Here is a 117,553-nt window from a genome sequence, read left to right on the forward strand (position 1 = left end):
AATAGATGTCCGCAAGATGGCTTTCCGGTCAACGGAACACCACACCAACGATGACGTCAGGGCACCTATCAAACGAAGTAGTGTCTGCCGTGGCCAGCCGGTGTGGCCGGGCGGTTCTAGGCGCTTCAGTCTGGAACCGCGCGACCGCTACGGTCGCAGGTTCGAATCCTGCCTCGGGCGTGAATGTGTGTGATGTCCTTAGGTTAGTTAGTTAGGTTTGCCGCCTGGAGTGGCCGAGCGGTTCTAGGCGCTACAGTCTGGCACCGCGCGGCCGCTACGGTCGCCGGTTCGAATCCTGCCTCGGGCATGGATGTGTGTGATATCCTTAGGTTAGTTAGGTTTAAGTAATTCTAACAAGGGAACCTCCTAATCGCACCCCCCTCAGATTTAGTTATAAGTTGGCACAGTGGATAGGCCTTGAAAAACTGAACGCAGATCAATTGAGAAAACAGGAAGAAGTTGTGTGGAACTGTGAAAAAATAAGCAAAATATACAAACTGAGTAGTTCATGGGAAGATAGGCAACATCAAGGACACTGGCAACGCAGGAGCGCCGTGATCTCGTGGTAACGTGAGCAGCTGCGGAACGAGAGGTCCTTGGTTCAAATCTTCCATCGAGTGAAAAGTTTAATTTTTTATTTTCAGTTTATGTGACAAACTCTTATGTTTTCATCACTTTTTTGGGAGTGATTATCACATTCACAAGAAAACCTAAATCGGGCAAGGTAGAAGAATCTTTTTACCCATTCACCAAGTGTACAAGTTAGGTGGGTCGACAACATATTCCTGTCATGTGACGCACATGCCGTCACCAGTGTCGTATAGAATATATCAGATGTGTTTTCCTGTGGAGGAATCGGTTGACCTATGACCTTGCGATCAAATGTTTTCGGTTGCCGTTGGAGAGGCACGTCCTTTCGTCTACTAATCGCACGGTTTTGCGATGCCGTCGCAAAACACAGACACTAAACTTATTACAGTGAACAGAGACGTCAATGAACGAACGGACAGATAATAACTATGCAAAAATAAAGAAAGTAAAATTTTCACTCAAGGGGAGACTTGAACCAAGGACCTCTCCTTCTGCAGCTGCTCACGCTACCACGGGACCACGGCGCTGCTGAGCTGACGGTCTCCATGATGTTGCCTATGTCGCCCATGGACTACTCAGTTTGTATATTTTGCTTATTTTTTCACAGTTCCAAACAACTTCTTCCTGTTTTCTGAATTGATCTGTGTTCAGTTTATCAAGGCCTATCCACTGTGCCAACTTATAACTAAATCCGAGGGGGGTGCGATGGGGAGGTTCCCTTGTAAGTTCTAGGGGACTGATGACCTCAGAAGTTAAGTCCCATAGTGCTCAGAGCCATTTTTTTTTTTAGTTATGTTTAAATAGTTCTAAGTTATAGGGGACTGATGACCTCAGATGTTAAGTCCCATAGTGCTCAGAGCCATTTGAAGCCATTTGTTTGCTGTGTAATCCCACATCCACGGTCGCTGTGTACACCGTCACAGATGGTGCAGTACGGTACAGAGAAGACGCCTACCAGGCTCTCTGCGATGGACTGCCATAAGAAGAATGGAAGCAGGACAGTCGCAAACTGATGTGGCCCCATAGCTTAAAGCGAATCGTTCTGTTGCTTCTCAGATATGGTGACAGGTTATAGAGACCGAAACTTCGTTCCGAAGACCAGGGCTGGGCCGACAACGTATGACAGAAGAAAGAGAGTACCGTTATTTGGCTATAAGGGTACGACGATACCGCCTTAGTACTGCACGGCAGCTGGCATCTGACCTTCCAGCATCCACTGGACGTGTTGTATCGAGGTCAACGGGGTACAGAAGACTTCAGCAGAATGGCCTTTATTGTCGGAGACGTACTGTATGTGTACCTCTGACACGTGTTCACAGAACGGAACGTCTAGAGTTGAGTCTTCACATGCTATCTGAACTGTGTAACAGTGGGCCAATGTTCTCTTTACAGATGAGTCCCGATTTGGTATGGAGAGTGATCCTCGATGGACTCGCATCTGTAGGGAACGTGGAACAAGATTTTGGGACCCAAACATTATGTAAAGAGACTGATATCGAGGAAGATCGCTAAGGTGTGAGCAGGGATTATGTTGACCACTCGAACATATCGTCATAAAATTGTACTGGCGAAGCGGCAAGGTTTAACAGCCGTCAGGAATCGTGACGAGATCTTGGGACCTCATGCGTGGTTACTGCGCAGTGCTGTGGGCCCAGACTTCGTATTAATGGAAGATAATGCTCTATCACACAGAGCACGGGTGGTTGGTGTTTTCTTGGAAACGAAAGATATTGTGCGCATGACGTGATCCACACGCTCTCTCAATTTGAATCCCATAGAGCACATCTGGGTTGCTCCACGTCACCATCTACAGCCACTCTCCAAGACTCACGAGAAGCTCTGCGGGAAGAATAAGCGTTATTGCCTCAACATGAGATTGATGACAACATTCACAGCATGCTTATGGTTGTCCGTCCTGTATTGCTACCAGAGGTGGTCAAACTCCACACTGAGTACATTAACCAGCTGTGTGCAAATCCGTTAGTTGGAAAAAAACTAAGAAAATTTTTGTCTTCCATTATGAATGTTGCAGTTGTTTATACTCTGTATTCTTTACATTGTTTTTGGTTTACTATCACCTGTTTGTACTGTTTTGTGCAAAAATAAACGCAACCTTGCAAAATTTTCGTTTCTTGCTTTAATTTTCAACATAAATGTATTTGTATAAGGTACTTGATGCTCTGTTGCTAACAATCGTCAAATGAGATTTAGTAGATGCGTGTTGTTTTACACCAGCAACGCGACCATAAGCGCACGAGAAATCTTTATTGGCTCTGAGCACTATGGGAATTAACATCTGAGGTCATCGGTCCCCTAGAACTTAGAACTACTTAAACCTAACTAACCTAAGGACATCACACAACACCCAGTCATCACGAGGCAGAGATATACTTAGTAGTATTTTGGCTTTCTTAGATGGTATTCCGCCAATCCTAGAGGAATTATGTGTGTCACTGACACTTAAATCACACAGTTTGTCTATAGCTTTAGAAAATGGTTCAAATGGCTCTGAGCACTATAGGACTTACCTTCCGAGGTCATCAGTCCCCTAGAACTTAGAACTACTTAAACCTAACTAACCTAAGGACATCACACAACACCCAGTCATCACGAGGCAGAGATATACTTAGTAGTATTTTGGCTTTCTTAGATGGTATTCCGCCACTCCTAGAGGAATTATGTGTGTCACTGTCACTTAAATCACACAGTTTGTCTATACCTTTAGGAAATGGTTCAAATGGCTCTGAGCACTATAGGACTTACCTTCCGAGGTCATCAGTCCCCTAGAACTTAGAACTACTTAAACCTAACTAACGTAAGGACATCACACAACACCCAGTCATCACGAGGCAGAGATATACTTAGTAGTATTTTGGCTTTCTTAGATGGTATTCCGCCACTCCTAGAGGAATTATGTGTGTCACTGTCACTTAAATCACACAGTTTGTCTATAGCTTTAGAAAATGGTTCAAATGGCTCTGAGCACTATAGGATTTACCTTCCGAGGTCATCAGTCCCCTAGAACTTAGAACTACTTAAACCTAACTAACCTAAGGACATCACACAACACCCAGTCATCACGAGGCAGAGATATACTTAGTAGTATTTTGGCTTTCTTAGATGGTATTCCGCCACTCCTAGAGGAATTATGTGTGTCACTGTCACTTAAATCACACAGTTTGTCTATAGCTTTAGAAAATGGTTCAAATGGCTCTGAGCACTATAGGACTTACCTTCCGAGGTCATCAGTCCCCTAGAACTTAGAACTACTTAAACCTAACTAACCTAAGGACATCACACAACACCCAGTCATCACGAGGCAGAGATATACTTAGTAGTATTTTGGCTTTCTTAGATGGTATTCCGCCACTCCTAGAGGAATTATGTGTGTCACTGTCACTTAAATCACACAGTTTGTCTATAGCTTTAGAAAATGGTTCAAATGGCTCTGAGCACTATAGGACTTACCTTCCGAGATCATCAGTCCCCTAGAACTTAGAACTACTTAAACCTAACTAACCTAAGGACATCACACAACACCCAGTCATCACGAGGCAGAGATATACTTAGTAGTATTTTGGCTTTCTTAGATGGTATTCCGCCACTCCTAGAGGAATTATGTGTGTCACTGTCACTTAAATCACACAGTTTGTCTATAGCTTTAGAAAATGGTTCAAATGGCTCTGAGCACTATAGGACTTACCTTCCGTGGTCATCAGTCCCCTAGAACTTAGAACTACTTAAACCTAACTTACCTAAGGACATCACGCAACACCCAGTCATCACAAGGCAGAGATATACTTAGTAGTATTTTGGCTTTCTTAGATGGTATTCCGCCACTCCTAGAGGAATTATGTGTGTCACTGTCACTTAAATCACACAGTTTGTCTATAGCTTTAGAAAATGGTTCAAATGGCTCTGAGCACTATAGGACTTACCTTCCGAGGTCATCAGTCCCCTAGAACTAAGAACTACTTAAACCTAACTAACCTAAGGACATCACACAACACCCAGTCATCACGAGGCAGAGATATACTTAGTAGTATTTTGGCTTTCTTAGACGGTATTCCGCCGCTCCTAGAGGAATTATGTGTGTCACTGTCACTTAAATCACACAGTTTGTCTATAGCTTTAGAAAATAGTTCAAATGGCTCTGAGTACTATAGGACTTACCTTCCGAGGTCATCAGTCCCCTAGAACTTAGAACTACTTAAACCTAACTAACCTAAGGACATCACACAACACCCAGTCATCACGAGGCAGAGATATACTTAGTAGTATTTTGGCTTTCTTAGATGGTATTACGCCACTCCTAGAGGAATTATGTGTGTCACTGTCACTTAAATCACACAGTTTGTCTATAGCTTTAGAAAATGGTTCAAATGGCTCTGAGCACTATAGGACTTACCTTCCGAGGTCATCAGTCCCCTAGAACTTAGAACTACTTAAACCTAACTAACCTAAGGACATCACACAACACCCAGTCATCACGAGGCAGAGATATACTTAGTAGTATTTTGGCTTTCTTAGATGGTATTCCGCCACTCCTAGAGGAATTATGTGTGTCACTGTCACTTAAATCACACAGTTTGTCTATAGCTTTAGAAAATGGTTCAAATGGCTCTGAGCACTATAGGACTTACCTTCCGAGATCATCAGTCCCCTAGAACTTAGAACTACTTAAACCTAACTAACCTAAGGACATCACACAACACCCAGTCATCACGAGGCAGAGATATACTTAGTAGTATTTTGGCTTTCTTAGATGGTATTCCGCCACTCCTAGAGGAATTATGTGTGTCACTGTCACTTAAATCACACAGTTTGTCTATAGCTTTAGAAAATGGTTCAAATGGCTCTGAGCACTATAGGACTTACCTTCCGAGGTCATCAGTCCCCTAGAACTTAGAACTACTTAAACCTAACTAACCTAAGGACATCACACAACACCCAGTCATCACGAGGCAGAGATATACTTAGTAGTATTTTGGCTTTCTTAGATGGTATTCCGCCACTCCTAGAGGAATTATGTGTGTCACTGTCACTTAAATCACACAGTTTGTCTATAGCTTTAGAAAATGGTTCAAATGGCTCTGAGCACTATAGGACTTACCTTCCGAGATCATCAGTCCCCTAGAACTTAGAACTACTTAAACCTAACTAACCTAAGGACATCACACAACACCCAGTCATCACGAGGCAGAGATATACTTAGTAGTATTTTGGCTTTCTTAGATGGTATTCCGCCACTCCTAGAGGAATTATGTGTGTCACTGTCACTTAAATCACACAGTTTGTCTATAGCTTTAGAAAATGGTTCAAATGGCTCTGAGCACTATAGGACTTACCTTCCGTGGTCATCAGTCCCCTAGAACTTAGAACTACTTAAACCTAACTTACCTAAGGACATCACGCAACACCCAGTCATCACAAGGCAGAGATATACTTAGTAGTATTTTGGCTTTCTTAGATGGTATTCCGCCACTCCTAGAGGAATTATGTGTGTCACTGTCACTTAAATCACACAGTTTGTCTATAGCTTTAGAAAATGGTTAAAATGGCTCTGAGCACTATAGGACTTACCTTCCGAGGTCATCAGTCCCCTAGAACTAAGAACTACTTAAACCTAACTAACCTAAGGACATCACACAACACCCAGTCATCACGAGGCAGAGATATACTTAGTAGTATTTTGGCTTTCTTAGACGGTATTCCGCCACTCCTAGAGGAATTATGTGTGTCACTGTCACTTAAATCACACAGTTTGTCTATAGCTTTAGAAAATAGTTCAAATGGCTCTGTGTACTATAGGACTTACCTTCCGAGGTCATCAGTCCCCTAGAACTTAGAACTACTTAAACCTAACTAACCTAAGGACATCACACAACACCCAGTCATCACGAGGCAGAGATATACTTAGTAGTATTTTGGCTTTCTTAGATGGTATTACGCCACTCCTAGAGGAATTATGTGTGTCACTGTCACTTAAATCACACAGTTTGTCTATAGCTTTAGAAAATGGTTCAAATGGCTCTGAGCACTATAGGACTTACCTTCTGAGGTCATCAGTCCCCTAGAACTTAGAACTACTTAAACCTAACTAACGTAAGGACATCACACAACACCCAGTCATCACGAGGCAGAGATATACTTAGTAGTATTTTGGCTTTCTTAGATGGTATTCCGCCACTCCTAGAGGAATTATGTGTGTCACTGTCACTTAAATCACACAGTTTGTCTATAGCTTTAGAAAATGGTTCAAATGGCTCTGAGCACTATAGGACTTACCTTCCGAGGTCATCAGTCCCCTAGAACTTAGAACTACTTAAACCTAACTAACCTAAGGACATCACACAACACCCAGTCATCACGAGGCAGAGATATACTTAGTAGTATTTTGGCTTTCTTAGATCGTATTCCGCCACTCCTAGAGGAATTATGTGTGTTACTGTCACTTAAATCACACAGTTTGTCTATAGCTTTAGAAAATGGTTCAAATGGATCTGAGCACTATAGGACTTACCTTCCGAGGTCATCAGTCCCCTAGAACTTAGAACTACTTAAACCTAACTATCCTAAGGACATCACGCACATCCATGCCCGAGGCAGGATTCGAACCTGCGACCGTAGCGGTCGTGAGGTTCCAGACTGTAGCGCCTAGAACCGCTCGGCTACTCCGGCCGGCTATAACTTTAGAAATAGTTTAGAAGCGTAACACGTTCAACACTCAGCTATTCTCGCAAAACAATGAACGAAGTTTTAAACTAGAATGACAACCAAGAATGGAATTAATAAACCCTTCCAGTAGTGTTACTACGAGTTGACACAGCGTTTAAACAAGTTAGAAAACGAACGAAAATGGTAAACACAAAACTGTAGATAGAAACTGAACAAACGGAAGTATTTAAAACAAACGGAGGGAAACAGAGACGCCCGGCTCCGCGCGAGAGGGTGAGAATTGGTGAATATCGGTTCCCCCCCCCCCCCCCCTACACCTCTCCCGATACTGTCATAGATTGATAGCCGAGCTAGTCGTATCTAAACGCGGTACGTGCTTAGATAACAGGTACTTGCCTGCTGTCGCGCGAAAGATTTTACAATAATAATCGAGCAAGGTTGAAATGCAGAACAGAACCTGTCCCGGTGGGACATTTAAAATGATTCCGGAAATGCGGGACGTCCCGGGAAATACGGAACGTCTGGCAGTAGTAGTGAGAATATTCGTGGCAGAAGGTAGCTAATTACTGTCAGAACCTTACAACTGTCACGAGGAGTGACAGTAAGGAGGAACAGAACAAGAAGCATAGAACATTCAAAAGCATGCGAAATTATCACACTAGAGAATAAAGATCACGTAGAAAAACCACAACAACGTATAAAAACACAGCGCCCCTGGCGACTGGCGCGGAAGCTGCTTGACAGGCGCGATTCATTTGTCTCCAAGCATACGCTACGCTGTATCACTGAATACAAATAAAGGCTCTGGTTGACACGAATCCTGACTGACGGCTGCGGCCAACGACACGAAACAGTGCTGTAACATGTAGTGACGCTGGCAAACATTACGTCGTTCAATACGGACTATATTCGTATTGCATCATCGACTACCAACGCTTCCACCAATGGGAAAATAACAGGTACGTTTTTCTGCCACTTCACATTAACGTTCTTTCTCAAGAGGAAAGCTGCAACGGCATTGTTTAGCGGGGATTATAATTACTGGCATACGAGTATTTTTGTGTGCCGCCAGCGTGAGTCAACTACTCGCAGTTTCTCACAGCTAAGTTTCTTTCTCCGATCTTTGTATTGGTTATGCAACCTTCCCCTTGCGATTATATAATTTTTTAAAAAAAATTATTAAATAAATCTTAATTCGCCTTGGTGAGTTCATATGTAGTTGTCTCATTGTTGTTATCCACCTCATGTAACAATGTGACAGATAAATTTAAATAATTCTTCCAGTAATTTCAAGTACTGAAGTAAAACTGAATATACTGTGTAATGCTTTTCACAGTAAGATGTTAATGCAAATGGTCCCTGCTACCTTTAAATTCTTTTAGCATTAGGAAGCATTACACATTCTTGATTTCATACACTGACAGGTTGTATACGACCCGGGACAACCGGGAAAAACCCGGGAGTTTTTTCATCCGGGAGAAAACCGGGAAAAACCCGGGAATTTTTCGGAATTCCGGGAATTTTTCATTGTTTTAGCTTTCAGTTAATTTTTTGTAATTATGACTGCACAATTGATTCTCTAGCAAAGAATGTTATTGTATCCTGCTACTGGAGAATGATATTGCAGCAATAAAATATAAACGAGAGGGAAAAAAATAAAACTTTAGTGGCAAAGGAAATGTGCAATTTACAACAACAAACAACCGTGCACGCACAAGCGTCTGCAAAGAGCAAAAATATGTCCAATGCTTTCTATGAGCATGACGTCACAACTGTTCACAATAGGTTCGTTTGACCAATTGCCAGCGGTCCGTTGCGCATGCGCATTTGACTCGCGTATAAGCATTACCTTCTCCCGCTACTTGAAGTTTGGCTGTTAGCTGTATCGGTAGTAGCAGCAAGCAGCCAGATGCAAACGAGAAAATTTTTCCTGCGCTCCCTAGCTGCCAGATTCACGTTGCACAGAGTTGTCTGAGTTGTAGTGGGGAGGGGGTTAACCTCCACATGACCCGTGCTTACGTAAAGTGAATTCGCTGTTTCTCTTTGTGTACTGCTCCCCCGTCAAATGAAAACAAAACGGATTTCTGTGGCTGGGAGCTATCAAGTGAATTAAAATACATTCACATAATTACGGAGGGCAAAAATATTTTATTAATTTCAGTTTTCTGATTTTACTTTATTTCCAAGTTAGTAGCAGTCAAGCATTAATCGCCTTGCAGAACAGTGAAGTTATTTTTGCAAGTTTGCTACTGAAATTTGGCTTTATTATTCTTTCCGCCGAGGCGATCATTTTACAGTATTGACTACTTCCAACTGTTCGCTGAATTTCAAGTGCAATTTTCAAGTGCACGTTATCATCTTCTGCCATATATGGCATTATGCCATAATAAAGTACCAAAAATGAGATCGTAGAGTACTGGTACTCCAAGAAAATTTACATCCCTAAAACCACACTGAAAAGCTTAATATCAGATGGGACCTACTTCATTGTGAATCTGGAAAAAGCCAATTTGGACATCAAACCGAATTATGCATTTTAGTATGGTTTACGAAATTCCGATGCTCTTGGAGTATCCTCTGATGCACTGTTTCTTTTATCGTACAATGTAAGCTCTCTTAGTGCTTTATACACACGAACATACGGGCTTCCTACACCACTGCAGTTGCACGCCGGCCCGAGTGGCCGAGCGGTTCTAGGCGCTAGTCTGGAACTGCGCGACCGCTACGGTCACAGGTTCGAATCCTGCCTCGGGCATGGATGTGTGTGATGTCCTTAGGTTAGTTAGGTTTAAGTAGTTCTAAGTTCTAGGGGACTGATGACCTCAGAAGTTAAGTCCCATAGTGCTCAGAGCCATTTGAACCATTTTTTGCAGTTGCACACGCACAATTATGCCCGTTTTCTGGTGCTCTCTGGCAACTGGTAAATCGAACCTATTTCTAACAGTCTCCGAATAGTATTGCGAACGGTGGTTAGAAAAGCGTTACTTTCAAAGTAAATTTCTTTTTACGCAAGATGAATTTTGTTACGTGTGAGAAAGTGGGATGGATATCTAAATCACAGAGCGTTCGAAACTGAACAGTTTGAGGACCAGCCACTTACAAGAATTTCGAGCCGATACATTTAAGTCATAATTTTAAATTTACTGGCACATTTGTGTGATGTGTCTTAAAGTATAACACACGCAAAAAAATATCATTACATGTGAAAGCTTAGCTTCTGTTGTAGCGTGTTAATCTTAGAGACTAACATTATATGTGAAAGCTTAGCTTTTCTAGTAGATATACGGTACGGCATACATTAATGTAAACCGTTAACTTTTCCTCTTGCGTGTTCGCGCTATGTGACCAGTGATCTTGCTGTTGGCTGACTATAACACGTGTCCTAAGCTCTGAATAGCCGCTGTCATCGGCTGACGAGATCTCGTGGCTTGAGATATGAATCGCTTACAAAAGGACATCGCAACATCGGTTTCAACGCTCCGGAAACTAACGCGCTGTGTTTGGTGCAATTCGAATTTATACTTTTGTAATACGAAAATATGCAGCGTATATGATGCTGCAAATCGAAGGTCTTTCCAAAATTTCTCTCCCTTTTTTTTTAATTAAAGGTCTCTCCAAAACCTTCTTTGCCCCGTCTTTTCTTTTTTTTCCGGGAAGTTCTATGCGATTGTATAAAACGTTAACCATTCAAAGGATTCATGTTTTACAGTTCCGAGGAAAAATCTACGGAAAACCTACTGTCACTTAGCACATAAAAAGTGTATTTTCGCCCGGGAAAAATCATATTTTTTAAACGGGGTATCCGGTAGAAATCCGGGAATAATCCGGGAATTTTTTTTTCCTTGTCCGCGTATACACCCTGACTGATAAGAAATATCCCACTTTATTTGTTTGTGTTTTGTGTTATTACTTGCAGATTGGCATAGCAGTATTGCTCCTTATTTTGTATGTATAGTGACACTTTTTCTTGGTTGATGCAATATGTTATTCGAAGTGCCACTGAAATATGTACGTCGTAAATTGGGCGCCATTAAGCCACACACCTTCGACCAATGACAGCAGAGTGGCTAGATATTCATAGTTAGAATGTTTAGACAGCGGGAAAGCTAAATAAAGCTTGTTTATGTATAAAATATTACCATAATACAGTATTCCAGAGTCACTGAGGGGAACGTGTCAGCTATGTTGATGAATATTAATCATTATTCTACTACAAGTGAGACCTCTATTTGATAAATCCTGGACACATTCAAATTTGGTGAATTTTTGTAGCTATTTTAGCATTACATCTGACGTTTTACTCGTTTCATTAGTAAGCAATAAGATTTCTTTTGAGTGCTTTAACATTATTCGTCAGATTCCAGTTTTCTTTAACAGACAAATTAAAATTTTGTTAGATTATCTGCGGAAGGACGGTTATTACCGATAGGAACATTAATTAAGCGGGAATCCTGTTTCTCTTTTGATTGTTATCTGTTCTACTATTGAACTGGTAACTGCAATACTGGATTCCCTATGACCTTCATCTCGACTCCCACTAATTTTCTATCACGTCATCAAACAGTTGCCCTCCCTCATAAAGGCCTTCAGTATGCTCGTTCGACCTATCCGCTTATTCCTCTGCGTTTAAGGGTGGAATTATTCTTGCACTCATAATGCTGACGTATCTAAAGTACCCCACCCCCACTCGCTTGGTAATGTTCGTTAAGTGGAAGGTGCCTTGGTCTTGGTAGGGGGAATGTCCACTTTTATCGTGGAATCCCTTGTTTCTTTCTATACTGTGTTTATTAATTTAACACTGTGAGAATGGATTATTTGCAACAAAAATGACAATTATTCAAAAAGCATTTATTTGCTTTTTTAAGTAACTTTTTTAAGTAACTTAATTTCAAAATAAAATAAACTACTTTTAAATATTTAGAGGTGACTGCTGATAGTTTTTATTTTCACATATAATATTAAGCTTAGTGAAAGAAAGTTTCGTGCTCATGACATGCTTGGCATCAAGTCTGCTGCGGTATTTGTTTTCTGTTGGGGAAAAAATAAACCAACATCAGAGCCGTGAAAGGGACAAATGAATAGTGATGTTGACGCTTTTAACAATAATCCTTAAAAACTACTTCAGCACTAAAAACTCAGTTACTTGTGTACTCTCAGTTAAGTAGCTACTTCTAAAAGTATATCGTATGTAACAACAATTTAGTTTACATTAGGTAAAAAAGGTAATGCAGCTATTATGAAAGTTATTGATAAGATACTAACGGCTTTGGAAAATATAACTTGGTTTCACTTTCATTATGGAATCATTGTTGTTTCCGTTTTATTTAATGATATAAGACAGTGCAACTACAATGTTTCATAGAAAATGAATGACTTAAAAATAAACTTACGAAAATAACGCAGTAGCTACAAAACAGTGAAGTAAGTTCATACCACTTGTTCATTTATACTTGAAGAGCAACGAAAATGATACTAAAATGTGGTAAGTTATAGCCATCTTCCCAAGCACACTAGCTACTTCTTCCTAAAACTTTGAGGAGTCGGTGAAAATAGAAACAAAAGTCAATGAGCCATGTCATACTTTCATTGTCATCACTCGAAAAAGAGGTCAGATTTTCATTCAATACGTGGTCTTCCATTTCATTAGGAACTGGGTACACCCTTCCACAATGTGGCACACCGATTTCGAAAGCCACGTGCATCGCAAATGTGTGTACCAGACGAGGAAGTTATGTATCAAAAGGGTAGTGTGCAACACAGAGGTGGGTTAACATGACTTCGCTCTGCTTAAGTGGCTGGAAGGAACCAAGTCGCGTCTGTGTAGTGGACTTCCGAGTGTAGCTTATGTCTACATTTACATCTATATACATACTCTACGAGCCACTGTGGGGTGCGTGGCGAACGGTACCTAGCCATTTCCTTTTCTGTTCCATTTGCAAATAGAGCGAGGGAGAAACGACTGTCCGCATGCTTCAGTATGAGCCCAAATTTTTCGTATCTGTCTTCATGGTCCTTTCTCGAAATATATGTTGGTGGCAATAGAATCGTTTGGCAGTCAGCATCAAATGCCGATTCTCTAAATTATCTCAACATTGTTCCTTGAAAAGCACGTCACCTTACCTTTAGGGATTCCCATTTGAGTTTCCGAAACATGAGTGTTGTTCTTACCTAACGGTAACAGGTTTAGCAGCCCGCTTCTGAACTGCTTCGATGTCTTCCTTTAATCCGATCTGGTGTGGATTCAAAACACTCGAGCAGTTCTAAAGAATAGATCGTAGTAGCTTCCTATATGCGGTCTCTTTTACACACCACACATTCCTAAAATTCATCCAATAAGCCGGCCGAAGTGGCCGTGCGGTTAAAGGCGCTGCAGTCTGGAACCGCAAGACCGCTACGGTCGCAGGTTCGAATCCTGCCTCGGGCATGGATGTTTGTGATGTCCTTAGGTTAGTTAGGTTTAACTAGTTCTAAGTTCTAGGGGACTAATAACCTCAGCAGTTGAGTCCCATAGTGCTCAGAGCCATTTTCATCCAATAAACCGAAGTCGACCATTGGTCTTCCCTACCAAAGTCCTCACATGGTGCAAGATCTGGACTTCCCAATCAGCACACTCACGTTTGTGCGGTCTTGGTCAAAATGTTGGCTCCATTTTGCTACCGGTGGACGCGACATTTCATTCCGTCCCTATAGTGCTAGATTTTCATAGTGAACCTGTGTGCAATGTAGACGTTTTGCCCACTAGAATCGTACTGCTTGCATAATTCAGCTTTGGAGTACGTTTCCAGCTGCCGCTCCATTACACTCCGACTCTGTGATGCGCCTGACCTCAGCAGAACTACGTCTGCAGGATAGCTGACTCTGTACCACTCTTGCTGGGTAATGGTTTCGGCGTGGGACGTCATGTGTAACATACTTTCTGAAGTCCCTACTTTGGTGAGCTGGCGTCTTTAATAGAAACGGCCAAATACACTATAGTGGTCAATATATGACTAGCACCACCGTGCAATACTAAAAGTGCAATACTGCATAACAGTAGATTTATTGTGCGACGTGTATGTGAAAACGTCAAAGGAATTATTTTCATTACGAGAAGAGAAGTGCCAGTCAAAACGGCATCCATGTTAAATTCTTCATTCTAGTATAAGTTCATCTATTAATTGTCAGTCCAATTCCACTGAGTATTTTTCTTTAACAATTTCAATAAATCAAGGTTGTTCATTACTTGCTTTGGTAAAAATCTTCTGAAGAATGAAGCGAGTCCAAGATAACCTTTAAGTTGTCGTTTTGAAGATGGAATAGGAAAATTTTTAATTGCACTTAGCTTAGCAGGATCAGGACGGATTCCGTCAGATGAAATGACGTGTCCTAAGAATTTGATTTCGGCTCGGCCAAAGTGTGACTTTTGCAAGTTCGCAGTGACTCCGTATTCCAGGAATCGCTGAAACACTTTCTGTATTAGTTCAACGTGGCCTTCCCAGGTGCCGGCCGCGGTGGTCTCGCGGTTCTAGGCGCGCAGTCCGGAACCGCGCGACTGCTACGGTCGCAGGTTCGAATCCTGCCTCGGGCATGGATGTGTGTGATGTCCTTAGGTTAGTTAGGTTTAACTAGTTCTAAGTTCTAGGGGACTGATGACCTAAGATGTTAAGTCCCATAGTGCTCAGAGCCATTTGAACCATTTTTGAACCTTCCCAGGTTTTAGTGGCAATTAAAATATCATCAACGTAGAGAGTGACTTCATCAATAAGATCTAGGGCAGAGGTAACATTATGTGATTGCCTTATCATTTTAAATCATTCACTAATCAAGCAGTCGCTCGGCAACAGCTACAGTTAGAAAATAATGTTACGAGAATGTAAAAGGTGAACGACCTGTGACGTAACTTGTTTATTGTCGAAGCGCCGTCAGAGATGCAGTGAGTTATTGACTTTGAAAACCGCGGCGCGAAAAACGGACAGAAGAAGAACACTTTTACACATTTTTTTTTTTTTTTAAATGTACGAGATATTCTCGACGAACAGTTGCTCATTCTTCTCTTGTCTCTTGTAACTTGTGTCGGACGCGCATGTCTTGCCATCGCATTATTATCGTTAAAAATAATATTATTTTAGTGTAAAGTAAAAGTGCAATACTAAAAGTGCAATACTGCATAGCAGTAAATTTATTGTGCGACTTGTATGTGTAAACGTCAAAGGAATTATTTTCATTACGAGAAGAGAAGTGCCAGTCAAAACGGCATCCATGTTAAATCCTTCATTGCAGAGTAAGTTCATCTATTAATTGCCATAAATTCAGAGTTAAATGGAACTGGTGTATGGACTATTTATTTAATATAGAATCTATGTCTCACTCCTTCATGAAGTTATTTAATTTTCTTTATGTTTCTGCCAAATAGAGAGTTCACAGTCACGAATTCTTTCGTCGAAATCGGACGGAAGTTGTATGCGGCGAAATATTTTCTCCGTGCCATATTCTACTGGTAAATGCATGATAAACTACGGTCCCTTAGGAAATTCGTGTTGAGCTATCCAAAAATTATTATATTTTGAATAGGCATTTACTCTCCTCTGCAATGCAACTTCCGACTGATCAGACGATCCAACAAGAAACGGTCGGCGTTCGCAAATATATTTCCATCGCTGATTATAGCTATATGTTACAGCAAAAAAGTAAACATATTGTTATAATTAGCGACTACGAACGGGGACATTTATAACTGTATGTTTATGTATACACATTACGTAAACATATCGTTATAATTGGCGCCCGAACAGGGACGCGAATTAAAAAAAAAAAACTCAAAGGAATAAAAATTTATATAAGATACGCATTGTGGGAATATTCATAAAGAATTGTAGCTAATCTTGTGCTTTTTATTTGTTACATGGCATCAAACACCATCCAATAAAATTTCCATTGAGCGAAAGAAACGAGATATTCAGAGTAAATTACGGAAGAGATATTTTTTTTTTTTTTTTTTTTTGGAGCCGAATTTGTGCGAAAATCTAGTTGCTACGCCCAAGGCAGTCATCAGCAACGTAAGTTAAAATTTCGTTAGCCATAGCCAAGCTTCCTTAATTTCAGCTGACATTAATCAATTTGTGACGATCTTTAGTAGTTGCTGTAAAAATTTGCTTTGAATTCAGTAGATTGCATTTAGTAGATTGGTAATTTCTTCAAGTATTGTTTAAATTCCATTGTTGTGTATTGCATATCATTTGTTTTTAAATGTTCGCTGCCTGTTCACGAAGCTGACCAGCCTTAGTTTTCATTTATTTTGACCAGTGTGCAGCCATACTTTCTTTACGGTCCAGAATAGTCTCTTGTTCTCGTGATGTGCATCTCCCGACATTCCGATCTTGGACGTAGCAGTGACAACCGACTCGCAACCGATAAATTACATCTCTGTCGACAGCTGACGGCCTTAGCTCAAACGAACTTCATTGACTTACTGTTTGTAAATAAGTGAGCTATGGCAGACGATAAAATGTCATCACTAGATTCAAATGAACAGAATGAAACGAGTGAAGTGTCCCGTCGCTTACGGTCTCGCACGACAATTAGTAGGACTGAGACACCAATCGAAACAATTGTAGAAAGTGAAGTGGGAAATCTTACGGAGTTTGGTGCCTCACACCATAATGTTACCGGTACTGAACTAGGCAATGCCAGCATAGTTTCTGCCACTAGTAGTCGTAGCCATACACCGGTTACAAGGGAGGCAGGTGAAAGCAATTCAGGGCTAGTGACAGACGATGTATTGAAACAGCTACTGAGTCAAATAAGTCAAATGATGCAGGACGGAAATCGCCAATTGAAAGAGGAAAATAGACAAATCTTAGCCTCGCTTGAAGATAAACTTTCTACAGTAATTGAAGATAAACTTTCTACAGTAAGCGAAGAAATAAAAACTGTTAGAGAAAACGTAGCCAAAGAAGTAACAAAGCAAGTTAAGGATGCTGTTTCTCAAATGCGAAGTGGAATAATTTTCGAACTGAATGACACTTTAGCTACCATGCAATGCGAGACAGCTGACATCCGAAACGCAACCAAGAATCTTGACTCCACCGTAACCACGGTTAATCACAGGTTAGACAGAGTAACTACTCAGGTAGAAAAACTAACCGAGGGAATGTCAAACTTGACTCTGGAAACTGAAACGAAAGTAAAGGAGAGACTGGATAGTCATGAGAAAGAATTTAGAGAAAAGTATGAGAACTGGATTGCTGGAAAGGACAAATTTGTAGAAGATAAAATTAACAAAGACCTGGTAGAGACTGTGAAAGCAACCACTCTTGGTATCTTGTCAGCTCCTGGAAGCTCCGGAGATACCGTAATGTCTGAACTCGGTAGCATTAGGCGTACCCTTCAGCAAGAATTACCAAATTGGAAGCAAGAGGTAACGGAACAACTAAATAACCTGAAGGCACAAGTGAGTAGTAGTTCCCGAATACAAAGACCGAATTATCCTAACTCTTTAGCGTCAGAGGAAGAAGATGAATTATTTCGGCAATTCCGAATACCTGTTGTATCTAATGAACACACTTCACCACCACATATTCCAGTTAGTCACCGAAACCAAGAATCTGACTCAGTAGTAAAAATGATGAAGGAAGAAAGCATGATAAAGCATCGAGTTTTTCAAACCTTTAACCCGGAAAAACGAAATATCCACCCAATTGTTTTTCTTCGTGGATTCTCTGGCATTTTTCCAAATTCGTGGACTGATAGCGTATCCAATTTGTTACCGGATATATAGGTGGCGAATCGGCAATATGGGGAACCGAAATGGTTGATAAGTGTCGAACGTATGAGGAGTCTGAGCACTTTCCTCAGCAAATTTTGGAGCGAAGGTGTTCAGAAGCGCCTTCGTAAAGAAGTCTATAATGCAGAACAATTTGACCCCAGGAATAGTAGCCTGAGAAAGTACCGGTCACCGGCAAGCTGGTCATACTTTCGCTGCACAAAGATTTTCAAATTAGCTAGAGACCCTACACAGACAAAGAAATGTTATTCGCTTCAGCCATGGACCAAATGACAAGCTAGATGTTCTGCGTTGGTGTCACTTGTCACATCGATACATTTTATAGCCGACAGCCCAATGTATTTCATGTTGTGACGCTACGTGCTAGTACATGGTACACGCATTCTGAACAAAAAAAAAAAACATGTTGGTCGCCAGAGGATTGGACACTCTGTCTGTGTGATGGCTCGCGAGCATTAGCACTGTTCGACTGCAACTTGGCGCCTGTATTTCCAAACGCTATCCTTCTGTTTATATTTTTCTCGGATACCACAACAAACACGCTACATAATAATTTATTGAGCAGAGCAAAATATTAAGGTTGAAGCTGTCTGCTTTGTGCAGTTGTATGCAGAATAGATCATACTTTCAGCAATCTTTTTGTCATGGTCTTTCTCTTCTGTGCATTAGAAGGTTATTGCGGTACAAGTGAGACAATTTGTGTGTGTTGGATAAACATTGAATACATCTAACCCATGGCCAAAGATTTCGCGGTTTCATTTCATTTCTTGGCACTATACTCATTACCATTAAATAACTTTATGAGCATGTTATGTTAAAACATTCCAGTAATCGCAACGACAATGTAATAATTCATTTGTTAACAGTGCAACGTGTATTAATAATTTATCATGCACGAAAATTTCTATTAGCGACTTACATTATCTAACCGAAAGCTAATTAATGTCTGTATAAGGAAAAGTATCCAGGTCCGATAATAACAGAAGATAACTGGACAACAGTGAAAATTCATGGAAGGATAGCAAGTACAACACGATTATATTATTCCTTGCATAGTATATTCAAGTCCAGAAATGTTAGTAGGAATACAAAAATCAAAACATATTTCATTATATTAAGATCTATAGGAATGTAAGGATCCGAAGGCTGGGTGATGACTACAAAGGAAGAACGATTGTTTGTAAGATTGGAAAATATGTTGAGAAAGTTATTTGGGGCGTTGAGAGAGGAAGAAGGGGGGAGAATAAGGACAAACGGAGATCTACAGACACTTTTCGCCACATGAGGACTGTAGTACAAATCAGGCAAGAAAAAATAATATGAGCTCGTCAATGTACAGAGTACGCCAGCAGCTCGAAGTATTAAGAAAGTGTTACAAGGAATACCGAGGGAAGAAGGAGAAGAGGAAGACACGGGAAAAGATCGCTAGAAGTTACGGAAGAGAACTTCAGGGAAATGGAAATCAGGAACTGGAGAAGGAAAACAATGGAGAGAAACCAACGGAATCTGGTTACAAAGGAGGCCAAGATTCTTCTAGGACTGTAGTGCGGACTAGCGAGTAAGCAAGTGTAAAGAAGAATAGAATTTACACGTCTTCATTGTTGAACATATGCTCTTAAAATATGGTACATAAATAACTGGCAGCAGTGTTTTATTTTATTCAGATTTTGTTATAATTACAAATAGTCGCTGCTCATATTGTCTGTTTGTTGCATTGTTGCAAAGCATAAGGCAGCTGAATTTCTACATAACTTAAATTATCAACAGAATACAAATTTCTGGTGCCGTACAGGCACATTAGTCTGCGAAAGCTATGGCAAGTGGGATCTGTCCATTGATTTATGTAACTTACGGAAGTTATTTCCAGCATTTGTTTGTTTTTAATACGATCAATGTAGAAAGAAGCATTGAACCAGATATATTGTCTTTATTACACAATGTACAATTATGATAATTTTTAAGTATTGTGTTTTCATAAAACATCCAATAATACGTAACAAGCACTACACTTTGTTTCTCTTCCTAAGCCTCAGCTGGATACCGCTTTTCGATTTGAGGATGCCTGATCTGGGTTCGAAGGACAAATGGCGAACGGTCTTCTCGCACGGTTCTACCTTGTAGTTTGATAGTATGTTTGTAAGGCCGACTTTGGTCTGTAGCAGTCCAAATCGCATACCTGAAACAATAAAAAAATATTAATGTAGAAGGAAGACTCCTGGGACTTTTTGAAAAGAGTCACAGATTTTTTCGAGAAATGGGTCGTCATACAACTTTCTTGCAGATCAAAGCTGTGTATCGGATCGGGACCTGAACCCAGTTCCTTGCCATTAACGGACAATGCTGTTACCCTCTGCACTATCCAGGAAGTAGGAGAATAGTGCTGGCAGAAGAGGAACTATGATGGACAGTCGAGAGTCGTACCTAGATTGCTCACTTAGTAAGAGCATTGCCTATAGATGGCAAGGTTCTGGGTTCAAGTCCCGATCCGACCCACGGCTTTAATCTGTCAGGAAGTTTCAAAACGGAGCACTTTTCGCTGCAGAGTGAAAGATTCATTCTGGAGCAATCATTGTCTGTGGAGGTTTAACTTCGACCTTCTGTCAAATGGTACCAGCGGAGAGTATCTTGAATTGTTGATGCCCAGCAAAATTCCGCAGGAGGACTGAAGGTCATAGTGCGACAGCCATGGTCAGTTTGATTTTAGATCCAACAACTTACAATGATTTAGCTGTACAACATATGGTCAATCGTTTATCTGACCGTGATGGTCAAATGCTAACAATAAAATATGCTGACCACTTAGCTACAGATCACAGGAGAAAAGTATTGTATTATATCGCACAACTACAAAAAGATTGGGAAAACTCTATAAAGCAGACCATGAATGTGAAAAATGTCGTTCTTTTTTAAACATATTCCTCCAAAATTTGGTTTCCCACCAAAAACAAACCAAGCTAAAATTGAACAGAAGTTAGGATAGTTGATGGATAGCTCATGGTTTTAAAGTATCTTGTGCTAGGAAGAGAGAGCTCTACTTAATTCAGAGAACAAGCTGCAGTCAAGACCTGAAACTCCATTGTATAAAATCTTCCACTCGGTTATGAAAACAAATGGAAACACGTGCGGCATTTACAAAAAATGAGACGCTACACGAATAGGTAAATAAAACTATTTGAAATAATACTGAGCAAGAAACAAACAAAAAGAAAGGCCTAAATGGAACTGTCACCCTAGAAAATAGCTCTGTCAGAAATAATTGCACTTTCAAGTAATTGGTCACCAAATTCAATGAATATTTCCTCACAGTGGGAGCAAACCTTGCACCCATTAGTAAATAATTAAATACAGGTACATTAAATTTACTTGTGCACACACTGCATGCACCAGCAACAAACATTAGTTTCAAAACCACAACTCCTAAGGAGATTACTAAATCCGTCTTGTAACTAAAATGTAATAGTACTTCTGGCTATGTTGATGGTTCTAGAAGAATATTAAAATCTTTTGTTGACTTGATAGGATTACTGCTAAGCTACGAGGTGTGGCTAGAAAAAAACCGGACTAGTACTGGTGAAACAATAAAACGAATGCAATAAGGCTGAAAGTCGCGTGGCCTGTCACGTGACTCTCGCTCCGCCTACTGCTCGAGTTTCATCTGCCTCCTGCACTCAGTCTGCCCGTGGCGTCTGTTTTAAGTAGTTGACGTTTGTCTGTGCGTCGGAAAATGTTGAGTGTACAGAAAGAACAGCGTGTTAACATCAAATTTTGTTTCAAACTAGGAAAATCTGCAAGTGAAACGTTTGTAATGTTACAACAAGTGTACGGCGATGATTGTTTATCGCGAACACAAGTGTTTGAGTGGTTTAAACGATTTAAAGATGGCCGCGAAGACACCAGTGATGACACTCGCACTGGCAGACCATTGTCAGCAAAAACTGACATCAAAGGGATTGTGCACATTGATTGGGTACCAGAGGGACAAACAGTGAATCAGCATTACTACATTAGCGTCCTGGCTACCCTACGTGAGCGAGTACGGAGAAAACGGAACGATTTGTGGAGAAAAAGTCATGGATCCTTCACCAAGACAATGCCCCAGCTCACAGTGCGTTGTCAGTGAAGACGTTTTTGGCAAAACACAACATTCCCATCTTAGATCATCCACCCTACTCACCTGATTTGGCCCCCTGTGACTTTTTTCTTTTCCCTAAAGTCAAGTCAGCTTTGAAAGGAACTAGATTTGAGACTGTTGAAGCAGTAAAAGAAAAAGCGACGGAAGTAATGTATGGACTTACCGAAAATGATCTGCAGCATTGCTGTGAACAGTGGAAAATTCGTATGGAGCGGTGTAGAGACCGAGGAGGAGAGTACATTGAAGGAGATAACATGAAATTGTAAATAATTGTAAATAAATGTTTTTTTCCAGCATCAGTCCGGTTTCTTTCTAGCCGCACCTCGTATCTTTGTAATCAATCAGTGACCTAGGACATATTTCCTAGTAGACTTATATGTCTTATACACTCCTGGAAATGGAAAAAAGAACACATTGACACCGGTGTGTCAGAACCACCGTACTTGCTCCGAACACTGCGAGAGGGCTGTACAAGCAATGATCACACGCACGGCACAGCGGACACACCAGGAACCGCGGTGTTGGCCGTCGAATGGCGCTAGCTGCGCAGCATTTGTGCACCGCCGCCGTCAGTGTCAGCCAGTTTGCCGTGGCATACGGAGCTCCATCGCAGTCTTTAACACTGGTAGCATGCCGCGACAGCGTGGACGTGAACCGTATGTGCAGTTGACGGACTTTGAGCGAGGGCGTATAGTGGGCATGCGGGAGGCCGGGTGGACGTACCGCCGAATTGCTCAACACGTGGGGCGTGAGGTCTCCACAGTACATCGATGTTGTCGCCAGTGGTTGGCGGAAGGTGCACGTGCCCGTCGACCTGGGACCGGGCCGCAGCGACGCACGGATGCACGCCAAGATCGTAGGATCCTACGCAGTGCCGTAGGGGACCGCACCGCCACTTCCCAGCAAATTAGGGACACTGTTGCTCCTGGGGTATCGGCGAGGACCATTCGCAACCGTCTCCATGAAGCTGGGCTACGGTCCCGCACACCGTTAGGCCGTCTTCCGCTCACGCCCCAACATCGTGCAGCCCGCCTCCAGTGGTGTCGCGACAGGCGTGAATGGAGGGACGAATGGAGACGTGTCGTCTTCAGCGATGAGAGTCGCTTCTGCCTTGGTGCCAATTATGGTCGTATGCGTGTTTGGCGCCGTGCAGGTGAGCGCCACAATCAGGACTGCATACGACCGAGGCACACAGGGCCAACACCCGGCATCATGGTGTGGGGAGCGATCTCCTACACTGGCCGTACACCACTGGTGATCGTCGAGGGGACACTGAATAGTGCACGGTACATCCAAACCGTCATCGAACCCATCGTTCTACCATTCCTAGACCGGCAAGGGAACTTGCTGTTCCAACAGGACAATGCACGTCCGCATGTATCCCGTGCCACCCAACGTGCTCTAGAAGGTGTAAGTCAACTACCCTGGCCAGCAAGATCTCCGGATCTGTCCCCCATTGAGCATGTTTGGGACTGGATGAAGCGTCGTCTCACGCGGTCTGCACGTCCAGCACGAACGCTGGTCCAACTGAGGCGCCAGGTGGAAATGGCATGGCAAGCCGTTCCACAGGACTACATCCAGCATCTCTACGATCGTCTCCATGGGAGAATAGCAGCCTGCATTGCTGCGAAAGGTGGATATACACTGTACTAGTGCCGACATTGTGCATGCTCTGTTGCCTGTGTCTATGTGCCTGTGGTTCTGTCAGTGTGATCATGTGATGTATCTGACCCCAGGAATGTGTCAATAAAGTTTCCCCTTCCTGGGACAATGAATTCACGGTGTTCTTATTTCAGTTTCCAGGAGTGTATAACAACCATCCATGAAACTGGAGATAATCAAACCATCTCCAATCACAGACCTATTTCACTCCTTCCAGTATTATCAAAAGTGTTTCAGGAAGTGATCTACAGTAGTATATCGATACACTTAGCTGAACAGAACTTGTTAAGGGCCTCTCAATTTGATTTTTGTAAAGAAAGAGAGAGGAATATAAGGCCTCAGAATGAAGGCCTGGAAGAACTAAACAAGAAAAGTTATCCTATTGCTGTATTTTGTAATTTGCCAAAGTCTTTGTGTCGACCACAAAATTGGACTTTACAAACTAAAGTGTCATGCCATTAATAGCATTCCTCTGGCATGGATAGGTTTACCTTCATAATAAAAAGCAGAGACTCATATTAACAGACTGCGTCATAGGCATGAAACGTCTCAGAACGTAACATCTAGGGTCTCACAAGGAGTACTCTACCCACTCTTCTGATACCACATAAATGGCTTTCCAATGACTTTAAATGTCTGTTGTAAACTATAAATTGGCACACGTATACTAGTCACCAGTCCAAACACAGCCTCACCAGACCCAGCTCAAATGATAGCTGAAAAGATCTACCGATGGTCGACAGATAACAGTGTAGGTTTTAACATCATAAAGACACATATTATTAGATGGCAAACAAGCAAAAATAACTTATTACCACCAGAAGTAGACATTAATGGTCCTGTCTAAATCGAACCGTCTGTGTAAAAGTCCAGTTGGCTGGTAAGTTAAAAGGAGTCAACAGATAAACTAACCAATAAGGTCAGCATGTTTTGACCATAGAAGCACCTCTCGTTGTACTGAACTACAAACAGGAGTGTTGGGTTGTCTTGCACAGTTTCACACCTTGTTTTCATGTGGAGTTATCTTCTGGGATAGTGAGTTTCAAATAACTGAAGTGTTTTCTTCAGTAGAAGCGAGTCAGTTTCAGCTGAACTGCGACCTACACAATGAGAATGCAAGACACAAAAATAATATTCATGTAGACTTTGTCCCCTCGTCTACAGTTCAGTGGAGTGATGTACTGTGTTGCAATGGTATTGGACAAGCTACCGTCTAACAGAAAGCAAGTTCAACCAGTCCAAAAGAACATTAGGAACATACCTCATGACTCAGTCTTTGTACGTATTACCTGGAGATCTAGATTCTGGGACTGAAAAGTTCTTTTAGCTCCATGACAAGTAGCAGTATTTATTGTGAAGTTTTGTGCCAAGTTGTAATGTACTGTTATAGGACTAAGTATTTAAAAATGTAGGCAATCTATCTTTTTCTAAATGTCGATGTAATCAGTAAATTATTAAGCTGTAAATAGGAGGTAAACAGTAGCTATTTAATGTAACTCAGGAGGTTGTAGCTGCTTGTAGAGACTTTCTTTTTAATTTGCTTAAATGAATTCAGCTGCCGTAAGCATTAAGCGGCGCTTGACTGTTTACTGTTATACAGTATACGGGTATACGGATTAAGCTTCTGTGAGTTTCGTGTCTCTTGCTGACATTGAATCGTTCAACATCCCTGAACACATGCCTGGATAGCCCTGCGGGCCAAACCGCCTTTTCTGGGATGTGGAGGTGCACCAGCCCTGTATCGAATCCGCCCGATGGATTAATGGCGAGGCTTGGTGTATCGGTAAGGCTGGATGTAGTCTTTAGGCGGTTTCTCACATCAGACTAGGTGAATACTGGGCCTAGATTATTCGCAAGTATTTTGATAACTTTCGCTCACTTTAACATGGATAACACTAAATGAAAAAGAACAGACTCTCTCATGTCTACTAAAACGGCTATCAAACATTTTATAATTTCTTTTTCGTTATACTTTGTAAGTGATTAAAACAGATGAAATACGCTGAGATGACAAAAATTATGGGATACCTCCTAACATCGTGTCGGACCTCCTTTTAGACAGTATAGTGAAGCATCTCGATGTGACATGGACTCAACAAGTCGTTGGTAGTCCCCACAGAAATAATGAGCCATGCTGCGTCTATTGCCGTCCATAGTTGCGAAAATGTTCCCCATGCAGGATTTTGTGCACGAACTGTTGATTGTGGCCCATAAATATTCAATGGGACTCATCCATTAAGTTTCGGGAATGCGGCCGCATGTATTCTGCTTCTTCTTCTAATATTTCGGCTGTATACCTTTCAGCCATCTTCAGAGAGAGCCGTACGACTGACGCTCCAGCGCTCGCTCCATCCTTTTAAACTCGCGGACCGCGCCACTGCGCATGCGGCCACAGATAAACAAGGCGCCAGTGATGTTGATTGGCGGCAAAGACGTACAATATGCATGAGTTACGTCTGTGACTGCGCATTCGATCCATGCTGGGAGGTCGATATATTACTGGGAGCTGAACTGTAGCGACGTCTTTGTAAGTTCAATATTGAAAGTGCCGGATTCCATGATTTATCTAATGTGAAACCGCTGTCTCTATTAATTAAATTCTTTGTCTTTACACGAAGGAAGCTGGATCTTGTTTCTCAAGAACTGTATCGTCTGCACCTGAAGATGTCTGTGGAGTTACCCAGCAACTCTTGGAACTGGATAGATGGTACAACATGGGCCAAATCAGACTGGGTTCGTGAGGTAGCGACATCAAGACAGACTGCAAAGTTCAGCCGACTTGAGCCATCTCCACAGCAAGAAAGTATCATTCGACGCTCCGTCATTAATATGACGGATAGAGATTTCGACGATGCTACGATGATGGTCTTAAGCAAAGGACTGAATTTTGCACCCACGCCAAAGGTTTTGCCTATACCTGCATTCATCAGTGCCGTTGAAGAAGCTGTTCGACCACTTTCTACGGATTCTGCAGATGAAATAAGACGCGAAACGTGTCGAGCTGTTATGAAGGCTCGCCCACAAAGAAGCAATATATCTGTGGCAGAGAGGACTGCACTACGTATGCTCCGCCAAGATACCGAAACGGTGGTTCTGCCTGCTGATAAAGGTAATGCCACTGTCTTAATGTCACGTGACGACTATCATGATAAGATATACAGCTTATTGAATGATAGTATGTACCGGAAGATCAGTAAGGACCCCACCAACAAGGTGGTAAGGAAGACGGCGTCGCTTTTGAATGCCTCCCCATTTCCACCGGAAGTCATACGAAGACTGAAACCAAGTGGTGCAGTGCCTCCAAGGCTTTATGGACTCCCAAAGATCCATAAGAAAGACGTTCCTCTACGTCCTATTGTGAGCAATATTGGTTCTCCCAACTATGATTGTGCCAAGCACCTGACGTCACTATTGAGGCCGCTTGTGGGAAAATGTGATCATCATATAAGGAACTCTGCAGATTTCATTGGCAAATTAAAATCTTTGAAACTGAACACCTCTGATCTATTAGTCAGCTTCGATGTAGTGTCGCTATTTACTAAGGTACCTCTTTCTGAATCTTTAGATCTCATTGGAAAAAGTTTTGATAAGGAGATTTTAGCTTTGTTTCACCATGTGATGACCTCCACATACTTTTTATTTAATAACGACTTTTTTGAACAGACTGACGGTGTTGCCATGGGTAGTCCTTTGTCACCCTTGGTGGCCAATTTATTTATGGAGGACTTCGAGGAGAAGGCCCTGGAGTCTGCTAGTTTGAAGCCTACAGTTTTTTGGAGGTACGTTGATGATACCTTTGTAGTGTGGCCCCATGGCGAGGACAAATTGCAGGACTTCTTAAACCATCTGAATTCTATCCATGGACAAATTCAGTTCACAATGGAAGTGGAAAAGGAGGGATGTCTTCCATTTTTGGATGTCTTGGTTCGGCGCAAAGAAGATGGCACTTTGGGTCATGCAGTATATCGGAAACCGACCCATACGGACTTATATTTACATGCAAATAGCTGTCACCATCCTTCGCAGACGAGTAGTGTTCTAAGAACTTTGGTACACCGAGCACACGTCATATCTGATGAAAGTAGTTTAAAAGACGAACTTTTACATCTGAAGAGAGTTTTTGAGGACAACGGGTATTCTCCACAACAGATACGTAAGGCACTACAAATAAAACCTAAGGTGTCCATAAGGAATGCAGAAGATGACGAGGAAACATTTAAATCCATGGCTTACCTGCCGTATGTGGGAAGCCTTTCATCCAAAATAGGACGGATCCTCACTAAACATAAAGTAAAAGTGATTTTTCTTCCACCGGCGAAGACGGCTTCACTCCTGGGTTCCGTTAAAGATGACTTACTACTCCGCAAGCCTGGAGTTTACAAGATACCATGTGAATGTGGCCTTTCATACATCGGACAAACGAATCGTACAGTCCAAGAGAGGTGTACGGAACATCGCAGGTACACTCGGCTCTTACAACCCAATAAATCGGCTGTGGCAGAGCATTGTATTGATTCTGGTCACTCTATGGTATATGAAAATGTCGAAATTCTGGCTTCTGTTTCATCTTTCTGGGACTCCGTAGTAAAAGAGGCCATTGAAATCCTCTTGACAAAGAATTTAATTAATAGAGACAGCGGTTTCACATTAGATAAATCATGGAATCCGGCACTTTCAATATTGAACTTACAAAGACGTCGCTACAGTTCAGCTCCCAGTAATATATCGACCTCCCAGCATGGATCGAATGCGCAGTCACAGACGTAACTCATGCATATTGTACGTCTTTGCCGCCAATCAACATCACTGGCGCCTTGTTTATCTGTGGCCGCATGCGCAGTGGCGCGGTCCGCGAGTTTAAAAGGATGGAGCGAGCGCTGGAGCGTCAGTCGTACGGCTCTCTCTGAAGATGGCTGAAAGGTATACAGCCGAAATATTAGAAGAAGAAGCAGAATACATGCGGCTGCATTCCCGAAACTTAATGGAGCAGTCATTGCGCCGCGAAAACCTGAAGACTCAATGGGACTCATGTCGGGCGATCTGGGTGGTCAAATCATTCGCTCGAACTGTCCAGAATGTTCTTCGAAACAGTCTCGAACATTGTCGCCCTGTGACATGTTCGGGAAAGTGAAGCCCATGAATGGTTGCAAATAGTCTCCAAGTAGCCGAACAGAACCATCTCCAGTCAATGATCGGTTCCGTTGGACCAGAGGATCACAGCTCACACAATTATAGAGCCACCACCAGTTTGGACACTGCCTTGGTCAGTACTTGGGTCCATGGCTTCATGGGACCTGTGTCATACTCGAACCTTACCATCAGCTCTTATCAACTGGAATCGGTACTCATACGGCCAGGACACGGTTTTCCATTTGGCAATGGTCCAACCAGTATGGTCTCGCCCAGAAGTGCTGCGGCCGATGTCGTGCTGTTTGCACACTCGCGTCGGTCCTCTGCTGCCATTACCCATTAACGCCAAATATCGCAGTGTTGTCCTGACGGATACGTTCGTCGTACGTACCACATTGATTTCTGCAATTACTTCACGCAATGTTGCTTGTCTGTTAGCACTGACTACGCAAACGCCGCTGGTGTCGGTAGTTAAGTGAAGGCCATCAGTCATCGCGTTGTCTGTAGTGAGAGATAATGCCTGAAATTAGGTGTTCTCCGCATACTCTTGACATTGTGGATCTCGGAATATTGAATTACATAACAATTTGTGAAATCGAATGTCCCATGCCTCTAGCTCCAACTATCATTCCGCGTTCAAAGATTGTTAACTCCCTCTGTGCGGCCATACTGACGTGGGACACCTTTTCACAAGAATCACCTGAGTGCAAATGACAGCTCCACTAATGCACTGCCCTTTTATACCTTGTGTACGCCATACTGCCGCCACCTGTATATAATGTGCCAATCGCTATCCCATGACTTTTGTTGCCTCAGTGCAGATTACTTTTCCTTTTATGAATAAAAGGAAAAAGAAATAAGGACTGGTACGAGCAAAATTTGGAAGAAATGGAACCAGTCACTGAGGCTAAACGGAAAGCCCTGCTTGCTTACAAAAGAAACCCAAATGAAAGAACTCGAGATGACCTACGAAAAGCAAAGAACAGGGCACAGCAAACATCCAGGAGATGAGCAAATAACTACTGGCTGAATTTATGTGCAGGTATACAGAAAGCGGCTGACTCTGGGAATGCTAAGGCAATGTACGATGGTATTAAGAAAGCGATTGGACCAACTGTCAGAAAAACAGCTCCTCTGAAGTCCAACACGGGTGAAGTCATTACTGATGAAGGCAAACAAATGGAACGCTGGGTTGAACACTGCCTCGAGTTGTATGCAGCCGAGAATGAAGTTAGCAAGGATGCATGTGACGCCATCAAACAAATGCCAGTTATGGAAGAACTAGATGCAATGCCTACTATGGAAGAACTTAGTAGAGAAATAGATTCTCTTGCTAACGGAAAGGCCCCAGGTGAAGATGGGATCCCTGCAGAGGTTATTAAGTATAACAAGTCTGTTCTTCTCAAACATTTATATTCACTTATTACAACCAGCTGGGAAGAAGGTTATGTCCCAATGAGTATGCAGAATTCGAGGATAGTTACTCTATATAAACAGAAAGGGAACAGAAGTGACTGTAACAATTACCGAGGCATTTCATTACTAAGTGTAGCCGAGAAAGCATATGCAAGAATCATCCTAATGTGATTACAGATCTTAGCTTCCAGAATCTACCCAGAATCTCAGTGTGGCTTCAGGCCCGGCCAATCAACTGTAGATATGATCTTCTCCTTAAGACAGCTGCAAGAGAAATGTCGTGAGCAGCAGAGACCACATTATATTGCTTTCATTGACCTTGTTAAAGCGTTTGATTTAGTGAGCAGAAAAGGGCTTTTCAAACTGTTGCAGAAGATTGGATGCCCACCTAAACTACTACAGATAATTGTCTCTTTCCATGAGAAAACACAAGCAACAATTTGCTTCAACGGTAAAACATCAGAAGCATTCCATGTTAATAGCGGTGTGAAACAGAGGTGTGTGTTAGCTCCTACGTTATTTGGGATTTTCTTTTCCCTTCTGCTCAGATTTGCCTTTGAAGACTGTGAGGAGGGAGTGTATCTACATACGAGGTCCGATGGAAATCTTTTCAACATTGCCCGCCTCAAGGCCAAGACCAAAGTTAATACAGTTGTTATCCGTGAGTTGTTATATGCGGACGATGCAGCTCTAGTAGCGAACACAGAAGATGAGCTGTAGTATATAACCAACAAATTATCAAATGCCTGTGAAAAGTTTGGTCTACTCATCAGCCTTCAAAAGACTAAGATCATGGCGCAGAGCACTACCAACCTTCCATCCATTAGCTTTGATGGCAATCCTCTCCAGATAGTTGATGACCTTACCTACTTGGGATCTACAATATGTAGCAACTTGTCCATGGACACTGAACTTACTAACAGAATCGCAAAGGCATCATCTGTCATGGCTAGATTGAAAAACAGAGTATGGAACAACGGACTGCTTACCACAAAAACTAAATTAAAAGTCTACAACGCTTGTGTTATAAGCACCCTTCTCTATAGCTGTGAGACATGGACAACTCTTTCTAGGCATGAATCTCGGCTCAACAGCTTCCATCTCCGCTGTCTCGGGAAGATCCTTCAGATCTCTTGGAGAGATAGAGTACCCAACACCGAAGTCTTTCATCGTGCAAGCACAACCAGCATCTTTGCACTCCTGAGTCATCGACGTCTAAGGTGGTTGGGACATGTCAGGCGCATGCATCCTGAACGGATACCGAAACAGCTGCTGTACGGCAAACTTCAGGAAGGTGTGAGGCCAGTGGGACGACCGCATCTTCGTTTCAGGGATGTCTGCAAGAGAGACCTGACCAAGACAAGAATCAATCCAAGTCGCTGGGAAAGCAGTGCAGATGACCGTGTCAAGTGGCGAGTAACTGTGCGCAACGGCGTCAAGCTCTCAGAGGATGAACGCACACAGGAAAAAATCAGGAAGAGGACAAAGCGAAGAGACAGAGCGGCTTCTGTTCGAAGTCCCTCAAATTTCACATGTCCAAACTGCAGTAGGGAATGCCACTATCGAGTGGGACTTTTTAGCCACAGCAGACGCTGCAGACTCTAAACCAAGCATGCTACACCATCATCCCTCAAGGATGGACGGATGCCATTATGTTATTATGCAGATTACTGAAACGGTATGAGATTCAATTTTCAGAGGAGATAGTGATAATTGCAGTCAGAGGTAACCCATTATAGAAATGCTGTATTCAGTTTTTAAAGATTCAAAACGGTTGTGAAGAAAGTTGGAGTGATTACGCAGAGCCTTGACAAGGCAATGGGAAGCACCATGTGGTTAATACGTCATCAGACCTGATATGGACAAATATAATGAATACGAGAAAGACAGTTGGTATAAATACGTACACTTTTATCTCTGTCCGTGACTGCGATGTCTTCATAAGTGACAGCAGCATGGTGAAGTGATGAAGAAAACGTGATAAAATTATGTCATAGAGAGAGACACAAAGGGTATGTACAGCAAAAACGGAATGGGGAGACTAGAATAACATTCAAGAAGAAAAAAGAAACACATTTGTGAATAAGAAGAGGAGATAATTTTACTGTAGAATGTAAATGGAAAGCCTATGATTTATTCGGACTTGTGGTGAAAGAAATCAGGCTTTGGAGGAAGTTATCGAATCAGCTCCCAAACTGTAAGCACCTGCAACTAATATCGTTGCTGTACTCTCTAGAAAAAAAAATGAAATAGAAAATTGGTTATGAATGTAAAAGCGTCTTGTGAACGCTTCGTCAGTACTCTAAACATAAATTACCGGTTACATAAAAGAGAAGATTAAGCACATCGTTGAGTGAAACAGTTCTCAAATTACTCATTGACTAAAAAATGAACCTGCATAAGAGGTGGTCGAGACTATCTCAGACAGACTATTCTGAGTCTGTAAAAGTAGCCATAGACCATCTTGACCTACTCGTAGATGGATCTGATATGCCAGTTCTGCAGCTACTGCGTAGAAAGCTATCAGCTGGTAGTAAACCGTTTTTACTTTGCACCTACATTCACTGAAACTCCTCTAATCAGCAAGAGGTGTTTGGCACTCTTGAACGCACTCCCGTCCACTGCTCCTTGGATATTTGCATTTCTACAGGTCAAGTGAACGCAAAAAGGGAACGAAAACGCCAAACGTTGGTCCCGTCGGTGCAAGACGCCATTCTCCCTCTCGCACATACTCCGACGCAAGCGACAAGCGAACCACTTGGGTGACGTGTATCTCAGGTTTGTGGGTGGTGTTAATGAGACGGGATTCAGCGCACTGTAGTCAGGTTACATATCGCATTCTGTTTCGGGACTGACCTATGCAGTTGCGTGGGCCCTCTCCGAACGGCAGGTAGACGTAGGGGTGCCTCTGGGCCTTCTGCTCCTCTGAGAACCTCTCGGGGTCGAAGCGCTCAGGGTCCGGGTAAAACTCTGGGTCGTGGTGCAATCCGTACACAGGTATCATAATAGAGGTTCCTTCGTCCAGGACTACGTCGCTGTCAGGAATCTTGTACTCAGCATTACACACTCTGTTCAGTATCGGGACTGGCGGATATTTCCTCAGGGTCTCTGAAACATAAACAACAGAGTAAATTAGCTTGCTGTTAATTATAAGCCATTGTTTTAAGTATTATTGACACGAAGAAACAAAGTTCTGCATCTTACATCCCTGGACTGCTGAGATAGGATACTGCTCATTGACTAAATTATCTAGGATCTGTCAACCATCCATTAACTACCGCTTATAATATAGTAACGATATTGTTATGACGCTAGAGGATTAGATTAGATTAGATTGTGCGGTTCTGGCGCTGCAGTCCGGAACCGCGGGACTGCTACGGTCGCAGGTTCGAATCCTGCCTCGGGCATGGGTGTGTGTGATGTCCTTAGGTTAGTTAGGTTTAAGTAGTTCTAAGTTCTAGGGGACTTATGACCTAAGATGTTGAGTCCCATAGTGCTCAGAGCCATTTGAACCATTAGATTAGATTAGTACTTGTTCCACAGATCATTAATACGACACTTCGTAAAGATGTGGAACGTGTCAGGTTAATAAAAGGTGTCTATACAAGATATTACATTACACAAGATATTACATGACACTTAATTTTTTTTCTTTTTTTTGTGGGGGTTGGGGACATTACCCACTTACTATATCCAAAAATTCATCTAATGAGTAGAAGGAGTTGTCATTAAGAAATTCTTTTAATTTCCTTTTAAATGCTATATGGCTACCTGTCACACTTTTGATGCTATTAGGTAAGTGACCAAAGACTTTTGTGGCAGCATAATTTACCCCCTTCTGAGCCAAAGTTAGATTTAACCTTGAGTAGTGAAGAACATCCTTGGTTCAAATGGTTCAAATGGCTCTGAGCACTATGGGACTCAACTGCTGTGGTCATCAGTCCCCTAGAACTTAGAACTACTTAAACCTAACTAACCTAAGGACATCACACACATCCATGCCCGAGGCAGGATTCGAACCTGCGACCGTAGCAGTCGCACGGTTCCTGACTGCGCGCCTAGAACCGCGAGACCACCGCGGCCGGCTGAAGAACATCCTTTCTCGTAGTGTTGTAGCCATGTACACTGCTATTAAGTTTGAATTCGTTCGAATTGTTAATAACAAATTTCATAAGTGAATATATAATTATATATATTGTGAGGCTACAATGAAGATCTCTAGCTCTTTAAATAAGTGTCTGCAGGATGATCTTCGATGAGCTCCAGCAATTATTCTGATTACACGCTTTTGTGCAATGAACACTCTTTTACTTAATGATGAGGTTCCCCAGAATATGATGCCATACGAAAGCAGAGAATGAAAATAGTCGTGGTAAGCTAATTTACTGAGATGTATATCCCCAAAATGACCCTAACAGCATAAGTAGCTGAACTGAAACGTTTCAGCAGATCCTCAGTGTGTTTTTTTCCAGTTCAACCCCTCATCAATGCATAAACCTGGAAATTTTGAATACTCTACCTTAGCTACCGATTTCTGATCGTAGTCTGTTTATTAATGGTGTCATCCCATTTACTGTGTGGAACTGTATGTACTGTGTTTTGTCAACGTTTAATGAGAGCCCATTTGCAGAGAACCACTTAATGCTTTTCTGAAAAACATCGTTTACAATTTCACTAGTTAATTCTTGTCTGTTGGGTGTGATAGCTATACTTGTATCATCGGCAGGTCTGAAAAGGTATTTCCAGCACTCTGTCATCATCGTATTATAGTTCCCGGGTCCTTCTAAGTGACAGAAGGACGGGTTCATGCAGATAAAGTCTCCGCTCAGTTATACGGGGTATTTCAGGAGGAATAGTTAATTTTTTAGGCGATGATAGCGCAGACTAATTCGAATAGACCGTTCCGTATAACATATGTTCAGTTTTTACTGATTACAGAGATAAATCAGTTAGAATTCAAATCAAACAAATACCTACAGAATATGTTAAGCAAAGGTAAATCATTAAGTTGGAAGTTGAATGGTTCAAATGGCTCTGAGCACTATGGGACTTAACATCTCAGGTCATCAGTCCCCTAGAACTTAGAACTACTTAAACCTAACTAACCTAAGGACATCACACACATCCATGCCCAAGGCAGGATTCGAACCTGCGACCGTAGCGGTCGCGCGGTTCCAGACAGTAGCGCCTAGAACCGCTTGGCCACCAGCGGCTAGCTTGGAAGTTGATTTTCGTAAATTCCACCACCATCTTTATTATACAGGGTGAGGCGCAATGAATATTAGGATATAAAAAGGACAGAACTTCGAAAAAATGTTAAGTTTATAGAAAAACAGATTGAAAACAAAGAAAAATAATTGGCATTAGATATCATACACAGTGTGAAGAAAAAATGCCGCACTTGGAGGTCGGCATGCGATTCCTCATCCAGTTTCAAGACAAAAATTTATCTAACAAAATCAGATTGGGTGCACATGTATGAAAGCCAGCAGCTGGCAATAGTGTAACACGGCGCAGCGCATCGGAACATACAGAGCAACGTGTAGCACCTCACACTGTCATACCAGCCGCCGCAGCTCACTGAGTAGACTGCTGGTACATCACACGCACATCCACATGGAATCCTCGTCTGGTTCCTTTTTTGGTTTTTAGATGTCCGTTCCCCAATTCTCGTCGTTTATAAGCAGGACATCATTTTGTCATATGACAATAGACTATCATATAACAGTGGGATCTATAAAACTGCACAAGTTTGTCTACTAACCAAGCAGTGCACGACTATAACTGGGCAAGTTCATGTAGGGTGGTAGGGTGGCTTCCCTGTGGAGCACACAAACAATGAATGCATGGTTTCGCGGCTCTATGAATTAATAATTTTTTTGTCTCGGGCTTCCAGCTGCCTCAGGTGGATAAAGTCCCACGAGCTTTCCACCGAGCTCTCCTCAGTCATTATCAAGTGGTAGGAATGACTTCTGTGTCGCCGTGGCCGCGTCGTTATATAGCCGCGCTGCTGGCTGTGACGTCACTAGTGCTCTCTTCCTCGCCATATATGGTACTGTTTCCATCCCGCGTCCGTCGCGCCCGTTTTAACCTCGCGATGACCGGGTCCCAGGCTGTGCTGAGCTGCAAACCGCCGTCCTTATTGATGGTGTTTTCAGATGTTTTTATTTCAATAGCTTCTCTTATGACGCTATCCCAAAATCCCTTCGTCCTCATAACGACAGATGTTTCGTCGAATAGAATTCAGAGTCCATTTTCTAAGGCGTGTTCTGCCACGGCTGATTTTTCTCGATAGCCTAGGCGTAAGCACCTCTCGTGTTCCGTCCGGCGTTGCTCCACAGTGCGTACTGCTTGGCCGACGTAGTTAACAACCACACTGACATCGTTCCATGTACACTCCAGGCGTTCTAAGCCCTAGATCGTCCTTCACAGGCCTCAGGAGCTGTCGAATTTTTTCTGGGGGCCTGCACACCGATGAAATGTTACATCTCTTCAGGAGCGGCTCGGTCGAAAACTCGTGGGACTTTAACCACCTGACGCGACTGGAAGCCCGAGAAAATTTTATTAATGAATACGTCGATATGCTTTTGGTGCAGGGTGCAGCCGAAAAACAAGTTACTGCTTTTGCTCGTGCGTATCCTGCAGGTACCTACAAAGAAATGCGATAAGAATGCTATTCGTCTCCTGTAGCATTGCCTTCTGGAAACTAGTAATCTGCGTCCACAAGTAATCGGCAGAGGTCGTCCAAGGGCAGAAACAGAGGACGCAATTTTTGAAACCGTTCACCAATCACTTCGGCGACGTATCCCTGGCATTGCAAGGCAGTTCCATATATCTCAAAGACTGGTTGTTGAAGTGTTGCACTATGAAAAACTGCAACCGTATCGTTATACGTCAACGCAACACCAGCGACCAGAACACCGCATTCGACGAGTACAGTTTTGTGAAATGCTTTTACATTAAGTGGAAGGTAACGAACATTTAATAAATATCGTGATATGGACTGACGAATCTAGCTTCACTCGTGAAGGTATTTTAAGCCTCCACAACAGCCACTATTTGTCGAACACAAGCCATGTGTCACCCATGAACGCGATTTTCAGGCATCTTTTAGCGTAAACCTGTGAGTTGGAAATCGTGGGAGGAGTGATTTTGGTTCAAAAATGGTTCAAATGGCTCTGAGCACTATGGGACTTAACTTCTGAGGTCATCAGTCCCCTAGAACTTAGAACTACGTAAACCTAACTAACCTAAGGACATCACAACATCCATGCCAGAGGCAGGATTCGAACCTAGGACCGTAGTGGTCGCGCGGTTCCAGATCGTAGTGCCTAGAACCGCTCGGCCACGCCGTCCGGCGTGTTTCTGGTCCCTTACCTATTATTAAACAAGCTGAATGCACCCCTTTATATTTCGTTTCTTTGCAATAATTTGCCTGACGCATTAGGAAACGTTCCACTTGGTGTTCGGCGACAGCTATGGTGTCAGCATGATGGTGCACCGCCACCCATTTGAATGAATGCGCGTAACTATTTAAATGAATTTGGGAATGGATTGGTCGGGAGGCCAAATGTTCTGGCGCCCACATTCCCCGGACCTTACACCACTAGATTTTTATTTGTGGAGACACTTAAAAGAACAAGTTTATAGCACTCCACTCATGGATATATACGACCTAATAGATAGCATGAATGCTGCTTCAGCAATGGTGGATAGAGGCGTGTTGCATAGGATCCACCAAAGTATGATCCAGCGAGTGGTGAAATGTTTGTAAATGCAACGTGGTCAGTCTGAACAACTTCTCTAAAGTGAACACTCCTTGTACGTGCTGTGGAGATAAGTCTGGAAGTCAAACGAACAGAATGGAATTATTGTGCGTAGAATAATGTGCAATCTAGTGTAGCTTAGCTACCGTATTTTTTGTACCTCATTGGTTACAGACGAAGCTACTGTATCCATTATTATTTTTTATTGGATTTATTTGTGTCATGGACGAAACAGAGTGGTCGTTCACGTCTGTACGAGATTCACGTTATGTCTTAATGTTTCAGTACAGGTAACAGTAACGGAAAGAAGTACACAAGATACGGTGTCGTGGAGGTGTACACTGCATACAGTTTTTTGCATTAACTGAAACAGTTTTGCGGGAACGCGACTCGAGCATCGGCGAGTCTGTGTGTCCATTGCCTCGTCTCACTGAGCTAATAGCACATCTCCGCCACAGTGCAGAGTTCATGTTCCTGTTCATGGTCAGGCTGCACGCAATTACAGCATTGCCAGGGCCTCGTTTTTTAAATCGTCTTTCAATTAAACCTTTTGGTGGGACGAGTTTTTGCTAGATACAGCTTTGTCTTGAACAAGGAAGATGTATCGCATGCCAACCGCCAAGTGCGGCATTGTTTCTTCACTTTGTATACCCTATACTTGGTTTTAAATATACCGCAATATAGATGGTGGCCATTCCATTCCGTGCATTCCTCGAGGCGGTGAACGAAAGTTTCCGTCACACAGTTCAGCATATTCGGTGGGATCTCCTCCACAGCTGTAAGTACACTATTCTTGAGTTCTGCCATAGTACGAGGAAGTGTAGCGTACACTTGACTCTTCAAGTATCCCCGTAAAAAGAAGTCAGGTGCAGTCAAATTGCGTCAGCTGCTGGCCAATGAATGTTTCAAAATGTCGACCAAGAAAATTACTCCACAAGATATTCATGGACTGGAGGGACGTATGAACTGTTGCCGCATCCTAATGAAACCATATGTCGTTGTCCAGTCTTGGACGGAGGAAGTCATTTAACATTTGGACAAAGCGATTGCTAGTAACCTTTACTGCATGTTCGCAGTGCACTGGTTTATCATGTAGCAGACGAGGATTAGCTTTGTTGTGTGGCGTCCACTAACTGTAATTCTGTTTGTTTACACCACCGTCTACATGAAAATGGCCTCATGGAATACCAGTACATTGTGTCGCATCTACGGGTCGACTGCTGAAAGTGCCAGGGAGCGCAAGGCGAACGTTCGTCGGACAACTTCGTATTGTTCGTTTAGTTTCTATATGAAATGCAATTTGTATGGGCGGAAGTGCAAGTTATCACGGATGATGAGTTCCTGGGAATAATGTGACATTATTAGCACCAAACCGTGTCTGGCAGCAGAATGGTGAGGATTTCGGATGAGTGCGTAAGGCGCTCCGTCCTCATGCACTGTGGTCCACTGTGTTCTTCATCGCCTTGGACTTCCCTTCTTTGCGCAGTATACAGTAGTCCTGAACAATTGCATTTCAACTCGAAATGGCGACGAAATAGTCACTGAACTGTAATGGGAGCCTCGTTATTTTCGAAATACGCCTTGGGCCAAGCGCTCAACACTCTGAACTTCAAAAGCCCATGTATACAGATGGCCGTCCTTCCTCCATGTAGCGCCTGCACACTTATTTCGTGCAAGCGGAACAGCGACCCCGTACTGCGTGACTCAGACCCTTCTATTCACTCTGCTGCACTCCGTACCTTCCAAGTCCCTTGACAACACCACGTGTACCTGAAGTCGTCTTAGGGCTGCTTTACACTGACATCACTGTTCAATATCTGAACGATCCATTAGCCTCTTATGGTAGCCGAAGAAAACATCAGAAGCCAAGTTCTCTAAAAAAGCATTTTTAAAATTTCTTGTGACCGGTTTCGACAAAGCTGTAGTGTTATCATCGGATCTGCAAGACGATGAACCACAGTTGATAGGAAAATATTTTACAAACATGATTTTATCACTTGATAAATTGGCGTGTTGCGTAGTCTGTGGAAATATAACATACATTATGCTTCTGAATTTTTACGTGTCCATCAGTGTTACAAGTTGCTTCACGTTGCGTATGTACACCCCACAAACATGAAGATCACTACAGATAGGCATGTCAAATGTAAAAGTATTACGTCGAAACATAGACATAACTACACAGCGTCGATTGGAAGTGGTCATGCTCACTTCGAGCTAGCAACTGACAGAAACGGTGTAAACACAACGACCTCCATGTGCATCCGCGAGGTGGCACTGTACCGCTTAAACATAAAACCGCTTAAGCATAAAACATAGATACATAATTCCATAAATTCGGTAATATATTATTAAGCCACCCCGGCCGAGCGGTTGAAAGCGCTACATCTGAAAGCGCGTGACCGCTACGGTCGCAGGTTCGAATCCTGCCTCGAGCATGGATGTGTGTGATGTCCATACGTTAGTTAGGTTTAAGTAGTTCTGAGTTCTAGGGGACTGATGACCTTAGAAGTGAAGTCCGATAGTGCTCAGAGCCATTTGAACCATATTACTAAGGACCATTTTATTTACATTATTACACGGTCCAAGTCAGAGAAATATAGGAATATTTACGTATAATTAATTTATGCACCTTTGATAATTTCGTAGGGTAAAGTATGTATGACATACGTTAGGGAACAAGAATTAGGCTCGTAATATGCTAAATGTAGATAAAAATTTCGAAAGAGACTCTGCAGACAGGATGTCCATTCTTGTGTACTCTTCGTGATGTTCTCCATAAATACGTTTCAAATTTTTCATCATAAGGGCTAGACATTACATTTTTTTATTTTATAAAAACAGCGCTATGCAGACTATATTATAAACAGATCACCGTTAAAAGTATAATGGCAACCTTACGTATTTTAACCTTGGAAATACAATGTTCATTTATGTCGCGTACGCCACCCTATCAACTGTTGTCCATCCTCTAGCTCTCTAGCAGATCCAATGGTGAAAGAATACCTCTGTGGAAACCGGTCATGAAATAAAATGCTTTTTTTAGCGATCTTGGCTTGTGTAGTTTTCTTCGGTTACCATCACTGGATATCGTCCTTAGACTGACCACGTCAGGAACCTTTTTTTTTTTTATTTATTTTTTGTCTGTAATCTTCGACTTTCTGCCATTTCCACATATAAAGATTTGAAAATCCCCTGGTGGCGCAGAAGCGTGATCGTTTAAGCCGATCCGTCTACCGTGCAGTGTTAGGTGTAGATTATGTGTCACCTGATTATTGGAACTGCAGAGGCCCCGTCATACTGGAAGAATACCCCGTTCCTTGTGGCCAAACGACCCTTTGTGGTGCCGCTGTGCTATCCTTAGCAATAAAACAGAACCTCTAATTACGTGCTGCAAGCGGTTCAAGATCTCAGCAGACAGAAGCGGGATAGTCTTGCAGAAGCTAAAATGGGCAAGGCTGAAGCTAGAATTCTGAGCTGACAAGAACACGGCTGGAAATTAAGAGGGTTCTGGAGGTTCTTCAAGCGAAGAACTAGGTTTGATATCACAAATTTTAATATACCAAACATTAATTAGAAAATTTACCAAGGAAAACAGCCGTATGTTTTGAGAAGTTATTTTATTTAGACAGCCAGTTGTGGAATCTCAATAATGGCATCTTCAGGCCCCTATGCAATTCATATATTGACAATCAGATATATCATTACTTTCATAGTGGAGCCCTCAGTATCTGGATCCTGTGAATCCATCTCTGGAGTCTTTCCTTCGAAGACTTGAGGACAATTCCAGGTGTGTGGACAGGATCATTTTTATGCAAGATTATGCTCCTCCGCACATTGCATGGTCAGTGAAGCGGCTGTTGAAGAGACATTTCGAAATTGCTAAAATTATCAGCTGCCATTTTCCTAGAGCCTGGCTGTCCACGTCACCTGATCTTAGTCTATGTGACTTCTGGCTGTGGGGTTATATGAAAGGTGTTGTGTACAGTACTCCAGTTACTAAGATAGCTGAAATGGGGGCACGCTTTGTGCAACGCATTCTGAACGTGACCCCAGAGACACACATCTGTTGTGGGACATGCTGTTTCTTGATTTCATAATGCAGAGAACGGTGGACAGCATACTGAACATATCTTGCACCAGTCTGACGACGGTTAGAAACCGTCGTCATTTTGTTTTTCATGTGCTTTTTGATCCCAGGACAATTAAAAACCGATGTCATTTTGCTTTTTATAAGAGTTCTTGCTTGAGGAGAATCAAAACCGATTTTCCCCATCCGGTGTGGTACGATCTTGCTGTGATGGACGGACTTACCTATCATACAGTGTCGCAACTGTTGACTGCCGAACTTGTGCAGTGATGTACACTGAACAGTGCGAATGCTGTAATGCGTAACTCAAACCGTGTCTGTCGTATTGCAATTAATCTGACATTTGTAGCCGACCCCATTTACGATAATACGCTTACAGCGCCATATGTTGGTAAAACTTCCATTAATTCGTTTTTCTCTATGACATTTCTCCTGTGTCACTAATATGCTCTTCAAATTTGAGATCATTCTGAGCAATGGTTCCCTTTCTGCAGCATTTTGAAACTAGAACTTTCCACCGTTTCAAAAGGAAAAGGCCGTTTACTTCTCCTGGGTAAGTGATACAGGAGTGCGCTGTTGTTCAGGTACTATTGCACCAGGAATCGTCGGTAATCCGAGTCAGTGTACTGTTCGGCAAGACTGCCCAAAGAGCCACTCCCACTTGATTCAGTTTGAACCAGCGGATGTTAAATTACACCCACTGGTGTTCTAGCTATCAAACAGGTGGCACTATTAATCAGCAAGACACATTAACTCTGCTTGCTTTGTACCGGGTGATCAAAAAGTCAATATAAATTTGGAAACTGAATAAATCACGGAATAATGTAGATAGAGAGGTACAAATTGACACACATGCTTGGAATGACATGGGTTTTTATTAGAACCAAAAAAATACAAACGTTCAAAAAATGTCCGACAGATGGCGCTTCATCTGATAAGAATAGCAATAATTAGCATAACAAAGTAAGACAAAGCAAAGATGATGTTCTTTACAGGAAATGCTCAATATGTCCACCATCATTCCTCAACAATAGCTTTAGTCTTAATTCTGTCAGAGACAGCAAAGGACTTGGAAGAGCAGTTGAACGGAATGGACAGTGTCTTGAAAGGAGGATATAAGATGAACATCAACAAAAGCAAAACGAGGATAATGGAATGTAGTCAAATTAAGTCGGGTGATGCTGAGGGAATTAGATTAGGAAATGAGACACTTAAAGTAGTAAAGGAGTTTTGCTATTTAGGGAGTAAAATAACCGATGATGGTCGAAGTAGAGAGGATATAAAATGTAGACTGGCAATGGCAAGGAAAGCGTTTCTCAAGAAGAGAAATTTGTTAACATCGAGTATAGATTTAGGTGTCAGGAAGTCGTTTCTGAAAGTATTTGTATGGAGTGTAGCCATGTATGGAAGTGAGACATGGACGATAACTAGTTTGGACAAGAAGAGAATAGAAGCTTTCGAAATGTGGTGCTACAGAAGAATGCTGAAGATAAGGTGGGTAGATCACGTAACTAATGAGGAGGTATTGAATAGGATTGGGGAGAAGAGAAGTTTGTGGCACAACTTGACTAGAAGAAGGGATCGGTTGGTAGGACATGTTTTGAGGCATCAAGGGATCACAAATTTAGCATTGGAGGGCAGCGTGGAGGGTAAAAATCGTAGAGGGAGACCAAGAGATCAATACACTAAGCAGATTCAGAAGGATGTAGGTTGCAGTAGGTACTGGGAGATGAAGAAGCTTGCACAGGATAGAGTAGCATGGAGAGCTGCATCAAACCAGTCTCAGGACTGAAGACCACAACAACAACAACAGCTTTAGTCGAGGAATAATGTTGTGAACAGCACTGTAAAGCATGTCCGGAGTGATGGTGAGGCATTGGTGTCGGATAGAGATGTCGGTCGATCACGATACACTTGCGACTTCAGGTAACCCCAAAGCCAATAATCGCACGGACTGAGGTCTGGGGACCTGGGAGGCCAAGCATGACGAAATTGGCGGCTGAGCACACGATCATCACCAAACGAAGCGCGCAAGAGATCTTTCACGCGTCTAGCAATATGGTTTTTTTTTTTTGTTCTAATGAAACCCCATGTCATTCCAAGCATGTGTGTCAATTTTTATCTCTCTATCTACATTATTCCGCGGTTTATTAAGTTTTCAAATTTATACTGACTTTTTGATCACCCGGTACATTGCTCATACTTAACTGATAACGTTCTTCTGTTTGGAACGAGAACAAAATTTAATTTTTCACTATGGTGAATAGTTTGAAGTTTCTTACAAATCGTTTTATTTGTTATGATAACGTGTAGCTGTCACTCAACGATATAGATAGTGTCACGTGACTGTTCACTGCCCGGTCTTCTTGTGACTGTACATGCTCGTGACCATCGCTGCCAGCTAACAAATACAGTTACTAGATTCTGCCAAGTCTTTCTGTAATACAGCATAAGGAAAATCCAGCTTCTCGTAGCCCTATTACACGACCTCGTTCGAGCTCAGTGACGTGTTTATAATGCCTTAACAGCTTTCTTGACTAAAATTAACTCACCACGTTCACTCTCAAAGATAACTAACGCGCCCGACCATTAGAGCATGTGTCTAAAACAAACGTGATTTGCATCCTAATAGCAGTGGTAATAGCGCCACTCTTACGCGACTGCTGCGAAATTTGAATAGAGATCATCTTTCAGATGTAGAAATTTATGTCGACCGATTTTTTTTTCCATGAGTGTACGTATACGGCAAAAACACTCAATAAAGTATGATTAATAAAATGTAAAATATAGATGCAACGTGTCACTTAGCCTACTGGATAAAATTTGTAATATAGTTCATTAGAGGGTAGACAGCGTGATCGCAGGAAAACGATTTTTATTTACTCATTTATGACATCAGTAGCCTCTAAAATAACAGTTATAGATGAGCCATATAATTACAGCTACCGTGAACGGAAACAACGAGAATGATCAGTGTTTCGTATTCTTTTATTTTTAATCAGCATAATAGATTCATATTCGTACTTGTTTACTTTCAATGAATTCTACTGTTTTGTTTCTTTTTAATAAAAAGAAATACAAAGCTTGTGCTTATTCAATCAGTTCCCTCCTGATGGAAGCATTTAGCTCATACATATCATCTTTCTCGTGTCCCTATTTCGACATTTGAGTACTTCGGCAATTTTCGATCAATCATAAGCGCTATGGATTTCTTGGATCCCCCAAGCATTTGTGATATCCATATTCTTCTATCACCAACATCACATTATATCTAGATCAATCCATCGCTCACACAACTCACTTTAAAAACAAAAGTAATTCACACGAGCTGCGCGTTGTAGCTGAGCGGTGTCAGGCGCCTTGTCACGGCTCGCGCGGCTGCCCCCGTCGGAGGTTTAAGTCCTCCCTCGGGCATGGGTGTGTGTGTTGTCCTTAGTGTAAATTAGTTTAAATTAGATTAAGTAGTGTGTAAGCTTAGGGACCGATGACCTCAGCAGTTTGGTCTTATAAGACCTTACCACAAATTTTCCAAATTCACGCGAAACAGTGGACGAATGCGTTTTAGCCAAAGGAAACCGTTTTACTGTGTTTTAATCCTCTTATTTTAACATTTTATTGGCAATAAATTAGATGTCTGTACTTTTTAACATGATTTGGCTAAAGAACAGAAACATGGCAGCTGACAGCCCCCGCTCCCTCTCCCTCCCCCCCTCCCCCCTCCCCGCTGCTCTTAAAGGTTGGGGCGTGAATGAAATTATCATTATTTACGACAGCAATATTTACGACAGGAAACACACGAAGTTTATCAGAAAACGCTGTGTTCTAATATTGTGGTAGGAAGCTACCGACATTCGACTGTTCTCGCGAAATTCTGCGGAACAAGCTAAAAAGTAATTAGCAATTAGAGCGTTGATTTCATAACTATTAGTTCACGATGATTGCGTCTGAAGGATCAAAATAATACATAATGATATTTTCCTTCTCGATAGAAAAAACAACGTTATTCGCAACTGTGCAGCTTATTTAACTTGTGACGAAGTTTTGAGAGAACATATTACACAGTCATACATACCTGCGACTACTTTGTCGAGATAGGGCATACTGCTTATAGAATCATATGTGACTTGTCCCTCGTGCTGCTTGAGGACTGAATCAATCTCGTCCTGCAGACGCGCTTGGATGTCTGGGTGGTGAGCCAGCTCGTGGAGGGCGAAGCTCATGGCGGTAGACGAGGTCTCGAAACCCGCGGCGAAAAACACAAACGCCTGGGCTGCGACTTCGTCGATCGATAACTCTGAAAGAGATCGGCAACTTTTACATTTATCTCCCTATTTATAAAGTTTGGAGAACCAAAGTATGAACGTACGAGGGTAATCCCAAAAGTAAGGTCTCCTATTTTTTATAAGTACATAGTCCTGTTTATTTCTACAATGGTTTACATCAGTTTACAGCATAAACACTTAGCTATTTTTCGACATAATCACCATTTCTATCGATGCATTTTTGTAGACGCTGTGGCAGTTTTTGTATTCCCGTGTCATACCAGCTCGCCGCCATGCTGTTCAGCAAACTATGAACTTCTTCTTTCACCTCGTTGTCGGAGCTGAATCGCTTTCCAGCCAAATGTTCTTTTAACTTAGGGAAGAGGTGATAATCACTGGGCGCCAAGTCAGGCCTATAGAGTGGGTGGGTGATTATGTTCCACTGAAACTGTTGCAGGAGAGCAACGGTTTGCCGAGCGATGTGTGGGCGAGCGTTGTCATGGAGAATGTATACGTTCTTGCTCAACATTCCTCTTCTCCGGTTCTGAATTGCCCGTTTGAGTTTTTTCAGAGTCTCACAGTACCTGTCAGCGTTAATTGTGGTCCCAGTGGGCATAAAGTCGACCAACAATACCCCTTTCCGATCCCAAAAAACGGCTGTCATGACTTTACCGGCAGACCGTGTTTGTTTGAATGTCCGCGGCTTTGGCGAAGAAGGATGTCGCCACTGGCGTGATTGTTGCTTGGTCTCAGGTGTAAAGTGGTATGCCCAGGTTTCGTCACCCGTGACAACTGAGTCCATAAAGTTGTCCTGTTCGGCTGCAAGGCGGTGAAGAAATGCGCGGGAAGCATCAGCTCGTTGCCGCATGTGGTCCTCAGTCAGCATGCGTGGCACCTATCTTGCGCACACCTCCGGTAGTTCAATGTTGTTTCCGTTACAATTCTGTGAGCAGTGCTTCGTGGAACCTCAGGAGCCAACGTGCAGAGATCATCCAGGGTGATCCGCCGATCTTCACGCATGCTTTGCTCAACCTTCAACACTGTCTCCCCAGAAATTGACGGTCTCCCGCTCCTTTGTTCGTCGTGAATTTCGGTCCGACCAACTGCAAACTCTCTACACCACTCACGAACATTTTTCACACCCATGCACGACTCATACACTTCTGTCAATTGGCGATGGATTTCAATCGGCGAAGTGACCTTTGCGTTCAAAAAACGAATAACTGAGCGCAATTCGCATTTGGCGGTAACATCCAACGGGAGCTGCGTTCTCAACGGCTGCCAAGCCAAGACTGAGCGCCTCAGCGCGCCGTACGCATGTTTACACACAGCGCGTGAAGCACTCTTCATAACAGTGTGACCAATTGCCACAAAAACAGAGTTCTGTACTTATAAAAAAATAGGAGACCTTACTTTGGGATTACCTTCGTAGTATCCTTGGTCTGTTAGTAGAAGCTGTTCAGGCCGGAAAGTAAATACTGTTTCTTACGTTTTATAGTTCCATGTCCAGTATATCTACGAGGGCTATTCCGAAAGTAAGGTCCGATCGGTCACGAAATGGAAACGACTATGAAAATCCGATAAAGCTTTGCACAGATGTGTTGGGTAGTGTCTCTAGTATAACCCCAGTTAGCATCACGTCGCTCTTCTCATTTCTGAGCTCGCAGTGAGTGCGTAAAGATGTCTAGAAAATAGTGTCTGCCGCCAAGTACGGGGGCCTGGTGAGAAATTTCCCCTGAAGCTATGCAGCTAACATTACATAACTGTCGTGCTGTTTCGTCTTCAAGACAATTCTCAGCCGCATTCTGCAGGGGCAATGAAGATGCTCCTGCATCGTTTTCAAATGGAAATGTGAGAGTACCCACAATACAGCCCGTAATTGTCTCCCTCTGAGTTTCAGCTCTGGTCACATGAACCGCTGGTTATGAAGACAACATTTCGGCACAAGACAACGAGCCGTAGGCCAGCGTAGAGAATTGGCGGAGAGCACTGGCGGCTGCCTTCTATAGCGAGGGTATGGGAAAGTTGGTACAACGCTACGATACACGTCTAAGTCGGGTCGGCGACTATGGAGATAAGTAGCTGCAAGGTGTATCTAACTGTTGCAAATAAAACATTTTTGATTTTTACCGTGGTTTCCATTTCGCGACCTATCGGACCTTACTTTCGGAATAGCCCTCGTACATTTAATGTTCTCCACTTTAATCGTAATCGAACTAGAATCCACAAGACTTGACGTTTGGGCACATAATCCAGGAATCTAAATCATCATACCTGTTGATGGTTGACTGAGCTACCTCATGTCCACATGGTTTACTTAACGGCTGTGCTATGCGTCGATTCCTTAATTATGTGCCTGAAGAAGAAACCTTGTGCCTTTGAAATTGACTGCAATTAAAGCGGAAAGTAACAGATGGAGTTGTCAGGACACAGAAATAAAAATGGGAATATGTACTATCTTTTCCCGCTGTGAAAAGAAGTGGAGTGCATTCTATCATAGAAGATCGACGAATGCAAGAATTGTTATCTAATAATGACTTATGCTTTTAAAAATTGTGCTAGATCGCTGTACAAGAATCACGACTTCAGGCTGTTGATTAATTTTCTTCTGTATTTGTTCCTTAGCTGTCAATGCTTTTTGCCTACTGGGTTTCGGATCAACTGCTGCCGCAGTTCGCTTCTACGACTCTGTAGAGGAATCCGTCATTGGCTGTTTGTCGTCACACGCGGTAAACTGTGACGTCAGAACTATGCAAACACTAGTCGTGTACTGTAATACATTTCTCAACAATTTCGGAACTTACAGAGGAAAGCTGTGAAAGCTATCTATTTGCTATAACAGTGAACACCGCTGTTACAAGTATTCGTGTTTTCTGGTGTTACTTTCTTTTCCGCGTAATATTTGAACACTTGAATGTTCACACACACACACACACACACACACACACACACACACACACACACACACACACACACACAAAAGATGATGTATCTCATATTCAGATATTATTGACCTCATAAAGTTGCAAGAAAGAAATAAGATAAGGGCCTGATACCTTGTCGACATATTCGTTACAGGCCGAACACAGCTAACCTGGACTCGGGTGGGGAAGGATATAAAAGTTAACAACAGTTGCCTCTACCATATTGGCTCTCAAAGACGTAACATATTTCTTTAACAATAAACTGAAAAATTTTTTATATTATTTCTCAAGGCAACATCGCTTCTTCTCAACACATGCCAATCGTACTGGGATGAGTGAGGCGTAGCTAGAACGTTTTTTTTTTACCGGCTTCTGACATTGCAAATCGATTTAGCGCTAAAACGTATTATTTGTGAAAAATTGTGTAATGGAAGAGATTTATAGCTATCATAGGCTTCATGCCTATATTTTACGAAGCTAACGTATTAATCACGAATAAGAGACTCCTTTTCTCATATTACCTTATGACAAATACCTTTTTATTTATTTTAAAGTACTTATTAATTGGATAATTTGTGTACAGCATTGTCATAGATAATAACCGTGACCACTGCGGTAGTCCATTATCTCTGCTCGTCGTATAAGTTATTCTAACCGAATATACTTTTCGAAACGACAAACACATTTAGTCATTGTCGCCTAGATTGTGATTTAGCTGTTGTTACTATGGCATGTTGTGCTTACAAAAAGTGCTAAGTGAAATTAAAATCTCAAAAACAGTTAGAGGTTATTGTGGCCTTGATAATATGCATGGTAAGGAGCGAACATCATACTCTAACTCATACATTTATTTACTTATTGTATTTTATGTTATTTCCCATTAAACTTCTTTTAAAGAACGAGTAAATGGTAAAGCTTACGGTCGATAGAAATTGTAAGAACTAATAACAGTCAAATACTTCCATGAGTAGTAAATTAAATTTCTTTGCTTCTTTTATTTTGTGTTTGTTTTTGCTCATGAATTATTAACTTTTCAACAACAGGGCTGTGTAAATATTACTGTCATTAACAATAAATGACAAGCTTACGATGCCAAGGAAAAGAACAGCAGAAGCTGTTAGAGGCGTCGCTTGAAAAGGGTGGGTGCAGCTCAAACACCTGCTCGGAGAGAAAGGCGGCATTCCTGCAACTACCCTTATCCCAACAAGTACACGTGTTCCAAATACTGTCCTTATTTAAAAGTGCGAAAATTTCGCACAGGTCGCTGGTTTACGATGGACACGCAGTTTGCACATTGACGATGTATGTCCCATGTACGATTGCGAGTTCTGTTTCATTTACAGTGAGGGATGTAACGTATCTCGGTGACATAATGCCAAGCTAAGTGTCACATTCCTATTTCCACAATTACCAAGTATGTTGTACACTAATCTCGTAATGTGGCAGGGAGCTCCTGGTAGCAAGATTTCATCTTGTTAGAGAAACACTCAGTGGCAGACTGGCTTAGCCACACGAAAAAGATTTGTTAATGCAACGTTCGTATTGCCTGTGTATCCGAAGTGTTAATACATCAAACAGACCTTTCTGACAGATATCATTTGTATGACTGGTCGCGCTGCCCGCTGATATGACTGTACTTGCGAGGAGTAATCATTAAGTTTTAATTATCACCTCGAAAACATAAAATTACATAATTACTTTTCTTTTTGTTTTCTTACAGCTAGATGTCTGCAGTCATGGGACACAATGAAATGTTCCGCCACGGCACCGAAGACTGCCGCTTGAGGAGCCGTAACAGATCGATGCGGCACATTGATGTAGTGAAATATCGTGCCGTAATGCGTTTTCTGCACTTAGATGGGAAGACCGCCGCAACAATCCATGCTAGTTCGTGGTAGTGTGCGGAAGCAACGGTTCGTCATATGACGCGGTGATTAGATGGCACAGTCGCTTCCACTGTGGTCAAACAAGTCTGAATGACGACGAACGAAACGGTTGATCGTCTCTCTACCAAGAACCGTGAAATGCGAGACAAATATAGGCTCCCGTGTTCGAAGGCCGGCGTACCACCGTAGTGTCGAGAGAGGTAACAGTGAAAATTAGTCCCGGTTCAGCTTTCATCTTCTTGTACGACATTTTGAACATGCAAAGATCGCTGTCGGTTCGGTTCCGTGACTGATCACAAATTAAAAAAAAATTACACTCAACCGAAGTAGCAGCAGAAATATAGCTTTGCAGACACGAACTATGTTTTGTCGGACAGTTTGCTGTTTGATCACAAAGTTTCATTGTGGATGCACAAACAATGTCCTAACTCCTACGGGAATCAGAAATCTGCGGGTAGGGAGTTAATGGACGGGGGTCGTTCCTGTGTGCCGAGTGGGAAACTGGGAATTTGGGTCTGACGGAAAGTGTGTCCGGATGGCCGAAGCAGTTACGGCAACCGTTGGAGAAAAGCAGAGCGTCCAGGTTCGAGCTCCAGTGCGGCAGTAATTTCCAAGTCTCGCCGCTCCATTTGGCCTGCCCAGTAGCAGATTAACAACCTTTACTGTTTGCTAAAGCTGGATCACTAAACATACAATACAAAAAAAATTTCAGTAGTCAATTATTGTATCACAGATGTTTGCATTCACATCAGAAACATTTGGATTAAGGTCATAGAGATTATTGGTGATACATTTCACTCCGAGAGTATTCGCCATGGGGAGGGGGGGGGGGGGGGTGTACAGCGAAGATTTTGTCAGACTAGCAAGTTAACAATCCATTTAAGAAGGTAACCTCTAATTCCCAATTGTAAGCTGAGCTTGAATGAAACAAATAATTAGATTCAAAGGAAAGATTTTCAAAATCGCAGAAAACAGACTTTACCAAATTGAATAAAATAAATTCCAGTAAAAACAGAAAAACTGTGGACTGACAGAGCCCTCGCCAGATGTAAAGGAGGCAGCGTTAATAGTGTGGAGACCCAGGGAACTGTGCTCTCTAAGTGTGCAGAATGCAAAGCTCGCCTATCTGTTTCTCACCACATTTCCTTTCTGTTCCTTCCACCCGATTTTTTCGCGTACGAAAATGTATCAGCTGTGTTAGGCCACCTAATCTGCATGGACGAGTGCTACGTGTATCGCTATAGCCTCGATACAAAATAGTAAAGCAAGCAGTGGAAACATGGGGATTTACCACAGCAGTAACTCACTAACCATCAGGCAATGTTGTGCTGACTGTGTTTTGCGATTCTCATGGTGTGCTGCTAACAGATTATGTTCAAAATAGGCAAACGGCCACAGGAGCAAAGTACCGAAATATCCTGACTAGAAAAGGGCACCCATACCCGGCGCCCCAACCCCGCCCTCTCCCTGTCTCTCGGGGAAACGTGTAGTCACCTGTTTTACTTTCACTAAAATGATTTAAAAGACGGTAGTAGGCAGGTTTTTAACAGGTTCGTAACCAGAACTGTTTTATGGCTAACTACAAGTCTTCACTCGTCTTCCAAAATATTAAAAATTTTTACAATTTGTACAGAAACCAGATGGCAGTTATAAGAGTCGAGGGACATGAGCGGGAAGCAGTGGTTGGGAAGGGATTGAGACAGGGTTGTAGCATCTCCCCGATGCTATTCAATCTGTATATTGAGCAAGCAGTAAAGGAAACAAAAGAAAAATTCGGAGTAGGTATTAAAATCCACGGAGAAGAAATTAAAACTTTGAGGTTCGCCGATGACATTGTAATTCTGTCAGAGACAGCAAAGGACTTGGAAGAGCAGCTGAACGGAATGGACAGTGTCTTGAAAGGAGGATATAAGATGAAAATCAACAAAAGCAAAACGAGGACAATGGAATGTAGTCGAATTAAGTCGGGTGATGCTGAGGAAATTAGGTTAGGAAATGAGACACTTATAGTAGTAAAGGAGTTTTGCTATTTGGGGAGCAAAATAACTGATCATGGTCGAAGCAGAGAGGATATAAAATGTAGACTGGCGATGCCAAGGAAAGCATTTCTGAAGAAGAGAAATTTGTTAAAATGAGTATAGATTTAAGTATAAGGAAGTCGTTTCTGAAAGTATTTGTATGGAGTGTAGCCATGTATGGGAGTGAAACATGGACGATAAGTAGTTTGGACAAGAAGAGAATAGAAGCTTTCGTAATGTGATGCTACAGAAGAATGCTGAAGATTAGATGGGTAGATCACATAACTAATGAGGAGGTATTGAATAGAATTGGGGAGAAGAGTAATTTGTGGCACAACTTGACTAGAAGAAGGGATCGGTTGGTAGGAAATGTTCTGAGGCATCAAGGGATCACCAATTTAGTATTGGAGGGCAGCGTGGAGCGTAAAAATCGTAGAGGGAGACCAAGAGATGAATACACTAAGCAGATTCAGAAGGATGTAGGTTGCAGTAAGTACTGGGAGATGAAGAAGCTTGCACAGGATAGAGTAGCATGGAGATTTGCATCAAACCAGTCTCAGGACTGAAGACCACAACAACAACAACAACCACCCTTAAGTCCAGCCTTCCTCCCCCCGCCCTACAAACCACCTCATGGGCATTCATGTGACCAGGTTATGGGAGGCTACGAAGACGGAGCATTGCGGAAAGTTATCCAAGGGGCTGTTTTTTTTGTAACGTCGCATCTTGTTCTGCATAGGAGACAGACACACATGATACCTTTTTGTGGTATGAAAATTTGCGTTTATATATCTCTTAAGCGAAAGGCCTTGCCGCAGTGGTAACACCGCTTCTCGTCAGATCACCGCAGTTAAGCTTTGTCTGGCTGTGTTTGCAGTTCATGTCTACCGAGCGTTGTTGGCAATCGGGGTGCAGTGAGCCCTTGTGAGGCAAATTGAGGAGTTGCTTGACTGAGAATTAGCGGCTCGCGTCACGAAAACTTACAATGACCAGGGGAACGGTGCGCAGACCACATGTCCCTTCATATCCGCATCCAATGACGCCTATCTCCTGAGGATGACACGGCGGTCGGTCGGTACGGATGGGCCTTTGGAGGCCTGTTCTGATATAGGATTTATGTCTTCTTTTCGCATGTGCTTTGCACTGAGTAGTTACGAAAGCAGAATCGAGAGACGCGCTGTATGCGAGTGAATGTAAACACTGGACGAATTTCGCAGGTGAATGTGAACGTAGAGCTCCTACGTCAATCAGATGCCCCTATTTTTGTTTACATTGTGGTACGTAAAGCAAAGAGGTGTTAAATAAATGAAGAACCTGAGGACGTTACTTACTCCAGGCGTCTGCCTCTGTCTCCTTGTGTTCTCCGCCCTTGCGGCTGTCGACGCTTCCCTCGTTCTTGAGCTGGATCATCAGCTGCATGAAGTCGTTCCTCGTTATGTTGTTCTCCTCCCTGTACTTCACTGTCTCCCTCACCATCCCGCGGAAGTACTCCGAGATGACTGAAATATTACTTTGTATCCTGCGAGAAAAGGAACAAATTGTAATTAATGATTTGCTCGTTGTATTAAACAACAACTATAATCTCCCTTGCTAACGTGTCCATGAGATCAGCACACATCAGCACCAATGATCTCACATTGGTATCACTTTTGAGATGTGTGTGTGTGTGTGTGTGTGTGTGTGTCACGCCAGAAGGCACCTCTAAGCGGGGAGAGATATCAAAAATGGTTCAAATGGCTCTAAGCACTATGTAACTTAACATCTGAGGTCATCAGTGCCCTAGATTTAGAAATACTCAAAATGTTCAAATGTGTGTGAAATCTTATGGGACTTAACTGCTAAAGTCATCAGTCCCTAAGCGCACACACTACTTAATCTAAGTTATCCTAAGGCAAACACATACACCCATGCCCGAGGGAGGACTCGAACGTCCGCCGGGACCAGCCGCACATTCCTTGACTGCAGCGCCTGCGACCGCTCGGCTAATCCCGCGCAGCTTAGAACTACTTATGCCTAATTAACCTAAGGACATTACACACATCCATACCCGAGGCAGGATTCGAACCTGCGACCGCAGCAGCAGCGCGATTCCGTATATAAGCGCCTAGAACCGCTCGGCCACAACGACCGGCTGGAGAGGGAGAGAGAGAGGGTGAGAGAGAGAGAGAGGGGGGGGGGGGGGGAAGCGGGCGACGAAAGGGTAACGTGGAGTTGATATTTGTTTCCGCGTGGCGGCAGAGAGTGGAGAAACGCCTTTCATGTTACGAAGCCTTAAAAACTATTGCTGCAGGCAGCAATGAGCAAAACTGCGTCGCCAGAGGGCAGTCACCTCGCTGTCTGAGGAGAGCAATTCCCGTCCACCACGAGAAAATGTCCCAAAAAATGCTACCTCTCATTGGTTGTAGGTGGTTAGTACAGTGGGAAGCGCAGGTTGGTTGAAATTAGGGCAGCCTTGCAACGTGAGGGACATTATAGTCGTATCACTTCACCCTTTTTGTTTTAGCAATGTAAACGATATGTACATACTACTCCAGAAATAATCTTCCATTTTCTTGCGAACCGCGCGCTTTTTCGAAACGTCTTCGCAGATTATAGCTGTGTGTCACACCAGGGCTCGAACCCAGAAGCTTGAATTTTGCAGATATTGCTCTTTCTGACTGAGCTATTCAGACACGACTCAGGCTTCATTTCCGGCAGTGCTCTCCTACTTTCGAAACTTGAAAGACTCTCTCCTGCGCAGCTTTCTGGAGCGGCACTCTTGGAGGTGACGTTCCAGGTTCGGGTACAACTCAAGCATCCAGATTCAATCTGCCAGGAAGTTGTGAAGTCATATTGTCCAGAAACTCCGAACAAACACCGAGAAAACCGGAGTGTGATGCTGGACGGCCGACGATTACAGGTGTTAGAAATACCCGAGCTATTCGCATACTAATACTTTTGGCAGGGTGAGATGTGACGTGACAAGTGCTTCCAAGTGGCGGACGGAGGAGGGAGACGGTGTGGTGGCTTTAATAGGCTTGTCGAGAGGCGCCATGCTCGACTGCCACAAAAAAAATGTTCAGATGTGCGTGAAATCTTATGGGACTTAACTGCTAAGGTTATCAGTCCCTAAGCTTACATACTACTCAACCTAAATTTTCCTAAGGACAAACACTCACACCCATGCCCGAGGGAGGACTCGAACCTCCGCCGGGACCAGCCGCACAGTCGACTGCACACTAAGAGGTGATTGCATGTTTCGCGCCGGCCGGAGTGGCCAAGCGGTTCTGGGTGCTACAATCTGGAACCGCGCGACCGCTGCGGTCGCAGGTTCGAATCCTGCTTCGGGCATGGATGTGTGTGCTGTCCTTAGGTTAGTTAGGTTTAAGCTGTTCTAAGTTCTAGGGGACTGATGACCAAAGAAGTTAAGTCCCATAGCGCTCAGAGCCATTTGCATGTTTCGCTGTGTTGGCCACGAGGACGAAACTTATAGAGGGACTTTCGGTATCACGATCTTGATTCGTTGCCAACGCACTTGAAATGGTGAAAGTGTATCGAGTCATCATCTCGTTTTCTTAGCGCGTGATTTAAAGTTTCCCACACTGTTTTTGTTTCGTGATAAACAGAACTGGTTTCATTGCATTGTGATGTGACTATGACTTCTTCTGTGTATCGTTTTGTAAATATGTTGCTAGTTTTCTGCTTGATTTGTGCTCGTGTCCATAGTACTGGGAGAAGTAAATGATTCCTCAGTTGTGTTTGTTTCATATAAAACAGAATCTTCTTTCGTCAGTTGGTGTTCTGTGGACTTATTTACAATACAGGAGTTCCTGTGTTGCTCAGAAGTACAATGCAATGTTTCTTCGGACATGCATGCATGTCAAAAGGAGGAGGCACTGCGGTGACTACCGCCATTATGAAATACATGGAATGTATTTGCAGTTGCGAACGTGGGTAACCGTCAGATGTACATATAATGGAATGACGACAGTAAAAATTTGTGCCGAACTGGGACTCGAACCCGGATTTCCCGCTTATATCGAAGGTGCGCCTTACCATTAGGCTATCCGAGCACGTTCCAAGTACAAACCCAAACTAATATATGTTATGAACCACGTGTCTACAACCTGCAGTCGTACATCCATTATGTATGTTCTCATACAGGCGAGACATTTTAATTGAAAGTCGCTTGCCTGGTGTCGGCAGATGAATACGACATTCCAGTGCCCGTGTTGTTCAGAACGGTGCAATGTTCCATCGCACATGCAAGCCGATTTTACTTTATTAGATAGTAATCATTAAAGTCATTATTTGGCATAACAGTACTGGGAGAAGCTTATGGGTCACTCCCACTGTAGGCAACCCCAGAATGAGTGACACGACGTTACAGCACAGTCAGCACTCACATGTCGTGCACATACGCTGATGAAATTGGAATATGTTACACCGTCAACATCTTGGTCGAATGCTGCCAAACTGAGACTCCAGTATTTCCATGCCTGCAGGATAAGTTGATTAAAATGTCATCCTTATGGGGTCATATTTCAGTACTTTCCGCACAGAAGAAAACAGTTCCTATGGATTAAGATTGGTGGAGTACATGATGGTCGTTAAGTGGGTCCAGTGTTGCTAGAACGTTACAGAGGGACATCGAAACATAGCATACCCACAAGACCAGCATGAAATGTAAGTGCCAATGTTGAGTAATATTAGAGGATATAATACACAATACTGATGGTGTTTACAATACAAATGGATGTTTCATATTCGTAATTTATTCTTAATCCCTATTTTGTCTTTTACTGTTACATTGGGTATCTTTCAATTTTGATTATTTCTCTGTAATTTTTCTTTCTATTGTACTCATGATTCAGTATATCGACAAATTAATAATACCAATCAATAATAAGCTCTTGTAAAGCAATATATTGTTAACATCACTTACTTTCCCTAAAAACAGATCTATCTGTAAAAGTCATGTTTACTAAAAGGCTTAACACACTAATTAATATTAAAATTCTTGTGCAAGCCCTTAGTAAGTAACAAAACTGTTAAATGGAGAGAAGCGAAAAGCAAGTGTATGAGGTTTTACAAGACTTCACTCGACTTGCAGGATGTTTTGAAAGGCGACAGGCGAATCTACGCTATCGCCCTCACAACAATCACTTTAACTAGTAAACCTTTTACCTGACTACCTGCCCCATGCGTCTTCTAAACTGATTTTGTCCTTTAACTTTGTAGGTTGTTCATAGCATGCATTAAAGGTTATCACAGTTATCAGAATCTAAATGAACTTGCATGCTGAAATAGTATTAATGAAATGGTGGCACTGTCAATATTTTTGTCAGCTGTTAATGGATGATTAATATATCAACACGGGATTGATCTTTTATAAAAGTTATAACACAAGTTTGAGTGACTGTTGGAAGATACGAGACGACTTAGACAAAATTTCCTGTTGGTGCGATGAATGGAAGCTAGCCCTGAATGAGGAAAAATGTAAGTTAATGTGAATGAGTGGGAAGAACAAACCTGTAATGTTCGGATACAGTACGTGCCGAAAATGTGGGTTACGGACGGAAAAGACCCACCGTGGTTTAGGAAATTGGAAAAAAAGCGCAGGCGACGCCTGTATATAAAAAGGGTAGAAGGACGGATCCTCAAAATTACAGTCCAATACCCTTAACATCGGTTTTTTGCAGGGGAAGACGAAAGTAGACTTCAGTTTATTGGGAGAATTTTAGGAAAGAGTGGTTCACGTGTAAAAGAGACCACATATAGGTTGCTGGTGCGACCTACTCTTCAGTACTGCTCTAGTGTTTGGGATCTGCACCACGTTGGTTTGAAGGAAGATATTGAAGCAATTCAGAGATGGGCTGCAAGAATTGTTACCAGTAGTTCGCACAAGATGTAACTGTTACGGAGGTGCTTTGGGAACTCAAATGGGAATCTCTGTAGGGAAGGCGACGTTCTTCTCAAGAAATACTATTGAGAAAATTTAGAGAACCGGTATTTGAAGCTGACTGCCGAACGATATCACTGCCGCCAGCATATATCGCGCATACTGACCACGAAAATGAGATACGAGAGTTTAGGATTCATACGGAGGCGTACAAGCAGACGTTTCTCCCTCGCTCTATTTGCGAGTGGAACTCTCCAACTCTTGCAATCGTGGTGAAGGGAGCTATTGCACGTGACAAGAGGGCTGGTTTCGTCATTGTGGCTTGGTAGATCCCCAGTATGTTGTAAGAATGGTAAACCCTTTTGTCATATCCTTCATAACCGGAGTGTTGTTCACATCGTTGATGGGCTGCTTGCTCATAATGCAAGCGTGAGAGTATATGGGAAAACACACTTCATATCACCCTCCCCTCAGCTAACTTCATGGTCTGGCACAGCACATTTTGTGTATCGCAGGGGACAACATTCAGAAAGTGTCTGCTACCCTATCACAACAAATACCACATTGTCCATCCCTGTGGCCACACCTCACACCAATGCTGATGGCGGACATCAGTTCGAGTTGAATAAAAATTTAATTATTTAATACTCGTTATGTGACGTACCTCTCCATACCGTTTGACAAATACCGGACTGATGTTTCGTGGTGTTACACTTCCCATTTACATCAGTGCATAACGACCGAAACTGGTACAGGATACGAAAAGTGGCAGTTTTGGAGCTTACCTTAGTAGCGTCAAAAGTTTGGGATTTATAGAGCTGATAAGTGTGTTCAGGGTGTTCAGCGGACCCTGCGAGAAGATGCGCCGCCCCCACTGGCGGAACTCGTTCTCCGGGTCCCGCTGGGAGTCGACCTGGATGCCGAAGGCGACGGACGCGACGACGTCCGTGGTGTAGCGGGCGCTCAGCTCCCGCATCTCGATCACCTCCCCCCGTGTCGCCGGCTCCTCCAGAGCCTTCACCATCTCGCGGCCGCAGTCTGCCATCGTCTACAAGGACACAGGAACGTTTCGTTACTGACAGCAAGTTTTGTGGCCGTAGCTTTCCGCAGATATTTCTCCCAAATTCAAAACTTACCATATCTCACATACGTGAATCCATCAGTTCGAAGACGTACTGTACCTCAAGAATTAAATTTACAAGATGTACATAAAACGTTCTTTATTCTTAACTACTGATGATTATCAGCTCAACATATTCTTGAAGGTAGATTACATTGTACTTGGATGGTAAGCATATTTCATTATGATCAATTTATTGGTGTTTTGACTGATGAAAGTGAAGTTTGAAATAATGGAATAGTTTGTTTTGTATTGGTGAAGGTTGATCAAAATAATTGTGGTAAAGCTTATGATGTTTTTGGCAGAATTAAATGGTGTATTATTCAAGGAAGATGAAGATTTAAGTAGTGAAATTAATCTTGGAGAGGTTTCATTGATGAGGTTGTTACTTGGGAGAAAGGAAAGAGTGTATTTGATATTGGAAACGATTGTAAAACTAGGGATTGTGATGAGGATTTAAATTCAGCAGATAATTTACAGATAAATCAGGAGAATTTAGAAATTGGTGATGAGGAGTAAAATGACTTAGAAGATAATTTTAACAAAGAATGGTACATCAAGGAAGAAAGTAAATATTGTATTAATGACTTGAGAGGGTACAGAAAAGTAGAGAAGACAGTGCCTCACTTGTGGGCTCCGGAAAAAGAGGTTTTGAAAGGAAAAAAGATGAGATGAAAGTGAACGAAAGGTTTAATGAATTTTTTAATTGAGATAATGAGATTGAGGGTTAGTCGAAAATTGCAACGTGTACCGCAAATTTGGAGGAGAAAGGAAGGGACATCGAAAATGATCTTTTAAGGGAGAAGTGTTTAAAGAGGAAAGAAATAATACATATTCACCCAAGAATAGATATCAATATGGGTAACGAAAAAATAAGTGTGATCCTCAATTCTGATAGTGATGTGTTGGCCATTTCGTAAAATTCTGTGAATGGAAATAAAAACAGGAAATTAGTAATTTTTCTGGTCACTACTGTTGAGAATAAAACTGTAACTGGTGGACTGAGTAAACCTATAAAAAATGAAATGCATTTAGATTTTACGTGTAGTGCATGTTGTTTTAGTATGAAGCTTTTTACAGTTAACAGGTTAGTTAAAGATGACGTACTGGGTACAATTTTTTGGTGCAAGCACAAAACTTTTCTGAATTGTGTACAGAAATATCTTGAATTTGAATTAAAAAGTAAAAGACAAAAAGTGGAATCTAAAAATTTTTTAACTGGAGACTAGCGAACTGAACATACAGGAATCAATGAAGATTGAGATAACTATTCTATGAATAATCAAATAAAATAAATAACTGGGTCGTTTCAAAATATTTCCAACTTGAAAAAAGACAAATTCTGTAATCTGTAGAGTTGGTATGATGACATTTTCTCAGACAAAAAAAAGTTCAAATGTGTGTGAAATCTTATGGGACTTAACTGCTAAGGTCATCAGTCCCTAAGATTACACACTACTTAACCTAAATTATCCTAAGGACAGACACACACACCCATGCCCGAGGGAGGACTCGAATCTCCGACGGGACCAGCAACACGGTCAGTGACTTTCTCAGGCAAGTCTGGTAAATTTTGAATATTTTATTACGATGAGATTACATAAGCCTATCACAGCAAAGCCGTATGTAATTGCTATTGTTGGTTGAGTTCCTGTGTGAACCAGATTAAAGCAAATGCTAGAATGGGATACTGTGGAACAATGTAGGAGTCGTTATTGTAAAACAGTTCCAATAGTTAAAAAGAAAGGTAATTCAGTTAGAATAGTATTAGACGCTTCCAAATGGGATGTCATTGTAAGAGAACTCCATCAGTCAGGTAACATGGAAGAACTCTTATAGAATTTTAGGAATGTAAAACCGATATCGAGTGTCGATTGGGTCTCTGACTTTTGGAAAATTATGTTGGCTGAAGAGAACAGTTGACTCAGAGATTTTTCATTTTAAGGGTGAATTTACCGTTTCAAAGTTGTGCCGTTCGGATTAACGGTATCAGCTGCGGTTTTTGTGAGAGTGCTAAGCCACATATTTCGAGTTCGACTGATAAGAAAACTTGGGGTCTATGTGGACGATATTTTAATAGCTACGGAATCTGGGTGTCAGCATTGTGAGTTTCTGGAAGAAGAGCTCTTAGTCTTAAACAGGGGAGGAATGACTTTAAAACTTGATAAATGTGAATTTGTTAGAGCATAAATTCAGTTTTTAGATCATAAGCAGTGAGAAAATTAAAGCAATTTCGGAGTGCAAGAGCCCAACTACCAAGACGCAATTAAAGTCATATCTAAAGTTGTGTAGTTTCTACTGAAAATTTCTGAGTGATGGGGGACTGAATAAACCTATGTAAACCTCATTCTGGAAACCTATGTAAACTTCTGAAAAAGAACTCGACATGGATATGAAGGATAAGTCTGACAGAGAATTCCTAGTCATGACAGACAGTCTAAGTTTAACTTGTACTACCCCAACATGTTGTCAGCTTTGAACAGTTCAGATTATGTCATCGGATGTGAGGTATTCCAGAAAAAGTAGATGGAAGAAAGATAGAACACAGAAGTGTGGCTTTCGCCAGCCGTATGTTAAATAAATCCCAGTGCGCTTCTAGTATCTCTAGCTTAATAAAGTTCTGGATGTTTTTAGAGGGTCGCAAGATGACTGTACTATTCGACCATAATACACTTGGTTTCCTGATGGATTGTAGGTTGATAAACGTACGTCTTGTGCGTTGGGCGATGTTTTTGGTGCAATTTAGTTATACCAGCCGGTCTGGAGGGTGAATATTAATAAACTGACAAACTGCAGAGACGGCTTTCTGACTGAAGTGGAGGAAAAAGGGTCCTATGATCATGTGTCCAGAAATGCGTCGCTGCCACAGTAGATGGCCCTGACGAATGACAGTTTCTTTGACCAGGCGCCATGTTTTACCCGTATGTTGGAGGTGTTACGGATAGTAGCGGCTGTTATGCTGGATACACATAATCGTACTTTGGCTTACACCATTTTGGCGGGCCACTGGCCTGAAACTTGTACTAAGTTTTGTCTGAATGTCCTGTAGAACCTGGTCCTCCAAATGTGATGTACGCGCAGTCTGCCGCCTCCGTATACGTTCGTCTGTCTGAAAGGACCCATGATCACACAAACGTCCAAAAAGGGCTTGAAACGTTGTGCATTGTCGTTGCTGTCTGTGAAGATACTTGCTTTGATATATACATGCTCCTCTCGACCGTTTCCATCTGCCTAGCCGTACACAAACACCATCTCGGCTAGTTCCCGATATGAATACCAGATGATATTGCTTGCAGTACGCTGCGTCTATCACACAGCCTGCAGTACACAAGGAACACACGTCACGTGGTCAGAGGAACTGTCACTCGTCAGCTCTATCTAACGTGACAACGATGCATTTCCGGACACATGTTCATAGGACCTTTTTTCCTCCATTTCCAATGAGGAACCCGTCCATGAAGTTCGTCGGTTTTATTAATGATCACTCTGTATAAAAGGCAATGAGAACAGCATCGCAGATGCACCGGCGTGTCCACAAGCTGGGGAAGATGTCGATGATGAGGAAGAAGCAAACGAAGAGTTTCAAGGAGTAGTTGGGGAAAGAGAGATTCGTGCAATGTGTAGCGAAATGCGATGAATACAAAATCATGACCCAGAACTGAAATCTATTAAAGCAAATTTTGGTATTAAGCGATGCGAAAAGATACCTCACTATTATAAAATTTGTAAGGGTGTCCTGTTTCGTAGGAAGGATGAGAAAAGGAATTGTGTAGATTACAGTTCCCAGAAAAGTGTGTTGAGCACCTAATAGATCATGTGTATTTAAGTTATGGGCATTACGGGGCATAAAAGTGTAGAGAGATAATAGGTGAGTATGTGCACATGAACATTTTAGCCAGACAGGTGTGCGCACAGTTGGCCGCTGGTGACTAATGCCAGTGGGCGAAACAGTGCCCTATCCTACACTAGAGAGAAATGCAAAGTATCATCCCTAGCAAAGTTGGGGACAATTCCGGGCTACTCCCAGCCGTCCAGCCGTTTGTGGTGGCGCGATAGTAGTGGGTATATTTTCTAAATTTATTAAATTATGTCTGATATTGGAAGCAAATATCAAAACTCTGATCACCAAACTCGAAAAGGATTTCTTTACTAAAGTAATAAAAACAGAGAGGTAGTTGTTTGGCAATTTATCGCAGTTTACTTCTAGTATGTGGAATGGTTTTTTGAACATTCTAGGCATCAGACACATTAAAATATCAGTATATCATCCACCTAGTAACACTTGTGAATGCTGTATGAGGGAAACTGGCCGCCTGTGTAAGATATATGCAAACGCGACACGTTCCAAATGGACGGTATGTATACACTAATTTAATAACGCAAATTAAATAACGCTAAAAGTAATGCAACAGAGAACTCTTTGTCTTTTGAAGTAGTGGCTGAAAGCAGACCAGCGTTCTTGTTTACGAACGTTTTGCAATTTCCACGACGCGGATCACTATCGGCAGCTGAGAGAGATAGGGGAGTAAAGGCTCGTGAGGAGAAGACGGCAGAAAAAAGCAGCATTATGGGCGATATAAGGGAATTAAATGCGAAATTGGGGAGTGTGTTTTGGTGAAGGCTAGGCAGCTGGCTCACCTGGAACATCATCTTCATCTTCCCAGATGTAAACGTGGGCGTCAGCTTCACGCGTAGCCTCCGCCACTTGTTCCCACGCAACGCTAAAAGATGTTGGGACAGAGGTTCTTTTCGGTTTATTGGTGCCGCTCTGTCCTGGAAAGTCCAAAAATCCTTGACGAGAAGGCTGCGGATCAAATCTGGGTCCACTACCACTAAGGTCGGTCGCTTGAAGAAGTATATTCCGCCGAAACGATTGCCTGAAAGAATATAGAATTTTTAAGTACCGGACACGAATATACTGTGTCTAAAATGAATATCCGTTCAATTTATTAACACAACCGTACTCTAAAAATCACGGTGAAGTTCATGGCAGGAAACTATTTACAAATACGCTACCACGAACAAAAAATTTAATAACTTTCACTGTGTATAATCCATTAGCCTCTGTGCCGTGGTTTGCAGCTATGGGAATGTTCACTGTTTTTCCTGTGGTCGTTTATGAACGACCATTTTTTCTGCCATGATGAAAGATACTGACTGCTAACTCAGTATAGGTAATTTAGAGGCACTTATGAAGACTTGCCATGTGTTTGTTTACCGAGCTTCATAAACTTCATTAAAATATGATTCATTTACTTATTTACTCGGTCTCATTTAGGGCCCCAGTCCTATCATTTAGTATACATGAGTGTAAATGTTACTTACCTGTTGCAAGGGCGGGGAATGGGGATGGGATGTTTTTCCAACAACAGTCACACGTCAAGGACAGGTCACGTTCCACATTTACCTCTTAAACAACACAAGACAACTGACAAACCTGCGCCAGTCAGAAAACAAAGAATAGGAGAAATACATCTTTTCGCACTTTATTGTAATATAACATACGTTTTTCTAGGTCATTAGTCTTTAGACTGGTCTGATGTTGTCTTTCGCCAACTTCTAGCTTCTGCTAATGTTTTGAGATCTACATAACTACCATATGCAACATTCTCTACAATCTGTTTTACATATTTAGCCTAATATCCCCCTCCCCCACTGCATCTTCCAGCATTAGGTGAACTACTCCTGGGTGACGTAGTAGATGTGGCTGTAATCTGTTCCTTCGTCTGGTAAGGTTTTTCATTCGTAACCTACTCTATATTTGGTCACATTCATCGACAGAACTAAATTTCAAATACTTCCAGTTTCTTCTTATCCAGTTGCCAAAGCCCCACACTTCACTTTCAAATAATACTGTACTCCAGAACTTTCAGGTCCTACCGGAAGTCCTATCTTTCTCCAACCACTAATCTGACTTCAGTTATAGGTTTAACATGTGATCCAAATCACGACACAACTCGGAATTTTAAAAACTAGCAAACAAGAAAGATGTGGTGATTGAGAAATAAATATCTTACCACTGATGGAGAGTAGAATCCTCACACATTTGGGCACATAGGCAAGCACTCACTGACTTAGCTGTTGAGCCACACAGCACTGAACGTCACATTACGCAGCAGTGTGGCAAGCTGTTACACATTGTATGTTACTCTGCGGGGGCATACTGAAGCTTTGAACGCTGTTAGGGAAGAACACATGTAGCATCCATTTAAATGTGCTTATTGAAATTATATTACGAAATTCTGATTCCGTAATTAACGCTGAGAGTTCTGATGACAAAGATATTACATAATTGGAGTCATTCCATGGCCCAGCACTTGTTTTAAATTCATCATTCTATAGAGGACCAGGGCAGTGGCCGCTCCAGTCGTCATAGTAGTGTGATGCGGAATGTGGTGGTGACGATCTGTTAGATGCCTGAATCTTGAATGAAACATTACTGCCAGTTTACACATTTATTAACACCAAGTGCAGAGTCGTCTTCCCCACATTGCTGGTAGCCAGGCGAGCTGACGAAGCACTTTTCAGTCCTGTATTTGCTGATGCAGGTGTGTTCTGCAGTATCGATATGGTGGTCGTGGCTCACATAGCAGCTGCTGCGTCACAAACGTTAGTCGATGCCTCAGTGCTGAAAATACAGTTAAGGCTGCCCAGTGGACTACAGCTCTGCTAACCGATTTCCAGGGCGTTCTGATAGACATCAGATGCAATATCTAGGAAAGCTGCCCACCAGCTCGGCATGAACTGGTCTGTCATGAAGCAGCAATTAATGCACTCCCCCAGAATAGCAGTGGTTGATCAGATCTCCAGGGGCCCCTCAGTGAGGCCTGCAGGGACCTAGTGTTGGAAGGCACCAAAGTCTTCCTATCAGAAAAGGTGAGGATGAGCCAGCAGCAGCTCTCAGCAGAAGAGTGCATCAGATCTAACTGGCGGTGGCAATGTAGATTGTAGTCGTCTTGATAGACTGTAGATGGAGTGTTACCGGTTCCACCTTAGAATTGGTTAGCTGCAGCACTAAGAATATAGCTGTACAAACCAGGGTATTTGTAATTGTTGGGCTATGCGAAAAGCAGCATCGTTCGGCAAGGCTAACTAAAAGTGCCCTAGTCGTCTAAGCTTCTTAGCACTCAATAACACACTGTGGTGTCACAACTCTTCCTTTTAGGCCTTCAGTCTACTTATCTCTGCAGCATCAATGTGCTGTAACAACGTTATTGCTTCTGACTTCAGCGTTGTTGATTCGTTGTGAATGGACATCAGGATGACGTTATGCCCTCTTCTGTGTGAGGTCATTCTGCTACACTGGCATCTTGGTCGTCCAGCTCAGATGGGATGGTAACTCATTCGGTGGTGTGCCCATACTACACGCAATATTGGCTGTTCTTGCAGGGTAACATTCTGATGTAGATATTGGGCACTCATCGGACTTATCCTCTGGATGTGCAGCCGTCGTGGGAAAACTTTAACAATTTTTTAATATCCACCTCGGAACTTAATCTGGGATGTAACAATTCAGTTATCAATCATCTGGGTGATCTAGAGAGAGTGGTATAAATTCTGGCTCCTATTCCAGAAACTGCTATTTTATTACATCGAAGAATTTTAGATATTGGATCACTGACTCAATAATTGAGCAACATCAAGTCACAATGATAAAACAAAGGTAAACAGACAAAATCATGGTTATTGAATATAAAAAGAACAAATACAAGCAATGGAAAAGAGTTGAAAATTCCATCTTACCTTTCAGTTGCCGGTATGCCTCAGCCATGTCCAGCGGCATCGACTGCTTGCCCACAAAACTCTTGTAGATATTGCCAAAAGGGAACTGCGGTTCCAAGTAAGGCGCCCTCTTCTTCTGCCAGTACTTGTACGAGTGGGAGAACCATATGTACAGTGCGACCACTACCAGTGACAGAGCTACCAATAGCTCAGTGAGCCAGGATTCTGCGTAGATAGCCATGTTGAAGACTCTGAAACAGAACCAGAAATGGGTAAATTGAGTCCCATGAAATGAGTTTGTTGTCTTCTTACTTCCTTCCACTCTCTTGTCCTTGTGTCTATACACACCATCCAGTCTTTTTCTGCAATGAAAAATAAATAACCCCTCTGCCCACCAGAAATCCAATATGTAGTTTCGTTATTATTATCCCATCTTGTGTACGATGTTCACAGCCTGAAGCACATGAAGTATGGCACAGCAGTAACACAGGCATAGTAGGTACGCAAGGGAACTGACTTTTTGTTCGTAGCCAATTAGGGTACCCTTGTTACGCGCAAAGGAAGTTTTTATCGTAGCTGAAAAAGACATATCATCGACATCTTTTATGAGGTCAAGAAGTACATGATTTTTTCGCTTGCACCTGAATCTGAATTACATAGCTGGACTCGCGGCAAAATAAGTTCACCGGAAAAAATCTATCGCCACCTTAAAAGAGCACTCTGGTTGCTTTGGACACCACGTGGTCATACACTGAGATGACAAAAGTAATTGAATACCTCCTTGTATCGTGTCGGACCTCATTTTGCCTGGCCTAGTGCAACAACTCGACGTGGCATGGACTCAACAAGTCGCTGGACGTCCCTGTAAAAATATTGAGCCACGCTGCCTTTATAGTCGCCCATCATTGCGGAAGTGTTGCCAGCACACGATTTTATGCACGAACTGACTTCTCGATTATGTCCCATGAGTGTTCGATGTTATTTATGTCGGGCAATCTGGGTGACCAAATCATTCGCTTGAACTATCTAGAATTTTCTTCAGATGAGTAATAAACAACTATCGTCCGCTGACATGTAGCATTGTTATGCATAAAAATTCCATCGTTGTTGTTCTTGAATAGCTGCAAATGGTCTTCAGGTAGACACACATGCCCATTTCCAATCAATGACCAGTTCAGTTGGACCAGAGGACCAAGTTCATTCCACGTAAACACAGTCCACATATTATGAAGCCACCACCAGCTTGCACAGTGACCTGTTGACAACTTGGGTCCATGGCTTCGTGGGGTTTGCACCACACTTGGTCCCTACCAGCGGCTCATCTAACCAGGCCATAGTTTTTTCGTCGTCTAGGGTCCACCCGATTTGGTCAAGAGCCCAGGAAAGTCGCTGCAGGCGATGTCGTGCTGTTAGTAAAGGCACTCGTGACAGTCATATGCTGCCATAGCCCATTATCGAGTACATTTCGCCTCACTGTCCCAACGGATACGTTCGCCATAGGTCCCAAGTTGATTTGTGCTGTTGTTCCACGCTGTGTTGCTGTGTTGTTTTTATGTTACCACTGAGAGCCCTATGCAAACACCGCTGCTCTCGCCTGTGAATTGAAGGTCGTCGAGCACACAGTTGTCCCCGGTGGGTGGTAATGCCTGAAATTTAGTATTCTCGGCACACTCTTGACGTTGTGGATCTCGGAATATTGAATTCCCTAACGATTTTCGAAATGTAATGTCCAACGAATCTAGCTCCAGCTGCCATTCGCGTTCAGAGTCTGTTAATTTTCCGTTGTGCGAACATAATCATGTCGCAAACATTTTCACATGAATCACCTGAGTACAAATAACAGCTCCGCCAATGCATAGTCCTTTTATACCTTCTTTACGATTGTTCATATCGCTATCTCAAGTCTTTTGTCATCTCAGTGTATGACCCTACACCGCTGACAAAAATCATGCTGGTGTACTGCAAGGAAATGTGTATCGCCCGCAACCATGAAACATGATATTAGTACAGTTTTCCTGAAAAGAGCCTAACCAACAAGGAACAGGGGCAAGTGCCACGCGTTGTAAATGACAATGGCTTCAAGTTACCGGGTGGTGGTATTCAAGCCCGACAGGAATTCCTGCTGTCGCTGAATGCAGCTGCATCACAATCGATTCCCGAGCGAACATTGCGAGAGGAACTGCCTGCAATTGACATTTGGAGCCGGGCATTTCACAAAAGGCTGCTACTTACAATGACGAAGCAACCACGACTTTACGGGCCGAACACCACAGAAATTGGACAACAGTTGACTGTAAACCAGCAGCGTGGTTCCACGAGTCGCGATTTTCTCTTTTGAACTGATGCAAGACGACGAGCGCCCCGAGAGCCCAAGAAGGCGTTTAACCCGTGCTACGTGGAAGGTTAACTCAGGACAGAGGTGGCTCTATGATGTTTTGGGATCGTGCTTCATTCCATGACTCAGGCCTACGCAGTTATAATTCCGTGAACATGAACCAGAATGTTTATTTCAACATTCTCTGTGACCAGGTGTTGTCCTTCTTCTACGTTTTCATGATGAGTTTGCCGTGCACACTGCCTCTGTCAAGATGACAACAACGATTTCAACAGAGCTGCACGCATACATTCCGGGTCAGACGAAATCACGTGCACCATATCGCACTTCTATTGGCGCGCTATTTAGCCGGCCACTGTGGCCGAGCGGTTCTAGGCGCTTCAGTCCGGAACCGCGCGACTGCTACGGTCGCAGGTTCGAATCCTGCCTCGGGCATGGATGTGTGTGATGTCCTTAGTTTAGTTAGGTTTAAGTAGTTCTAAGTTCTAGGGGATTGATGACCTCAGATGTTAAGTCCCATAGTGCTCAGAGTCATTTGAACCATATGGCCCGCTGTTTAACCATGTCCTAATCTCACAGAAAATATGTAGGACTGTTTGAAATAGTGGCTGAAACTCAGCAATTAACCATCCCTCAATTTGGTAGCTTTACGGGTTTTAACTTCAAATGGTTCAAATGGCTCTAAGCACTATGGGACTTCAGTCCCCTAGAACTTAGAACTACTTAAACCTAACTAACCTAAGGACATCACACACATCCATGCCCCAGGCAGGATTCGAACCTGCGGCCGTAGCAGCAGCGCGGTTCCGGACTGAAGCGCCTAGAACCGCTCGACTACAGCGGCCGGCGGGTATTAACTATGAATGCGTTTCTTTAGCTTAAGAAATGTGTGGCCTCTCCCGGGTGCTCACTTCAAAGGGTGTACGAATGGTTCCTGATGTCCAGTCGACACAATATTTCGGTAAACGGCCACGTTGGCATCATCTGGTGTGCTGAACAACTGAACGTCTTGGGACAGCTGTGCGGCATATATACTGCTGTCATGGGACAGCGATATGCACATATACAGATGGCATTAGTATCGCATACCCAAGATAAGAAAGGGCACTGGATTGGCGGAGCTGCGACCTTGTACTCAGGTGCTTCGAGTGAAAAGGTTTCTGACGTAGTTGTAGCCGCACGTGGGGAATTAACAGACTCTGAATCCGAAACAGCAGATGGAGCTAGAGGCACGGGACATTCCATCTCGGAAATAGTTAGTGAATTCAATGTTCCAAGGTTCACAGTGTCAAGAGTATGCCCAGAATACCAGATGTCAGGCATTACCTCTCACCACGTGTAACATCGCGAGTTACTCCGCAATAGTGTTTTAATGCAGTAGGGGCTCGTAGCTTTGGAGCCGGTGGCGGTGACAGCTGCTTGTATCTCGGCGTGATTCACTCACACCTGTCGCTAGCACGGCTGTGGGAAGTGCTTCTTGTGTCAGTTCCAGCGACAGAATATTCAAGCCCATAAGAATCTAAATAAACTATGCTAAATATTATTCAATTTTGATAAAACTTCATACGTAGCCTTTTGTTATTAAAAAGAAGCTGGATGCAAAATCTCAGCTTTCTGGCTGGGCTATTTTCAAAATTAGAGAAAATTACCTAAAATATCAAAAACCGACACTTAGGGAATCAAATTCAGTTAGGAACTATAACAGTTTATCTTTTGGTATTATTTGAAAACATAAACAGAACTACCAGTGTGCAGAATTAATTAATTGAGATTTTCACATTAAAACTTTAATTTTCGTAATATAAAATTCAGACAAAATTATTATTTGTGTCTTATATCGTTGTAGGAGTGAGAGTGTGTTGTGGGTCATACGTTAAATTTCAAGATTAATTTTATGTAATGCATTACGCAATCATAGCGTGGGAAAGATGTTTGTACCCACATTGCTGATGACGTATGTCGAAGCGTACTTGTTTTTGTAAGAAGGCAGCCAGAATAGTTATTTGTAGACTAATGTTTTCCTAAAATTATCTCAAGATTAATTTTCGTTTAGTTTCAATTAATAAACATTATAGTAGTAATTTTCTTGTCGAAGTGACGCCAATGAATCTGATGTAGTGATTGGCTCAGAACAGTTTAGGTGCGAATATGATCGTGAAATACTGATCTGATTAGCCGTTCATTTGATCAAGCAATAAGAGTGAAGTCTTTCCCGCCCTCTGTCAAGTAGTATATGCGCTGTGAGCAATGGCATTCAGAGAGTCGTGGACTAGCTTTGGAGACGCGAAGGTCATGTTAAATGTGTCCGTCCGTAAAATGTGTAAGATGAAGAAATGTTACGTCCTTCGCGTTCAGATGTATTTGTAATGGTAGCTTTTGTTGCTACGAACATTTTGTAAAAATTTGAGAGTCGTGGGGTGTTTTGTTCGGGAGATATATACGTGTGACTTGTTGGACTTAGAAAATTTCGCATGGCAATGTTCTGTGTTCTGCTACAGAATATATTTGGCGAGCAATCTTTGTGAAAGAAATCCACTGAATGACTTATGTAAAAAATCAATGTTACGTGTAGAAAGTGACTGTATATTCGCGTAATTATTCTCGGAATCGACTTAGGAGAATTCTGGCTGCTTTACGTGTGACGTAAACTGAGAACTTATAATAGCAGTTTTGCATACTAAATGTGGGCTGATGACACATGCTTAAGCAAAGAAAATAAAAGATACTTTTACCAGATTTCCGAACTTTCGATGGAGATCAGGACTTCGTTTTCCACCCAAAAATATATTATTAATATTTACAGGAACAATCATAACGAGATTTACGCGGCCTCAGCAATTGTAGATATTAGGTGCTGTTTTCATCAGCGCTGTTTTTTCATCACCTTGTAAGTATCTACGTTGCACGACAGCAGCGGCGTTTGCGTAGGGTTGTCAGTGCTAACATAAAAACAACACTGCGCGAAGCAACCACAGAAAACAATGTGGGACGTACGACGAATGTATCCGTTAGGACAATGTGGCGAAAATTGGCTTTAATGGGCTATGGCAGCAGACGCCTTAGCTCACGACATCACCTGCATCGCGTCTCCTCGGCTCGCGACCACACTGGATGGACGCCAGACCATTGGAAAACCGTGGGCTGGTCAGATGAGTCCCGATTTCAGTTGAAAAGAGCTGATAGTAGTGTTCGAGTGTGGCTCAGTAATAGCAGCACGGTGCTGTATTGCGTTCCAAAGGTGGACAGACGCGCTATTATGCACTTGGCCACAACTGGGACTCGTTGCTGGGTCCTTGGTTCACGCCCAGGAACGCACGCTGGAAACGTATTCGTTCGCTCTCCGCCTGTCCCCAAAATCAATTCGCTGTGGCTGCAAAGTGTCCTCTTCCGCTTCTTGATCAAACAAAGTGCGGTTTCTCTCACCTTATTAAGACTGTAAGAGCAGTCATTGAAGATGAGCTGTTGTATTAGCTGCATGTAAATGGGAGAAGCTGAAGACCTCAAACTAGCCTGGCGTCTACCACAATTCAGCGAAACGTATAGCGCATGGAGTTCCTAAGTAGCTGACGGTCTGTACATCGACCCCAATAGTGGGGAGTCGGTGGAAAATGCGAATTTGTTCAGTACTGTTTAGTTGCTAGCAGCTGCTGGTAATAATAATGATACGTTACATTTGTGAGAGAGTAGAAGAAAATGAACGATTCACCACAGAAGCGTGACAAAAAATTATCCCTTTCAAAACGCGTTAGTAATACATCTGGCACATTCCCCCACAAACAAAAGTCTGGTGGGTTTGGGTCCGGAGAGCTTGGATGCCAAGGAATTGGTCCACCTTTACCTATTCAGCCGTCACGGAATCTGTTCTTTAGAAGCATACTAACATTAACATTGAAATGAAGACGAGTTCTTTTGTGCATGAAGTTCATGTTTTGTTGCCGCACTCGTAAAGGCGCGTGTTCTAGCAGAAGTGATAGAATATTCTCTAAGAAACAGTGGTTGAGCCCGGGTGGAAGAACATGAGACCTTGACAGTCACCAAAAATGTCAACCCAAACGGTGACAGGAAATCTTTGTTGATGATGTGAGCCCGCATCTCGTGGTCGTGCGGTAGCGTTCTCGCTTCCCACGCCCGGGTTCCCGGGTTCGATTCCCGGCGGGGTCAGGGATTTTCTCTGCCTCGTGATGGCTGGGTGTTGTGTGATGTCCTTAGGTTAGTTAGGTTTAAGTAGTTCTAAGTTCTAGGGGACTGATGACCATAGATGTTAAGTCCCATAGTGCTCAGAGCCATTTGAACCATTTTTTGATGATGTGAGTGCACAATTTTGTGAGGTTTCTCGACTGTTCATACGTGCTAATTGTGACAACACACGGTCTGATCACGTTGAAACGAACACTAATCCGTGAACAGCACATTTCCACCAAAGTGAAGGTTGACACATTGTATGATGAACCATTCGCAAAAGTGTACTGTACGCACAAACGAAGCTAACACTCGGCGCGATGGCCAATGGGAGCGACTGTAAAGGCATTTCCAGTTTCGCGCAATGCTGGCACTTTCTATTCGTGTGTATTTCCCTTGATTATAAAGAGAAGAAGAAAACGAGCTCTAACATGGAAAAAAGCATTTCGGGGCCCATGTCTATATAGCACATTTTATTCCTCTACAGGCCTTTGTGGTGAATGTTTCTCTAAATTTTGGCCACTCTTTTCTGTTACACCCTGTACTGGAGGCAACGCTCGCCTTCGTTGTTTTAGTCAGGCGTGTCACTTATGTTCTTTGCATCTCTCCTAGACTGTTCAAATGGTTCAAATGGCTCTGAGCACTATGGGACATAACATCTGTGGTCATCAGTCCCCTAGAACTTGGGACTACTTAAACCTAACTAACCTACAGACATCACACACATCCAAGCCCGAGGCAGAATTCGAAACTGCGACCGTAGCGGTCACGCGGTTCCAGACTGAAGCGCCTAGAACCGTCATAGACTGTCCTAACAGTCTAATCACTTAAGACATGCCACATTTGCATTGAATGCGATAAACACCTGGCTTTCGGAGACCTAGATCGTGTTTAACATTGAAAAGAAGTCCTTTACCTTTGCACCACTGATTAATCACTCCGAGAAAACATGACAAATCAGTTCTCCCGGCGGTTCTAAATCCACCACTCTGTGCTCCTGTGGTCTTTTCCTGGCACTTGCTAACTCTGGGACGCGTACGTTTTGCCTTTTCGGTTGCAAATTCCGACTGTCTTTTGAGAATTGACACATCTGGATCACTATTTCTTTTAGTTAATATTGAAATATATTAATATTTTATAGTAATAATACAACAAGTTAAATATTTTAAATGTATGCTGTGACATCACATAAGAATGTAATAAAGCTACAGAGAAGACACTAGCAAAATTCTGAAATCTACATCAGTGAATAAATAGATGCTTGAGAAACAATACAAAGGAAGAGACACGTTTACATTTTTATAACAGCATGGCTGTTTCTGCGTTTTCGTATGGAAGTGAGTCGTGAGTAACAGACACTGACGGAAACAATAATAAGTGCAGAGTAATGAAATTTCGGGAACACCTTTATTTACGTAACATATTTAAGTGATTAAGATTGCAAGATCTCAGGTTAAAGCAAGAGCGAGATAAGCCATTGCAAATGTGAAATGCTGTTACATTAATAACCGGTGTAGCTGCCAGAATGTTGAATGTAAGCACGAAAACGTTCATGCATTCTGTTGCACAGGTGCTGGATGTCAGTTTGTGGGCTAGAGTTCCATGCCTGTGGCATCTGGTCGGTCAGCACAAGGACGGTTAATGCTGGTTGCAGATGACTCTGGAGTTGTCGTCCGATGATATCCCATATGCCCCCGATTGGAGACAGGCAATGGCAACATTTCGACACTCTATAAAGCAAGCTAGGTTACAACAGCGGTATGTGGTCGAGCGTTATCCTGTTGGAAAGCGCTTACTGAAATACTGTTCACGAATGGCAGCACGACAGGTCGAATTACCAGATTCACGTATAAATTTGCCCTCAGGATGCGTGAGATAACAATGTTGATGCTCCCGCTGTTGTACGAAATCGCACCGCAAACCATAATTCCACGCTAGACAAACTGGACCTCCGATGCATCTAGCACCCAGGCAGGTTTGTTGTAGGCTCTCGACTGTCTTCCTTCTGACCAGTATACGGCCATCACTGGCACCAAGGCAGAACCAGCTTTCATCATAAAACACATCAGACCTCCATTTTGCCCTCCAATGACCTCTCGCTTGACGCCAATGAAGTTGCAAATGGCGGTTGTTTGGAGTCAGTGGAAAGCACGTTGCAGGGATTCTGGCTCGGAGCTGTCCTTGAAGTAACAGTTCGTTGCGTCACTGTGATCGCAAGTGCTGCTCGAATTGCTCCTACAGATGCAGTACGATGCACCAGTGCCATTGGTCGAACATGATAGTCTTCGGTCTGTGGTGTCACATTGCAGGCTTTCATGAGTGAAAATGAAATGGTGATGGTGAGGTGGCCCTCAACTATGTATCCTCAGACTCAGAGTTGAAATATTAAAAGTTTTGGCTGGTTTCGTTGTCTAGGGACTGGAATTTGTAGTTGCCGCATTACAAGCCTGAGTCTACAGTATACAATATTAATATACACGTGGATCGAATGGTCAAATGTTCCTATCTCTCGGCAGTTGCGAATGTAACGTAGAAACTTATAGATGAAAGATTGCAATTAAATAAAATCTGCAGGTACTACCTGTACTACCTTAACGACTTTAAATGATGAGTACGCTAGTAGTAGTACTTTTGAGAATCTGGTATATTCCTGCAAAACACTTATTGGTGTCGATGGTCCAGCAATTAAATAAAATATAAGTTGAATGACAGGGAAACAATAGATTCCTACTGCACGTAATTAATTATGAACAACAACATAGCTCGTGAGACATTCACTTCTAAACGCGTCTCTCCCGCGACTCTGAGTCCGTGACCTTACTGCCCAGCATCTCCCGTGTCCGGTGCTGTAGTGTTCTCCCACTTCCATCCAGTCTCCCCATTCACGAGCGCTGTGATTGGCTAGAGCGCTTCCGCCATGTCTTCAAGCCAATGCACACTCACAAACATAAAACACTTTCGAAATACTCGAATTACATTTAAAGAACTTGAAATTAAATAAATATTCCTACGGCTGGGCCATAAAGACTCTCTAACACACATTATTAATACGTAAACAAATTAAATAAACACATATCAAAGGAATGACAAGCAAAAGTAGGCCAGTAGCCTAATGTCTCTGTGCTTTCTAAAAGACAGTAAATATTTGACCAACTTCTTCATGAATAGTATATATCGGATATAAACAAAGACATAGACGGATAAATATATTTATAAGCATCCTGCTACCCTTTTTTCGTGTACCTGTGGAGTACTTATGGCCTTACGCGATCGATAGTAAACGACCACTTTGACCTCCAATAACTCATGTACTATTCAAGTTAAATGCCTGTAATTTATACCAATTTAGGTTTACAATAATAGTTTTCTAAAGACACATCGATCGACAAAATCGGATGAAGCGTTTAGAGTTTGGAAATTTGTTGTTGGGTGTTACTTGTATAATTTACAGTCAGATATTAAACTTTAAACTAATAAAGATATTGAAAATCTGATTACACCATCAGAATCATCGTGCAAATAATGGTGATGTACATGTTTCTTTTTGAGGTATCATGATTCATCTGGCTACTATTAATTTCTACATGAACTGTGAAATGTCTGCTATTATGGTTTCACAAAGTCCGACATCTTTGTCACTCCCAGCATAGACATCTCCTTCATCGAAACAAAGCATCGTCCTCGTCACAGTGTCAACATGGAATTCCCAGTCACGCGATCGGGCTGGACCCCTCTTGCTTTGGCCAACGTGGTCGGCCTGCCGAGCGGCCCGCGACCGCCGAGCGGCCCCTGCACAGACGCCAACTCCGAACTTAGAATATTTTCAGGGCGCCACAAACTCTCCCGTTACCTCACAACACGGCCGCCTGGAGCCCAGTCCTCTTACGTCCTTACATCCTCGTGACCACCTCTGCCAGCAATCGTGTATGGTGACTACATTCCTGCCAAGCCTTTGTGCGATATCGCAGAAGAAATATCCAGCTTCTCGTAGCCCTGTTACACGACCACGTCCAAACTCAAGATAGCGTCCTTGTCGCCTTAAAGGCGTTCTTGACTAACATCAACTCACGACGTCCAATGTCACAGGTCACTAACGCTTACGAGTGTTACATCGTGTATTTAAAGCAAACCTGATTTGCATCCTCATAGACTTATGCGACTGGCTAGAAATTTGAATAGACATCATCTGTCAGATGTAGAAACACGCCTATCAACTTTCGTTTATGTCGCACAACTCCTTCTTGGTGTTTTGATATTTTCCCATCTGTGTATAAAAAGAAGTGAGTAGAATTCAGAAAGCTGGAATGAGACTTCTCAGAGCAGTAAAAGGGTGCAGAAGCTTAGAATTAAGAATGACATCATTAGGAATGAATTGAACATTCATAAATTAGGATATAAAATAAAAAAACAGAGCAAAATAGAACTGATACATTTACAGTATGAGTTTCCAAGGAGTACCTCTCAAAGTCATAAGATACAATGAAAGAGAGAAGCCAAAGAAGTCAACAAATGGCTCTGATCACTATGGGACTTAACATCTGGGGTCATCAGTTCCCTAGAACTTAGAACTACTTAAAACTAACTAACCTAAAGACATCACACACGTCCATGCCCGAGGCAGGATTCGAACCTGCGACCGTAGCAGTCGCGCGGTTCCAGACTGAAGCGCCTAGAACCGCTCGGCCACACCCGCCGGCCCAAAGAAGTCAGAGGAAAAGATGTGTATAGCAAGAGGCAAACGTGTAATGCTTTAAGTGTGGAAGAAAAAGATTCCTCTTGCTTGCGTGTGAAGCACATGGACCAGCCATGACTGTGCATTACGTCAGAAGTGAATTGCAAACGTTAAGAATGCAGCATGACCCTCACAGAACGAAGAGGTGAACGCATCTCCGGCTTATTACGACACACCACACCGTGTGCCACCTTCAGCAATGCTCCGAGCTCAAATTCGCATTCGCCTGTCAGGAAACTGAGCGCCGTCGCTCCAGAATACGAGTTCTGAAGTATGCGTCTGGACGTGTGACGTGACTGACGTTATTTTAAAAAGTTGAATTCTGGGACATAACACAATGAAGAGAGTGAAATATGGAAAACTCTGAATTGGCAGAACACATAAGTGGTCGCAGTAATAATGTCACCCATTTAATTAACGTGTAAGTTCTGATTACATTTAGCAAATGACAGTCGTATATTTGTAGAGGCTATTAAAATTCACAAAGTCGGCAACAAGTTTGAAACAGTTATTAAAAGCATAAAAGAGATGCCGCAGTTCTGTAAGGAACCAAGAGAGATTTAAACATGACAAGGGCTAACAATACAGTTAGTTTCGTGTGCGAAAGTATAGAGAGGCAGAGAGGCATATGATCTTCGCTACTTTCTAGTGAATATGTGACAGGGAGAGGAGTGACATACACATATATGAAATCTAACCATCCAAATAACATGTCTGAGCAACCGCAGCATAACTTGAATTACACAGTAATGTTGTTCCCCTTACATTGACAAAGGGTTGTGAATAACAATATCCAGCAACCATAAACAAGTGGAAAGTCATCCTTGTAGGCAGATAAATACAGGCTGAGTCTGAAGGAAAGGTACATGCTTTCGGGGGTGAGAGTATTTGTAATACTGAACAAAACAAGTAGTACTAACATATGTCCTATTCTTAACAGTTTCCGAGGAAATTAATGGAAACAGTAGGGAATGGGACAATTGCAGGAGATGGTAAATTAAGTGTTGTGATCTAACGTTTTCGTTAGTTGTGACCGAGCGACCTGACGCAATGGTTAGCACACTGGTCTCGCATTTGGGAGGACGACGGTTCAAACCCGCGTCCGGCCACACTGATTTAGATTTTTCGTGACTTCCCTAAATCTCTTCAGGCAAATGTCGGGGTGGTTCCTTTGAAAGGGCACGGCCGACTTCCCTCCCCATCCTTCCCTAATCCGATGGGACTGATGACCTCTGTGATTGGTGCCCTCCCCCTAATCCACCAACCAACAGCCGTTAATTGTGTATATTTTCTCACAAAAGATGCTCAATGAGACCACCGTCAACTGCAATGCGTTTTGCAGCTCTTGTAGACTGCTGCTGTGTTGCTGATCTGAGCTCATTCGTACGGTCCTTTACGCTTAGTTTAGCATACTTATGTAAATTACGAGCGAGAAGTTCCTTTGTGTCCACCCTGCGCGCTTCTAGACTTGGCTCTCAAGCTAATCCCACAAACAGTATTCTAATGGGGTAAAATTGGCAGACGTCGGTGGCCAAGAAAATACTCCACGGCGACCGATACAAAGCCCAGGATACGTTTTAGTGACTTACTGTCACTGGCCGTTCGAACAAGTCAATACCGACAACAGTATCACTTTGATTGTATTCGCATGTGAGTGCTGGTGAAGAAGGGCATGCGAGTGATGCCTGTGATTTTCAAACAGATGTATATCAGATACAGTTAAGAAAAGGGCATATCTTCATTTGAAGTTTTTTGTTCGGGATCACCAATACTGTCGCACCTTCAAGCATGTATCTTCCCTCCTGTCTTACCCTGTATAGTTTTACAGAACACTATGTAACGTTTCTACAGTCAACAAATATCACATCGTTTTGAGTACAAAAATGAAACAACAAAATGTCTCAAGCGAACACAATAAGTCTGTGGCAGTAATATCAGGTAGCTAACCGCTACTACAGCACTTCATACCTTGGTAGTACTGGTCACAGACGCCAGCGAGGCATTAGTCAGTCGAAAATACTTAGATCGCAATGAAAATCTGTGGAATTAACACAACGATTACGATTTATTTGTCAAAAGTCTCCCCACGAAAGTTTTAACGCACACTTCTCACAGGAGACTGCTTTTGAAAATCCGTTCTTCTCTTTTATGCATGTCACGCACGCCCACTATTGACAAACAGAACTGTACTGTAATCAAAACAGATAAACAATTGAGACAGTACCAACAGTGCATGCGCACTGAAGATCAAGGTCAACCGTTGGCAAATCGGTCTCAGGCTGTATGAATTTCTTAGATGGACGCTAACTCTGTCAATATTTACTACTGACATGGAGAAGCTGATAAGTGTGAATGGGGGAGCGCACGAGGCGAGAACAAGTGGGAGAGTGAGGGGGGGAGGGAGGGAGGGAGAGAGAGAGAGAGAGAGACAGACGAAGCGACAGCGTTGCTTCACTCACCCGCTCTTTCCTCAGCTGCAACTGATTGCGTCTCGCCTCGACATCTGTATATAAGCGGCCGTCTGCTAATCAGCGGAGTAAATTATCTGTGGTGGATAATAGCTGAGTCATCTGAAGTCAGCAGGGAAAGCACGTCAGTCCGAGAGAAAGATACACTGTCACAATGACAGAGGCAAAATCGAAGCTGCTACGCATTTATACGGAAAAAGAGTCAGTGCACCTGACGATAAGAACTACAGCGTGAATTTAGATATATCTTACGCATCACTGAGTCGGGAGATGTGTAAATAATTTCGGTGACATCATTCTCCTTATTGTAGGTGGCTAAGTAGTTTCATGTCCCATGGACCTTTCGTGCAATTAATTGTAATGATATAGAACTAGTCATTTTATGTTCATTTGGATGCAGACCTTGAAAGAGACGTAGAGAGCAGATAGTAACTAACTATAGACAGTGAACAACAGGACGTAGCCGGCAAGCCCTTACCATTTTAAGTAAGAACAAGAGAAAGGGATTTATGTGCAAATTTACGTGCTGACCATTTTTTTCAGATGTAAACTAGTAATAGCTACGTCTCATATTTTACATATTACACATATAAAATTTCTTCTACGGAACAGAAGGAGTTGTCAAGGACAAAGTTTTTTCAGATAGTTTTCAAATTTAAATTTTGCTGTCTGTCAGACATTTTATATCACTGGGTAAGTGATGAAAAATATTTCAGTCACTATTCTGCTCCCCCCCCCTTTTTTTTAAGTAAAGCCTAACTCAACATGGAATAATGAATGTAATTTTTTCTTCTGGGGTTGTAATTATGTCATAACCGTTTCTTTTTAGCTGTAATGTATTATTTACAACAGACTTCATGAATACTTACTGAATAAAAATAGGCGAAATACGATCACTTATTTATGCCTCCCCAAGGTTTACTATGATTCGAAATGCAAATGTGGCTGGACTAAGTTGTATTGGGATTTAAAGAACGTTTTCTTTCAGTTTTGACGATTTAATCCTAGTACTTTTTTGCTCCCCGTGTGTTACGTCTGTCCGTGGTGTCCTATCTTTAGATGTGCAGAACTGAATATGTTGCGTCTCTTTTAAATCGGAAGAGAGACTGTGGTGTCACCGCCAGACACCACACTTTTCTTTTTTTTTTTCTTTATTGATTTTCAATTCCCCCCGAAGGGGGCGGGCTGGCAGCAGCTTACTACGCTGCTCTACAGCCTACAGACTTTTTTTAAATAAAGGAAGAAGAAAGAAACAAGGTAAAACAGGCGATAAAACGGTGATTTAAAGTGTAAAATGGCGCAAAAATGCGGAAAGTTAAAACAGAAAGCAAAAGGGGTTGGCAATGTAGATAAAATACACAGGAATCAGACAAGTAACATAGTAGACACACAATTAAAAAACACGGCGACAGTCTGGTTTCTGTTCGCAAGAGATAAAAGGCACACCCAGCGACAGTATGATGGCCGTTCGCAACAAGTCCCAAAAAACACAACACGGAGCACTCACTGTAAAACACGCACTGTAGAACACTCACCGGAGAACACTGCACGTAAGTGGCAGCTCAAAGATGACACTCCCGAGCCAAAGGCAGATGGGGGAGGGGGGGGGGGACCTGCAGGAGGGGGAAAAAGGAGGAGGGAGGAGAGGAAAAAAAACGAAAAGGGGGGCAACCAAGGAGGGAGAGGACTAATAAAGGGGGAGAAGGGCAGACGCGAGAGGGAATGAGAGGAGGGAAATGTAAAAGGACGTGGGGGAGAGAAGGGGGCAAAGAGAGGGGAGGTGGGGAAGAAAGAGGATGGAAGGGGGGAGAGGGAGACCGGGAAAAGGACAGAGGAAAGGAGGGGGAGTGAGGATCAGAGTTGATAGGAGGGATAAATGGAGGGAGAGAGGGCATCATCCGGGAGGGGGAGTTGATGGAAGCCACCTTGGGAAAGGAGATGTAGGGTGTAGAGATGGAGGGTAGGGGGGACACAACGGTGAAGACGTGGCAGGGGCCACCACACTTGCTAGGTGGTAGCCCTTAAATCGGCCGCGGTCAGTTAGTATACGTCGGACCCGCGTGTCGCCACTATCAGTGGTGATGGTGGTGGTTAGTGTTTAACGTCCCGTCGACAACGAGGTCATTAGAGACGGAGCGCAAGCTCGGGTTAGGGAAGGATTGGGAAGGAAATCGGCCGTGCCCTTTCAAAGGAACCATCCCGGCATTTGCCTGAAACGATTTAGGGAAATCACGGAAAACCTAAATCAGGATGGCCGGAGACGGGATTGAACCGTCGTCCTCCCGAATGCGAGTCCAGTGCGCCACTATCAGTGATTGCAGACCGAGCGCCACCACACGGCAGGTCTAATCTAGAGAGACTCCCTAGCACTCGCCCCAGTTGTACTGACGACTTTGCTAGCGATGGTTCACTGACTACATACGCTCTCATTTGCAGAGACGACAGTTTAGCATAGCCTTCAGCTACGTCATTCACTACGACCTAGCACGGCGCCATATTCCATTACTGCGAATGTATTCTGAACAGATAATATTGTGGATCATGTACCGTCAAGAGCGACGTTCATCATTAATGGATTAAAGTTAAGTATCAAACTAATTACGTCCGCTTTCTGGATTCTAATTCCTTGTCATGTTCCAGACCTCACGTCAGTATTGTTGTTCCCTCCTCACGCCAGCCTGCGTGAGCTAAAACGTGTGCATTTCGGCCTCCAGTTGTAACACGGTGTTGGCTCTTCTGCCAATACAACAGAGACCATTTCCAGAAAACCGTTCAGTAATACTTTTAAGAAAATTTTTACCATTTCTTCTGTTGCTGTATGTGTTGATAATATACTAGTGCCCTCTGCAAAAAAGGCTAATTCCGCTTTTTCAATCATACACTGCGTGTTGAATAAAGAGCAACTTTTGAACATTTCGATATATCAACTATTATCAATAATTATCAACCATTTATTATTGACATCGTTTATTCTTTCGACAACATTGAGCTTTGCTGTACAGTGATGCAGAAATGTTGGCGTTAAACACTATGAAATAATAGTGAGATTAATAATGACGAATGGCAGTAGGACCAATTTCCGCAGGGTTCGCCACGAGATGTGACGAAAACACGAGGGGCTGTGCCAATGCACGTGCTCCACTGTCCTGTATTAATTTCTAACGCCGGTCTGTTCCACTGCGCTATTTCAGTCCAATGTTTTTTGCATGCGTTTGGTGACAATTTTTGTGTATATCTCGCAGAATACAGGGGGAGACACTGATAGACTTGTTATTTGTTTCGTTATGTCTGCCTCCTTTCTGACGAAGTAGATGGATTGCAGAAATTTTTTAGTTTTGGTGTATTGTTTTCGGACTTCCTTTTCTATTACTTCGCCCCTCCCCTGACCGTCATATGCTGACGCTTTCTTCTCATCTTGGATAGCTCTATATACACCTCACCTGGCATTGCTTTGCAACATCACGATTTTCGTTAAGAACGGTCTGTGTTTTCGATTCACATCTGTATGAACCCATAACAAGTGAAAAAGCAGTCCCCATGTGATTCTGTATGATTTTGCTGAAATTATGTGTGCAGGTTTGCTAAACTATTAAAGGAAGGTACACAAATTGTGGGCCATAGCCTTTAAAACTTTGTGAGTATGAATCTGTTAAGTGAAGGATGACAAAATATCAAGGCAACATTTCAAAATTTGTTTCATATGATGTATTTCATTCTAAGTTATTTGAAAATTTTATTTACCTACCTTCTTTCTATTTCTTATCGATTTATTTACCTTATTAATCATCTTACTTCCACTGGTTTCGATGTAGTGAAAAAGAAATTTGAAAAAAATTGTAGCCTGCATGTAGGAATCGAACACACATCCTCCGCTCTCCAGCCAGTTCCATTGGTCGCTCGATCAGCTCTGTTTTCATTGAAGGGCGTTAAAGCCCCTCCCGCCGGAGGTTAGTCCTACCTCGGCCATGTGTGTGTGTGTGTGTGTGTGTGTGTGTGTGTGTTCTTAGCATAAATTAGTTTACGTAGTAAGTCTAGGGATCGATGACCTAAGCAGTTTGGTCCCTTAGGAATTCACACACTTTTGAACATTTCGAAGGGCGTTAACCATAAGAGCACATAGTCGCCAGTCTCAAAAGTTTCTTCTCCTGATTTCTCGGAAAATAACCGTTTGTAGCCCCCACATATGATCAAGAAAAATCCTCAATTTTCAATTATCTACCTATCCCATAAATTACGAATAAATTTCACGTTATGAACTTTAGAGGTGGTTTCTCAAAAACGGTAGGGGCGGGGGAGAGGAGGGGTGGCTGGAGTAGTGGGCTAAAATATCTTCATTTTAGGAGGTACACAAGTCGGCCGTGTGTGAGGCCTTCTCCTCCTTGTTAGTAATTAAAAGTCTGCTCTGTAGACTACCATCGCAGAACTGACTGTGGCGGGAGGGGACGGGCGGGGGGGGGGGCGGGCGGGGGCAGTAGACGGGTCAGGATAGGAGGGGCGCTTCATAATATAGGAGAAAGTTACGCGGGGTTTTGTCCGTAGAAATTCTACATTTCTCAAAACCTGTTGCATTAGGATAGCGACAGTGACGAGTATATTAGTTTACTTGATATGGAGAACATTAGAATGGGCTGCCTAGCTCGCAGGCTAAGATCTGGTCGAATTTCACCCAAAAATATATTATCTCTAATAACAGTGAAGAATAGCTCTAAGGATCCGGTCTTTTCTTACATTGCTTTTTTGTTACCGCTTCTTAACATGTTGTGCAAAATTTCTTTCTTCTCTCCAGGGTTAAAAACTTCGAAAAAATTCCAGATTTTCACTCCGTTTAATACTCGAAGGCGTGTTGTGTCAGCGACGCCATATGGTTTGATAATGAGTTTTATGAGCACTTGCCTGCAACCCAGTTTTCCCTGATTTAATGCAAGCGGTTTTACATTTATACACTCCTGAAATTGAAATAAGAACACCGTGAATTCATTGTCCCAGGAAGGGGAAACTTTATTGACACATTCCTGGGGTCAGATACATCACATGATCACACTGACAGAACCACAGGCACATAGACACAGGCAACAGAGCATGCACAATGTCGGCACTAGTACAGTGTATATCCACCTTTCGCAGCAATGCAGGCTGCTATTCTCCCATGGAGACGATCGTAGAGATGCTGGATGTAGTCCTGTGGAACGGCGTGCCATGCCATTTCCACCTGTCGCCTCAGTTGGACCAGCGTTCGTGCTGGACGTGCAGACCGCGTGAGACGACGCTTCATCCAGTCCCAAACATGCTCAATGGGGGACAGATCCGGAGATCTTGCTGGCCAGGGTAGTTGACTTACACCTTCTAGAGCACGTTGGGTGGCACGGGATACATGCGGACGTGCATTGTCCTGTTGGAACAGCAAGTTCCCTTGCCGGTCTAGGAATGGTAGAACGATGGGTTCGATGACGGTTTGGATGTACCGTGCACTATTCAGTGTCCCCTCGACGATCACCAGTGGTGTACGGCCAGTGTAGGAGATCGCTCCCCACACCATGATGCCGGGTGTTGGCCCTGTGTGCCTCGGTCGTATGCAGTCCTGATTGTGGCGCTCACCTGCACGGCGCCAAACACGCATACGACCATCATTGGCACCAAGGCAGAAGCGACTCTCATCGCTGAAGACGACACGTCTCCATTCGTCCCTCCATTCACGCCTGTCGCGACACCACTGGAGGCGGGCTGCACTATGTTGGGGCGTGAGCGGAAGACGGCGTAACGGTGTGCGGGACCGTAGCCCAGCTTCATGGAGACGGTTGCGAATGGTCCTCGCCGATACCCCAGGAGCAACAGTGTCCCTAATTTGCTGGGAAGTGGCGGTGCGGTCCCCTACGGCACTGCGTAAGATCCTACGGTCTTGGCGTGCATCCGTGCGTCGCTGCGGTCCGGTCCCAGGTCGACGGGCACGTGCACCTTCCGCCGACCACTGGCGACAACATCGATGTACTGTGGAGACCTCACGCCCCACGTGTTAAGCAATTCGGCGGTACGTCCACCCGGCCTCCCGCATGCCCACTATACGCCCTCGCTCAAAGTCCGTCAACTGCACATACGGTTCACGTCCACGCTGTCGCGGCATGCTACCAGTGTTAAAGACTGCGATGGAGCTCCGTATGCCACGGCAAACTGGCTGACACTGACGGCGGCGGTGCACAAATGCTGCGCAGCTAGCGCCATTCGACGGCCAACACCGCGGGTCCTGGTGTGTCCGCTGTGCCGTGCGTGTGATCATTGCTTGTACAGCCCTCTCGCAGGGTCCGGAGCAAGTATGGTGGGTCTGACACACCGGTGTCAATGTGTTCTTTTTTCCATTTCCAGGAGTGTAGTTCAATAACATATTTCAGGTACTTTCTAAAAGGTAAGCAGCTTCAGGCATGCCTTTAGACACTATACAGTAAGTATGTTTCCCTATTTGTTGTCACAACGATCTGCTTACTCCGTGTTAGCACAGAATAACGAAACATTTGTATTCTCCGCACAAATTATGCTTTTTATAAATTCTTACGCAGATCTACTCGTTCTCGTAACGCCTATCAAGCAGTTACACAAACTTAATGATAGAAAGTACAACTAAATAATGGTAGCTCAGCCTCGCAACGTATCCAGTCTCTTTGGTTATTAATGTTGATATGAAATGGAAGGAAACGAGAAGGTAAACTCAACACCAGCATGAAGCCCACTCTTGTCACACCAAGCTAAACGCCTCTTAGATATCAGTTTCTCCATGTGACCTCTATATCTTACAAAACGCGAAGACGTTTGAATTTTACCTACACGGTAGTGCACATTCCAGTAATTAGAAAATGGAGGCGACCCCTACTTCTTCCTCTGTAAGCAAAATGCAGGAAATGTTAATTTTTCCCGCCACTAGCATGTAAATGAGTTATGTCAGTGGGGAATGCTACTGCTCCTGCGTGTATTAGTATCATTACATGCTCCTTAGAGCGCACAACGAAGCGGGTGCTAAAGCAAATGGCAAGTCAGTGTGGTTAGACGCGCAACACAGCGCACAGAGTTGGCTCTGAGCACTATGGGACTCAACTGCTGAGGTCATAAGTCCCCAAGAACCTAGAACTACTTAAACCTAACTAACCTAAGGACAACACACACATCCATGCCCGAGGCAGGATTCGAACCTGCGACCGTAGCGGTCGCGCGGTTCCAGACTGTAGCGCCAGAACCGCTCGGCCACCAGCGGCCGGCACAGCGCACAGAGAGAAACTACATTGAGTTGACAAAAGCCGTGGGATGCATCCTAATATCGTGTCGGACCTTCTTTTTCCTGAACCAGTGTAGCAACTCGACGTGGCATGGACCCAACAAGTCATTGGAAGACCCTGCAGAAATAGTCTTGCCCCTATAGCCGTCTACAGTTGCGAAAGAGTTGCTGGTGCAGCATTTTGTGCAAGAACTGACCTCTGTTATTTCGAATAAGTGTTCTATGCGATTCATTTTGGACGATCTGGATGGTCAAATCATTCACCTGAATTGTCCAGAATGTTCTCCAAATCAATCACGGTAACTGTTTCCCAGTGACATGGGGTATTGTCGTGCATAAAAATCCCATCTTTTGGTTCATGAATAACCATTTCCAGTCAGTGTTCCATGTAAACACAGCCCACACCATTATGGAGCCACCATCAGCTTGTGCAGTGCCTTGTTGAAAACTTGGATTCATAGCTCCGTGGGGTCTGCGCCACACACGAATCCTACCATCAGCTCTTACCAACTGAAACCGGAATTCATCTGACCATGCCACCCTACAGTTTTCCAGTCTAGGGTCCAATCGATATGGTCACGTGCACAGGAGAGGCACTGCATGCGATTTTGTGCAGTTACCAGAGGTCCTCGTGTCCGTCTTCTGCTGCCGTAGCCCATTTACGCCAAATTTCGCCGCGCTGTCCTAACGGAAACGTTCGTCATACGTACCACATTGATTTTTGCGGTTATTTCTCGCAGTTTTGCTTGTTTGTTAGCACTCACAATTCTACCTAAGCAAGTCTTTCAAGTTATTCGAGCTTCTTTAGTAATTTTTAATCGAAGCCGTAAGTCCTGCCAGCATTTTTGTGAAGCGCAAAATACTTAAAGCTGGAAAAAAACCTCGGTAACGCCCGAGAGTGGTAATTAGTGGACCGCTTGTTCGATTCTCGTTTCAGTCATTACTGAACGATATTCGTTTTTTTACCATTCAGCGTGAATACCTACATCATTATATATAAAGTTCATCAAATATACGCTATCTGACACATATAAATTGCAATTTTTATGAGAAATGCATGTCCTCTTATTACTAATTCCATATTGCACACAAAAATTCAGGTTTCATTGCAAATATAAATTCTTAATTACCGATATTTTATAAAAGATTGTTTATAAAGAGTTTAAGTTAAGAATATACACTGAAAATTAAATTTTTCTTCTTTATGGGGTTTACGCTTAGTGGAAATGCTCATAGAACATTAACCTTCGTTTAAGAATTTGCATAATCTGGGAATCGACGTCAGGCCTCCAACGCGGCCCCGAGGCACTCTAGCACAGCGCCACGCTGCATGCCGAAAAATTGACCTTACTTTAGTGTATTAAAGGTGCTCGAAAATCTTCAGAGTCGATTTCCTCGAGAATTTTTGGGAGTTGCATACAAATGCTTTGTGGACTGATATTTAAGTTCTGAGCTTCACGTTCCATAAATATAAAAAATTACAAAAATCCAATTGCCATGTGGTGTCCTCGAGAATGATAAGTATCTGCATGTTATTGAGATTAAGGAGTTTCGATAGCGTGTTAATGGTGTTATCATTCCGTTTGTTTACTGATAGTTCTCGTCACTGGGTTTCCCTAATCCTCACGACTGAGATGGTAGCTCACAGACTCGAAATAGATAAGCATTTTTTACTACATCACGAAATTTAAGGTAGAAACTTTCTCCAAAACATTTCGATACAGATGGCATTTGCTCGGATCATTAGCAATTAGCAGTAAGATCATTCAAATTCAAAATGGTTCAAATGGCTCTGAGCACTATGGGACTCAACATCTTAGGTCATAAGTCCCCTAGAACTTAGAACTACTTAAACCTAACTAACCTAAGGACATCACACACACCCATGCCCGAGGCAGGATTCGAACCTGCGACCGTAGCAGTAAGATCATTCCATGAGGTAACACCAGCAGGGGCCGCGCAGCGAAGAAGACGCTGGAGTCCTATGCAGGACGATGGCGGTTCAGATCCCCTTCTAGTAATCAAGACTTAGGTTTTCCGTGATTTTCCCAAGTCATTTAAGGAAAAGTCTCTTGGATGCTTCCTTTGAAAAGGACACTGGCAATTCCCTGCACCCATCCGAACTTGTGCTCCATCCATAACGATCAATTGGTGTGGTTTCAATGCCGTATTGCTACAAAAGGCAGCCACAAAAAAAAATGGAAACACTGTCTTCGGGCAGAGACGTTTCCATATAAAATTTCTGGGGCGCTGTTATGCATATCGATGTTGTAAGACAAGGGCACCATTGCACTCACATTGCAGTCACAATATTCGCTGCTAATGGCAACAGAAGGCGGACTGGAAGTATCCAATGCTACGGAGCGTAGTTGAACTGGATAGTGCATGAGCTACTGCCAACACTGCTACAGTGCTAGTGGTGCTGATACAAAGCAGAGTAGTGGCAACAATAAACAAAGCAAACACGCTGTTGAATCTACAACAGTTGCCGAAGTTGACATTTCATCATAAAATAACCCAAGGAACTTCGCCGAGTGAGGAGGAAGTGGCAGATTAAATATTAGCAAGATGAGTCAGTGGAATGTGTGGTGTCGCATACGCTCGATTGTGCTCACAGTGTACAAGAAGAGTAAAATGACGATACGAGCTTAACAAGTGAAAGTGATATTGAAACAGGTGTCGAGCCATCTAGTTCATCATCCTTGTCGGGCAGGTAGCCATAGGTCCTGGTTTCAGTGAAACTTAGTAAAGAACAATCCTTGAACAAGGAGTTGGCACTAAACATAATTGCGTACAATGAAGATCATCCGCAACATAGTAGAAAAATAGTTATGAACAGATTTCTAATGAGTTCCGCAGCAATATCACCGTGTACTGCATAAGAAAAACTACGGATATTAAGGGGAGGACAAGGCGCACTTATTACAAAAACTGGTGTCTGCACGTGTCAAGGATGCTCAATACAATTTACAGGATGTGTGTGATAGTGAGCTACTGCGTTATGCACATCAAACTGCGCGTGCCAGAGATTACAATGATTTCATGAGAAGCAGTGGATGGCTGCATAATTTCAAACAGTGCTACGGAATCGGAAGACGTAAGATAACAAAATTTCGAACAAGGCGCCAACTTGACGATACACGGCAAACTTCAGAATCGACCCGAAAATTTGTAGATGAAATAAATTAACTTATCCACGCGTTCAGTAAGGAATTTGTTTTCAACTCTGACCAATCAAGATTTCAAGAGAAAATGTATATGAAAGGAACCCTCGAAATTAGAGGTACCAATAGAGTTGTATCAAGATCAACTGACATCAATACCTTAACGCATTAGTATACAATTATGTAGACTGTTAATCTGCATGGTAAATTGACTGGAAAGTTCTTTATTGTGTTGCGAGAAATTGGAGGTGCTCTGCTCTCTACTGTTCTCTGTCGTGTGCGTGATCTTGCAAGGTCAGGAGCGAATATTTACGTCACAGCAAGCAACAGTGGAAAAATGAGCGTAAGAGAACTACAAGTATGGTATGAGCACTTCTTTCGACTGGTCAAGGTAACTTACTTTTACTTGATTACAGCTCTGCGTATAAAAATCATACACCTTAAGAGCAAACTACCCCCTCCTCAAAAGTGTGTGATATTGCAGTTCATACAACCCAGAGCCCCTAGACAAATTCAGCCTCTGGATGTCTGTTTTTTTTTCGTACCTAGAAAACATATTATCCACTGTCTGCAACTACTCCATGAAAGGTAACCAGTACAGGATAAGCTCTATGACAGACTGTTTCGCATTCTGTTGCATGCGATCACATTCCACCTGTTCCCATCACACCATTACGCCAATATGAATCTGTATGCATTCTTTAACAGTAGATTCCTACCTGTACGTCCTGCACAGATTGTAACTCACAGAGAGTTCACTTCGATCTCGATAGTGCGAATCTTTGTGATCACTGTGGCGCGCCATTTTTCATTCGATGCTCATGGTGTAAGTTAATTGTTTGTTTTGAACATTTCTTGAATGTCGACGATGCCCATTTTGTGAAGTTTAATAGTTACATTCCATAGAAGGTTGATAACTGCACCTCTCGGACACTCGTCTTCTGTCGCCCTCCTGAAGCACATAGTTAGTCATTAGCTCCTAACATTTTTCGTGTCATAATTATTAACACAAAGATTTGAAATGAGCCTTACTAAAGGCTGAAATTGCGACATCGCACTCAGGAAGTTCTTTGTGAGTTCAACCATCGCGGACGTCGGCTTGTGCTTCCTGGCGAATTCTGTCGAGTGTCCAGTCATTAGCCGTCTGCGCCAGCTGCATGCTGAGTTTTTCCCGTGCACGTCTCTATGTGGTTTCGGACTCTCTGCATCCCGTAGGTAGACTGGCATGGCGACTTTGTTTCCTCCTACAGGGTTCAATTCCCTAATTATTATCGAGCCACCGTCGGTTCGTGATGTATCCGCATTGGCAGTGTAGTGTGGCGGCGTCGTCACGCTTGTGCAGATACTAAAGTGGCGTAGAAGACCCTACTTTCTGTTTCCTTTTACCTAGCATTAATTTTGGACCACCACAGGTCCAACATTTCTACAGTACTGGCAGGAACAGTTGCACCTACAGGAGGAGGACCAGCAGCAGCAGGAGCAGATACAAGCACTGCTGAACCAGAATGCTGATTTGCTTCGCGCTCTTGCCCCATCGGCGGTAGGCAGGCGCCCGTTGTGCATGAGTTTACGGAAATGTTGGAGAATTACCTGCGTCGTTTCTTGCTGCTATGTCAGATAAGGCGTATTGTCGATCCTGCTGGCAAGGCTGCCTTATTCTTATACAGCATCACCCTGCACTGAGTCTGAAAAACTCCCCTTAGACGAGATATTTTGGTTGCTGACGTAGTATTTGTGGCACCAAATCAAATCGCGCGGAGTGGCCGCGCGGTCTGGGACACCTTGTCAAGGATTGCGAGGCGCCTCCCGCCGGAGGTTAGAGTCCTCCCACAGGGATGGGTGTGTGTGTTGTTCTTAGTATAAGTTGGTTTAGGTAGTGTGACTGTCTAGGAACCGATAACGTCAGCAGTTTGGTCCCTTAGGAATTCAGACATCTCAACACCGAATCAATGTGGTGGCGGCACGGCTGCAGTTTAACAAACACCACAAGCGTACTGGGCAGTTGGAAGTAGCCTTAATCGCCGATTTTCAGGACCTCTTGAGCAAGATTCTTTTGAGTGTTCCAGATGTGCTACCCCTTATTAATATTCGCCAATTCGGGACGTGATTGTCCCGTATTGTCAGGCCCTGGTCCCTAGTTTAGACTCAAGCGTTGTCTTCTTGCGACCCTACCTTAGCCGACGTTGTCCAGATTGCGGAATCGTATGGGCTGACGGCGATGGCGAGGGACGTTCTCTCTGATAATTGACAGGTGGCTCAATTAGGTATGCGCTGTACACAGCCCACGGTGCCCCGCGGGGTACCTCAATTGGCGTCGGCTCCCGCCGAGTTGCCGTGTGTTGACGCCGTTGAGGATCCCCATGCAGTGGCGTCGCGGCATTACCAGTCTTTGCCCTCAACGAGCCCGGCAGGTTTGCGTCGGTCGCAGTGTCGTAATTACCGACAGCGGCGTTTTTCGGTCCGCGGCGTCGTTCCCCTTCCGCTCGTTGGCCGAGCCAGCGGTCCAGCCCCGACAGTCATTTGTTGCTTATTCGACGAGACTGACCATATGTGAAGGCAATGTGTGTTGTATGCCAGCGGATAGGCCATTTGGCAACTGTTGGCGACAGCCGGTGGACTGTGAGTCGGTCGTCGGACACACCTGTGTTTTCACTGGACTCTGGAGCTGTGTCCGACTCTTCACCGTTTCTCGACCGGTCGAATTTCAAGTGTGCATGGCAGTGGCGATCACCCTCATTAATTTGATTATGAACAGGATATTGGGGTGCCGAGCTGCAACAGCCAGTACGTAAGGCTGTGTCTTATAGTGAAAGTGCATTCCTCCATGTGGCAAATTCTCCATCGCTGCACTGTATAAAAATGTCACCGCAACTTATACCATTAGGGGTCAATTAACTGTTGGCGCAAAATATTTTTGGTTGAGACCCTTTTTCTCTTTTTGGTTTCCAGATCATTCACGAAGTGCATTTAGAGTCTGAATTCGTTCTTTTTCAAGATCTGAACTCCTCATTGTTGTCATACAGCGCGCTCCTTGAGAATACAATGGGCCGGGAAGAAAATTTCGAGATAAATGTTTCTCTTAAGCCGTAAGCAGTATCAAAATTTTTTCACCCTTGCTCCATTCCCTTTACCATTTGTGACAGTGTATAGGTTGAGTTACAGCGTTGACAGAGTCAAGGAGCCATTTCTCCTATTTTGTCGAGTAACTGGACCACCCCTTCGGTAGTTATTACGAAGTCCAGCGTCGCCATGCGCCTTTGAGAGTGATTTTAGACTGGTGCTCCAGTCACGAAAACTGACAATGACCAGGAGACCAGTGTGCTGAACACACGGCCCTTAGTATCCACATCCAGTGTTGCCTATAGGCTGAAGATGACACACCACTCAGTCAGTAACATTGGCTCTTCTGAGACCTGTTTGTACATAGTTTAGTATTTTTTTACCATTTTAATCTACGGCTTATATTATGTCACCATTCCATTTTGTCTCCACACAAATTGTTACATCCAGTTATTTGTCTGAGTTGACTGTTTCCTTGTGACTCGTAGACGTTGTATCACAGGATATTCTGCGATTTGTAAAGTGCATCGTTTTAAATTTCTGAATAATTAAAGCAAGTTGCCAGTCTTTGCATTACTCTGAAAGCTTAACAAAATACAAATAGATATTTCTGCAGCAGTATTTGCATAGTACTTCATTATAAATAACTGCATCACTCCCAGTGTGAGGTTACTATTCATATCATCTGCCAGGTCACTAATATACAACATCTATAAAAAGGATACTAAGAACTTTCTAAGGAGCATGCCCGCAGTTACTTCTGCATCTCATCTCGCTACTAAGAAGCATGATGATCGTTCTTGTGATTATTCGTGAGTGGTAGCAGAAAGATATGTCAACCGTGGTGCAGCCATAGACAACACCAGGCACAAGAGTGATACTGCATTATATATTCAGATGATAAGGATGGAAGCTGAAGCAATGAATTAAAATTTGTGTCACAGCTGGGACTTGAACTGTGTCTCCCGCTTATTAGAAAGATGTGCTGATTATTGCACCACCTCAACAATGTGGCTCCCACACCTACTAATGGTTAGCACATCTGCCAAGCAAGTAGGAGACCTCGGTTGAAGTCCCACTTGTGGCACAAATTTTAATTCATTGCTTCATCTTCTATCCTTATCGACGATAAAGTTGAGACTTACATGCCTCACCACCTACACCTGAGGTACATGCAGAATTTCCCCATTTTGTACAAAACTGGGGTACTAGTCCAATGCTAGAGAGCCTCAGCATACTGACGATTTAAGAAGGGGAAGATGGGCTGAAGGTGTGAATTAAAGTTTCTGTTAAGGAGGACATTGGATTGGGTAGAACATGCAGCTGTGGTAACCAGAGTGCTACGGTGGTGTATTGGTTAGCACATTTGCTAATAAGGAGATATGGGCTCAAATACTAACCACAATACAAATTTTAAGTCGTTGCTTCAGCTTCTATCCTTATAGAACAAAAAGTTGAGACTCGTATGTCTGCAGAAAATTGTAATCCCTTCAGACCAGTATTCACACAAGTTCCATGTCTGCACACAGCACCACAATGGATGCCGCCATGTGTGGTAGCACTGAGAAAGCCTAACCTTGTCAGACAACATTCGTCATTATCATATGTGGCCAGTACCTGTTGACAGGGTACAGGTGACCTTGGGAACACATGATCGCGTCAGGTTCGCCAGTAATTTTGGTAGTAGGCATTACAGATTCAGTGTGTTATGATCAGTAGCTGGGCGATATCTTCTGCAACATAATGCATAAACACGTGTTGCCATTGTTGTCATGACCTGCCTCAATACAGACAGTGTTTGACAGTTGCACTGATCAGCTTGTGTTTAAACCGCACACCCCCTGGATTATATCTCACGGTGGGTTACTGAAAAACTGGCCCGACACCAGGCTCTGGCCACTAACTTAGCTAAAGTATGGGACATACACTGATGGAAAACAAGATCACAACACCAAAAAAGTAATTAATGTAGAATAATGAGCTCTTGGGAATGCATTTGTCTACGTAACATGTTCAAGTGATTGACAATGCAAGATCGCAGATTAATGTAAGCACGAGATAAGCCATTGCAAATGTGAAATTCTAGTAAATTAATAACTATTGTAACCGACAGAATGTTGAATGCAAGCATGCAAAAGTACATGTATTGTATCATACAGGAGCCGTATGTCAGTTTGTGGGATAGAGTTCCATACCTGTTGCAGTTGGTCAGTCAATACGGAGTTAGTGAATGGGAATTGTTATCTGATGATTTCCCATATGTGGCCCATTGATCGACCAGTCCAAGACAACATGCTGACTCTCTTAGAGCATGTTGGGGTACAACATCGCGATGTGGAGGAACGTTATCATGTTGGAAAACACCCTCTGAATACTTTTCATGAATGGCAGTACGACAGATGCAGTAGTGTAGAAATTTGCAGTCGGTGTGCATCGGATAACCCTGAAAGTGCTCCTGCTGTCATACGAAATCGCACCCCAGACTGTAAATCCAGGTGTAGGTCCAACGTATTTAGCATGCAGACAAGTTGGCTGCAGGCACTCAACTGGCCTCCTAACAAGCACAAGGCCATCACTGTCATCGAGTCTTTCATCAGAAAACACACATCTACCCTGCTCTCCAATGAGCTGTCACTTGACACCACTGAAGTGTAGCAAATGGCGGTGGTTTCGGGTCAGTGGAATACGAGCTACAGGGTTTCTCGCTCGGAGCTGTCCTTGACGTACCAAATTTGTAACAGTTCGTTGCGTCACTGTAGTGCCAACTGCTACTCAAATTGTTGCTGCAAATTCAGTAGAATGCGCCAGAGCCATATACTGACCACGATGGTCTTCCCTCACGGCAGTGGCACGTGGGGGATCGGAGACCAGTCTTCTTGCGACCTTACATTCTCGTGACCACCGCTATCAGCATTCATGTACGGTTGCTACATTCCTACCAACTATTTTTGCAGTACAGCAGAAGAAACATCCAATTCCTCGTAGTAATATTACACATCGTTTTAACCCACTGACGTGTTAATGGCGTCTGTTACATTAAGGGCATTCTTGAGTAACATCAACTCACTGCGTCCAATCTCAGAGGGAACTAACGCTCATGAACGTTAAAATATATATTTATGGCAAACCTGATTTTTAATCTTCATAGTAGTTCTACTAGTGCCAGTCTTATGCGACTGGCTTGAAATTTGAATAGACATCTTTCAGATGTAGAAACACGTCTACCAATTTTCGTTTATGTATATATGTGAAGACAGTAACTGTTCTCGAAAGAACAGAATACTGTTGATGACCGTGCAGCTTTTTCCTGGAATAAATGATGATTAACTGAAACCCTCAGCTGCCGACAGGTGTTGTTGATATACCTCGATGTGGACAGTTGAAAATGTGTGCCCCGGGTTCGAGTCCCGGTCGGGGCACACATTTTCAACTGTCCACATCGAGGTATATCAACAACACCTGTCGGCAGCTGAGGGTTTCAGTTAATCATCATTTATTTCATTTATGTCGCACAACACTTAATGGTGTTGAGATCTTTTTGTCTGTCAGTCTAGTTGAAGCAGCAGGGAATTTCTCTTTACTATATATAATGCTACACAACATCTATGCCTCGTACATCGACGTTTCTTTTCTGGTTCTGTAAAGAAAAGGAAATATTCCAATTTAACGCATTTAATATTCCAAATATATGTTTTGGAATTTAACGTTACTAAAGTGGGAAATTTCAGAAGACGTATCAGTTGTTTATCGTCTTATGACTGTGATATGCAGTTCGTTGAGAATAGCATATTACTTCATTATCTTCTTGCCTTAATCGCGAGATAGCAGAGGTCTGGGAAAAATTAATGAATCACCTGTTATCTCTCGATACACGTTAGATCAACTGTATTGTGCATGCCTAATGAAGTATTTGAGTCTGTGGTCAAAGAATTAAATATGCACTCGAGTGTGTAAACATTTTTTAAGAAAAAGGTTTGTGTGTACATGCTTCAAAGAAAAAACTGCCCCATATTCTTACAGTGTATTTACTGAGGTGACCGTTTTGTGTACCCAATTACACACAATAGCATCACGTCAGGTGCTGGACCTGTTAGGCGATGAAAAATGCAATCTGCAGCGCCACTCTCCTCAGAAGCTCCATATACAAATACGTCCATCGTGACGTGGTACATAGAATAGGTATTCATGTGAAAAGACGACTTGGAGCCACTGCTGTATGCAGTGTTGTTAGGCTGTACCACTGTCATCTGTGCTGCTAGAGATGTCGTCACACTGTCCAAATGTATACCTGTCCAGCTATAAACAGTCCCACTTTCTGACTCGAGGTATGTGACGAGGTCGTACGATCCTGTCGGCCGAGCAAATAATGTCTGTCCCCTCGAGAACTAGTCGCACGGGGTTATTGAGATAACATTGAGTATGGCCCCACTGAACAGATCGGTTCCATAATCCGCATAAAAGTAATCGGAACCTGACCAACACAAGCAGCAAATTACAGGGCAATAGTCTGAAGTGTTCATATACCATGAGCCTGTCTGTCGAATTCTGATACATACTGGTGGACATTTTTCTTCTTACACAGGGCATACCACGACCTTCTCGTAAACAGCATTCAAACGATACTTCTGGATGAGAAACCCGCTGTGTCAGCTTTTTTTTATACACTGAGATGACAAAAGTCATGGGATACCTCTTAATATCGTGCTGGACCTCCTTTTTTGCAGCGTAGTGCAGCAGTTCGACGCAGCATGTACTCAAATAATTGTTGGAAGTCACCCGCAGAGGTATTGAGCCATATTATCTATATAGACGTTCATAAAGGCGAGAGTGTGGCCGATGCAGGATTTGGTGCACGAACTGAATCTCTCGACTATGTCCCATAAATGTTCGATGGGATTCATGTCGGACTATGTGGGCGGACAAATTATTTGCTCAAATTGTTCAGAATGTTCTTCAAACCGATTGCAAACAGCCGTGGCCCGTTGACATGGCACATTGTCTTTCACGAACATTCCATTGTTGTTGCTGCAAGAAGCCGAACATAACTATTTCCAGTCAATGAGCCACGTAAATGCAGCCGACAGCATTGTGGAGCCACCAGCAGCTTGTACAGTGACTTGTTCACAACCTGGATCCGTAGCCCCGCAGTGTGTACGCCACACACGAACCCTACCGTCATCTCTTACCAACTGAAATTGGGAGTCATCTAACCAGACTATGGTTTTCCAGTCGTGCAGGGCACAACCGATATGGTCAGGAGCCCAGGAGAGGCGCTGCAGGCGATATCGTGGTAGAAAGCACTCGCGTCGGTCGGCTGTTGCGGTAGCCCATTAACGATAGATTTCGCCACACTGTGCTGACAGGTACGTTCGTCGTACGTCCCACATTGATTTCTGTGGTTATTTCATGCAGTGTTGCTTGTCTGGCAACTCTACGCAAACGCCGCTGCTCTGGGTCGTTATTGAAGGCCATCTGCCACAGCGTGTCCGTGATGAGAGGTAATACCTGAAATTTGGTATTTTCGGCTCATTCTTGACACTGTGGATCTCGCTATATTGAATTCCCTAACGATTTTCGAAATGGAATGTCCCATGCGTCTAGCTCCAACTACCATTCTTCGTTCAAAGTCTGTCAATTGGCGTCGCGCAGCCATAATTGGGTCGTACACCTTTTCACGTGAATCACCTGAGTACAAATGACTGCTCCATCAATGCACTGCCCTTTTATACCTTGTGTACGCGCTACCGCCGGCCTCTGTATGTGCGCATGTCGCTAACCCATGACTTTTGTCATGTCAGTGTACAGTATGCTAACTTACCCAAGTCCGATTGATTGGTTGATTTGGGGGAAGGTACCAAACAGCGAGGTCATCGGTCCAATCGGATTGGGGAAGGATGAGGAAGGAAGTAGGCCGTGCCCTTTCGAAGGAACCATCCCGGCATTTGTGTGAAGCCATTTGAGGAAATCACGGAAAAGCTAAATCAGGATGGCCGGACGCGGGTTTGAACCGTCGTCCTCCCGAATGCGGATCCAGTGTGCTAACCACTGCGCCATCTCGCTCGATTTACCTAAGTCTGCTGGCACAATACATGGGCAACTAGCCCACAGACTCACATCTATAAGCGTACGGTGATAGGATTAACTCATAATGTCATCGCAATTTTCATCGGCAGCAAGCAAACGGGAAGAAAGATTATGGTTAAATTTCATTTTAGTCACAAGAATATTCTAAAACAGAAATCCCTCCTAATGTTCATAGTAGCAGTTCTTACAACTAGATTCTGATACAAGTGATTTCCTCTCTCTATCCACAAGATGCTGCTGGCCTTAACCTACAGTTTTTCTCCCACTAAGCCAAACCATACTTAACATTTTTGTTACCTCAGAGAACATGTTTAACCAGTTGCAAACAAACTGCTGTAAAGAAGTTTAGCACCATACTCGTGAGTTGCATAGGAAATCATCATGTACCTATGTAATGGGGATAAAAGTATACTCGCAATCTTAGTGCAGGCTAGTGGAGCGCACTGTACCTCCATTCGTGAATGGGTCATTGTGGCTCATGTACACTAATCAGCTTTTCTATGCTCTTGAACTGTCATTTTAACCTTAGTCCGTGAATGCATTATCAGTTTACGGCTAGAAGAGTTGTCGGCCCATATGGATACCCACTGCATTGTCGCATACTACAACAGTGTTGTTAGATACGCAGCCGGTATTGTGAGATACAAACATTGAAGATGTGTCACTCAGTGGTTGTCTGCGGTCAATAACACAGAACAGCACACACTAGGAGTTCTGTATCGACACAGACGGTATACAGTATGCAAGGGGACGAAAACTCGATACAAATGATGTAGCAAGAAACAGAGTCCAGGTCATACAATAGCAGCAGGGATGGTGATAGGGCCGTGACTAGGCGGCGTCTGTGTAGTTTTATGTATGATTGTGCCTCCAAGTGTATGTGAGCTGAGGGCAACTTGAACATGAAATAACTAAAAGCAACGAATCCATTCTTACAAGTTGAATATTAGTAACCACACCTTCTTCGCTTTCATTACAGTGTTGTAGAACTTGTACAAATAAGAGTGTCGTAAATCATTTTTGTGACACTACTATTAGTTTGTCAATAACGCTCTTGAATTGTTGTCGATCCGCCAACATCCTGCGCTGTTACGTTGATATCCCAAAAATGTATAAATCAGTCTGTCGTGATTCAAAAAGCCGTAATAATTATGTTGATAAAAATTGGACATGATATATGCTTTTTTTCCTTTCCTTCCAACTGGGGCACCCAGTAACATTTTCATACTCAACTGGTGTTACCATACTCAAGTGCACTCTTCAGTTAATGCGTTTTCATAAAAAGGATGCTCATTGTGACTTTTATCGTAACATATCAATTTTCTCTCGTTCAGGCACGTGTTTATTAGTAATCTGAGGTAGCGCGCGTTAGGGAACAACAGCTGGTTCGATAAACCTGCTCAGAACAACTGCTATCAGAGTCTTTGTGACGACATCCGATATCTCGAGAGAGTGGCAAGATATTTCGATAACAGAAGTGATGTAGTATTTATTTTTGGCGTATTCCATAAGACTGTAATAACGCAACGATAAACAAAGCGGGAATTCTTGTAAGACGTGCAAGATAACACTTAAGTACTGATAAGACGTAGAGAGATGACTTGCTTAAACTGATATTTTTCATTGTCACAAAAGTAGACGTTGAACACACGACTGAAAAATGTTTGAATTTCTGATACCGTTTGGTGAATAAGAAAAATAAATTTATGCGTAGTGAAAATCGATCACAATCCATACAATAAATAGGACCAGCTTCTAGGAGTGTTTCGATGTAAGTTATCCCAGAAAGAAATCGTAAAATCTACTGACCACAGAACGCAAATTGTTTCCGCTGTGGACTAAGTGTCCCTGTACAGTTTCTAACATCGCTATGACATCGAAGTAGATTTGAATTACTCACTTGACGTATAATTAACACAGAAAGGTGATTTTTTTGTAGCACATCACCACATACGATCCACGGAGCCACCAAATGTTAGACATAAACCTTTTGTACTTAGCTTTGTCAGCGAGACATGGTGGTCCTGGATCTTTCGTAAAATAAAACTAATCTGATACGTTCGTTTTCTGTTTATTCACTACGCGAAAATTCACGACATCTTCGCCGTTTAAGTCGTAAGTAACAAAAAGCAAACCACCAGCTGATAATTCACTAAGAACGTTAAAAGTGGTGACACTGTACTTTGGTTTTTACCACGAAGGCTTAAAGCCGCGAAACCGGTCGTGTTTTAATAAATAACAACTTTACCAGCTGTGAACCTTTCAGCTGCTGCGACTGCCCGGAATATAAAATAGTTTGTCACTAAGAACGTTTTCGTGGCGTCTGTGACGGACAGATCTGTATTTTATCAGTAATTCCTCTTTTACATTTCTTTGTTACAGCATCAGTCAAAATTGATTTTATTACAAAATGGTTCAAATGGCTCTGAGCACTATGCGACTTAACTTCTGAAGTCATCAGTCGCTTAGAACTTAGAACTAATTAAACCTAACTAACCTAAGGACATGACACACACCCATGCCCGAGGCAGGATTAGAACCTGCGACCGTAGCGGTCGCTCGGTTCCAGACTGTAGCGCCCAGAACCGCACGGCCACTCCGGCCGGCGATTTTATTACATTGCGACAATTTAATAAGGTTGTTATTGATATAGATTGTTCAACATTCTCGTTAAAAATAGCTCTTTGGTTCAATTTGGAATGCAAGGAATGCAAGAAATTCAGTCATGTGAAAAATTTGGAATGCAAAGAATGATGACGTCGCAATTCCTGCCCTCCTTATCAGTAACATTATTGCACTTATCAGCACCACCATTATCCTTATCAGTGACATCATCGAGTCAATCCCCTTTTCCCCTTCAAACCCCTCTTTCGAACAAACCAAAGTTAGTATTAAAAACGAAAGTCAATAAGAAAATCCAAGATGATAAAATGAGCTGAATTGTGTTTTGTGCCCCACAAACCTTCCCGCCAGTCACAGTGAAGTATTAAAATGAGGCATCCAGTCATATTGTAGTTTCATTAAATACATTTAGAAAGTTGAAGATGGTGGAACTAGCCCAACTGCACTAGAGGAGAAATTTAAAACCCTCTTCCCCCACTTCAATGCATCACAGCGAACTATTAGAAGGACGTAGCAAGTCAGAAATCAGTTTCAACAAATAAATAAAATACGGAAATGAATAAAATTTTAAAAAACCCAACCAGCCTACTAGTGCTTTGTATCTCAATGTGCCCTCTTGTTACTTTCCCGCCAATCAGAGTGTAGTATTAAAAGGAGGCATAAATATGGCGCCAAGCTGCATTCTATCTTTGATATTTGTGTACACTTATATATTTCTCGAGTAATATTAAAATGATACGAAAAAATGTGAAGTTACTCGAAGATACACTCAGACAGAAAAACAATGCACCATGGAGGAATCATCCGAATGGGAAAGAAATCGGTAGATCTCATGTACATGTACACACAAACAAATGATTACAGTTTCAGTAAAATTGGGTGGTTTACTCAAGAGAGAGAAATTCAGAAATTGAGCAAATCTATGATGTGTTGGTCCGCATCTGGCCCTCATGCAAACAGTTATTCGGCTTGGCACTGATAGACAGTATTGTTGAATGTCCTCCTTAGAGATATCTTGCCAAATTATATCCAGTCGGCGCGTTAAACCGTCAAAATCTGGAGCTGACGGGATGGCCCTGTGCATAATGCTCCAAAAGTTCTCAATTCCAGAGAGATTCGGCAACCTTGCTGGCAAGCTTAGTGTTTGGTAAGCACGAAGACAAGCAGTGGAAACTCTCGCCGTCTGCGGGCGTGCGTTATCGTGCTGAAATGTGAGCCCAGCATGGCTTGCCATGATGGACAACAAAACTGGGCGTAGAACTTCATCGCCATACCGCTGAGCTGCAAGCGTACTGCGGATGTCAGCCAATGGGGTTCCTGATATAAAAAAATGGCATCCCAGACCATCAGTCCTGGTTGTTGGACCGTATGGTGGGTGACAGGTTGGTATCTCACCACTGTCCCGGGCATATCCAGACACATCTTCGGCCTGCAATGTAATTGTCTTCAGTGTTGAATCCCGCTTTGAACTGAACCTGGATGACCAGCGAAGGCGTGTTGGGGACGCCCCAGACAGCAGTGAGATAACAACCTGAATGTCGCCCGCCTTATGGGCTGACAACCACGAGTAACGGTCTGGGGTGCCATTTCTTTTGGTAAGAGAAAGCCTTCGGTTGTCATCAGCGCCACCCTTACAGCACAGCGGTATGTCTACATCTACATCTACATCTACATCCATACTCCGCAAGCCACCTGACGGGGTGTGGCGGAGGGTACGTTGAGTACCTCTATCGGTTCTCCCTTCTATTCCAGTCTCGTATTGTTCGTGGAAAGAAAGATTGTCGGTATGCCTCTTTGTGGGCTCTAATCTCTCTGATTTTATCCTCGTGGTCTCTTCGCGAGATATACGTAGGAGGTAGCAATATACTGCTTGACTCCTAGGTGAAGGTATGTTCTCGAAACTTCAACAAAAGACCCGTACCGAGCTACTGAGCGTCTCTCTTGCAGAGTCTTCCACTGGATTTTATCTATCATCTCCGTAACGCTTTCGCGATTACTAAATGATCGTGTAACGAAGCGCACTGCTCTCCGTTGGATCTTCTCTATCAACCCTATCTGGTACAGATCCCACACCGGAGAGCAGTATTCAAGCAGTGGGCGAACAAGTGTACTGCAACCTACTTCCTTTGTTTTCGGGCTGCATTTCCTTAGGATTCTTCCAATTAATCTGTCTGGCATCTGCTTTACCGACGATTAATTTTATATGGTCATTCCATTTTAAATCACTCCTAATGCCTACTCCCACATAATTTATGGAATTAACTGATTCCAGTTGCTGACCTGCTATGTTGTAGCTAAATGATAAAGGATCTTTCTTTCTAAATATTCTCAGCACATAACACTTGTCTACATTGAGATTCAATTGCCATTCTCTGCATCATGCGTCAATTCGCTGCAGATCCTCCTGCATTTCAGTACAATTTTCCATTGTTACAATCTATCGATATACCACAGCATCATCCGCAAAAAGCTTCAGTGAACTTCCGATGTCATCCACAAGGTCATTTATGTATATTGTGAATAGCAACGGTCCCACGACACTCCCCTGCGGCACACCTGAAATCACTCTTACTTCGGAAGACTTCTCTCCATTGAGACTGACATGCTGCGTTCTGTTATCTAGGAACTCTTCAATCCAGTCACACAATTTGTCTGATAGTCCATATGGTCTTACTTTGTTCGTTAAACGACTGTGGGGAACTGTATCAAAGGCTTTGTGGAAGTCAAGAAACACGGCATCTACCTGGGAACCCGTGTCTATGGCCCTCTGAGTCTCGTGGGGGAATAGCGCGAGCTGGGTTTCACACGATCGTCTTTTTCGAAACCCATGCTGATTCCTACAGAGTAGATTTCTAGTCTCCAGAAAAGTCATTACACTCGAACATAATACGTGTTCCACAATTCTGCAACTGATCAACTTTAGAGATATAGGTCTATAGTTCTGCACATCTGTTCGACGCCCCTTCTAGAACCCTACGGTACACCGCTGGAGAAGGGGGGCAAGTTCCTTCCCTTACTCTGTGTAAAATCGAACTGGTATCCTTTTGAGAGATTTTGTTTTTCTATTCCTGTGTCATCTACTTCGATATCTACCATTTTGTCATCTGTGCGACAATCTAGAGAAGGAAGTACAGTGTAGTCTTCCTCGTCGACGATATACTACGCTCCGTTTTGTTGCCCTTCGTGGTAAGCCATTCTGGGTTTACGTTTCAGCAAAGAAACGTCAGCCCCACACGTCGAGAGTTTCTGCTGCTGGTCTTGGTGCCGGCTAGAACACCGGATCTCTTACAAATTGAGAAATTTTGAAGCATTATGAACTGATCCCACCGAGCATCTCGGGATTTTGACGATCTAACACGTCACTTGGACAGAATTTGGCACGATATCTCTCAAAAGAACAACGAACGACTCTATCAATCAGTGCCAAGCCGAATAAATGACGTGTTCAGTTTGTGAAAACCTTTTCTTAAATAAATCATTCTGTTTCCAGTAATTTTGATTATTTGTTTGCCTGTACATGCACATCACACCTATCGATTTCCGTCTCGCTCGGATAATTCCATCCTTTTGTTTTTTAGTCTTTTTTGTCTTAGAGTGTAGTAGGTACACATACGTATCTCTGGCCAAATATTAAAAGATGTGTAAAAACGCATCAAGTCGCATTATTTCCGTGATATTTTCGTAAACCTGAGTGAAAACATACATATGCGCATGTATTGTCAAATATCTTTTTATTACTGACTGCAGAAAGATCGTTTATGGGTTGGCTCACCAGTCGCATCTGTGAATTTCATTGGAAGTTATAGATCACTTACTGTGGAATATAAAACGTGTTATCCATAAACAGTTAAAAAGCAAAGTTTGCTTACACCAAGTAATTAACGAAGTAGTAATACATAGTTGTCGCACATGAACTCAAAACTCGAAGTCCGTCCGAAGGCCCAAGAGTACTGAGCATGTCATCCTGAGCCTATGGGTGTCACTGGCTTCGGATATGGAGGGGCAAGTGGTCAGCGAACCACGGTCCCGGCCATTGTCAGCTTTCGTGACCGGAGCCACTACTCCTCTGTCAAGTAGCTCCTCTGTTGCCCTCACAAGGGCAAAGTGCACCTCACTTGCTAACAGCACTCAGCAGACCTAGGTAGAGAGTGTTAGCCAAGCCCGACAACGCTTAACTACAGTGATCAGATGGGAACAGGTGTTACCACTGTGGTTAGGCCACTGGCTGTTGAACAGGAGTTATACAGGGTGTACATTAAGTCCAGAAACACTTTCAATTATTTATTGCACAAGAACTAAACATTTACAGATGTCATACATATTGCATTTTGAAGACAAATTCTGAAAGTTTTTTTTACAAACATTCGATACGCGAACCTTGAGTGACACGGCAGACGTCAATATGGTAATCGAATTCTTGCCATGCCCGTCCCAGCATGGCGTCATTGACTATGACTCCAGTTTGAATGGTTTCACAGACAGCTTCTGTGGCAGGACTTTCCACACTGTCATTGGAGCCATTTCGAGTTCACGGGATGCACGACGCACCGATTTCTTTGGACTCCTTAAGAAAGTCTCTCGCACGCGCGCCACATTCACTTCGCTCATGTTGGGACGTCTGCTTTTCTTTGCCTGGCACAAGCAACCCGTCGTAACGAATTGGTTGTGCCACTGGTAAATGGCCTTCCTTGTTCGTGAACTCCAACACACAGAAAGCTCGCTCCGCACCTGAACTTGCCATGTTTACGACTAGCACTGACTATCGGCAAATTACCAAACTACGATGTGGTGGTATACATAAAGCTTTCAGAGTTTCTCTTCAAAATGACATATGTATGATACCTGAACAATGTTTGGTTCTTGTGCAATAAGTAATTGAAAGTGTTCCCGAACTTTACGTACACCCTGCACTTTAAATAATTTTCCACAAATCTTCTAAAAAGCGAAACAGAATCAACTGCGAAGTTATGCCCCATGTTGGCTGTCTTCAACAACAGGTGACTGTACTAGTAAACGTTCAAACTAAGATTCCGGTTCCATAGTGTAATCCACAATGGAAACACAGATTATTTACCACAGATATGATGCTTGTCAAATGTCACAATATTTTAAAATATCTGCTAAAATTCATAAACAATGCAAAAGGTACAATGCTTAGGTGTTTGTGTTGAGTATCACAATGTTTCTGTCAAAATTTACGTTATTTTACACATGTATTCGTCAAGTTGTGCACTTTCAAATTAAGTGCTTCAATGATATTTTCATGCCAAAAAAATAAGACTGTTGGCATTACCAGTTAGACCTAAAACAGCAAAATTCACTTGAGCAGGCTTGTAACTGCCCAAAATACGTCTTATCTTAAATAGACTTACTAGGCAAGCACACAAAGACATTGCTGTGAACTCTCAAATTAGGGTGTTTCAATGCTATTTCCATGCCTAAACACATGTGGTTTAAGAAAAATGATATACAATAACTGAAGTTAAGCCTAAAAGATAGAAAAGAACCTGACCGGGATAAAATACTAAGTAAACACTCAAACAAGTAGGTGTTCTGAACGTTACTATTTAGGAATGCTGTTGGCGTAACAGCACGTTTTTCTCTACAGTTTAGGACAATGGCGAAGATCATGCGTCAATAAAAAACACATAATCAAAAGCAATTATTACGAGTGACTTGGTCAAGTCGAAGTTCAGTCGGAAACCTAGTTCTGTAAAACGTTTACCAAATCGGAAGTGAGGCTCTCTGAAGTGTTTAGTCTATACTATTATCTACAGCAACATGTAATAAAAATACCAACACACTCACACACAACATAGCCATACTCAATTTTAGGGAGGAAGACAGGAAGAAATTTTTTTGTCACCTATACCACGACTTGATTTTAGGAAAGAAGGGAGGAGATGCTTTATTACAGTATTTCTCTTAAACTACAGGATGCCTGCTTTGTTCACACACACACACACACACACACACACACACACACACACACACATACACAAGCTGCTTATAGTAATATATAACTATACACCTCTTCGAAAATTAGAGCGAAATAAAATTGTATTATTTCTCAATGTGCGGCTGGTCCCGGCGGAGGTTCGAGTCCACCCTTGGACATGGGTGTGTTTGTCCTTAGGATAATTTAGGTTAAGTAGTGTGTAAGCTTAGGGACTGATGACCTTAGCAGTTAAGTCCAATAAGATTTCACACACATTTGAACATTTATTTCTCAAAATATGTAAGATATTGTGCAATTTGCAAGCACACGCCACATTCAAATTAAATATTTCCACATCTAATTTGTCTGTATTAAGTATTTAAATACAAGCACCTTGCATGCTTGTCTTGATATGCAAATACAAATTCAGATCTCTATGCAAATTCGAGCAAAGATAAAATTATATCATTTCTCGAAATAGCTAAGATTTAGCACACTTTGCAAGCAGAATCAGCCTTCAAATGAAATATTCCCTGGTCTAAATTGGCTGTATTACTTGTTAAAATGCACGCAGCTTGCATACTGGTAATACTGATAAAAACTAATAGGTGAAGCAGGACTAGGTAACAATGGTTGTTTGATCACTGTACCACACTTGCTAGCTCTATGGACTTTCAAATTACATATTTCTGCATCTCAAATGTCTGTATTTATTAAAATACAAGCAGCTCAGGTATTAAGACTACTTAAATAAATAATAGGTTAGTGTATGACAGTGATTTGATCTTTATACCACACATTAAATTCATTTAATACATATAAACTGCCCATGACCATCAGTACAGATGTAACTTATAGCTTAAAATGGATCGAGAATTAGAAAAGTAGACAATGTATTGAGCCATTTTCACTATTTAATCTTTATGACCTTTTCAGTTTGCTGTGTTTTATACAGACACATAAATTATGTTACTATGTATGTACTTGACAACTTACATTTTACTCTACATGAGTGATAGAATTTACCATTTAATAAGATTTTAATACAATGTGATATGATGTTGGTGATATGCTCAAGTAGTTTTGCTTTTATAGACGTATGAAAATGTGTGGAATCAGAACCAGATTTTAGTTATAGCTGTTACTGAGTATTTCCTGGATGTTTTACTTAATTAAGACATATTTCCAGTAAAACATAATTTTATATTTTTATTTTTACAACAATATTTTTTGTATTTATTTTGTATTGTATTTTTAAAATTTATATAAAACTATGTATAATTATAATTCTTCTTGATCAGTAGCTTACCTTTCTGCTAATTGTATACCTCTCTGTGATGATGTTATTAGGATTTCACTTTATATATAGGTTGTGTTTGGCCATATGATCTTTGGATTACCTTTGAGACCTCTTGGATCGCACTGTAAGGTAGACTATCAGTAGTTTACTTGTAGTTGTTTGACCCAGTATTATAATTGTGTTTTCTTACACTTTTCAAGTCATCAATAATTTTCATTTCATGTTCGAATGGGTAAATGTCATGTGACTTTGCCTTTGTAAAAAATATTTTTCTTAAGTTTTAAAATCTCCAATTACAATTTCCTGTGAAAATTGTATTTCGATTTCGAAGTCCTCCATCTTCTTGTTTTTCTTTTTCAGGAGTAAGTATACAACCCGTAATCTACTGAGTCCACCACTCCTTTTGTCTCGTTAGGGTACTATATTTCGTCAGGCTTAGATGCATCTTCAGTAATTGCATTTGATGTGTGATGCATTTTACAACGTAGCACTTTGCTTTTACTCTTTTGACAATAGAGCATGATCGTGAGTGAAACCAAATTCTGTAGTATATTCGTCCCAGCTTTTCTTTGGAAAAAAGTTTCTAGATACAAATGTTTTATTTTGTCGAACTGTTTCTATGAATGACACCCACGTTGTAGCAGGAAATCTACGAGGTCACGAGGTCCATCGCTGTGAATAAATTAACCATTGTGATATTTTGGCAACTACTGAAATAGTTAGATGCTAGATTAATCACATTGAAATCACATTTTCATCTCTTTCGTTTCCTTCTTTGGAGACATGGAAGCCCTTTCAGTGGATGAATATTTTTAGGATCACATACCAAGAAAATTTTTATTTCATACTCATCAGATTTTGAACTAATCTATTGCCTAAATACACACAGTTCACAGAATGGAGCTAACTATTCACTGACCGTCAAATTTTCGTTTGATATACAATATTTTCCAAGATTATGGTTTATTTACTGATTTCTGACTTACCCTGACCAAATTAGGACCTTAAGACTCTCTCTTCATGTGACCAGGAACAACACATACCAAAGATACTACAAAACCTTCCCAATAGTAATAACAGCAATAATAACAATAATAATAATAATAATAATAATAATAATAATAATAATAATAATAATAATAATGGTAACTAACACTAATAATAATAATAATAATAATAATGGGCATTTAGAATGCTCAGCACCATCAGAAGTGTGGATAAAGGAAGAGGAGCAGATTGAAATGACAATGAGCTGTTAGGAAATAACAAAACGTGAACAGGGAATTCTGCCAACAATGAGTAGGAAAAAGTTGTGGAGAAAGGGGACTGGCGAGAATGAGCGGCACAGGATGTAAGGGACATGGCTATTGTGATAAAAGGTGGACCATGAGCTGTCTTTTGAAGTTTGGAAGGATTTTAATTTCTGACTTTTTGAGGAAGGTTGTTACAGAGCTGTGTTCCTGATACAGAAAATGACTTAGAGAGCAAGGCTGTACTATGTGATGGTACGAAGAGAATTTTACTTTGTTAAGAACAAGTATTTCTGCCGTGCTCCCAAATGTGTCTGAATGCAGCAAATTTTACTTTCTGTCTTAGAAAACTTCTTGTAGCTTAATCATCGTACTGCAGAAACAATAAGTCTTGAAATCTCTGATAACCCATTGTGGCTCTAAATATTGGCAGGCTGTACTTCTTGCTCCACAGAACCATTACGATGGACATACTCCTTTCTTAAATGACCAGCTGCTATCAAAAGACCAATCAGAGCTCTTATTTGTACACTATCACATTTTCTCTACCTATTCTCAAAATTCTTTTCTTTATACATTCTTTCAATTCGTTGGCAGTAAACTGCATAATTTTCTTTATAATATCTGAAGAAGTATATAGTCTACACATGCCTTCGTTACAATAGTTTACAAACGAGGGAGTTTGACTGTATCAACTTGACATTTTATTGTATTACGTTTCCTTACTTTTGTTTCCTCAGGTGAAATTTTATGCAATACAAATTCATTTTTCCAAGAAATAAAATCTCAGCACTTTCAATGTTATTGGTATAATCACCATCTTCTAGGTTCGAAATATCCTATAAGTCGTGCACATCACTTACATCACGTACAGCATTTACATGATCGTCTTCCCCATCTTTATCATTTAGTATGTAGTGCGAATATTTGTTACTGAAATCGCTGAGATCATCAGATTATTCCAATACTTGAAGAATTTCTTCGTTTGGCAACTTTCTCTTAGGTATGTTGTAAGTCTAGGGGCTAATACGTTTTTTAGACACCAAATATCGTTCAACGGCGGGGCATTATATTGTAGAAACGTAAAGTCAACACTGAACTATAACTGAAGCAAAGAAATTAAAAAAATATATTAAATGCTTCTGAGAAATGCATGAAGATTTTTAAAGATCAGTTTCAGTATTAAAAAACAATATGAAATTTTAATACTTATCATTAATAGGAACAAAGCATAACGCTAGGAGAATGGCCAAGTGATGAAATCACAGTACAAATATTTGAGGCTAAAAAAAAGAAAATAGAACATAATGAGCCTCGGAGACTAACCTTCTGTTTTATAGGGTTAAATCGTTTCCCCAATGCAGAATCAGTATGAGCCTGCCTTTTTGCAGCAACGGCAAATTCCTGCAGTTATTTCGTCAAGATGTTAACAAAACCTGGCGAGATTTATTGTATCCAATGTTAGGAACAGCCGGATGAAAGACTGAAACTGAGAATAATGTCTCATTAATATCTCTACTAGGTAACGGTAAGAGACTGTCTAGGTATTGTTCTTTTATTTTCATCACTGTTTGTTGTGGATAATAGCAACAAATCTGGAAATTAAAAGTAGTATGGAATATATGTCGTGTGTGTGTGTGTGTGTGTGTGTGTGTGTGTGTGTGTGTATGTGTATGTGCTCTTTCCTCAGAGTTTCCCCAATCTTTCCTGCCATTGTTGCATATTATATCTGGGCCCATAAGGGCATAAAATTTAACAATCTATACTGAGTGTATAATGCCCATCTCCTGTTTACCAGGGCAGTCATCACAATAAATTTTGGAAATGTTTGGAAATGTATATAATAGGACGTACTTGTTGTCTGTTTCCATTCACTGTATTCATCAGGTGGCAGCTGGAGACCTTCAGAGAAGTATTACACGCTCCAGCTGCCGCGTATGTTTGTCTGTCTCCTGGTCCTCGTTAGGCAGAAAGGAATGAAGGAAGTTTGGGGTTTAAGGTCTCGTCGACGACGGGGCCGTTAGAGACAGAGCACAGGCTCCCGATTGGAGAATTGTGTGGAGGAAATCGGTCATGTATTTGTCAAAGGAACCATTCCGACATTTAGGGCGACCACGGAAAGCCGGAATCTCGGTTGCTGGACGTGGATTTTAATCTCTGTCCTCCGGAATATGAATCTAGCTCGTCTCGGTGGCTCTCGGTAGCGACTGATTACAACAGAAAGAATAATTGCCAGATGCCGATATCTACCAAACGTCCGTCGTCAAGTCTCATTCCAGCATGTGAATACCAAAGGTCTGATCACTTGCGTGGAGATGAGTCTGCAGCGCAAGCAACAGATCTGATGACTGATGCATCCGTTTTTCTTAACACGCCATTGTATTTAGTCATCAAGGCAAGTTGCAGAGAATCATTATGACTATGGAACAGTGGACACCCCTTGCCTCAACAGGTGAAACTCATTCCATATTACATCATGCCATTCGTCGTATATTATAGGTCAACACCTGCTTGATAAGTGCTGATGATGGTGGTGGTGCTGTAGGTTTGTTGCTGCCACACAACGCTGCAGAAAGTTACGTATCACGTAAGCATTACTGCTAGCTACTTCACTGCGTCTTGTGTTAGAGAATAAGAGGTAGCTTATCTGTAAACACACGCTGTTAGATATCAGCTCACAGAATTACGTCACTTTGATAAAGGTGTTTACAGAAGACTGTTGTAAAGAACTGTGACCCAGCACTTTATTTTGTATGAAATACCAGTGGCACTGATAACGATTAGACTGAGTCACTCGATAAAGAGGAAGAAGTGTTCGAGCAAACTTAATACGTAAAACATACATGCTTTTAAGCTGAAGTTCAATAGTTGCTCAAAATATTAGGAACACAGTTTCCTTAAATTCGAAAATTTTTAGGTTAAGCTTTACCGTGACTGTTACTGACAATAAATGAAACAAGTTTACTGTTACCAGTCACCGTTTTATTTTTTCCACGACGCGTTTCGAAGGTTTAAACCTCCATCATAGGGTGGATTTACATTAGTTAGTATTACATGTGTGTGTGTGTGTGTGTGTGTGTGTGTGTGTGTTGTGTTACGATTTTGGAGGAACTTGTGGCACTGCCCCCAGTGGTCACAGGTTCCTTTTGTTGTCGTAACACATCACATTTATACTGCCACATTTGTAAATAAAAGCGTTTGAAGGAACGCAGTGGTATTCGTTGATGTGAGTAGTTATGGAACTGCGAGAGAGAGAGAGAGAGGGGGGGGGGGCATAAATGTCAGTCACTCAGTTATGGTGGAGAGAAGAACAGAGCGCACTGTAAGAAGAAAGGGACACAGTATACTGGCTGATTCCAGACGCCATATTTGTTTACAAATGTGGCAGTATACATGTGATGTGTTACGAGAACAAAAGGAACCTGTGACCACTGGAGGCAGTGCCACAAGTTCCTCCAAAATCGTAACACAACACACACACACACACACACACACACACACACACACACACATGTAATACTAACTAATGTAAATCCACCCGATGATGGAGGTTTAAACCTTCGAAACGCGTCGTGGAAAAAAAAATAAAACGGTGACTGGTAACAGTAAACTTGTTTCATTTAACACAGTTTCTGTTTTACATTCAGAGATTTAAGGTACCAGTTGTTTTGATCCTGCAAATTGTATAACTTGAAGCATACTGAAATGCCAGCTTAGGAGTTGTAAGCTTATACTCGGCTTGAAAATCAGTTCGCGCTCTACATTCACGAGTGGATAATGAATGACGTCATGCCACTAATTAGATAAGTGCTCCATCTCCCTCCCCTTACAACCTCCGCCACCACCTGATCTAAAATTCAAATTTTGCCAGGGGTATAAATTGCAGACTGCACAATAGGAAGAAAATCATTTCTGAGAAAGAGTAATTTATTAATCTCTAATATAAATTTAAACGTTAGGGAGTCTTTTTCTGGAGGTATTTCTCTGGAGTGTAGCGCTGAACGCCAACGAAACGTTGTCAATAAGCAGTTCATACAAGACGGGATAGGAGATTTTGAAATATGATACTACAGAAGAATACTGAAGATTAGATAGTGAGATCAAATAACAAATGGAGAAGTACTGAATCACATCGGAGGGAAAATAAGTTTATGGCGCAACTTGTCTAAAAGAAGAGGTCAATTCATAGCACATGTACTGAGGCACGAAGGCATTGTCAATTTGGCTATGGAGGGAAGTTTGGGATGTAAAAATTTTAGAGAGAGACCTACGCATCAATGCAGCAAGCATGTTCTAAAAGGCTGCAGTAGTTAATCAGAAATGAAGGCTTTCACAGGACAGACTGGCCTGGAGACGTGGAGAGCTTCTTCAGACCAGTCTTCCGTCCGAAGAGATTAACAACGACGCAATGTCGGTTGCTGAGTTTGTTACTGAATCGTGATGATAATTTTCGTCTTCACAAAAAAATGTGTTGTGGCCATTCTCTCGCCAATGTTTCGCTAATGCCGACTACTTGTACGTATATCTCCCTTTGTTGGATGCTGCACGTATGTATGCATCACATCAGTAAGGGACATCACAGATGGTTTGTCCCGCGTGAGATTTGTTACATTCACAGGGAATACTGAAAACACTTGTCTCTCTACGACCTCGCTTTTGTTTGAAGGGTACTGCCTCAGTTTAATCCCCACACCACTGCAAAATGAGTGATAAACATATTAAGAGTTAGTGGTACTGACAAAAAGCGGAAGTTGCTGAAATTAAACATAGTTCCAAGGCCTTTAGAATTCCTTCCATGATCTATTCAGAAGCTGCAGCTGAGTAAGCCCTCATTTTAATCATAATAAGAGTATATCGCAATCGTATATCGTAAATCACTCTAACTAAAATCTGCGCCCAGTGGTTGGAATAAAGCACAAAAAATGGTTCAAATGGCTCTGAGCACTATGGAACTTAACATCTGAGGTGATCAGTTCCCTAGACTTAGAACTACTTAAACCTAACTAACTTAAGCACAGGACACACATCCATGCTCGAGGCAGGATTCGAACCTGCGACCGTAGCAGCACGCGGTTCCGGACTAAAGCGCCTAGTACCGTTCGGTCACAACGGCCGGCAAGAAA

General features: G+C 42.6%; 1 protein-coding gene across 1 annotated transcript; it reads right to left on the reverse strand.

Moving 5' to 3' along the window:
- Positions 1-19,938: 19,938 nt before the first annotated feature.
- LOC126263067 (cytochrome P450 6k1-like) lies at positions 19,939-81,795 on the reverse strand. The gene is made up of 8 exons (XM_049960050.1): positions 81,746-81,795; positions 68,062-68,291; positions 64,957-65,195; positions 59,984-60,246; positions 54,649-54,836; positions 46,300-46,521; positions 33,228-33,479; positions 19,939-20,207 (listed from the first exon to the last, which is right to left on the reverse strand). The coding sequence occupies exons 2-8, from the start codon at positions 68,279-68,281 to the stop codon at positions 20,035-20,037; spliced, it is 1,557 nt and encodes a 518-aa protein (XP_049816007.1). The 5' UTR covers positions 68,282-68,291; positions 81,746-81,795; the 3' UTR covers positions 19,939-20,034.
- Between the last annotated feature and the right edge of the window lie 35,758 nt (positions 81,796-117,553).

Source organism: Schistocerca nitens, chromosome 6 (assembly GCF_023898315.1).
Source record: "Schistocerca nitens isolate TAMUIC-IGC-003100 chromosome 6, iqSchNite1.1, whole genome shotgun sequence".
Taxonomy (NCBI): Eukaryota; Metazoa; Arthropoda; class Insecta; order Orthoptera; family Acrididae; genus Schistocerca; species Schistocerca nitens.

Coding starts and splice junctions, on each gene's coding strand:
- LOC126263067 (XM_049960050.1), bottom strand. CDS start 68,281: ATGGCTATCTACGCAGAATCCTGGCTCACTGAGCTATTGGTAGCTCTG. Junction 33,480..46,299: donor TCTCGACAAAGTAGTCGCAG/GTATGTATGACT, acceptor TTTATGTTTCAG/AGACCCTGAGGAAATATCCG. Junction 20,208..33,227: donor GGGCCCACGCAACTGCATAG/GTCAGTCCCGAA, acceptor TTATTGTTTCAG/GTATGCGATTTGGACTGCTA.